The sequence below is a fragment of the Manis pentadactyla genome, chromosome 9, assembly GCF_030020395.1.
Source record: "Manis pentadactyla isolate mManPen7 chromosome 9, mManPen7.hap1, whole genome shotgun sequence".
NCBI classification, from domain to species: Eukaryota; Metazoa; Chordata; class Mammalia; order Pholidota; family Manidae; genus Manis; species Manis pentadactyla.
Genome location: NC_080027.1, coordinates 73,151,833 through 73,266,874, shown reverse-complemented (window position 1 = coordinate 73,266,874; position 115,042 = coordinate 73,151,833). Strand labels below are relative to the sequence as shown.

The window sequence follows — 115,042 nt, the reverse complement described above, 5'->3', positions numbered from 1 at the left end:
TCTGATTGACGTGGCTAGGACCTCCAGTACAGTGGGGAGAGTGGGCATCCCTGTCTTGTTCCCGATCTTAGAGGAAAAGCTTTCAGCTTCTCGCTGTTAAGTATGATGTTGGCTGTGGGTTTCTCTTATATGGCCCTTATTATGTTGAGATACTTGCCCTCTATATGCATTTTATTGAGCATTTTTATCATGAATGGATGTTGAATTTTGTCAAATGTTTTTCAGCAACTATGGAGATGATCATGTGGTTTCTGTCCTTCTTTTTGTTGATGTGGTGCATGATGTTGATGGATTTCGAATGTTGCACTTCCCTTGCATCCCTGAGATGAATCCCACTTGGTCATGATGTATGATCCTTTTGATGTATTTTGAATTCAGTTTCCTAATATTTTGTTGAGTATTTTTACATCTATGTTCATCAGGGATATTGGTCTGAAATTTTATTTTTTGGTGGGGTCTTTGCCTGGTTTTGATATTAGAGTGATGCTGGTTTCATAAAATGAGTTTGGAAGTATTCCCTCCTCTTCTATTTTTTGGAAAACTTTAAGGAGAAGGGTTACTATGTCTTCTCTATATGTCTGTAAAAATTCAGCAGTGAATCCTTCTGACCCAGGGGTTTTGTTCTTGGGTAGTTTTTTGATTACTGATTCAATTTCATTGCTGGTAATTGGTCTGTTTAGATTTTCTGTGTCTTCATTGGTCCATCTTTGAAGGTTGTATTTTTCTAGGAAGTTGTTGATTTTTTCTAGGTTTTGCCGCTTGTTAGCTTATAGATTATCATAGTATTCTCTAATAATTCTTTGAATTTCTGTAGGGTCCATTGTGATTTTTCAGTTCCCTTTTCTGATTCTGTTGATGCATGTAGATTCTCTTTTTTCTCTTAATAAGTCTGGCTAGGGCCTTATCTATTTTGTTTGTTTTCTCAAAGTACCAGCTTTTGGTTTCATTGATTTTTTCTCTTGTTTTATTCTTCTCAATTTTATTATTCTCTGATCTTTATTATATCCCTCCCTCTGCTGCCTTTGGGCCTCATTTGTTCTTCTTTTTCCAGTTTCAATAATTGTGACATTATACTATTCATTTGGGATTGTTCTTCCTTCTTTAAATAGGCCAGGATTGCTATATACTTTCCTCTTAGAACTGCCTTTGCTGTGTCCCACAGAAGTTGGGGCTTTGTTTGGTCATTGTCATTTGTCTCCATATATTCCTTGATCTGTGTTTTAATTTGGTCATTGATCCATTGATTATTTAGGAGCATGTTGTTAAGCCTCCATATGTTTGTGAGCCTTTTTGTTTTCTTCTTACAATTTATTTCTAGTTTTATACCTTTGTAGTCTGAGAAGTTAGTTGGTAGAATTTCAATCTTTTTGAATTTACAGAGGCTCTTTTTATGGCCTAGTATTTGGTCTATTCTGGAGAATATTCCATGTGCACTTGAGAAGAATGTGTATCCTGCTGTTTTTGGGTGTAGAGTTCTGTAGATTTCTGTTAAGTCCATCTGTTCTAGTGTGTTGTTCAGTGCCTCTGTGTCCTTACTTATTTTCTGTCTGGTGGATCTGTCCTTTGGAGTGAGTGGTGTGTTGAAGTCTCCTAGAATGAATGCATTGCACTCCACTTCCTCCTTTAATTCTGTTAGTATTTGTTTCACATATGTTGGTGCTCCTATATTGGGTGCATATATATTTATAATGGTTATATCCTCTTGTTGGACTGACCCCTTTATCATTATGTAATGTCTTTCTTTATCTCTTGTTACTTTCTTTGTTTTGAAGTCTATTTTGTCTAATACAAGTACTTCAACACCTGCTTTTTTCTCCCTATTGTTTGCATGAAATATCTTTTTCCATCCTTGACTTTTAGTCTGTGTATGTCTTTGCGTTTGAGGTGAGTCTGTTGTAAGCAGCATATAGATGGGTCTTGCTTTTTTTCCTTTCTGTGTCTTTTGATTGGTGCATTCAGTCCATTTACATTTAGGGTGATTATTGAAAGGTATTACTTATTGCCATTACAGGTTTTAGATTCGTGGTTCCCAAACGTTTAAGGGTAGCTTCTTTACTATTTAACCATCTAATTTAACTCTTATTGAGCTATTATAAACACAGTCTGATGATTCTTTATTTCTCTCCCTTCTTATTCCTCCTTCTCCATTCTTTATATGTTAGGTGTTTTATTCTGTATTCTTTTGTGTTTCATTTGACTGCTTTTGTGAATAGTTGATTTTATTTTTGACTTTAGTTAGTATTTGGTTGGTCTGCTTTCTTTGGTGTGATTTATTTTCTCTGTTGACATTTATTTAGCCTTAGGAGTGCTTCCATCTAGAGCAGTCTCTTGAAAATATCCTGTAGAGGAGGTTTGTGGGAGGCAAATTCCCTCAACTTTTGCTTGTCTGGGATTTGTTTAATCCCTCCTTCATATTTGAATGATAATCATGCTGGATACAGTATTCTTGGTTCAAGGCCCTTCTGTTTCATTGCATTAAATATATCATGCCATTCTCTTCTGGCCTGTAAGGTTTCTGTTGAGAAGTCTGATGATAGCCTGATGGGTTTTCCTTTTCAGGTGACTTTTTTGCTCTCTCTGGCTGCCTTTAATACTCTGTCCTTGTCTTTGATCTTTGCCATTTTAATTATTATATGTCTTGTTGTTGTCCTTTTTGCGTCCCTTGTGTTGGGAGATCTGTGAGGTTTCATGGTCTGACAGACTATTTCCTCCCCCAGTATGGGGAAGTTTTCAGCAATTATTTCTTCAAAGACACTTTCTTTCCCTTTTTCTCTATCTTCTTCTTCTGGTACCTCTATAATGCAAATATTGTTCCATTTTGATTGGTCACACAGTTCTCTCAATATTCTTTCATTCCTGGAGATCCTTTTATCTCTCTCTGCCTCAGCTTCTCTGTGTTCCTGTTCTCTGATTTCTATTCCATTAACGGTCTCTTACACCTCATCCAGTCTACTCTTAAGTCCTTCCAGAGATCGCTTTATTTCTGTATTCTCCCTCCTGTCTTGATCCAATAGCTCTTGCATATTTCTCTGCAGGTCCATCAGCATGGTTATGAAATTTATTTTGAATTCTTTTGCAGGAAGATTAGTTATATCTATCTCCCCAGGCCCTCTCTCAGGGGTTGCTTCGGTCATTCTGGACTGGACCAATTTCTTCTGCCTTTTCATGGTGAAAGAGATAGTCTCAGGCAGGTGGCGCATGTATCAGCTCGGAGAATACAGTCCCTTCCTGCTTGCTCTTCGCCCTGTCCTTCTCCACTCTCTGTGTTGGTTACCTGCATACCGGGAGCATCGTCTGGGTTAATCCCCTGAGCCTCTACGGTCGGGGCAGCTCAGAGCCCTGCAGGGACAGGCAGGCATGCCGGCTGTGCTCTAGTGCAAGAATGGTGCCCCTCCGAGCCTTGCTCCAGCTTCCTCTGCCTGCGCTGGGCAGCTGTGCGCCAGCGGTTGCCTCTGGTTCTGGTCCAGGAGGCTGCGTGCTGGGAGGAGACTCTGGATGGTTGCTGTGGACATGGCCACTCTCCACATGCTCGGCTGCTGTGGTGGGGCTGTACCGGCTGGGGGAATGAATGGCAGGCTGTTTATTGCCTTGAGGGGCTTCAGGGCTGCGTTGCCACCCAGGGGGCTGGGGCGCCTGATAATCCTCAGGATTCCCAGCCTGCTGGGCTGAGTGTGCCAGGAAGATTCCATCCAGCTGTGAGCTCCTGTCCCTTTATGACTTTCAAAAAGCACTCACTTCTTTTTTGTCCCAGGGGAGCTGGCTGCAGGGTCCAGCTCGCAGATTTTACTTTTCCATTTCCCCAGTATCCAGCAGACTGTTCAATGTGTGTCTGTGCTCCTGGTGCAGATTACTGGGGCTGGTTATTTAGCAGTCCTGCACTTCCACTCCCTCCCTGCTCTGACTCCTTTCCTCCCACTAGGGAGCTGGGGTGGGGGGAGCGTTTCGGTCCCACCGGGGCCGTGGCTTGTATCTTGCCCCCTTCATGAGATGCTGAGTTCTCGCAGATGCAGACGTTGCCTGGCTGTTGTACTATATCCTCTGGTCTCTCTTTTAAGAATAGTTGTATTTGTTGTATTTTCAAATATATATATGGTTTTGGGAGATTTCCCCAGCTCTATTCATGCCACCATCTTGGCTCCCCCCAGAAGTTTCTTTTTTATATTTGGTAAAATCTTTGTACCAGGGTCAGCTTTACAACTTCTTATTTGGTCTAGTTCCCACTCCATATATATATATGTGACCATATTTAGTTTTTCCCACTGAAACTTCCTCTTAGGTGGGGAAAGCCACATCACTTGCTGGCTTATGTTTGGTGTGGGCATGTTTGCTAAGGCCTTCCAATTCCTGTGGCTTTCCAAGACTGTGTCAATGTGGAGAAAGTATTTCAGTTGGACTGCTCTCCTAAAGTCTTGTGACCTATCCTTTCTGCCACTCTTTATTCCTCTGAGTTAGTGATTTGATAGTTAGATTCTGCCAAGATCTTGTCTGTTTACTGACCATACCAACATCCTGTTTTCTTTGGAAGAGGATCTGAATGTCATCTCTGGTGTCTTTCACTGATCTCTCATTCAATACTCGTTTAATCAGAATATTTTAAAGTTTGGACATACTTACCGATGCAAATTTTTTCCTTGTTTTTAAGGTACACTAGCTTTTTTATCAGTTGTGGTTTGGCAGAAGCCAGTTATAAATTGGTGCTTGCAAGTCAAAAGGCTATATAATTTAATATTACCAGTAGAATGTGTACAAAAATTTTCTTTTATACTTGGAATTAAGCTTCCTAAGTGATTTTAGAATGCAACCAGATTTGGGGACTGCCAGAAGAGATGATCAGTGACACTTACATTTAGGGTTTAGACAATAGATAAAATATAATAAATATAAATGTGCCTGAAGAGTCTAAGCAGCACCCTGAATTGAACACCACTTTGCTGTTTTTCTGGCAATTCACTTCCTTTTAATATCAAAAGGCATTGCCCAAAATATCAAGATACTGCAGACACCCAGTTAAAATCACTGCTTGAGGGATGTTTCAAAACAGATTTTTTTCCTTGTGATTTCTTAATGTTTCAAGAGAACCATTCTAGGATTCAAAGACTAGTACCATAATTTCATTAGGCCTTAATTACGTGATCTAATCATTTATCCATAAAAAAAAGATTTATTTCTCTTATCCTACGTCAATACCAGAGGTGGATCCAGGTTCTGAGAGACCTGAAACTTATTCAATTATTGTATAAGATCTTAATATATTTTGGATATGAACCCCTTATTGTTTGCATCATTGGTGAATACCTACTCCCATTCAGTAGGTTGCCTTTTCTTTTTGTTGATGGTTTCCTTTACTGTGCATAAGTTATTTGGTTTGGTGTAGTCCCATTTGTTTATTTTTGCTTTTATTACTCTTAACTGAGAAGACAGATCCAGAAAAAAAAATCCAAACAATCCAATTAAAAAATAGGCGGAGGACCTAAATAGACATTTCTCCAAAAAAGATACACAGATGGCCGACACATGAAATGCTGAACATCACTAATCATCAGGGAAATGTAAATCAAAACCACAATGAGATATCACCTCACACGTGTCAAAATAGCTATTTCAAAGGACAAGAAATAACAGGTGTTGGTAAGGATGTGGAGAAAAGGGAACCCTCGTGGTCTGTTGGTGGGAATGTAAATTGATGTAGCCACTATGGAAAAACAGTATGGCAGTTCCTCAAAAATTAAAAAATAGAACCACCATACAACCCAGCAATTCCACTTCTGGGTATTTATCTGAGGAAAATGAAAACACAGATTTTAAAAGATATATGCACCTCTAGGTTCATTGTGGCATTATTTAGAATAGGCAAGATGTGAAAGAAACCTAAGTATCCATTGATAGGGATATTATGCAGCCATAAAAAAGAATGAAATCTTGTCATTCACAATAGGATAGAGGGCATCATGCCAAGTGAAATAAATCAGATGGAAAAAGACAAATACCATATGATTTCACTTACATGTGGAATTGAAAAACAAAACAAATTAACAAAACAGACAGATTCAAAGATACAGAGAACAATCTGGTATGTGCCAGAAGGGAGGTTAGGGGAATGTGAAAGGGAAGGTAATTAAACAGTACAAACTTTCATTTATAAAACAAGACATCGAAATGCAATGTACAGCATAGAGAATATAGTTAATATTGTAACCACTTTGTATGGTGACAGATGGAGGCTAGAGTTATCCTGGTGGTCATTTCATAATGCATATAAATGTTGAATCACTATGTTGTACACCTGAAACTAATATGATAATATATGTTAACTACACTACAAGAAAAAAGATAAAAAGCAAACAATGGTGGTCATCTAATAGTATAGCTGCCTGAGATAGTAATTGTTGCTTGGAGCAACAAGAGGCTGGCCAAAATACTTCTAAGGAAAATCTGGGGAATGAAATACCATTTTCAAAGGGAGCTTTGAAAAATCACATGTTCTGGGGATACAGAAAATCAGGTGCATGCACATGCTGTGGGCATATCTAAAAATGACCTGAGAAGGCTCTAATCTCTCACCTTTGGTTGATCTTTAGGCTCTGCAAAAGCAGGAAGTGAAGTCTAAGGCAGTTATAACCTACCAGAACACTGAAGTTATGTCTGATTATGTGCATGTCCTGTCGTGTGCAAGATACAATTTAGGTTCAAAGTACATATTTATCAAGCAACTACCTAGTAGTGTTAGGATTGGGGTACACAAAGGGATATAGGGCACTTCCTTTTTCAAGTTCCATCTAGAGGGAACAACTAAGATGTTTAAAAATAAACACGGCCATTCCTCAAAAAACTAAAAATAGAAATACCATTTGATCCACTTCTAGGAATTTACCCTAAGAATGCAGCAGCCCAGTTTGAAAAAGACAGATGCACCCCTATGTTTATCGCAGTACTATTTACAATAGCCAAGAAATGGAAGCAACCTAAGTGTCCATCAGTAGATGAATGGATAAAGATGTGGTACATATTCACGATGAAATAATACTCACCCATAAGAAAGAAACAAATCCTACCATTTGCAACAACATGGACGGAGTTGGAGGATATTATGCTCAGTGAAATAAGCCAGGCAGAGAAAGACAAGTACCAAACGATTTCCCCCATTTGTGGAGTATAACAACAAAGCAAAACTGAAGGAAAAGCAACAGACTCAAAGACTCCAAGAAGGGACTAGAGGTTACCAAAGGGGAGGGGTCGGGGAGGGCAGGTGTGGAGGGAGAGAGAAGTGAATTGAGGGGTATTATGATTGGCACACACGGTGAGGGGGGAACATGGGGGAAGACAGTGTAGCACAGAAAAGGCAAATAGTGACCCTGTGGCACCTTACAATACTGATGGGCAGTGACTGCAATGGGGCATGGGGGGGGGGACATGATAATATGGGTGAATGTAGTAACCACACTGTTTTTCATGTGAAACCTTCTTAAGAGTGTATATCAATACCACCTTAATAAAAATAAATAAATAAACACCATGTGAACCTTGTTATGATGGAGGCATTTTCAGAATTTGCTGGATCTCAAAAGGATAGTCAGATTGTCTGGAAAGAAGAGACGGTTCCCCTGTAGGTCTGGGTTAAAGTTGAGCATTAAAGGATGTTTACCAAATAGAAGAGGAAGTAGAGGATTTCCAGACAGGCAGAAGAAATATAATTAAAGCACAAAAACATGCTTAACATGGCATACTCAGCAATAAATAACACTGTGTTGCTAGAGTAGGGTCCAGAAGGGCAGATATGGCAGCCAAAGGGAGGTTAAATGAGAAATATAGTGTGGTTAACAACTATTTGATCAATAAATATGAGAGATGCCCTCACAAAATATATATATACATATATATATATATAAACACACTTCCAATTGTAAAATAAATAAGTAACCGGGATGTAATGTATAGCATAAGGAATATAGTCAAAATATTGTAACAACCTGGTATGGTGATACCTGGTACCTAGAATTATCATGTATATAAATGTTGAATCACTGTGTTGTACACCTGAAACTAATGTAATACTGTGTGTCAACTACCCTTCAATAAAAAATAATTATCTAAAAAATAAAAAAAAATAAAAAAAAAAATGAGAAATAAAGGATAGGCTAATATTACAAGGGTTGTTGTAGTTCAAAGGATATGACCCAGTCTCTAACCCCTATGGTAAGAGTTTTTCATTGATTCATTTTATTTATTATTTTGTAAGTACAACTGACATACAATATATTAGTTTCAGGAGTACAACATACTGATTCAACATTTATATACATTACAAAATGCTCACCAGAATAAGCCTAGTTACCATCTGTCACCGTACCGAGTTATTACAGTATTATTGGCTGTATTCCTCTGCTGTACATCATATCCCCATGAATTAGTTATTTTATAACTGGAACTTTGTATCTTTTTATCTTCTTTATCTATTTTGCCATTTTCCCCACTACCCTCCCCTCTGGCAACTGCCAGTTTGTATTTAAGATTGTTTTAGGGTTTTTTTGTCGGTTCACTTGTCTCATTTTTTAGATTCCACATAAAAATGAGCTTGCATGGTATTTCTTTCTCTGACTTATTTTACTTAGCATAATACCCTTTAGGTCCATCCATATTGTCAGATGACAAGATTCAGTGCTTTTCAATGTTTGAGTAATATTCCACTGTATACATACCACATCTTCTTTACCCATTTATAAATCAGTAGGCATTTAACATTGCTTCCACATCTTGGCTATTGTTAATAATGCCGCAGAAAATACAGGGGTGCGTATATATTTTCAAATTAGTGTTTTTCCTTTGGATATGCAGAGGTGGAGTTGTTGGATCATACTTCTATTTTTAGTTTTTTGAGGAGCCTGCATTCTGCTTTCCATAGTGGCTGCACCAATTTACATTCTCACCATGTGGTAAGAGAGTTTTATTGTGAACCTCTGAAAACCTGATAGCCAAAGAGAGGGGTGTATATTAACAGTATTCTTGCTTCTGGATAGACCAGAGAGTAATTTTAAGCCAGTGATGACTATTTGCAAGGCAGCTTTCAACTTTTCTGTGCCATAGTTGACACTTCAGTGGTTATGTCCTCCCCAAATTCAGATGTTGAAGCCCTAATCCTAAGTGGGTCATGAGTGTGGGGCCCCCACATTGGGATTAGTGCCCTCAATAGAGACACTTGCTCTGCCATTTGAGGCCACAGCAAGAAGGCAAGTGGTATGCAAGCCAGCAAGAGGGTCCTCACCGGCAATTGACTTTGCTGGACCTTGACCTGGGACTTCTATCATCCACAATTGTGAATAAATAAATTTCTGTTGTTTGAGCTACCTAGTCCATGGTAATTTGTTACAGCAGCTGAGAAGGCTAATACAGTGGTGCTTAGCTACTGGTTGTAGTTTTGACTTCTCATGTTTCTTATTGGATGGCTGAGTGTGTATTCATAGCAGTATGGCAATACTTTCAAAAAGGCAAGACAAGTTTTTGCTTTGCAGTGCTACGTGAATGGTGCTTTAAGACGTCTTTCTGATAGTGAACTGTTTGCAAACTCTTGTGATAATGTTAATGCATTTGCATTAGTGTCAGCTGTGAAAAATCTTAACTTTCTGACTTTTACTTAAGTCAAATAACATTATCTTTTAATAAATGCTATGGAGGACTAGCATTGAAAAGACCTTCCACTGTTCAGCCTATTAACAGTTTTTAAGTCATTGATTAAGAGTCTATGCAAACAAAGCTAATTAAAAATATTCATTCTAAAGACATTTTGTTAGGCTGTTGCTAGTGTTTTGAATTCTCATGCTTCACTGCATAAAGATGGCTGCTCTCTGATATAGCCCAATCTCTTCCATAGATTAAATGGAAATTAAGAATTAAGGGAAACAGCAGCAGACTCAGACTCCAAAAAGGGACTAGCGGTTCCCAAAGGGAAGGGGATGGGAGGGAGGGAGAAGGGGATTAAGGGACATTATGATCAGCACACATAATGTAGGAGGGTCACAGGGAAGGCAATATATCACAAAGATGACAAGTAGTGACTCTGTGGCATCTTACTACACTGATGGACAGGGACTGCAAAAGGGTGCGGGGGGAGGACTTGATAATATGGGTGAATGTAGTAACCACAATGTTGCTCATGTGAAACCTTCAGAAGATCATTTATCAATGATACCTTAATAAAAAAAATTAAGGGAATGGATTCTTGTCTGTTGAGAAGCACAGTGAGAACTCAGAGTGACATGCAAAGGATGGCAACTATATAAAAGAGATGTTTTCTTTTAAAGGTAGAGAAAGCAGAGACCAGACTAATGACAATATGGCACTTGAATTACCTGGAGGCCAGATTAAAAACACTTTAAACTGATTTCAAATAAACTCTCATTTTTATATTCACCCAACTATTCAACACATCAACACTTATCTATTAGTGCCTACTGTGTAAAAGACTACATGCTGTTGGGAGATGTAAGATATTCTTTCAGGGTGTGTGTGTGTGTGTATAAAACACCTGCCTGATGATTTTTATGTAAGTCTTGTAAATTAGTAAGAGATTATAAATAATAAAGTAAGGCCATTCTGTTTTATTATGCCTCTCTTGGTGCTGAATCACTTTGCATTTGTTCCTACATTCCATCTATTTACAAAGAATATTAATAGCTTTTGAAGATTTTGTTTCTTACCTCACTTTCAGGATGAGAAAACAGATTCAGATTAGGCTTCACATGACATGCCTGAGGAGAGAGGTAGTTTAGTGGCAGAACTGAAGCAGAATTTTACTGATACAAACTTACTATGCCTTCTTCATACACATTTGAGGAATTTTAAGAAGTTCCTTAATCCTTGGCCATTACAGAGGAAGGGCAGGAGAGGTAAGGAGGGACCACTTTAGAAAGGGCTTTGTAAACTGTGAGAGTTTGGGTAAAAAATAATGAAAAGCCATGGAAAGGTCATAAAGAAGGGAAGGACAGGAAAAAGATAATTCTGTCTGCAATTTAAGAAAAACAATTCTACCATATTCATTATATGTTATCCTGTCAATGATTTTCACTGTTGCCTTATTCTAAATACTATATAAGGAGCTAAATCAAAAGAAAATCTGTATTTGATTTGGGTCAAAGTTATTCCTACAAAGCAATTTCTTGACTCCTCATTAACATCACAAAATAGATAAGGTTTAACAATAGAACAATAGGTAACAGTATCTTCCTTTTATTTGAAACCAGCTTTAAATTATTCATGCTAACTGAAGAACAGTCATATACATAACCTAAAATGATAAAAAATACAGATCATTTCTATTTCACTTTGGAGTATGTTTTAAAATTTTCATTTAAAGGTGGGTATCTCTAAAATCTAGGAATTTACTTAAAGCCAAACCACATAAAAGGCCCAATCCATAATACCTGATTATTGTGATCCATCCTGTACTGGGAACTTAGAATATGTTTTAGGATTATGTCAAGACTTAGTAGAGAGTGTTTTATACCTTTTCCTTTACACTTTTTCATATTCTTTGGCCTTTTTTTTTAAACAAACATGAGTAGCTTTAATATTTTTCTGGTAATGAAAATATTCCCAAATGGAAAACAAAGAGAAGTATCCTCTTCTACATCTTCCTTGAGAAGGTCTGGTTAAATAATAGAGATTAGAGAGCTTCTCTGAGATACAAAGTATATTTAAAAAAATACCAATAAATATAACCATATACTAACAAGACATTTATAAAGCAGTGTAGTCTAAATGCTATCATTTAGGTTTGCAAGAGATAATCTGAATAATGACTACTTTCATAAAATATTTGAATGACTAAATATTTTCTAAAATGAACAGCAATTTCAGCAATGAATTTTATTTAATGGGGAATAAAATAGGTTACAGAATTTTAAAACATGTTTTGATAGATATTTGGTTAAAACTTTATTTTTGAGCTATTTTGTGTAAAATAAATGAAAAGTAAATCCTTTTACAACAAACCAAATTAAAACAGCAAATATGCTGTTTTTAGTTGAAATACTTAATGCTTTCAAATATTACATGAAGACAAAGGCAGATTCCTATTTTTATGAAAATTAAAGGATTGGTCAGTTCAAACGATTTTTACCTATTTCAGTTTATATGGATAATAAAAAAGTCTTGATATTAGCAATTACTTCTAGTTATGCACTCTTTTCAAATAAAAATAAAAATTAGAAACGCAACTTAATAGATTTGTACTTCTTTATAGGTAGAAAAGGCTTAAAAGAGTTCTATCATAACCCAGAAACTAGTATTTTCTGATAGTCAGCTGAGGCTGCATAATTAATCAAATATGGACTTAATTACTTGAGAAAACAATGGTGAGCCTTACACCATTTGTATCTAATAACTTTAAGACTCTGTAACATGATGTGTGTTGTGTGAGGAAGAGGAATCTAATAAAATGCTGCTGCTTTTGGATAATACCTCAATTTTCAATTCTTAAAAAAACCCAAACATTTGTATTTTGTTGTTTAAAAAATTGTTTTCCTTTTAATGATCTGAGTTAGTAACAAATGAATATACAAAATTGTCTTTCACATTTCCATACATTGTATTATGGACCACTTAAAACTCTGGACTACAAATGCAGGTTTCTTTGTATCCTAAACTTCAATTATAGTCACTTATAAATAAAGGTGATTTGCAAAAACATGCATTTGTGAACACAGATGCCAGTTGTACATGTAAGTTAATGCACCACTAATAGTGTACATTGTTCATTTGTGCAGTTATGTGTCAAGTGCAACTGACACAGTTAGAAGCAATTATCCTGGGATATTTCACTCTATTTAAAAAACATTTTTGAGAAACAGATGAACTACAGTATAAAACAAAAAATGTATTCTACAAATACAATAAAATTCATAACTTGCAAATCTGAAGCAACTTTTGGGACCCTAAGCTGATTCAATCTCCCCACTGCTATACTGGTTTTATGGTATGTATATCTCTAAAGTCATAAGCTGGGAAATAGTTGCTTTAAAAAAAATAAATACATATATTAAAAACAAAGTGAAACTTTAAAAGATGTGAGGAAAGTTTTGAAAATAGCAATAATGTATGAGTTATCTATAATTTTAAATTTTAGAAATTTAAAGAAATTTAAATTTTTCACAAAAGAATTCACAAAAGATAATCTGAACATTTTCTAAACCATTTTAAATGAAGATTTTTTTCATCTTACCAACATTTTCTATTTGATAGTGTAATAGGAAAACGGGTGTTTTTCTATTGTTGGCTTATGATATAATTCATATATCTTTATACATTAATGCCTTTACATTAGAGGATCAAATAAGTGGAAATTGGGTATCATGAAGATGGGAACAAGGAGGTCCCTTCTCCAACCACTAATCTGAACTAGAAATAAACACCAAAACGATTTTTTATATTAGATTATTTCCACATAGCTATAGGTAGGAAAATCCAATCTTTCTTTAAAATGTTTTCCTCACAACATGTGCTTTAACTCTTTAATTCTACAATCTAAGGTTTTTTCTATATTATAAATTTCAAACCCCCTAACAAAGTATGGGAATGCTGACCAGCTAGGTGTTTATTCAACTTCATACAAAGAAAGGACTCATTTATGGATGTCATAATAAGAGTCCCACTTTTCACTAAGGCCCAAATTTGGTATCTTTGCTTTATGCTCTATGTATCAAATAAGAGATGGTGCAAAACAGTAGGGTCTCCTCCAGGCAGTATCATAGACTTGGCCTGATATTATGAAAACATTTGTTTTACTGAAATGAATACAACTGTAAACAGTTTGAGGTTGACTGCAGTTGAAAAGGAAATGGGTTATTTTCTCCAGGAAACGTAAGACAGTTTTCATGGGTCTCATTATGAAGGAAATGAGGCTAGTGACTCCAAACATCTACTTCAAGAGTTACCTAAATGCAAGATGGCCTGTATTGTTTAAAACCCTCAATGATTCAGGAAAGTAAGCTGGGAGGGTAGTATAAAGATTTGTACTTACAACACTACATTAAGAGGTATAGTTACCTACTCTGCACTTTAGAAAGAAACCAATTCTGTCCAGAGTCAGTATCAGAAAGAAATATGGCTGCTTCCCACTTTTCTCCACTTGGCAAAACTGATTTAATGATGCTCTCACTGCTGCTATTCTCTCATTTGTGTTAGCTAAAATCAATCTACCAGGTTACTTTTGTTTTCAAAATAAGCTGTCTAAACAGATCTTAAAAAAATCTTTCAGAAATGGAACATTTAACCCTTGAGAGAAACTTCCATTATCTTGTCTAGTGGCAGGTACAAGGATTGTTGGAATAAGGATTATTGCTTTAAGTAAGATAATTAGAAATAAATATGAAAACTTAACTCAAACACTCATTTTTCACCCAATGCTACGTTTTATTCTCAAATCAAGCCACAAGTTACCTTTAATTCTTTGCCAGTTTACTGAGGTTTTAAGTATAAGAAGTTGGCTTGTTAACTCAAAATCAAGACCATGGCACTATCCACATCTTATTTGGGCATTGAGCAGTAACACTGCTTTCTTGATAGGACTTAAGGCACTAAATGGTGGTAAAACAAACAAAAGTATGATGATTAACAACTTCTTTAGAACCCTAAAAAAGAGATTGTTTAGAAGGACACTAGTAAATCTTTTTCTCAAACCAATAAGGCATCCTGTTGGCAAACACAAATAAAACACAAGGTCATGTTGAACCTAATACATTCACTGTCTCAGCTAAACTACTTGAAACACTAGCTATCAAACTAAAGAAAGCTACAATAGCATGTATAAAGGTTGGAAAGGCACCAAACGGAGAGCTCTACCATTTCCAGTTCTAAGAATTAAGTAAACTTGTGTTTTACACTGCATATCATCTAATTACACACTTTATTCGTCAAAATACACGTGGTTAATTTTTATTTCGACAAATCAGTTAATCAAGTGCTAGTTTCTCAGGAAATTAATTTTCATGAATTAGAAAATTACTGCAGTGTCTAACACAACCCCATTTATAAAGCTAAACTAATTCTAGAAATGAATGCATATTCTGGATAACACTGAAGCGAATCTGAATAAACAAAAATGGTTACCTCAAGATAGAATTCACAATAGAAATTCAAAATATAACTAAATAAGATTTACTGAAAATAATGAAAAGTGTAGTACAGATACATCAACATAACCACAACATTTCCTTGTGAAAAATACACCTATTAGTGAAATCAATGTACAATTGAAAAATTTTCCAAAGGTAAAACAGTATAAAGGAAAATACTTTTCTTTGAGATAGGGAAAATAGCATGTTCATTGTTTTTTTCATCACAATATAATTTGACACAAAAAGCAGTCATAGAATTGCACCAATTCCACATCCAGTTTCCTGAACATGTTCAGAGTAAAAGGAGTTCATAAAGCAGAATGCAGTTTCTGAATTTTCTATTTTAAATTGATGATATTCTCATACAAAATGTCACATCACACCAGATCTGTTTACATAATGTACAATACTTTCCATTTTGTGGCCAGACATGAATATAAACATATACCTCTGCCACCTCTCTTTAATTCTGGTGTTTAGTCAGAATCAGAAAAAAATAATCAAGTTACTGAAGTGTTATCTCTCTAACAATAAAGAAAAATTATACTTAGTGCATGCTTCATCATTTGTCAGAAAACATTTCTGAAAATAAAACTCAGTTATCCAATGGTTTACAAAATAGAAAAATCATTCATTAGGATAAAAACGTGGTGGGATACAGGTCTGTTCCCAAAGGACTGACTTCCTTGGCAGCACCACTGTTCCTCAGCAGAGGTCATAATGCAAGTTCCATGGTCAGAGCAAGGGTGTCCACAGGAGACCACTGCTTGACACACGATTATATGAGGCCCTAGACCCTCTTTGGCCATTCCTCTCCACCATTTCATTAGTGCCTTAAAATAGATGGGGTTTTTGTGGAAATATTAGGAACATTTCTGCTGTACGTGATTTAGAAGTTCTCCAAATTTTTCAAATAGGTCTTCCACCCATTTTACATTTTTCATACAAAGTTGAACAATTTCTTCTTGTCCTAAATCTTCATTTTTTTTCTGCACAGAAGAAATCTAAAATAAAGAGAATTGCCACATTATTAGCTTAAGCGTATCACTTTACAGGCTCTTCACAAGGGCTTGTTACTTCTATATCCTAAATGAAAAGAGGATTATTAGTTCAACTACAAGCTCTGATCTTTTTTCTTTTTAATTCCATCCATGGAGAATGATTACTTCATATAAACTTGGGTGAAGTGTAATCCTATCATTTTTGACTCCATGGGGTCAGGGAGGAAGGCTTGGGAAAAGTGCTTCCAACTTTCTCAATTTCTTCCAATTGTGTTACAAGCTGAATAGCAAATTTAGGGGTCAGTACTGCATTTCAGAGCATTTGTAAAAATAATCAACATATTTTTCATGACCATCTTTACTTTTTTCTTTGCTAGGCAGAGGTTATTTATGAACATCTTTCCATGCCAGACCATAACCAAATACATCAGGCATAGCGTTGAGCCAACTTAGTAATTAAAAAACTAATAGTGCTGGCCAGAAAAGATAGTACTGTCTATAACCAATTAGGTTACCTCTGAGAAAATTAACCCTTATATCCCACCCACAAAGTGGTATTACTGTCATACATAATTTCTGAGCAACTTAAGCAACTTTAAATACATTACTACATATAGCTCCTATGAGAGGTGGTGAGCCTCAGATTAATCTGAGCATAACACATAATACTCAGAACAATAAATCATCTGGTCATTATTTACAGAAGAACACAGACACAATTTTTTAACAATTCTCTTTTAAGACACTAAAAAATACTATAGCTAGTCTCCTTAAATTCAGAAAAACATACACTACTTTTATAAATAAATGAAAAAATAATTACCTCATCTTTACATATCAGATAAACATGGTATTTATAATGATGGAGTGAATGATACAAAGAATACAACTGTATTTTCTCTGGATCAACAGCAAACTCCTATAAAAATGAAAAGAATTTATATATATCTTCATTTCATGGAATATCTGAGCTAAGAATACTTTTATGAAAACACTAGCCCAAAAGTCTCAATGGAAGTCTTAAAAATGACTTATCTGACTAGATATTACCTTGTATTAATATGGTCAAGATGCTTATTCAAAGTAAGAATTTAAAGTGTATTTTAAAATCTTCATTCTTTTCCTTGAATTTAATATACACCATTTCAAAAACTTAACATTATAGAAAAATCTAACCAGTAAACATGTAAGATGACTTATAAAGTAAAAGAATTCTATGATATATTGCTTCAGAGATAAACATGGTTAATCCTGGTACTTAAAACTATATTTGGCACATTTTGATTTTAGAAATAGCAGAGCCCCCATTTTTTGCTTTAGAGTCTCGAGTAATTATTGTTAGTTCAGGAAAACTTTCCAAAGCATTCTTTAAAACAGGCATGTTAAATATATTCTTCCATTTTTTCCCCTGTATGTTTAACATACATTAGTAACACTAATTTTGTAATGGGAAGGGAATCATATTATTACATATTGTTCTGCAAGTTTATTTTTTATAACTCGTTTTTTTTTTACCTAACTAAAATGAAGATATCTCTATTTATTACATATATCCCTTCTGATATAAATTATATGAGGGCAGGGATTCTTTAAAATCACTTTTCACTGTTGTATTCATGGTACTTAAAACTATATTTAGCACACTACAGACAATATATTTATTGAAGAATGAGTATTTATTGAAGAATATTTCAATACTGCACTTCAAAGTACTCAAATATTTATTGAAAGAATGAATGTATGCATCTTTTTTTAAAAAACTACAAATAGTATTACACTATCTGGGTGACTGTTTATCCAGTCTCACACTGGTGATACATAGCTGGAGTGCTCTTACAAACAATTCTGCAATGGGCAAAACCATATGCTTTTGTGTATTTGTGAATGTGTTTCTACAGATACACTTTTGTTGTAAAATTGATTATGTTGCTAAACTTTTCTGAAAAGATAATAATTTAGACTAAGTCTGAAAGTGAATGAATTCCAATTTTAGTAATTTTGCAGATATGGAATATTGATTCTTATGGCACGTGTGCACACTCACTTATCTGTATGCATGTGTATCCAAGGACGAAAAAAACTACATAAAAATATAAATACAAGCATGGGATGATTCCTTGATTATTAGTCTACTCAAAACATTTTGGGCATTCCCTAGATGCCAGATCTTATGCTAGGCATGGAGGAAACCAAATTAGACCTAATCCCTGTTCCTTAGGCCAGAGCTGCTCATTTATATGTGAAAAGACTTCACATTTACAACAGTATAGTAAAATATGTGCTTGTTTCAATATTTTAAGTGGAATTATATTAACAACTGTAAGAGATATAATTATATCAATAAATATGTACTTACTTGTGCAGATTTAGTGGTTGTTTTAGAAGTCCTTAGAGTTTTCTTATTATAAACTTTGCCATTCATTTTGATTTTAGAAATAGCAGATCCCCCATTTTTTGCTTTAGAGTCTCGAGTAATTATTGTTAGTTCAGGGAAACTTTCCAAAGCATTCTTTAAAACAGAGCAAAAATAATTAACATCAGAAGAAAATTAATCCAAACCATCTCCAGCTATTCAAGTAATTCTTTTCAAATTACAGGAATATATATATACATGTATATATACATACACACATATATACATGTGGAGTGTTAAATATAGCCACAAATTATCTGTAGCTCCTTCATCAACCTGTGGAATCTGTTTCCAAACCCCTTGAATTGGGGCCAACTTCATGAGCTGCTTTAAGCAACAGCACATGACACTGTAAAGACTCCTGAATGAGGAGGAAGAGCTCTTTCTGGTTATGCCTCTGGTTCCAAGGTAGGAAGAACATATATAAGTTTCCTGTGGGCTCTCCCAGTGTTAACACCCTGGAACTTGGCCAAGTCCTACTACAAAGAATTCATCTGATCTCAGATAAGGATGAGAACAGAGGAAAACAAGAAGCATTATAATGCTCTCTGGCTTTGCCACTTCTCTTGCTTCTTTTGACTTGTGAGCAGTTGTGAGATAAGATTCTAAGACAGAGCTTGATGAGTTTTCTGACCACAGTAACATAATTATCACCGACAGGTTAGTGGCCATGTGGCAGAGCCAGTTTCAGTCCATTCTTTAAAAGCCACTGCTGACCTACTTGGCAAATCATCCTGACATGAAATGCTTCAAATAACTGAAAGATATTTGCAGTTAAATTTAAGTAGTTTGACTATTGTTTTTAAAAAGTACACTGAGTTACCAGTATTATTTATTATTTTGACACTAAAGGTATAAGTGATCCCATTAAATATTTTCCCATTATATTTATTATTTAGAATGTAATTATTGTTTGATAAGATCCTCTGTTTCATAACCATTTATAAGCTTCAAGGCCACTCTTTTCCACACTCTGTATGAGTTCCTAAGCACCTGTGACCCTCAAAACTTCATTTTTACCACATAACTTAATTTTTTTAGGTATAAGTGTAGGAGGGAACTAAATTTCATTTAATAAAAACAACAGAATTTTTGGCACTTTCTACCAGAGGGAGCTATCATTAATTTCCAGTTTTATTCCTTCTTAATTATTTGTACTTTTATTATATGTTTTGGTGCTTTCTATATAAAACTGCCCAGGCTTGAAAACTTTGAGCCCAGAATTACAATTTACAACAAATGGAATTTAAACACAAAACCTTGATTCTAAATCTGGAAACAATGAACACTAGGACAATGGAATGAAAGGAAAAAACTCAAATGATCTAATAAGCATGAGATGCTAAAGATGACTTGGATACATGAATTTCAGGGGTAAAAAGAACATCATTAACTTCAAAAGGCTTTAGGATTCCTAAAATGACCAAGACCATCTTGCGAAATGGTGCTAATTATTTCTAAGGAACAGAAAATCTTTTATAGTCTATTGTTGGTAATATTTTCCATCACATCATTCTAACTTTTAATACTGTGTATGTATTTTGGCTTTGAAAATGCAAATTGCTATAAATGAACTATTACATAAGTTCTAAATATCTACTGAGTCTATTAAATTCCAAGTAGTGGCCTTATTTTAACACAAGTGACTAGAGAACTGATTAGGCATTTCCAAAATGGTTAGTCAAAACTGGTTATTTTTCAGGTTTAGTAAATGTTTAGAAAACATACAGCCAAGTATATATATATATATATATAGCCTTGTCTACAGAAAACGTATAATTTCCCAAAGGAATATTTCATTTGAAGATAGCAGTTAAGCAGACAATACTGGACAAGGAATCATTAGACTAAATTTTTAGTATTGAGCTTCTTACTAGCTTCTGTTGGGTTTTTTCTTATTTTTTTTTTTATTCCTCTATAAATGAATGTCAGTGAAGATTATAGGACTACTAGTACGGTTTGGTGTCACTTAACTTCAAACTCAATCTCAGAGCCTTAATTTCTACCTCACTACAATGTAGTCAATTTTCACTTTTTATGTTCAGATAAAACAGGGATGTGAAAAAGCTGTACAAATTACCCAAAGGAGTTGAATACTTGTCAACACAAAAACCTGCACACAGGTATGTATAACAGCTTCATTGATAATTGCCAGAATTAGGAAGCAACCATAATGTCCTTCAGTACATGAAGAGATAAACTGTGGTACATTCAGACAGTGGAATATTATTCAATGCTAAAAAGAAATGAACTATTAAGTGATGAAAAGACATGGTGGAACCTTAAATACATTATTACTATGTGAACAAAGCCAATCTGAAAAGGCTATATACTGTATGGTTCCAACTATATGACATTCTATAAAAGTAGAAACTATGAAGACAGTAAAAAAAATCAGTAGTTGCCAGGGGTTAGCAGGGAACAAGGGATAAATACACAAAGGATTTTCTGAGCAGTTAAAACTCTGTATAATACTGTAATGGTGGGCACATGTCACATTTGTCCAAAGCCAGAGGATGTACAAAAGCAAGAGGGAATTGGAATGTAAACTATGGACTTTGGGTTATAATGATGTATCAGTGTAGATTCATCACCTGTGACAGATGTACCACTCTGATGGGAGATCTTGATAAAGGAGGAGGTTGTCCTTTTGTGAGGACAGACGTTATATGAGAACTCTGTACTTTCTGTTCAATTTTGCTGTGAACCTCAAATTGCTCTAAAAAACAAAGTCTATCAATAAAAAAAGCTACACAAATGTAAAAAAAATTCTCCCAATGTAGATATAATCAAATGATTCTAGATGTTGTATGTTGTATTTGGATAAGAAAAGCTGGAAATTTTTTGACTGCTAAAGTAGCTTCTATGAAAAACTTTCTGAGTTTTGGATGTTTTTTTGTTCTCTATTTGTGATAACACCAAAACCAGTTTATACCATCAAGGTAGAGTAATAGACATAATTATATATATCTCCTACCATTATGTGAGGATCAATTTTTTCCTCAGATATTGAGTAAATCAAGCAAGTAAAGGGAATTTTGATAACTATGTTAAGAAAAGGCCACTTCTAATTACAGATGAAAATTTTGGACAGGTTTAAAAGAAAAAAGATTGGAACAGGTTTGAAAGAAAAACAAGACTGGAATATTGTACTTTAAACAAAGTAGTTTTGAAATCACTTGAAAATTTATTATCCAGAAGGAATACTAGATCAATATAAAAGCCTGATAAATTAATTTAAGCAGAGAAAAGTAAATGATTAACACTAAGAATATGCTTAATAAAATGAAAAGACAAGCTAAACAGACTCACAGTGAATAAACATCAAATTTTTGTTGGATGAAAAATTTTATAAAATTGAGAATGACTTTCATAAATTTTTCTTCCTATTATATTTAAGACTGTAATTGCCAAAGAATTTGCTAATAGATCATCTGAAGGCAATACCTTGAATGACTGATCCAAATGAAGATTCAGAAGAAGTCTCTTTCGGTTATCATTCAGCATACTATCTATCTTTTTCATATGAGGCAAAAGTAGCTCATCTAAAATAAGATAAAAAATTTGTTGTAACAGGATAAACTATCAACACAAAACTTGTTAAAAATACAACTTTTCTCAAAACATTAATATTTTAGGACATTAAATTCATTGGCTTATATAAAGTATTCTTTTAGAACACTGGACATGAAGCTTTCTGAACAAAAGCTAACTTGAAAAAATAGGTTTACAATAGCCAAGTGAGAAAGAATCAGCGTAGTATGATGACAGGATCACAAGTTCTGGGTTTTAGCCCTATCTCTGTCACTAGAACTGATGGATGGCAGCCAAGTGGCCAGTAGGCAAATTGCCTAATTTTTCCAGACCCCATTTACCACCTGAACAATAGTTGTATTACAAAATATCACTTTATCTAACACTATGAAATTTTATAAAATACTGAGTTTGATTTTCTTAATTCACTGTGGTCTGGGGCAATGAAAAGTGGAAGAAAGGTGATCTAAATCTAGTTTCAAAAACACAAGGGAAGATCAAAATAGTTATTTTAGAAAAGGAAAGAGTAAAAGTATGACAGATTTCTACTCAAAATGTTTTGCTTTCTCTTTTATTTCTTTAATAAAAACTTTAAACTCTGTTAAGAAAAGCACTTTCAGAGTATAAGTTAATTACTTTTGGTGCTGTATTAAATATTTTAGGTTATTAGACTATTTCTTAATTTATTAGCATAGCAAATAACATACCTTATTAATACTAATTAGCTTTAATGACTTTTCTGGAAATGTATATATAATCCTCAGAATCGGGTTACTAATTTTATATCTGAATAAAATGACTCTACATAGAGTTTGAATACAAACACAAGCACAGTGACCAGTGAAAGAACACTTCTAATTGAACAAAAAGTCCTTGATGAGGAATGCTTTCTAAGGTTACTACAACATACCTGTTCTGTCTTTCTATTTCTAGTAGTGATTAAATCTGTTCAAATATTATAAGAACTACACTTCACAAAAAAGTCTCATATTTGTGGATTATTTTTAAATGTAACTATTAAAACCATTCCCCACTATAGTAAATGGAGAAAAATCAGAAAACAGTAATAAGCAATTGAAAAAGAATCATTTAAAATACAACTACCCAGAAACAACCACTACTAAGAGATGTGTATTTTATGATTCAGAGGGTTTTGATTGAGAGAGAAAAAATTTAATGGCAAAAATGCCAACCAGGGAAATAAACTATATTAGGTTTTACTCATGGTTCTTTTACCACTAACTAACTTGTTTTATAACTTGAGGATATACATGCACTTTCTTTGAACTTTAGTCTACAATATAAATGTTTAGAATAAGTCATCTCAAAAGTCTCTTGCAGCTCTACATGACTTGCAAATGACTGATGTATGGATTACTATTTCTGATAATATGGTCAAAAAAAGCAATGGGCCAGAAAGTAATATAATTTGTTCAAATAGTCAATTCATGAAAAAATAGACCATTTTATTGAATCAGTATCATGAATATGTTACCTGAAAATGTATAGATATATATTACAAAAACCATGTATTTCACACATAACTAACAGACAAGAATAAAAAAGATCCAGAAAGTACTACTAAGAAAGTATGACTTAGCAGACTATATACCATTGCTCTTCTCTAAGGCTTGCATTGTATCAGGGTCCAAAGCAATGCTAACAAGCAATTCCATGTAGCTCTTAAAGGTTTCCTTCATTGCTCTTGTGTTCAAAAAACGAGTGACAAATGGAGTTGGAGGATCAAATGCTGAGAAGGAGAAAAGATGAGATATTAAAGATACTTCCTGATAACTATAAAAACACTGCTCTTTATAGTAAGAGCCTATAAGTAGATAAAAGGTTACAGGATAAATTTTCAGCAAATCCAAGCTACTCCCACATTGCCTTTATGAACACCCCAGCTAAGAGATTCTCAAAGTTCGTTTGCACACCACAAACACCAGAAAGTTTTTAAAACAAAACAAAAAATAGACTGCTGAACGTTTAAAACAAAACTTTTTGGTAGGGGTGGTGATGAAGCTTAAATATTGTACTTTAAAAAAGACCCCAGGTGACTCTGAAGTCCAATACTAGCCCAGCATTTCGAAATGCTGGCTCCATGGGAACCTGTTTCTCCTTCCCTATCCCCACCACAGACATCCTCTGCCAGGTTGTGCTTTTCCAGAACTGGTAATTTTTCTATATTTAGTAACATTAAAAAACATAAGACATCTGAGTTAATATCCTGATACCTCTTCTTTTCTTTTTACTTTTAAACATAATTACTGTAAAATGCTGGTGTAGAACCAAGACATATTTTAAAAAAATTTTTAATGTAAACATAGCTTGTGCATACAGGAAATTTCACTCAAATTCAATAGCAAGAACTGTAAAATTAGAAGTGTGTTTCAATTCTGACGTTTTTCATTCAAATGTAACTATTATCACAGCCTTTAATAGCAGTTCTTGGACTATGGTCCAAGGACCCCTCAAGGTCCTTTCAAGGGTCTCTGATGTAAAAATTGTTGGTTCCATAATAGAACTGAGATGCTGTCTACCTTTTTCACTCTGTTGACATTTGTAGAAGTAATGTGGGGTAAAAGTCCTGGTGCCTTACTTAGCATAAACCAAGACAGTGACACCAAACTGCACTAGTGACCATGTACTTTGCTATCTCACTGCTATGCCATGCACAGAAAAAGCCAGTTTCACTTAATAGTCCTTGACAAAGCAGTAAAAATTATTAATTATATTAAATCTTTACTCGAGTAAATGTCTTAATACTCTGTGTGTGATGAAACAAGAAGTACATACAAAGTAGTACTTCTGTTATAAAATAGGATGAGTATCTCCAGGAAGAGAATCCATGCACTGTTTGAGTTACAAGATTAATTAGCCACTTTTTCCCCCTTTGGACACCATTTTTATTTGAAATAAAGATATAGACACACTAGGCCTATTCAGGCTCTTTCTTAAAAATTAACGAAGTTGAACCTGTCACTATTACTTCAAGGAAAACAGCTGACAGTATTTGTTGCTAATGCTAAAATTTAAGATTTCAAGTGAAAACCAGAATTCTGGAAAACTTCTATTTACCACTGTGAGCATGACAACATTCTAGTATTTGAAGACTTCATTGATAACATCAGTGGTGTTATAAAATTAATTTTTTTGTAAGAGCTAAAATCATAAAACTCCTAGAAGAAAATATAGGACAAGTCTCTAAAAATGATACCAAAAGCATGAGCAATAGAAGAAAAAAATAGATACATTTTGCTTCACCAGAATTTCCCACTTCTGTGCATTAAAGGACATTATTAAGAGAGTGAAATGCCAACTTATGGAACTTATCATATACCTGACAAGGGTTTAATACTTAGACTATATAAAGAACTCCTACAACATAAGAACAAAAGAAACAATGACCCAATTAAAAAATGAGTGAAGGACCTGAATTGATACTTTTCCAAAGAAGATAGGTAAATGGCAAATAAGTACAAAAGAGATGTTCATCATTAGTTGTTAGGGAAATACAAATCAAAACCTCAACGAAATACCACTTCACACATACTAGGGTGGTTTTAATAACTAACTGACTGACTGACAAGTATTAGAGAAGATGTAAAGAAATTAGAACCCCACACATTGCTGCTGGTGACAATGTAACATGGTGCACCACTGTGGAAAATAGTTTGGTGGTTCCTCAAAAAGCTAAGTATATGGAAATGACAGCCTCTTCAACATTTGGTATTGGCAAAACTGGACAGCTACATGTAAGAGAATGAAACCGGATAACTGTCTAACCCCATACACAAAAGTAAACTCCAAATGGATCAAAGATCTGAATGTAAGTTGTGATACCATAAAACTCTTAGAAAAAAACATAGGCAAAAATATCTTGGACATAAACATGAGTGACTTCTACATGAACGTATCTCCTGGGGCAAGGGAAACAAAAGCAAAAATGAACAAGTGGGACTGTATCAAGCTGAAAAGCTTCTGTACAGCAAAGGACACCATCAATAGAACAAAAAGGTATCCTATAGTATGGGAGAATATATTCATAAATGACAGATCGGATAAAGGCTTGACATTCAAAATATGTAAAGAGCTCACACACCTCAACAAACAAAAAGCAAATAATCCAATTAAAAAATGGACAGAGGAGCTAAACAGACAGTTCTCCAAAGAAGAAATTCAGATGGCCAACAGACACATGAAAAGATGCTCCATATCGCTAGTCCTCAGAGAAATGCAAATTAAAACCACAATGAGGTATCACCTCACACCAGTAAGGATGGCGACCATCCAAAAGACAAGCAAAAACAAATGCTGGGGAGGTTGTGGAGAAAGGGGAACCCTCCTACACTGCTGGTGGGAATGTAAATTAGTTCAACCATTGTGGAAAGCAATATGTAGGTTCCTCAAAAAGCTCAAAATAGAAATACCGTTTGACTCGGGAATTCCACTTCTAGGAATTTACCCTAAGAATACAGCAGCCTAGTTTGAAAAAGACAGAAGCACCCTTATGTTTATCGTAGCACTATTTACAATAGCCAAGAAATGGAAGCAACGTAAATGTCCCATCAGTAGATGAATGGATAAAGAAGATGTGATACATATACACAATGGAATATTATTCAGCCATAAGAAGAAAACAAATCCTACCATTTGCAACAACATGGATGGAGCTAGAGGGTATTATGCTCAGCGAAATAAGCCAGGCAGAGAAAGACAAGTACCAAATGATTTCACTCATATGTTGAGTATAAGAACAAAGAAAAAACTGAAGGAACAAAACAGCAGCAGAATCACAGAACCCAAGAATGGACTAAGAGTTACCAAAGGGAAAGGGACTGGGGAGGATGGGTGGGAAGGGCGGGATGGGGGGAGCAAAGAAAGGGGGCATGACGATTAGCATGTATAATCTGGGGGGAGGCTGTGCAACACAGAAAGGACAAGCAGTGATTCTATAATATTCTACACTGCTGATGTACAGTGACTGTAATGGGGTATGTGGGGGGGACTTGGTGAAGTAGGGAGTCTAGTAAACATAATTTTCCTCACATAATTGTAGATTAATGATACCAAAAAAAAAAAAAAAGCTAAGTATACAATTATCATATGACTCAGCAATTTCATTCCTGGGCATATACCCAAAACAAATGAAAATAAGGGCACAAACATTTGTACGCAAATGGTCATTGCAGCATTATTTACAATAGCCAAACGGTGGAAACAACTCAAGTGTACACCAACAGATGAAAACAAAATGAACACACAATGGATAAACTTAAAATGGAATAATATTCATCCAAACAAAGTTTGAATATATGCTTTAACACAGATGGACCTTGAAATATTATGCTAAATTAAATAAACCATATATGCTTACATGAAATATTTAGAGTAGGCAAACTACTAGAGACAGAAAGTAGATTAGAGATTACCAGTAGCTGGGGGGAAGGGAGAATGAGGAGTTATTGCTTAATGGTTAAAAAATTTGTTTGCAGTGGTGAAAAAATTCTAGAAATAGATAGTTGTACAACAGCATAAATATAATTAATGCTACTGAATTATACACTTAAAAATGGTTAAAATGACAATTATATATATGTGTGTATATATATACATACACAAATTATACATATATATATGTATGTATTACCACAATATTTTTAAATGTGAATGAAAATGATATAGAATATGTACATCAATGAGCTAGTAAATATTTTCACATGACCAATAAATAATGTTACAAAATCATTCATGGATGAAAGATACATTCAAGGAATAAAACAAAAGAATGGATTCTAAAGTAGCAAGAATGAAAAGCTAAAGAAACTAGCACTTGTCAAATTTATCAAATTAACAACTTGGAGTATCAAATAAAAATATCCATAGTTATATGAAAAGGCGATTCAAATACTTCTCCCTTTCCCAACGACCTATGTATATAAGGCTGGGTTTTCTTCATATACTTTAACCAAAATAATACATAAGAACAAACTGAATATAGAAGCAAATGTGAAAATAATACTCTTTTTTTTATTTTATAATTATTTTTTATTGAAGGGCAGTTGACACACAGTATTACATTAGTTTCAGGTGTACAACACAGTGATTCAACATTTATATACATAATAATTCTAGGTACCAGCTATCACCATACCAAGTTGTTAAAATATTTTGACTATATTCCTTATGCTATACATTACACACCGGTTACTTATTAATTTTACAATTGGAAGTGTGTCTATATATATATATTTTTTTTTCTTGTGAGGGCATCTCTCATATTTATTGATCAAATGGTCGTTAACAACAATAAAATTCTGTATAGGGGGGTCATTTCTCAATGCACAATCATTAATCCACCCAAAGCCTAATTTTCATCAGTTTCCATTCTTCTGAAGCATAACGAACAAGTTCTTACATGGAGAACAAATTCTTACATAGTGAATAAGTTACATGGTGAACATTACAAGGGCAGTCATCACAGAAGCTTTCAGTTTTGCTCATGCATTATGAACTATAAACAGTCAGTTCAAATATGAATACTCATTTAATTTTTCTACTTGAATTTATATGTGGATACCAACTTTCTCTCTTTATTATTTTTAATAAAACGCTGAAGTGGTAGGTAGATACAAGATAAAGGTAGAAAACATAGTTTAGTGTTGTAAGAGAGCAAATGTAGATGATCAGGTGTGTGCCTGTAGACTATGTGTTAATCCAAGCTAAACAAGGGCAATAAAACATCCATGTATGCAGAAGATTTCTCTAAGAACGGGGGGGGGGGGGGGGGGGGGGAGGTTCTAAGCCTCAGCTCTGTTGATTCCCATTTTCTCACCTGATGGCCCCCCTGCGACTGTGCCTGTCTTAGGTTGTTCCTCCCTTGAGGAATCTTACCCATCTCTGGCTAACCAGTCATCTTCCGGGGCCATACAGGGAAATGAAAAGTTGGTAAGTGAGAGAGAAGCCTTGTTGTTTGAAAAAGTTAGCTTTTTACTTCTTTGCATATTTATGCCCTGTGGCTTCTATGCCCAGCATTTGTCTTGAGGTATCTTTACCACTTGGAAGAATTATGTTACTCAGTAAATTCGATATGAGGCACGAATTAAATTTAAGGGTTGTAATTAGGAAGGAAGAAGAAAAGCTATAGAAGTAGCAGGCGGAAGAAAACATGGGAAGATTGATTATTTCTTTGACATATCTTCTTGTAGAGTAACTTCAGAATGTATAGGTTTTAAACTACTACTTAAATTGTGCGCACACATTAACATAATAGGAGTATAGTTACATAACCAAAGCATACCTGTAATTACCAGCCATCTCCAGTGAAACCAAGAAAACCAGTTAGGCACCTTAGGCATTTGTGAAAACTTATCTATGATATGGTGGATATTATCCAACTGAACTTGAACAGTCTGGGAGAAATCAGACAAATTAAACAACACATTCCTGGGGACTGTTCACATCCCATATGTTCTTTTAACAGTAAATAGTCTGTAGTTGTAAGATTTTGGAGCACTACAATTTGCACTTCTCCTAATTCTTGGTTGAGTTCCAACAGTATAGATCCAGTCAAATTTGTTGTTTTACTGTTTGCACAGGCCAGCTTAGATATCTCCTTCCTCATTCCCATGGCAAGTCCAGGAACTGGTGGGATGAGTGCATCTACAGCTGTAGCAGTGCGTGGATCTTTGTTGGAGTTTTTTGATGATCATCTTCTGGCATGAGTCTTCCAGAGAGTGCTGATGTTGGAAGTTCTTTTTCATATCGTATCTTAGTTCATTTTGGGGGTAGCCAAATTAGGCTTTGATCCTCTGTATAAACACAAACAGACCCTTTGCCTACACTTTTATATGCCCTTTCTATCATTGTGTAGAACTCACTGGAGGTCACCACACAGGAACTTTTTTTTTTTATCATTAATCTACACTTACATGACGAATACTTTGTTTACTAGGCTCTCCCCTATACCAGGTCCCCTCTACATACACCTTAACGGTCACTGTCCATCAGTGTAGCAAAATGTTGTAGAATCTCTACTTGTCTTCTCTGTGTTGTACAGCCCTCCCCTTTCTCCCACCCCCCCATGCATGCTAATCTTAATACCCCCCTTTTTCTCCCAGCCCCCTTATCCCTCCCTACCCACCCATCCTCCCCAGTCCCTTTCCCTTTGGTACCTGTTAGACCATTCTTGAGTTCTGTGATTCTGCTGCTGTTTTGTTCCTTCAGTTTTTCCTTTGTTCTTATACTCCACAGATGAGTGAAATCATTTGGTATTTCTCTTTCTCCGCTTGGCTTGTTTCACTAAGCATAATACCCTCCAGCTCCATCCATGTTGCTGCAAATGGTAGGATTTGCCCTTTTCTTATGGCTGAGTAGTATTCCATTGTGTATATGTACCACATCTTCTTTATCCATTCATCTATCGATGGACATTTAGGTTGCTTCCAATTCTTGGCTATTGTAAATAGTGATGCGATAAACATAGTCGTGCATTGGTCTTTCTCATACTTGATTGCTGCGTTCTTAGGGTAAATTCCTAGGAGTGCAATTCCTGGGTCAAATGGTATGTCTGTTTTGAGCATTTTGATGTACCTCCATACTGCTTTCCACAATGGTTGAACTAATTTACATTCCCACCAGCAGTGTAGGAGGGTTCCCCTTTCTCCACAGCCTCGCCAACATTTGTTGTTGTTTGTCTTTTGGATGGCAGCCATTCTTACTGGTGTGAGGTGATACCTCATTGTAGTTTTAATTTGCATTTCTCTGATAATTAGCGATGTGGAGCATCTTTTCATGTGTCTGTTGGCCATCTGTATTTCTTCTTTGGAGAACTGTCTGTTCAGCTCCTCTGACCATTTTTTAATTGGATTATTTGCTTTCTGTTTGTTGAGGTGTGTGAGCTCTTTATATATTCTGGACGTCAAGCCTTTATCGGATCTGTCATTTTCAAATATATTCTCCCATACTGTAGGGTCCCTTTTTGTTCTATTGATGGTGTCTTTTGCTGTATAGAAGCTTTTCAGCTTAATACAGTCCCACTTGTTCATTTTTGCTGTTGTTTTCCTTGCCCGGGGAGATATGTTCAAGAAGAGGTCACTCATGTTAATGTCTAAGAGGTTTTTGCCAATGTTTTTCTCCAAGAGTTTCATGGTTTCATGACTTATATTCAGGTCTTTGATCCATTTTGAGTTTACTTTTGTATATGGGGTTAGACAATGGTCCAGTTTCATTCTCCTACATGTAGCTGTCCAGTTTTGCCAGCACCATCTGTTGAAGAGACTGTCATTTCGCCATTGTATGTCCATGGCTCCTTTATCAAATATTAATTGACCATATATGTCTGGGTTAAAGTCTGGATTCTCTAATCTGTTCCATTGGTCTGTGGCTCTGCTCTTGTGCCAGTACCAAATTGTCTTGATTACTACGGCTTTATAGTAGAGCTTGAAGTTGGGGAGTGAGATCCCCCCTACTTTATTCTTCTTTCTCAGGATTGCTTTGGCTATTCGGGATCTTTGGTGTTTCCATATGAATTTTTGAATTATTTGTTCCAGTTCATTGAAGAATGTTGCTGGTAGTTTCATAGGGATTGCATCAAATCTGTATATTGCTTTGGGCAGGATCGCCATTTTGACGATATTAATTCTTCCTAGCCACAAGCATGGGATGAGTTTCCATCTGTTAGTGTCCCCTTTAATTTCTCTTAAGAGTGACTTGTAGTTTTCAGAGTATAAGTCTTTCACTTCTTTGGTTAGGTTTATTCCTAGGTATTTTTTTTTTGATGCAATTGTGAATGGAGTTGTTTTCCTGATTTCTCTATCTGTTGGTTCATTGTTAGTGTATAGGAAAGCCACAGATTTCTGTGTGTTGATTTTGTATCCTGCAACTTTGCTGTATTCCGATATCAGTTCTAGTAGTTTTGGGGTGGAGTCTTTAGGGTTTTTTATGTACAGTATCATGTCATCTGCAAATAGTGACAGTTTAACTTCTTCTTTACCAATCTGGATTCCTTGTATTTTTTTGTTTTGTCTGATTGCCGTGGCTAGGACCTCCAGTACTATGTTAAATAACATTGGGGAGAGTGGGCATCCCTGTCTAGTTCCCGATCTCAGAGGAAATGCTTTCAGCTTCTCGCTGTTCAATATAATGTTGGCTGTGGGTTTATCATAGATGGCCTTTATTATGTTGAGGTACTTGCCCTCTATTCCCATTTTGCTGTGAGTTTTTATCATGAATGGATGTTGAATTTTGTCGAATGCTTTTTCAGCATCAATGGAGATGATCATGTGGTTTCTGTCTTTCTTTTTGTTGATGTGGTGGATGATGTTAATGGACTTTCGAGTGTTGTACCATCCTTGCATCCCTGGGATGAATCCCACTTGGTCATGGTGTATGATTCTTTTGATGTATTTTTGAATTCGGTTTGCTAATATTTTGTTGAGTATTTTTGCATCTACGTTCATCAGGGATATTGGTCTGTAGTTTTCTTTTTTGTTGGGGTCTTTGCCTGGTTTTGGTATTAGGGTGATGTTAACTTCATAGAATGAGTTTGGGAGTATCCCCTCCTCTTCTATTTTTTGGAAAACTTTAAGGAGAATGGGTATTATGTCTTCCCTGTATGTCTGATAAAATTCCGAGGTAAATCCATCTGGCCCGGGGGTTTTGTTCTTCGGTAGTTTTTTGATTACCGCTTCAATTTCGTTGCTGGTAATTGGTCTGTTTAGATTTTCTGTTTCTTTCTGGGTCAGTCTTGGAAGGTTGTATTTTTCTAGGAAGTTGTCCATTTGTCCTAGGTTTTCCAGCTTGTTAGTATATAGGTTTTCATAGTATTCTCTAATAATTCTTTGTATTTCTGTGGGGTCCGTCGTGGCTTTTCCTTTCTCATTTCTGATACTGTTGATTTTGTTGACTCTCTTTTCTTCTTAATAAGTCTGGCTAGAGGCTTATCTATTTTGTTTATTTTCTCGAAGAACCAGCTCTTGGTTTCATTGATTTTTGCTATTGTTTTATTCTTCTCAATTTTATTTATTTCTTCTCTGATCTTCATTATGTCCCTCCTTCTGCTGACCTTAGGCCTCATTTGTTCTTCTTTTTCCAATTTCGATAATTGTGACATTAGACCATTCATTTGGGATTGTTCTTACTTTTTAAAATATGCTTGGATTGCTATATACTTTCGTCTTAAGACTGCTTTCGCTGTGTCCAACAGAAGTTGGGGCTTAATGTTGTTCTTGTCATTTACTTCCATATATTGCTGGATCTCCATTTTGATTTGGTCATTGACCCATTGATTATTTAGGAGCGTGTTGTTAAGCCTCCATGTGTTTGTGAGCCTTTTTGCTTTCTTTGTACAGTTTATTTCCAGTTTTATGCCTTTGTGGTCTGAAAAGTTGGTTAGTAGCATTTCAATCTTTTGGAATTTACTGGGGCTCTTTTTGTGGCCTAGTATGTGGTCTATTCTGGAGAATGTTCCATGTGCACTTGAGAAGAATGTGTATCCCGTTGCTTTTGGATGTGGAGTTCTGTAGATGTCTATTAGGTCCATCTGTTCTAGTGTGTTGTTCAGTGCCTCTGTGTCCTTCCTTATTTTCTGTCTGGTGGATCTGTCCTTTGGAGTGAGTGGTGTGTTGACGTCTCCTAGAATGAATGCATTGCAATCTATTTCCTCCATTAGTTCTGCTAATATTTGTTTCAGGTATGTTGGTGCTCCTGTATTGGGTGCATATATTTTTATGATGGTTATATCCTCTTGATGGACTGAGCCCTTTATCATTATGTAATGTCATTCTTTGTCTTTTGTTACTTTCTTTATTTTGAAGTCTGTTTTGTCTGATACCAGAATTGCAACACCTGCTTTCTTCTCTCTGTTGTTTGCATGAAACATCTTTTTCCATCCCTTGACTTTAAGTCTGTGCATTTCTTTGGGTTTGAGGTGAGTCTCTTTTAAGCAGCATATGGATGGATCTTGCTTTTTTATCCATTCTGTTACTCTGTGTCTTTTGATAGGTGCATTCAGTCCATTTACATTTAGGGTTATTATTGAAAGGTATGAACTTATTGCCATTGCAGGCTTTAAGTTTGTGGTTACCAAAGGTTCAGGGTTAGCTTCTTTAGTATCTTACTGTCTAACTTAACTCGCTTGTGGAGCTATTATAAATGCGGTCTGATAATTCTTTATTTCTCTCCCTTCTTATTCCTCCTCCTCCCTTCTTCATATGTTGGGTGTTTTGTTCTGTGGTCTTTTTAGGAGTGCTCCCATCTAGAGCAGTCCCTGTAGGATGCCCTGAAGAGGTGGTTTGTGGGAGGCAAATTCCCTCAACTTTTGCTTTTCTGGGAATTGTTTAATCCGTCTTTCATATTTAAATGATAGTCGTGGTGGATACAGTAGTCTTGGTTCGAGGCCCTTCTGTTTCACTGCATTAAGTATATCATGCCATTCTCTTCTGGCCTGTAGGGTTTCTGTTGAGAAGCCTGATGATAGCCTGATGGGTTTTCTTTTGTAGGTAACCTTTTCTTTCTCTCTGGCTGCCTTTAATACTTTGTCCTTGTCTTTGATCTTTGCCATTTTAATTATTATGTGTCTTGGTATTGTCCTCCTTGGATCCCTTGTCATGGGAGTTCTGTGTACCTCTGTGGTCTGAGAGGCCATTTCTTCCCCTAGTTTGGGGAAGTTTTCGGCAATTATTTCTTCAAAGACACTTTCTATCCCTTTTTCTCTCTCTTCTTCTGGTATCCCTATAATGCATATATTGTTCCTTTTCGACTGGTCACTCAGCTCTCTTAAAATTCTTTCAATCCTGGAGATCCTTTTATCTCTCTCTGCATCAGCTTCTCTGCGTTCCTGTTCTCTGTTTTCTAGTCCATTAATGGTCTCTTGTATCTCGTCAATTCTCTTTCGAAGTCCTTCCAGAGCTTGTTTTATTTCTGTATTCTCCTTCCTTAGTTCTTGCATATTTCTCTGCAAGTCCATCAGCATGGTTATGACTTTTGTTTTGAATTCTTTCTCAGGAAGACTGGCTAAATCTATCTCCCCAGGTTCCTTCTCAGGGGAAGATGTAGCAGATGCCGAAGCTGTCTGGGTTAGTCTTGTCTGGATCGTATTTTTTTGCCTTTTCATGTTGACAGGTGCTATTGACTGTCAGCTGGGAAGGCCAAACTTTTCACTTGCTACTGGCCTTTCTTTACCGGGACAACTGCAACCCCTAGTGGCTTGTGTTGTGTAATTGCGTGTAGGCTGGGTCTTTGTGTCTTGCCCGACTGAAGTGTAGGAATTTTCCTTTCTGTTGGCGTGTTTTGCCTTAGGCTGTTTCTCTGCTTTCGCAGTGCCCAGAGGGGTAATGGATGGGGGGCGCTGTTTGGCTGTTTACCTCCGTGAGGGGTCTCAGAGATGTTGCCCAGGGGGTAAGTGCGCCCGGTTTTCCCTGTAATTTCCAGCCACTGGGCTGTGACCTGTGTTGTTTCTGTCTAACTTTGTCACAGGGTCATCAGCCTCGGCACCCGCTCAGAGGTCTTGCTGCCCTATTTCCCTAGTTTCCAGCCCTCCACGCATGCACTGTGTCTGCGCTGTGGTGCGGGTGGCTGGGGCTGGGTGTTTAGCAGTCCTGGGCTCCCTCTCCCTCCCACCGGGAGCTGGGAGGAGGTGTGCTCGGGTCCCGCCGGGCCGGGGGTTGTATCTTACCCCTTTCTCACCAGGCGCTGGGCTCTCGCACGTGTGGCTGTAGTCAGGCTGTTGTCCTGTGTCTTCTGGTCTCTCTTTTAGGATTAGTTCTATTTGTTGTATTTTCAAAAATATATATGTTTTTGGGAGGAGATTCCCACTGTCCTACTCACGCCACCATGTTGGCTCCGCCTCTGAAAATAATACTCTTAACTAAAGACTGTTCATTGAGATAAATACATAAAGTTGTTAAAATATTTTTTAGATTTGTTTTAATTGATATTTGGTAAATATCAATAGATATAGCCCACAAAAACCAAAGTATTTTGAAATCCTCAATTTAAAGATTATGAAGAAATCTTGAAACAATTTGAAAATCATCACCCTATAAATCTCTTTATTGTCACTATCTGCTTTCTTTGTAAGAAGCACTAAAAATGCTTGCCTATTAGTGACACCTAGTGGTAATCCAAGATACCAATAAAAGAAAAAAATTTTTTATAGAAAACTGAGGCAGAGGGGTTAACTAGCTCCACCCTGGATGGCTAGTGGCAGAGATACAGGAGTATTCATTATACAATTAATAAATATATCCTATATATGTGGGAGCATATATTACCATATATGTTAGAGTATGGCCTATTACCCATTGTTTGAATTCCTGCTGCCTAAACTTGTATAATTACTATCTTCTACCAGCATAAACACAATCTCATAAGTTTAGAACTAGAGTCTTAAAAATCATCTGATTGAATGCCCATCCTACCCATAGAGGAGATAACGAGCACTGCAGTGGCTAGAACTCACACGGTCTTCTTTCAGTTCATGGTTTTTCTACTTCTTGAGGCAAACTGTGCTTTTGGTTAGTGTGTTAAGAGACTGAATTTATTTTTATAAAAGCCTAAGCAGAACTTAACTAGGCTGTTAAACCCCCTGAAAAACAAATACATTTTGAATTACCAGCACTACTGCTCCTCTCCATTGGTGTAGAGAACATGAAGTTACCCAGGTATTCATGTTATGGAACACTCACCCTCATCATCGCTGCTACTAGAATGGATCTCAGGAGATGAGTCAGACTGGGACGATGACAATTCTTCTTTCCATTTTTTCCGTTTCTTTGGTGGCGGCTCAGCCTTTACTTTCAGCTGTTTAACTTTAGGTTTTGTGGAAGGGGCTTTTGTGTTTGCAGTTTTTGGTGGTGGAGGATCAGACGTTTTACTGCTGCTACTTGGTTTAGCCTGAACAGTTCTGCAGTGTGACAAACAAACATCGGTAACACACAAACTGTGTCAAATTAAACTAAATAAGACAAACAAGAAACTCTGGAGAAAAAAAGTATACTTAATTACCTTAGTGACACCTCCAAAATAAAGTCCATTCTTATACATCTCCAGTGGTGATTCTCCCCAAATTCTCTTGAAATATACTCTTCAACTACTGACATTCAATATTCAGTTATTATGGAACTATTAATTCAATCTGTTTCTCTTCACTCTTCCCCTCCCTTTATGAACACATTGTCCTATATGACCTGTACAACAGATGATCAATGGGCCTTGGGAAGTAATGCACAATAAACCCTTGATAATTACACCTAGTTCTGACCATCAGAAATGTTCACAGGCTCTGGTGGTGCCAGGTTTTGACTGTGGAGACCCAAGTGTACCTGTCCTACAGGCCCTCAAGATCAGGTGTATGCTAGTTCTAGAGATTTGAGGGGATAAAATTCCATCATAAAAATAATTCCAAAAAATTGGAATCTTAATTGCACTAGGCCTTCCTAGAACTAGATTGAGAATACCTATTCTCAAAAGGTGACACCCCCTTTCCCATATAGATCTCAGAGAATGTGGGTAGGTCAGTTATCTTCCAATTTCATGCTGCAGACAATCCAGAGTCACATTAATAAATGATAATTCTATTGTATACTTGCCTACTTGTATACAGGACCTCAAGTTTTCTTCTCAAGATTTATTTCAATTTGACATTCACTATATTTTCATTTTATAGATAAAGAAGGGCCTCAGAAAGATGTCTTTCTATATCAGAGAAAGCTAGACTCAAAACTTTTGAACCTAATCTGTGACAATGAAAGGGCACAGGTAAAGAAAAGGGTACCCATCCCACCTCAGAGAGCCAGGAGCTCTACTATTCCTGACTCATTACTACAAAAGTAATTATCTCTTATATCTGGCTTTGTAGTTTCACTCTTATACACAATGAAAAAAAAAATCAGTGTCTTTAATTGATGTAAGACATTGCTGTAATAAGCCTTCCAGTAATTACTACACAAATTTATTACGTAAGAAAATGAATACCTGATAGTATGTGAAGGCTTAGTTCTTGGCTTTTTGGAACACACTCTAACATATTCCTTTTTGTTTGTATTTTCAATGAACTTCACATATATCTTTTTATATTTACTCTTTGCATCTCCAAAATATCCAAGGTACTAAGGAAAGAAACACTTTGAATTACATAATTATACATTCTGTACAAAAAAAAAATACTCTGTTGACTTGAGTATGACACAACCATCCTTAAAGTTTTCCAAAATGCAGCTCTGGCCAGGCTAATTTCACCCTCAATGAAAATGACCCCAGGGTCATTCTTAATTGCAAGCCCACATATAGAAACAACCTCATTTGGCTAATCACCAAATGATTGCTTACTGAATGTTATTAAACTACATAAGTATAAAACCTTAATGTGTAACTAAGTCTTTTGGTAAATCAGGATAATTTACTGTCAGAATAGTCAATATAAAAGCCTTTGAATGATCACCTCAATAGTGCTGAAAAAGCATTTGAAAAATGCAACAACCATTCATGATAAAAATTCTCAACAAAATGGGTACAGAGGGAACGTACCTAACATAATAAAGACCATATACAACAAACTCACAGCTAACAATACTCAATGGCAAAAAGCTGGGAGCTTTTCCTCTAAGATCAGGGACAAGACAAAGATGTCCACTCTCACCACTTTTATTCAACATAGTATTGGAGGTCCAAGCCACGGCAAAAAGATAATGGCATCCAAATTGGTAAGAAGAAGTAAAACTGTCACTATTTGAAGATGACATGATACTATATAGAAAACCCTAAACACTTCATCATAAAACTATTAGAACTAATAAGTGGATTCAGCAAAGTTGCAGGATAAAAAAATTAATACACAGAAATCTACTACATTCCTATATATTAATGATGAACTAGCAGAAAGAGAAATCAGGAAAACAATTCCATTCACAACTGCCTCAAAAAAAATAAAATACCTAGGAATAAACCTAACCAAGGAAGTGAAAGACCTATACACTGAAAACTACAAGACACTCTTAAGAGAAATTAAAGAGGACACTAACAAGTGGAAACTCATCCCATACTCTTGGCTAGGAAGAATTAATATTGTCAAAATGGCCATCCTGCTTAAAGCAATCTACAGATTCAATGCAATAACAAGAGCATTCTTCAATGAACTGGAACAAATAGCTCTAAAATTCATATAGAACCACAAAAGACCCCAAATAGCCAAAGCAATCCTGAGAAGGAAGAATAAAGCAGGGGGGGATCTCGCTTCTCAACTTCAACCTCTACAACAAAGCCACAGTAATCAAGACAATTTGGTACTGGCACAAGAAAAGACCCATAGACCAGTGGAACAGAATAGAGAGTCCAGTATTAACCCAAGCATACATGGTCAATTAATATATGATAAAGGATCCGTGGATATACAATGGGGAAATGACAGCCTGTTCAACAGCTGGTGTTGGCAAAACTGGACAGCTAACATGTAAGAAAATGAAACTGAATTACTGTCTAACACAAAAATAAATTCAAAATAAATCAAAGACATGAATGTAAGTCATGAAACCATAAAACTCTTAGAAAAAAACATAGGCAAACTCTCCTGAATATAAACATGAAAAACTTTTTCATTAACGTATCTCTCCAGACAAGGGAAACAAGAGGAAAAATGAACAAATGGGACTATATCAAACTAAAAAGCTTCTGCACAGCAAAGGACACCATCAGTAGAACAAAAAGCCATCCTACAGTATGGGAGAATATATTCATAAATGACATATCCAATAAGGGGTTGACATGCAAAATATATAAAGACCATACGTGCCTGAACAAACAAAATGCAAACAATCCAATTAAAAAATGGGCAGAGTAGCTGAACAGACACTTCTACAAAGAAGAAATTCAGATGGCCAACAGGCACATGGAAAGATTCTCCAGATCACTAATCAGCAGAGAAATGCAAATTAAAACCACAATGAGGTATCACCTCATACCAGTTAGGATGGCCAACATCCAAAAAACAAAGAACAACAAATGTTGGCAAGGATGTGGAGAAAGGGGAACCCTCCTGCACTGCTGGTGGGAATGTAAATTAGATTAACCATTGGGAAAGCAGTATGAAGGTTCCTCAAAATGCTCAAAATAGACTTACCATTTGACCCAGGAATTCCACTTCTAGGAATTTACCCTAAGAATGCAGCAGCCCAGTTTGAAAAAGACAGATGCACCCCTGTGTTTATCGCAGCACTATTTACAATAGCCAAGAAATGGAAGCAACCTAAGTGTCCATCAGTAGATGAATGGATAAAGAAGATGTGGTACATATACACAATGGAATATTATTCAGTCATAAGAAGAAAACAAATCCTACCATTTGCAACAACATGGATGGAGCTAGAGGGTATTATGCTCAGTGAAATAAGCCAGGTGGAGAAAGACAAGTACCAAATGATTTCACTCATCTGTGGAGTATAAGAACAAAGAAAAGAACTGAAGGAACAAAACAGCAGCAGACTCACAGAACCCAGGAATGGACTAATAGTTATGAAAGGGAAAGGGAAAAGGACTGGGAAAGGGTGGGTGGGAAGGGAGAGATAAAGGGAATAAGGGGCATTACAATTAGCACACATAATGTAGGGGGGGCATAGGCAAGGCAGTATACCATGGAGAAGACAAGTATTGACTCTATAGCATCTTACTATGCTGATGGACCATGACTGTAATGGGGTATGAGGTGGAGACTTGATAATGGGGAGAATCTGGTAACCATAAAGTTGCTTATGTGATTGTGTATTAATGATACCAAAAGAAAAAAAAGAAAAAGAAAACCCTAAATACTTCACTAAAAAACTATTAGAACTAATAAGTGGATTCAGCAAAGTTGCAGGATACAAAATTAATACACAGAAATCTGTTGCATTCCTATATACTAACAAAGAACTGGCAGAAAGAGAAATCAGGAAAACAATTCCATTTACAATTCCACGAAAAAGAATAAAATATCTAGGAATAAACCTAACCAAGCAAGTAAAAGCCTGTTACTCTTAAAACTCTAAGACACTTATGAGAAATTAAAGACACAAATAAATGAAAATCTAGACTGTGCTCATGAATACAAAGAATTAATACTGTCAAAATGGCCATCCTGCCCAAACCAATTTATAGATTCAATGCAATTTCTATCAAAATATGAACAGCATTTTTCAATGAACTAGAACATAGTTCTAAAATTCACAGGGAACCACAAAAGACCCTGAATAGCCAAAGCAATCCTGAGAAAGAACAAAGCTGGGGGGATTATGCTCTGACTTCAAGCCATATTACAAAGTTACACTAATCAGTATGGCACAAGAACTGACCCATAGATCGATGGAACACAATAGAGCGCCCAGATATAAACCCACATATATAAAGTCAATTAATACACGATAATGGAGCCATGAATATACAATGGGGAAAAGACAGTGTCCTCAATAACTAGTACTAGGAAACCGGATAGCTACATACAGCAGAGTGAAACCAGATTACTGTCTAACTCCATAAACAAAAGTAAACCTAGAATGGATCAAAGACCTCAAAGTAAGACATGAAACCATAAACCTATAGAAGAAAACATGAGCTAAAATCTCTTGAAGACAAGCATTAACAATTTTTTCCTGGACACATTTAGGGATAGGGAAACAAAATAAAAAATGAAAAAGCGAGACTATGAAACTGTAAAGCAAAGGACACCATCAACCAAACAAAAAGGCAACCTGCAGTATGGGGGAATGTATTCATAAATGATTTATCTGATAAGGGGTTGACGTTCAAAATATATAAGGAACTCCTATGCCTCAACACCAAAAAAACCCCAAAACAATTAAAAAATGGGCAGAGAACCTGAACAGACATTTCTCCAAAGAAGAAATACAGATGGCTAACAGGCACATGAAAAGACACTCCACATCACTAACCATTAGGGAAATACAAATCAAAACCACAATGAGTTATCACCTCACAGTAGTCAGAATGGCCACTATAGAAAAGACATGAAATAACAAGTAATGACGAGGAGGTGGAGAAAAGAGAACCCTCCTACACTGTTGGTGGGAAAGTGAATTGGTGCAGCCATTATGGAAAGCAGTATGGAGGTTTCTCAAGAAACTAAAAAGAGAAATACCATACAACCCAGTAATTCTACTTGTAGGAATTTATCCAAGGAAAACAGAATCTCTGATTCAAAAAGATACGTGTTTACTGCCACATTATTTACAATAGCTAAGATAATGGAAGCAACCAAAGTGTCTATCAATAGATGAATGGATAAAAAAGATGTGGTGCATATACACAATGAAATATGTATACCAATGAATTTTTAATTCAGCCATAAAAAAGAAAGAAATCCTGCCATTTGTGACAACATGGATGGACATACAGGGTATTATGCTCAGTGAAATAAGGCAGGTGGAGAAAGACAAATACTGCATGATTTCACTTATTTGTGGAATCTAAAAACAAAACAAAACAAATAGCAGAAGACTTATAGAGACTGAGAAGTGACTGGTGGTCCCATGGTGGAGAGGTTGGAGTAGATGGGTGGAGAGGGTGATGGGGATAAAGGGGCACCCAAATTCTCAATCACAGTATATGTTGGTACAGCATGGAGAATATTGCCAATGACTCTGTAACATCTTTCTATGGTGACAGAATAGTAATTGCACTAGTTGGGGTGAGGACTTAGTAATGTGGGTAACTGGTGAACTGCTGTGTTTTATGCCTGAAACGAATATAAGATTGTGTATCAACTACACTTTAAAAAAATTAAAAAGTAAAAGAGCCTCTCTCTGTGTCCATCTGAAGTCTTCACAGAATAATACTAATTCCTTAAAAAAAAAAAAAGACTAAGCAACAGTAAGAAAATATTTTTAAGTAGCTGGTATTTACACATTGATTTTATTTTAAAATTTATTTTAAAAAATGTATTTTTTATATATAAAAATCAAGTTCAATTTTTATGCTATTTTACATCAGAAATGCTCAATATAAAATACATTCAAGTTTAAATCATTCTGTATTTTCCCCAGGATCACTGTCAAAAACAGGAAGGCTAATTAAACAAGCATTTTACTTACACTATTTGTAGCAGCAAATTCTCTTAGCCCATCTCGAATTTCAGGAACAAACTTCTGTAATAAAGCTTTTTGTACTTTCCAAATAGCTGGGGGTTCTTTTCCTGTTTTTAAAGCCTCCTGTAATATAGAGAATTAATTACATTTATAAAAACTAGCAACATATTCAGATTTATAGAATCTTAGAGGTGAAAGGAATCTTAAAGACCTATCTAGCTTAAACTTTTTATCATTTTCCTAGCTGAACTTTTGAATATTCTTATAAGCTGGCTCTTCAGTATCTCTTTAAATTCTTCCAGACATAGGGAGCACACCAACAGGCAAAGTAGCCTATCACCCTTCTGCATGGCTTTTGGAAAGTTTTCTTCTAATGACACTGTCATACACTACTTATGCAATTCAATAACTATGTACATACTCGTAAAGACCAGAAATAAATATGCTTAAATATTAATAGTAGTTAATTGTGTATAGGAGTATATAGATAATTTGAATGTTATGTCCTTTACTGTACTTTTTCATGCCATTCCCCTCTGCCCCAGTTAAAAAAATAAAAATAAAAAACAAGCAAACAAAAGCCCTAAAACAGGTTTTCTTAAATACAGCTAAACTTTCCTTGCAGGAAATTTTAACGTTCTAAATCATGATTCTAAAATTTGAAATTGTGGAAATATATCTAATTCTATTTTTACATTACATTCCTGTTATTTTCTTTAAACTTTTAAATTAGGTAAATAACCATTTTGTCCAAACACCTAATATACAATGAGTTGGAAACTTTGGAAAGAATTAACATTTCAAAACTGCTCTGATCACTAGCACCTAAATGCAGCATACTGACTAGTCAAAATATATAAAACTAAGATATAATTTAAAATCATTTTCTGCTATTTTCTTTTCCAAAATATCTGACATCCACTAGTTAATTATTTAGCAATTATAACAGAATAATAATAAAAACACAACTTTTTGCAATTCAAGCTAGATGCATGCTATTAAAGTTGTCGTGAAGGCTATTTATAGTGCACTCCCACTAAACTATGACCTTTATGTGTGTGAACATTAACATCACCTTAAACGTCTCTATGTCTTCTATCTTTATCACAAATTCATCACGTTCTTTGTATTGGCCTTCTCCTCCGCTTTCTGTGTTCTCCTCATCTGTGAAACCTTGTATGGCAACAGTGCTCTGTCCTTTTGCAAACTGGTCTGAAGGAAGACCACCATGTTTGAAGGGCTTCGGGGGATGTGTCGAGCTTATGTTTTCCAGGGTATTTACTGCAGGTGAAGTAGTGTAGAGAGGTTCTTGCTTAACTGTACCCACAGTGGTGGAGGAAGTAGAAGTACGAGTAGTATTGGTAGTTGGGCTAGTAGTTGCCACCTGTAGGACTTCTAAAACCAGATCAAAACAAGGGCAAATCAACAATACAAATAATTAAACATACTTGTTTTGAGTAAAATCTCAACTGTTTAAAAAGGACTTGATTATTTTTGCCACCAAACTGTTTCAAACAATGAAAATGACAGAAGGAATTAAAGAATGGTTGTCAGTTTCCAAGAACCAAAGTGGTAAGAATTGCATCTGGATGAAAATCAGACAGAGAACAACCACCATTGACCTACATTTGTCCCAAGTCCACTTAAGTAGTACAAAGATGTTTTAAAGAGAATAGAGACACAAATACCTAAAAACTTCAAGAAGAGATAGATTATCTGAATAGAATAATAACAAAGAAAGAGAAAAAAAAGAAAAATTTAAATAACCCACAAAGATAAGCATAGGTCCAAATGGGTTCATAATTGGGTTTTGTGAACAATTAAATAAGTATACGAATCCATCATAAACTCCAAAAAATTGGGGATTCAAGATGGTGGTGTGAGGGGTGACACAGAGAACTCCTCCCAAAATCACATATAGTACAAAAATATAGTTAAGACAATTAACCAAGGAACAGCAACAGGAGGGAAGGCTGCACCAGACTGCATACAGACCTCACAAACACAGCAGACCTCACAAAACAGGGTAACATACCAAAGCCTTGATCTGATGGGACCCAAGCCCTTCCCCCACCCCAGCACACCAGTGGGAGGAAGAGAAATGGAGCGGGGAGGGGGTGGAAGCCTAAGACTGCTGAACACCCAGCCCTGGAGGTCTGCTTTGGAGCACAAACCTACACTGTGTAGTGCTCTGGAGGTTGGCGGTGTTGGGAAGCTGGGACATGCAGAGTGCTTGAGAGATTTCAGCCATTTGTGAAGGAAGGGGATCCACATCCGGCCAGTCTGGGACAAAGGAAAGGCAGGTGGTCTGAGAGGCTTCCTAGCAGCAAGAGAGATGCTAAAGGGACGGGGTTTGCACAGAGCTTGCTGAGCAGAAGGGATAGGTGAACAAGGTTGTTTGGGTGTACTCTGCCTAGCAGGGTGGGAACTCTGAAGAGCTTCAGATGCTCCATGACCCTGGCTGGCTACTCAGCTCCGAGGTCCTCCACTGTGACACACAGCCTGCTGTGCCTTCCTCCTGGCCTGCAGGCACTGGCTTGCAAAACAGCAGTCACTGTGCTGACATCAGGCTAGCCAGAGGCAGGACCCGGCTACAACAGCCAGAGACACAAAGCACAGAGACTTACACCTGTGTGCTCAGCCCACTGGCTCTGATACTGCAGAAAGGCACTGCAGCTGGGAATCAGGAAACAGCTCTTTCCTTCCCCAGGCACCAGCGCCACTCCTCTATGACCACCAACCTCACTCTAGGGCTGAGCAGCTCCAGAGACTAGATCTTCTGGGCACGAGAGGGCACCATATAGAAATATGAAACGTCAAAGGACCCTGGTTCAGATGAAAATCTCACAAACCCTAGAAAAAGGGCCAAATGAAACTGAACTCACCAATCTTCCTGAAAGAGAGTTTAAAATAAAAATCACAAACATGCTCACAGAGGTAAAGAAAAATATTAAAGAACTCGGTAACGAATTTAAGACGAAGTTTCAATCATAAAGAAATTCCATATCTGAAATAAAACATAAATGGAGGGATTTACAAGCAGATTGGATGTAGCAGAAGAGATAGTAAATGGAACAGAAATTAGAAAAGAGTAATACAAAGAAGCTGAGGCACAGAGAGAAAAAACGATCTCTAAGAATGAAAGAATATTGAGAGAACTGTGTGACCAATCCAAATGGAACAATATTCGCATTATAGGGGTACCAGAAGAAGAGAGAGAAAAAAGGTTAGAAAGTAACATGGAGGAGGTAATTGCTGAAAACTTCCCCAATCTGGGGAAGGAGATAGTCTCTCAAGACATGGAGGTACACAGATCTCCCAACACAAGGGACCCAAGGAAGACAACATCAACACATATAATAATTAAAATGGCAAAGATCAAGGATAAAGACAGACTTTTAAAAGCAGCTAGACAGAGAAAAAAGGTCACATACAAAAGAAAGCCCATCAGGCTATCATCAGATTTCTTAACAGAAACCTTAGAGGCCAGAAGGGAGTGGCATGATATATTTAATGCAATGAAGCAGAAGTGCCTCGAACCAAGAATACTCTAACCAGCAGGGTTATCATCTAAATTTGAAGGAGGGATTAAACAATTTTCAGATAAGCAAAAGCTGAGAAAATTTACTTCTGACAAACCACCTCTACAGTGCATTTTGGAGGGACTGTATAGATGGAAGTATTCCTAAAGCTAAAGAGATATCACCAGGGAAAATAAAACCACAGCAAAGTAGAACAATTAATTAATAAACATGCAAAATCAAATCAACTACCCCAAAGTCAATCAATGGATAGACAAAGAATACAGAATATGATACCTAACATGTAAAGAATGGAGGAGGAAGAAAAAGGAGAAGAAAAAAAAAAGAACCTTTAGGTTGTGTTTGTAATAGCATACAAAGTGAGTTAAATGAGAATGTTAGACAGTAAGGGAATTAGCTTTGAACCTTCGGTAACCACGAATCTAAAGCCTGCAATGGCAATAAGTACATACCTATCTATAATCACCCTAAATGTAAATGGGCTAAATGCACCAATCAAAAGACACACAGTTACTGAATGGATAAAAATACAAGACCCAACTGTACACTGCTGACAAGAGACTCACTTCAAACCCAAAGACATACACAGACTGAAAGTAAAGGTATGGAAAAAGATATTTCATGCAACTAATAGGGAGAAAAAAGCAGGAGTTGCAGTACTTGTATCAGACAAAATAAGACTTCAAAACAAATAAAGTAACAAGAGACAAAGAAGGACATTACATAATAATAAAGGAGTCAGTCCAACAAGAGGATATAACTATTATAAATAACAATGCACCCAACACAGGACCACTGGTGTTGGGTGCATATGTGAAACAAATACTAACAGAATTACAGGAGAGAATAGAGTGCAATGCATTCATATTAGGAGACTTCAACACACCACTCACTCCAAAGGACAGATCAACCAGACAGAAAATAACTTAAAGACACAGAGACACTGAACAATACACTAGAACTACAGAACATCCAATCCAAAAGCAACAGGATACACAGTCTTCTCAAGTGCACCTGAAATATTTTCAAGAATAGATCATATACTAGGACACAAAAAGAGCCTCAGTAAATTCAAAAAGATTGAAATTGTACCAACCAGCTTCTCAGATCACAAAGGTATGAAACTAGAAATAAATTACACAAAGAAAATGAAAAAGCCCACTAACACATGGAGGCTTAATAATATGCTCCAAAATAATGAATGGATCAATGATACAATAAAAACAGAGATCAAGCAATATATGGAGACAAATGACAACAATAATTCAACACCACAAAATCTGTGGGACAAAGCGAAGGCCGTGCTAACAGGGAAGTATACTGCAATACAGTCCTACCTCAGAAAAGAAGAACTATCCCAAATGAACAGTCGAAACTCACAATGAATCAAACTAGAAAAGAAAGAACAAATGAGGTGCAAAGTCAGTAGAAGGAGGGACATAATAAAGATTAGAGCAGAAATAAATAAATTCAAGAAGAATAAAACAATAGAAAGAATCAATGGAAGCAGGAGCTGGTTCTTCAAGAAAATAAACAAAATAGATAAAACTCCAGCCAGACTTATCAAGAAAAAAAGAGAGTCTACACACATAAACAGAATCAGAAATGAGAAAGGAAAAGTCACGACAGACACCACAGAAATACAAAGAATTATTAGAGAATACTATGAAAAATTATATGTCAACAAACTGGATAACCTAGAAGAAATGCTTAACTTTCTAGAAAAATACAACCTTCCAAGCCTGACTCAGAAAGAAACAGAAAATCTGAATAGACCAATTACCAGGAAGGAAATTGAATCAGAAATAAAAAAAACTATCTAAGAACAAAACCCGTTCCAGATGGTTTCACTGCTGAATTTTTTCAAACATTTAGTGACCTAATACCCATCCTCCTTAAAGTTTTCCAAAAAGTAGAAGAGGAGGGAATACTCCTCCCAAACTCATTCTATGAGGCTAACATCACTCTAATACCAAAACCAGGCAAAGACACCCCAAAAAGAAAAAATTACAGACCAATATCCCTGATGAATATAGATACAAAAATACTCAACAAAATATTAGCAAACTGAATTCAAAAATACATCAAGAGGATCATCCATCATGATCAAGTAGGATTCATCCAGGGATGCAAGGATGGTACAACATTCGAAAATAAATCAACATCTTCTACCACATCAACAAAAAGGACAAAAACCACATGATCTTCTCCATAGATGCTGAAAAAGCATTTGACAAAATTCAACATCTATTCATGATAAAAACTCTCAAAAAAACGGGTATAGAGGGCAAGCACCTCAACATAATAAAGGCCATATATGACAAAACCACAGCCAACATTATACTTAACAGCAAGAAGCTGAAAGCTTTTCCTTTTACGATTGGGAACAAGACAAGGATGTCCATTCTTCCCACTGTTATTCAACATAGTTCTGGAGGTCCTAGCCATGGCTATCAGACAACACAAAGAAATACAAGGCATCAAGATTGACAAGGAAGAAGTCAAATTATCCCTGTTTGCAGATGAAATGATACTGTACATAAAAAACCCTAAAGAATCCCCTCAAAAACTACTACAAAAAATATCTGAATTCAGACAAGTTGCAGGATACAAAATTAATACACAGAAATCTGCTCCATTCCTATACACTAATGATGAACTAGCAGAAAGAAAAATCAGGAAAACAATTCCATTCAAAATTGTATCAAAAAGAATAAAATACCCAGGAATAAACCTAACCAAGGAAGTCAAAGACCTATAGTCTGAAAACTACAAGACACTCATGAGAGAAATGAAAGATACCAATAAATGGAAACACATCCGGTTCTCATGGATAAGAAGAATTAATATTGTCAAAATGGCCATGCTGCCTAAAGCAATCTACAGATTCAATGCAATCCCTATCAAAATACCAACAGTATTCTTCAATGAACTAGAACAAATAGTTATACAATTCATATAGAACCACAAAAGACCCCGAATAGCCAAAGCAATTCTGAGAAGGAAGGATAAAGCAGGGGGAATTACACTCCCTGACTTCAAGCTCTACTACAAAGCCACGGTAGTCAAGACAATTTGGTACTGGCACAAGAATAGACTCATAGACCAATGGAACAGACTAGAAAGCCAAGATATAAACTCAAGCATAGATGGTCAATATATGATAAAGGAGCCATGGATATACAATGGGGAAATGACAGCCTCATCAACAGTTGGTGTTGACAAAATTGGACAGCTACATGTAAGAGAATGAAACTGGATTATTGTCTAATCCCATACACAAAAGTAGCTCAAAATGGATCAAAGACCTGAATGTAAGTCATGAAACCATAAAACTCCCAGAAAAAAAAATAGGCAAAACTCTCTTGGAAATAAACATGAGCAACTTCTACATGAACATATCTCCCCAGGCAAGGAAAACAAAAGCAAAAATGAACAAGTGGGACTATATCAAACTAAAAAGGTTCTGTAAGCAATGGATGCCATCACTAAAACCAAAAGGCATCCAACAGTATGGGAGAATATATTTATAAATGACATATCCGATAAGGGGTTGACATCCAAAATATATAAAGAGCTCATGCACCTCAACAAACAAAAAGCAAATAAGCCAATTAAAAAATGGGCAGAGATGCTGAACAGACACTTCTCCAAAGAAGAAATTCAGATGACCAACAGGCACATGAAAAGATTCTCCACACTGCTAATCATCAGAGAAATGCAAATTAAAAACACAATGACATATCACCTCACACCAGTTAGGACGGCGACCACCCAAAAGACAAACAACAACAAATGCTGGCAAGGATGTGAAGAAAGGGGAAGCCTCTTACACTGCTGGTGGGAATGTAAATTAGTTCAACCATTGTGGAAAGCAGTATGGAGGTTCCTCAAAAAACTCAAAGTAGAAATATCATTTGACCCAGGAATTCCACTCCTAGGAATTTATCCCAAGAATGCAGAAGCCCAGTTTGATAAAGACATATACACCCCTCTGTTTACTGCAGCACTATTTAAAATAGCTAAGAAATGGAAGCAACCTAATGTCCATCAGTAGATGAATGGATAAAGAAGATGTGGTACATATACACAATGGAGTATTATTCAGCCATAAGAAGAAAACAAATCCTACCATTTGCAACAACATAGATGGAGCTAGAGGGTATTATGCTCAGTGAAATAAGCCAGGCAGAGAAAGACAAGTTTCACTCATCTGTGGAGTACAAGAACAAAGAAAAATCTGAAGGAACAAAACTGCTGCAGACTCACAGAACCCAAGAATGGACTAACAGTTACTAAAGGGAAAGGGACTGGGGGGGATGGGTGGGAAAGGAGGGATAAGGGGGGAAAGGGGCATTACAATTAGCACACATAATGTGAAGGAGTGGGGGACACCGAAGGCAGTATTTATTACACAGAGAAGACAAGCAGTAATTTTATAGCATTTTACTACACTGATGGACAGTGACTATAATGGGGTATGTGGTGGGGACTTGATAATAGGGGGAGTCTAGTAATCTTAATGTTGCTCATGTAATTGTACATTAATGATACAAAAAAAAAAAAAACACCTCCAAAAAATTGGAGGAAACACCCTCCGAAGTCATTTTACGAGGCCAGTTATTTTTCTAATACATAAGCCAGATGAAAATATAAGGAAAAAAATGGACTATTTCTTATAAATATAAATACAAAAATCTTCAACAAAATATGAACAAATCCACCAACATACAGAAAGAATTATACATCATGACCATGTGGGTTTTTTCCTAGGAATGCATGCTTAGTTTAACATCTAAAGGTCAATCAATCACCATATTAATATAACAAAGGACAAAAATGCAGAAAAAGCATTTGGCAAAATTCAGTGTCATTAATTTAAACCCCTTCATGATAAAACTAGTCAACCTAAAAATAGAACAGAACCTCTTCAACCTGACTGGTAAAAGGCATCTACAAAAAAAACACAGCTAATATCATAATGGTAAAAAAACTAGATACTTCCCCTAAGGAAGCTGTCTGAAGAAATAATTAACTATCTATATTTCCAGATGACATGATCTTGTATACAGGCAAAAGAATCCTCTAAAAAACTATTAGAACTAATAAGTTGACCAAGTTTTTAGGGTAGAACAAGCATCAATACATAAAAAAACAACTGAATGTCTATATACTTGCAATGAACCAGAGTGAATTCATCCAAAAGTGAATTAGGAATACAATTCCATTTGTAATAGCATCAATAAGAAAAAAATATTTAGGAATATATTTAAGAAAAGAAATGCAAAGTTTATACTCTGAAAACTATACACTACTGAAAGAATTAAAGGTCTAAATAAGTGGAAAAACAGCCTATGTTCATGGATCAAAAGACTCAACATTTAACATTGCAATAACTCCAGTTTGATCTCAATTCAGCACAACCATTATAAATAACTCAGCTGCATTTTTTGCAGAAATTGACAAACTGATCTTAAAATTCATATGGAAGTGCAAGAGACCCAGAATAGCCAAAATAACCTTGAAACAAAAAAGCTGGAAGACTCCTATTTCTGAAATATTTGAAACATTACCATAAAGCTATAGTAATTAAGACAGTGTGCTAGCAGCATTAGGACAGACATAAAGACCAACAGACTAGAACGAAAGCCCAGAAATAAACTCTTATATTTATGGGCAAATGATTTCCAGCAAAGGTGCCAAAACTATTCAATGGGGAAAAAAATGAATATATATTTTAAACAAATGGTGTTGGGACAACTGCATAAGGAAGAATTGAAGTTGGATTCCTACTTCACACATTATATAAAAATTGACAGATAAATGTGAAAGCTAAAATTATCAAACTCTTAGAGGAAATAGGTATAAATATTCATGACTTTATAAGTGACAAAAGGAAAAAGTGAAGTTGGCTTCATCAAAACTTAAAACTTGTGCTGCAATCCATGTCATTAAGAAAGTGGAAATATAACCCATGGATTAGAATGGGAAACAATGTTTGAAAATAATATATTTACTAGAGATTTGTATCCAGTATATATAAAAAACTACTACAACTCATTAAAAAAAAGCATTTAAAATATGAGCAAAAGAATTGAATAGATATTTGTCCAAAGATTTTAAAAAACTGTCAATAAGCACATGAAAGGCCATTCAAAACTGTCCTTAGGTTCACATAATTTCATTAAATAAATGCAACCTCACACGTGCTAGGAAGGCTATAATTAAAAATACAAACAATAAAGTGTTAGCAAGCATGTGGAAAAACTGATTGCACATTACTGGAGGGAATGTAAAATGGTATAGTCACAGTGGAAAAGTTTTGGCTGTACCTCAAAATGTTAAGCATGGAGTTATAACATTATCAAGGAATTGATAATTCCTTATCAATCATCAACATTACTTCTGAATTCCAATTTTTTGAGAAAAGAAAAACAAAACTTCCACACAAATACTTGTACATGAATATTTGTAGCAGCATTATTCATAACAGCCAAAAGTGGAAAAAACACAAATGTCCATCAACTGATGCATAGTTACACAAAATGTGGAATATTCACATTATCAGGAAATAAACAGGAAGGAAGTACTGTACATGCTACAACATGGGTAGACTCTGAAAACATTAAGCTAAGTTATAGAAGCCTGTCACAAAAGGTCAAATACTATATGATTCCTTTTACATGAAATATCCAAAGAAAGGCAAATCTATAGAGAAAGTGTATGAATGTTTGCCTGTGGCTGGGTGTGGGTGTGAGGACTGACTGACGAAGGGATTCCTTTTTAGATGATGAAAATGTTCTACAGTTAAACTCGAGTCATGGTTGCACAACTGAATTGTTTACTTTAAATGGGTGGATGTTATATGAATTATAGCAACAAAGCTGTTAAAAAAGTACTTTGAAGGCTAGACTAATAGAGGAACTCAGGGTTGAAAATTAAATATAAACAGCACATAGCATTCCAGTGGTAATTTTGATGAATACAGATGAACTAAAGAAATAACATATATAATAATAATAAATAAACAAAACTCATGAAGACCAGTGATTCCCTTGCTTATAATGGGCTGTAGACAGGAGGGGTGTTTGATCATAGGCAAAAATACAAAAGCTGTTCCTTGAAGAAAGCCAATTCTACCTGCCTAGAGTGTGGAGGGGTTGACAGGGAATCAAAGCAGAGCCTGAAGCAAATCCAGATTTATGAAACACAGAAAATATGGAAAAGCAGATTCACAAAGGAAATAAGTGAACTGAACTGCTTGGAAACTAGAGTAAAGCTTTCCTTATTCAGGTTGATTACGAAGAGAAGGGACTGGGGGTGTGTGCAGTAGCTGTTCCAGCTAGCCTGCCTATTCTGTACCCCAAATCAAAACTGTCCTCATACATTTATATGATTCTTCCCAATCAAGGGGTAAGGCTTGTCAGGAAATACAGAGGAATAATCTACTCATCAAGTCATGACATACATCTTGAATTTATATAGTTTGTATGTCAATTATATCCCAACACCACCAGGAAGATAACCTCATCACCCAAACTACAGAATTTTATCCTAATGCACTGTATTTTTATGCTACAATTATTACACTATCATAATTTTCTGCTTCAAAAATATGCACAAATGGAAATTGATTTTTTTCTTGTGATTAAAGTCAATAATATTAATTTCTAATATAATAATAGTAGAGTACATACAAACATTTTTTCAAATTTAATATAAAATAAATGTAAAAAATGCTTTTGGGTGGATGCGGTATTTAAAATTATTTAATTAAAAATTATTACTTTATGGATCTAATATTTACTGACATAGGTTTTATAATCAGTTTTATTTCTGTCCTTCATTTTTATTGATGTAACTGAGAAACCTCGTTCATATAAATAATGAATAAATAAAAGGTATTTTATTATAACATCATTAAATTTTGAAAATATTTAAGTTATCTATGAACAAAAACATACGAGACACTGTTACCAGCAGATCCTCAGAAAACGAAATTGCAAAGGACACACTTTAGGCACAAACAATGTACTTTCCAAGAGAAAATATGAGGTGCAAGAAGGAATGGTAATATGGTAAAAATATAAGTAAATCTAAACGGACACTGACTACTTAAAACACTATTAATGATGTCTCGTTGTATTAGAAAACAAGGTATTAAAACACATGGCAACAATAATGTTAAAGTTAGGAGAGGGTTAAATGGATTTCTAGTGTCCAGAAGTCTTTATATTATCCAGAAGTAGAGTAAGTTAACAGATTTGGCAAAGCTGAAAATGCATAACCAGGAAAAGAACAGAAATATTTCATCAAAATAGTCAAGCGATGCAACAAACAAAAAGCAAACAATCTAATTAAAAAATGGTCAGAGGAGCTGAACAGTTCTCCAAAGAAGAAATTCAGATGGCCAACAGACACATGAAAAGGTGCTCCACATCATGAGTCATTAAAACCACAATGAGATATCACCTCACACCAGTTAGGATGGCCAACATCCAAAAGACAAACAACAACAAATGTTGGCAAGGATGTGGTGAAAGGGGAACCCTCCTACACTGCTGGTGGGAATGTAAATTAGTTCAACCATTGTGGAAAGCAGTATGGAAGTTCCTCAATATGCTCAAAATAGAAATACCATTTGACCCAGGAATTCCCCCTCAAGGAATTTACCCTAAGAATGCAGCAGCCCAGTTTGAAAAAGACAACTGCACCCCTATGTTTATCGCAGCACTATTTACAATAGCCAAGAAATGGAACCTATGTGTCCATCAGTAGATGAATGGATAAAGAAGATGTGGTACATATACACAATGGAATATTATTCAGCCATAAGAGGAAAACAAATCCTACCATTTGCAACAACATGGATGGAGATAGAGGGTATTATGCTCAGTGAAATAAACCAGGTGGAGAAAGACAAGTATCAAATCATTTCACTCATCTGTGGAGTATAAGAACAAAGGAAAAGCTGAAGGAGCAAAACACCAGAAGACTCACAGAACCCAAAAATGGACTAACAGTTACCAAAGGGAAAAGGACTGGGGATGACGGGTGGGATGGGAGGGATGGGGGTGGGAAGAAAGGGGGCATTATGATTAGCATGTATAATTTGGGTGGGGAGGCATGGGGAGGACTGTACAACACAGAGAAGACAAGTAGTGATTCTATAACATCTAACTACAATGATGAACAATGACTGCAATGGGGAATGTGGGGGGAACTTGGTGATGGGAGGAGTCTAGTAAACATAATGTTCCTCATGTAATTGTAGAGTAATGATACTAAAAAAAAAAATAGTCAAGAGATGGAAGAATATGTAAAGATAGGAATGAAACAAGACCAACCATATTGATGACTAAACTCAAATGATGCATAAACTGCTTTAATTATAACGCCTTCACATATTAATTTGTGTTTGTAAATTTCAATATTAAAAAGGTGTGCAAACTTCTTTTTAATAAAGAATGTATAACTTTCAAATTAGTAGAAGAAAAGTGTATCTATACCATATAATGCCCTTTACATGAAGTTTTGAAAGAAGGCCAACAAAAGTATGGTGTTCAGTGTATAAATGCACACACAGGGGGTAAAATTACAACAGAAAAAAGCAAGGAAGTGATTACCATCCAACTTAGATAGTGGTTAGTTCTAGAGGAAATGAGTTGGATTTAATTTAATACTCAGTTTTTTGTACTTTAAACAAGTAGTATTTAACACCATAAATTATCTTCTTTGCTCCATACTCTTGGCACATCAAACTGGTTTCAGCACATAATGCTCCATGGTCCTAAATGGTTTGTCACCTGAGTTTTGGTTTCCTTTTTAAGCCATAAATTATTTGGAAAAGATTTTTAGAAGTTATTTAGAAGTTTTAAAAGTAAAAACTTATTTTCACTCTTTGTTCCTTTCTTTTTTTCTTTCTGCTATTCTTCTATGACATTTCCACATTCTGGTTAGGGAATATGATTTAAATAATGTCTGCATTTTCAAGTTTATAGATATTTAATGTGTGTTTCTCTTATGTGTTATATTTCCACATGTGAGTTTTATTTCATAAGAAAAAAATGTTCCAAAAGAAAGAAAGAAAAATGGAAAAATGTACTAACAACGCTAACAATAACAATATTAATTAGCATGGCAATATTAAAAAAAGAAATGGGAAATTAGGAAAAAGCTTTTACTATGATAAAAGTAATTTAACTATAAAAAGCCCTAAAGAATCCCCTCCCAAACTACTAGAATACCTGAATTCAGCAACATTGCAGGATACAAAGTTAATACACAGAAATCTGTTGCATTCCTATACACTAACGATGAACTAGCAGAAAGTGAAATCAGGAAAACAATTCCATTCACAGTTGCATCAAAAAGATTAAAATACCTAGGAATAAACATAACCAAGGAAGTGAAAGACCTATACCCTGAAAACTATAAGACACTCTTAAGAGAAATTAAAGAGGACATTAACAAATGGAAACTCATCCCATGCTCTTGGCTAGGAAGAATTAATATTGTCAAAATGGCCATCCTGCCTAAAGCAATCTACAGATTCATTGCAATCCCTATCAAAATACCAAGAGCATTCTTCAATGAACTGGAAGAAATAGTTCTAAAATTCATATGGAACCACAAAAGACCCTGCATAGCCAAAGCAATGCTGAGAAGGAAGAATAAAGCAGGGGGAAATCTCACCTCTCAACTTCGACCTCTACTACAAAGCCACAGTAATCAAGAGAATTTGGTACTGGCACAAGAACAGACAAGAGAGCTCAGATATAAACCCAAGCATACATGGTCAATTAATATACGATAAAGGAGCCATGGATATATAATGGGGAAATGACAGACTCTTCATCAGCTGGTGTTGGCAAAACTGGACAGCTACATGCAAGAGAATGAAACTGGATTACTGTCTAACCCCACACACAAAAGTAAATTCAAAATGGATCAAAGACGTGAATGTAAGTCATGAAACCATAAAACTTTTAGAAGAAAACATAGGCAAAACTCTCTTGGACATAAACATGAGCAACTTCTTCATGAACATATCTCCCAGGACAAGGAAAACAAAAGCAAAAATGAACAAGTGGGAGTATATCAAACTAAAAAGCTTCTGTACAGCAAAGGACACCACCAATAGAACAAAAAGGCATCCTACAGTATGGGAGAATATATTCATAAATGACATATCCGATAAGGGGTTGACATCCAAAATATATAAAGAGCTCACACACCTCAACAAACAAAAAGCAAATAAGCCAATTAAAAAATGGGCAGAGAAGCTGAATAGACAGTTCCCAAAGAAGAAATTCAAATGGCCAACAGACTCATGAAAAGATGCTCCACGTTGCTTGTCATCAGAGAAATGCAAATTAAAACCACAATGAGATATCACCTCACACCAGTAAGGATGGCTACCATCCAAAATACAAACAACAACAAATGTTGGTGAGGTTGTGGAGAAAGGGGAAGCCTCCTACACTGCTGGTGGGAATGTAAATTAGTTCAACCATTGTGGAAAGCAGTATGGAGGTTCCTCAGAATGCTCGAAATCGAAATACCATTTGACCCAGGAATTCCCCCTCAAGGAATTTATCCTAAGAATGCAGTAGCCCAGTTTGAAAAAGATAGATGCACCCCTATGTTTATCGCAGCACTTTTTACAATAGCCAAGAAATGGAAGCAACCTAAATGTCCATCAGTAGATGAATGGATAAAGAAGATGTGGTACATATACACAATAGAATATTATTAAGCCATAAGAAGAAAACAAATCCTACCATCTGCAACAACATGGATGGAGCTAGAGGGTATTATGCTCAGTGAAATAAGCCAGGCGGAGAAAGACAAGTACCAAATGATTTCACTCATTTGTGGAGTATAAAAACAAAGAAAAACTGAAGGAACAAAACAGCAGCAGAATCACAGAACCCACAAATGGACTAACAGTTACCGAAGGGAAAGGGACTGGGGAAGATGGGTGGGAAGGGAGGGATAAGGGCGGGGAAAAAGAAAGGGGGCATTACAATTAGCATGTATAATGTGGGGGGGGTACAGGGCGAGCTCTACAACACAGAGAAGACAAGTAGTGATTTTACAGCATCTTACTATGCTAATGGACAGTGACTGTGAAGGGGTATGTGGAGGGGACTTGCTGAAGGGGGGAGCCTAGTAAACATAATTTTCTTCATGTAATTGTAGATTAATGATACCAAGAAAAAAAACACATATGCACCCCCTATGTTTATTGCAGCACTATTTACAATAGCCAAGAAATAGAAGCAACCTAAGTGTCCATCAGTAGATGAATGGATAAAGAAGATGTGGTACATATATACAATGGAATATTATTCAGCCATAAGAAGAAAACAAATCCTACCATTTGCAACAAAATGGATGGAGCTAGAGGGTATTATGCTCAGTGAAATAAGCCAGTTGGAGAAAGACAAATATCAAATAATTTCACTCATCTGTGGAGTATAAGAACAAAGAAAAAACTGAAGCGACAAAACAGCAGCAGACTCACAGAACTGACAAATGGACTGAGGCAGATGGGTGGGAAGAGACCAATAAGGGGCAAAAAGGGGCATTAGGATTAGCACACATAATGTGGGTGGGGGAACATGGGGAAGGCAGTATGACACAGAGAAGACACGTAGGGATTCTATAGTATCTTACTATGCTGACTGACAGTGACTGTAATGGGGTATGTGGTGGAGACTTGATAATGGGGTAGTCTAGTAACCATGTTGTTCATGTAATTGTATATTAATGATAACAAAATAAAAAATAAAAATATTGTTTTCAAAAAAAATAAAAGTAGTTTAACTATAGTAAATATTTATGGATATCCAATTACATGGGTTCAAAACATATTAAGTAAATAGTATCAGAAAAACTTATAAAATAAAACATCGTTGGAAACTTTAACACACCTTTTTCAGGAATCAACAGATCAAGCAATCTAAAAACAAGTGAGAATTTTAAAACTTATTAAAAATTTCAAACATACACAAAGAATACAAATCCCTACACTATGCATAACCTAGCTGCAACAGCCATGAACATTTGGGTATACTTCTTTCATCTATCTGATACCCCTTTTATATTTGCTGGAAAAGTTTAAGACAAATTCTAGACCCGTCATTTACTGCAACATATACATATACATTTTCTTACACAACCTAATGTCATTTATTATTAAACTCTTATTAAACAACAAATAAAAGATATAAAGGATTTTAACAGTATTACCAAATAAAATCTATTTGTATTTAGTATTCATGGGATATTTATAAAAACTGGTCATTTGCAAAGCCACTAACAAAATTTCCACTAATTTCAAAATGCAGGCAGTAAGTCATATTCCCTTCACCACAAGTCAATAGAGCAGTAAGTCAGTAACAAAGGGATACCAACAACAACAACAAGAACTACTGGAAAACAGGCAAAACACCACCATTTTTAATAACTCTAGGATTAAAAAGGAAATCAAAACTGAAATGACAAACCACTTAGAAAGGACAGTAAAATCATTGCAAATTGAAACCAGAGGGATAGAGCCAGACTGTGATGTAAAGAAGAAAACTTATTTTAATGCCATTCATTAGAAATCAAGCAAATACAGAAACAGAGTAATATATTCAAGAAGCCAGAGAGAGAATAATGGAACCCAGGGAAGATAGGGGAAAACAACTGATAAAAGCAGAATTTAAGGAAATGTGAATACAACCCGGTAAGAGAGCAAAACAGGAAAAGGACATTATTGATTGTTTTTAAAAGAACCATGATCCACTAAGTAGGCAAACCTTTCAGAGACTGATTAAGGAAAATGTTTTAAATAATCATTTAGGGCAAAAAAGAGAACATAACTACAGAAACAGAGAAGACTAAAAACTTATTACGGAATATTATGCCTAACTTTATGATAACAAATTTAAAAACCTAAACAAAAGGGATGATTTTACAAGAAAATATACCTTTCTTAAATTGATTCAGACACCTTAGGACAAAACTAACATATTCTTAGGAAGTTCTACTAAATCCATATTATATGTGTTAAACTTTTTACAAAAACTTTCCCAATTCAATTTGTAAGGCCAGCATATTTCTGAATATAAAACTGAACATTAATACAAAAGACACTATCATTACTCTCATTTTATGAATCTAGGTGTCAAAATTCCAAATAAAATACTAGCAACTTAAATCTTGCAATGGATTAAAGTAATTCACCACGACAAAGCAAAGTTCATGGTAGAATTCTTTTTGAAAAGGTTCAGGATTAGAAAATAAAGTAATAGATTAACATGGGAAAAAAGCAGATTCATCAGAAGAAGCTCAAAAAACATCAGACAAAATTCAATACCCATTGATAATTTTTAAAAATTTCTTTAAGAACCTCACAACAGGTTTAGCATGATGTAATCAAAAGACTAGTGTGGAAAGAAAGAAGCCAATTTATCAGAAATTCAAAAGAGAATCTGATGAAATGCAATACACATTACCAATTTTTAAAAAATCTTAACCTCAAAACAGAAGGAAATTTTCTTAAAGAGTATATATAGCATACTAGAAACTAACAAATATATTTTATATTCAACACTACATATTTTACTTAATATCAAGCAAGAGACCAGGATGCTATCATTGTTACAACTAAACAAGAGGGCTCAGACAGTAAGTTACAAAAAAATGAGAAAGAAAAATATAAAACTACCATTATTTTTAGAAGATCTAATAATCTACTAAAAATGCAAGAGAAACAGGAAAAACTGTTGAGATAAAAATTTAACAAAAATGCCAAACACAAGATGGATATGAAACTAAATCACTGCCATACATTATCAAAAGCCAGTTAAAAAAAATGTGGGGGTGGGGAGAGAAAAAAAAGTGGGGGGAAAATTATATTTAAAAACTGATAAAACTATAATATATCTATATGGAGAAAATGATATAATACTAAAATACTATCTAGTAAGTAGGTAAGTGGATGAGAAGACAGTAATGTAAAGACAACAATTCTCCCTTAAAATTAACTTTTGAATTCAATAGAGTAACAATCAAAATCCCAAAACACTTAAGGGGCTCCTACTGGCCATAAAAGAACAATTTGAGCATCAGAAATGATGACTTTAATTGATAAGACAATGAATATTTTAAAATTCATGAAAGGCTTCTGGTGCCAATCAAGATGAAATAGAACAATCAAGATGAAAAAAAATCCCAAGAATCTGAGGAACAGAACTAGAGCCTATTATCATCCACTATAATGATATAAAACTTACACAAATTACAAATGAAGACTAGACAAAATATAAAATGCAAGTACTTGAGGACTCTGAAAAGTTAGTAAAGATTGGGAACGGAATCCCAAACTTAAACAGCAATCTTTATAGGGAGATGTTCCTCAATTTCTTTCCTCTCTTATCACCAGGCAATCACCAGAGAGTATGGCCCCTACTGCAGAACTACACATAAGGCATAAAGGGCATAGACATCAAAAACTGTAAGAAAACCTGTCTTTCTGGACAGAGGAATAGGAAAAGGAGCCCCACGCAAGTTAAGAGTGTGGGCCCAACTGCCATTTCTTTTTTCTCCTCTTTCCCTCTCCCAGCCCTGCCCCGAGGACAGCCCAAGTTACAAAGCTGCAAATGCACTGGTGGTAAGCTACACATCTTCAACCCTGACAGAACACTTGTCTTTTGGGGAACCCAGAAACAAGGACTTCATGGCATGAAAAGTGTAGGGAATGTTATATGTCAATTATATCTAATAAAAATGCTGGGAAATAGTATAGGTGTATTCCCTGTCCTTTCTTCTCTCACTGCACTGCCCTAAGGGCAGCCCCAGTTGTACAGACTTGTGTTAAAACATGAGCAGCTAAAATGCCAAGAAAAATTCCAGCAGTCCAGTCAAATGACTAGGAAAGGGAAATGTGGGAGCTGGGTAGAGTGGGGAAATTCCAAAGGAGTAGAGAGCTGGAAAATGGTATCCTCTAATTGTGTACGAACCCACAAAAATCCTGCTTTCATGCCCAAGCTGAACATATGCAGAACACACCCAAAGGCATGACAAAGGCTGTGAGACCTAAATTACAGTAAAGTCTGCCACCCACCCAAGTTTCAGACTAGCCACTGACACATGCGAGCAGCAGCCAAGGCTTCAAAAACTGAACTATGGAACCACCACACAATGGTGAGACAAAACCCCTGCTCTGTATGCTAAAACAAATCAAGATTCTCCAGAGGATTTTAATAGAACCCAGAGTCTTACAATTCAGTACTCAAAATGTCTAGGATACAATTCAAAATTACTAATATATAAAAAACAAGACAAATGTGACCAATTCTCAAAGGGAAATAATAATGAACAGATGCCACTCCAAGATGACTCAGATATAGGAATTACAAAAGACTTGAAAGCAGTTATTATAACTATGCTCCATGAGGTAAGATGAACATACTTTTGAAATTAATAGAAACATGCAAATTCTCAGCAGAAAAATAGAAACTAGAAAAGAGAACCAAATACAAATATTTAAATTGAAAAATTATTTGAAATAAATTCACTGGACAGGCTGGATAGCAGAATTTAAAAAGCTGAAAAACCAATGAACTGGAAGATAGACTGATTGAAATTATATAATCTGAAGAACAGAGGGAGAAAAATAGATTTAAAAAATGAACAGAACCCCAAGAATCTGAGGAACAGTATCAAAAGGTTTTACATTTGTCACTGGAGTTCCGTAAGGAGAGAAAGAAATTGGTGGAGAAAAAATAATGCCCCTAAACATCTCAAATTTGGTAAATGCCATACATTTTACAGATTTATGAAGCTCAGTGAACTCCCACCAGGATAAACCTTACCCAGATAAATGATTATATTGCTGCAAACAAAAGAAAAAGAAAACACCTTGAAAAAGGAAGTACTTTTGGCTGAAGGGAATTGATACCAGAGGGAAACTTATAACATCAGAGATAAAGGAAGTTAAGACACAAATTAAAAATATCTGGGTATATGTAACAGAATATTTTTCTGTTAAACTATTTAAAATACATATGACTGTTTAAAGTAAAATTGCTACTTCATCAGGGTTTTCAATTTATGTAATGTAATATACAGGACAAATATATGTAACATAAGGACAAGGGTAAAGTGACCTGTATGGTTGTTAGCTTTCCATATTTTATTTGAAATCATTAAAATATTACCTCTAAGTGGATTATAATTGCTAATACAAAAAGATACAGCCCAGAAACACAGAGATAAATTTAAAAAATGAAACACTAAATAAAGTTTAATTTTTTTTAAGTAGGAAAGAGGACACAAAATAGGAGAAAAAATAAAACAGAAGCTCTAGCTATATCAAAAATTACATTAAATGTAAATGGTACACCAACTGGAAGATAGAGATGATAAGATTAGAGTTAAAAAAAATACAAAATGAAATATATTGGGTCTACAAAATACCCAAATTAAATATGATGTCACAGATAAGTAAAAGGATAGAAGAATAATCCTTAAGAATAAGGATTATTGCCAAGGATAAAGAAGGACATTATAGGGAGGGCGGAGCCAACATGGCGGCGTGAGTAGGACAGTGGGAATCTCCTCCCAAAAACATATATATTTTTGAAAATACAACAAATACAACTAATCCTAAAAGAGAGACCAGAAGACACAGGACAACAGACAGAATACAACTATACCAGCGAGAACCCAGCACCTGGTGAAAGGGGTAAGATACAAGCCCTGGCCCGGTGGGACCCGAGCGCCCCTCCCCCCAGCTCCCAGCGGGAGAAGAGTAGGCAGAGCGGGAGGGAGATGGAGCCCAGGACTGCTAAACACCCAGCCCCAGCCACCCGCACCAGAGCGCAGGCACAGAGCATGCGTGGAGGGCTGGTAACTAATGAAATAGGGCAGCAAGACCTCTGAGCGGGTGCCGAAGCTGATGCCCCAGTGACAAAGAAAAGCGGAGGCTTTTTGAAAGTCTTAAAGTGACAGGGACTTAACAGCTGGACAGAAACAGCATAGGTCACAGCCCAGTGGCAGGAAATTACAGGGAAAACCGGGCGCACTAACCCCCTGGGCAACAGCTCTGAGACCCCTCACGGAGGTAAACAGCCAAATAGCCCCCCCCCGGTCCATTACCCCTCCGGGTGCTGCGAAAGCAGAGAAACAGCCTAAGGCAAACCCCACCCACAGAAAGGGAGATCCATCCATATCGGCCAGGCAAGACACAAAGACCCAGCCTACTCGCAATTACCCAACACAAGCCACTAGAGGTCGCAGTTGTCCCAGTAAAGAAAGACCAGTAGCAAGTGAAAAGTTTGGCCCTCCCAGCTGACAGTCAATAGCACCTGTCAACATGAAAAGGCAAAAAAATATGATCCAGACAAGACTAACCCAGACAGCTTTGGCATCTGCTACATCTTCCCCTGAGAAGGAACCTGGGGAGATAGATTTAACCAGTCTTCCTGAAAAAGAATTCAAAACAAAAGTCATAACCATGCTGATGGACTTGCAGAGAAATATGCAAGAACTAAGGAAGGAGAATACAGAAATAAAACAAGCTCTGGAAGGACTTCAAAACAGAATGGACGAGATGCAAGAGACCATTAATGGACTAGAAAACAGAGAACAGGAACGCAAAGAAGCTGATGCAGAGAGAGATAAAAGGATCTCCAGGAATGAAAGAATTTTAAGAGAGCTCAGTGACCAATCAAAAAGGAATAATATACGCATCATCGGAATACCAGAAGGAGAAGAGACAGAAAAAGGGATAGAAAGTGTCTTTGAAGGAATAATTGCCAAAAACTTCCCCAAACTAGGGGAAGAAATGGCCTCTCAGACAACAGAGGTACACAGAACTCCCATGACAAGAGATCCAAGGAGGGCAACACCAAGACACATAATAATTAAAATGGCAAAGATCAAAGACAAGGAAAAAATATTAAAGGCAGCCAGAGAGAAAAAAAAGGTCACCTACAAAGGAAAACCCATCAGGCTATCATCAGACTTCTCAACAGAAACCCTACAGGCCAGAAGAGAATGGCATGATATACTTAATGCAATGAAACAGAAGGTCCTCGAACCAAGACTACTGTATCCAGCACGAATATCATTTAAATATGAAGGAGGGATTAAACAATTCCCAGACAAACAAAAATTGAGGGAATTTGCCTCCCACAAACCACCTCTTCAGGGCATCCTACAGGGACTGCTCTAGATGGAGGTGCTCCTAAGGCTAAATAGCTATCACCAGAGAAAATAAAACCACAGTAAAGGACAAAGTTCAATTAATTACCAAGCAAATACAAAATTAAATCAACTACTCACAAAGTCAGTCAAGGGATACACAAAGAGTACAGAATATGACACCTCATATATAAAAGTGGAGGAGGAAGTAGAAGGGGAGAAAAAAAAGAACTTTTAAATTGTGTTTGAAATAACACAATAAGTGAGTTAAGACAGACTGTTAGATAGTAAGGAGGCTTCCCTTGAACTTTTGGTAACCACGAGTCTAAAACCTGCAACACCACTAAATACATACCTATCAATAATCACCCTAAATGTAAATGGACTGAATGCACCAATCAAAAGACACAGAGTTACAGAATGGACAAAAAAACAAGACCCATCTATATGCTGCCTACAAGAAACTCACTTCAAATGCAAAGGCATACACAAACTAAAAGTAAAGGGTGGAAAAAAATAATTCATAAAAATAACAGGGAGAAAAAAAGCAGGAAGAGCAGTACTTTTATTTCAAAACAAAGAAACTAACAAGAGACAAAGAGGACATTACACAATGATAAAGGGGTCAGTCCAACAAGAGGATATAACCATTATAAATATCCCAATATTATTAAATGCACCCAATATAGGAGCACTTAAATATGTAAAACAAGTACTAACAGAATTAAAGGGGAAAATAGAATGCAATGTATTCATTTTAGGGGACCATCAACAAACCAATCACACCAAATGACAGACCAACCAAACAGAAAATAAGGAGACAAAGGCACTGAACAACACATTAAAATACATGGACCTAACAGACACCTGCAGAACACTCCACCCAAAAGCAGCAGTACACACATTCTTTTCAAGTGTACATAGAACGTTTTTCAGAACAGATCACATAACTAGGTCACAAAAAGAGCCTTGGTAAATTTTAAAATATTGAAATTGTGTCAGCCAGCTTCTCAGACCAAAAACGTATGAAACTAGAAATGAAATTTGCAATGAAAATAAAGTAGCCCACAAATACATGGAGGCTGAACAACATGCTCCTAAATAACCAATGCATCAATGACCAAATAAAAACAGAGATCAAGTAACACATGGAGACAAATGACAACAACAACTCAACAGCCCAAAACCTGTGGGATGTAGTGAAGGCAGGTCTAAGAGGAAAGTATATAGCAATACAGACTTACCTCAAGAAAGAAGAATCATCCCAAAGGAACAGTCTAAAGTCACAGTTAGCAAAACCAGAAAAAGAATAAATGAGGGCCAAAGTCAGTAGAAGGAGGGACATAATAAAGATCAGAGAAGAAATAAAACTGGGAAGAATAAAACAATAGAATTAGTGAAACCAGGAGCTGGTTCTTTGAGAAAATAAACAAAATAGATTACCCCCTAGTTAGCCTTATCAAGAAAAAAAGTCTACACACAGAAATGAGAAAAGAAAAAAATCACTATGGACACCACAGAAATACAAAGAATTATTAGAGAATACTATGAAAAATATGCTAACAAATTCGATAACCTAAAAGAAATGGACAACTTTCTAGGAAAATACAACCTTCCAAGGCTGACAAAGGAAGAAACAGAAAATCTGAACAGACCAATTACCAGCAACAAACTTATATTGGTAATCAAAAAACTACCTAAGAACAAAACTCCTCGACCAGGTGGCTACACGGCTGAATTTTATCAAACATTTAAAGAAGAGCTAATACTCATCCTCCTAAAACTATTCCAAAAAGTGAAGAGGAGGGAATACTTCCAAACTCATTCTAAGAGGCCAGCAGCACTCTAATACTAAAACAAGACGAAGACACCACAAAAAAAGAAAATTACAGACCAATATCCCTGATGAACACAGATGCAAAAATACTCAACAAAATATTAGCAAACCAAATTTAAAAATACATTAAAAAGATCATCCATCATGACCAAGTGGGATTTATTCCAGGGATGCAAGGATGGTAAATATTCGAAAATCAATCATCATCGTCCACCACATCAACAAAAAGGACAAAAACCACATGATCCTCTCCATAGATACTGCAAAAACATTCAACAAAATTCAACCCCCATTCATGATAAAAACTCTCAACAAAATGGGTATAGCAGGTAAGTACCTCAACATAAAAAAGGCTATATACGACAAAACCAAACGCAACATCATACTGAACAGCAAGAAGCTGAAAGCTTTTCCTCTAAGATTGGGAACAAGACAAGCATGCCGTCTCTCACCACTTTTATTCAACATAGTACTGGAGGTCCTAGCCACAGCAATCAAACAACCCAAAGAAATAAAAGGCATCCAGATTGGTAAGGAAGAAATTAAACTGTCACTGTTTGCAGATGACATGATATTGTATAGAAAACCCTAAAGAATTCACTCCAAAACTACTAGAACTAATAACTGTATCCAGCAAACTTGGAAGATACAAAATCAATACACAGAAATCTGTTACATTCCTACATACTAATGATGAACTAGCAGAAAGAGAAATCAGAAAAAAAATTCCATTTGCAATTGTATCATAAATAAAATACCTAGGAATACACCTAATGAAGAAGGTGAAAGATATATATATCCTGAAAACTACAAGACACTCAAGAGAGAAATTAAAGAAAATACCAATAAATGGAAATATATCCCATGCTTGTGGATAGGAAGAATTTATATTGTCAAAATGGCATTCCTGCCTAAAGCAATCTACAGATTCAATACAATCCCTATCAAAATACCAACAGCATTCTTCAATGAACTAAAACAAATAGTTCTAAAATTCACATGGAACCACAACAGAGCCCAATAGCCAAAGCAATCCTGAGAAAGAAGAACAAAGCTGGGAGAATTACCCTCCCTGACTTTAAGCTCTACTACAAAGCCACAGTAATCAAAACAATTTGGTACTGGCACAAGAACAGACCCATAGATCACTAGAACAGAATAGAGACCCAGATATAAACCCACACATATGGCCAATTAATACACGATAAAGGAACCATGAATATACAATGGGGAAAAGACAGCCTCTTCAACAAATGTTGGCAAAACTGAACGAAACTGGATTATTGTCTAACTCCATACACAAAAGTAAACTCGAAATGGATTGAAGACCTGAATATAAGTCTTAGAAGACTCTTAGAAGAAACATAGGCAAAAAGCTCATGAGTATGAACATCAGCAAATTTTGCCTGAACACATCTCCTTGGGCGAGGAAAACAAAAGCAGAAATGAACTAATGGGACTATATCAAACTAAAAAGCTTCTGTATAGTAAAGGACACATCAGCAGAACAAAAAGGCATCCTACAATATGAGATAATATATTCATAAATGACTTATCCGATAAGGGGTAAACATCCAAAATATATAAAGAACTTTCACTCAACATCCAAAAAACAAATAACCCTATTAAAAAATGAGCAGAGGATCTGAGCAGACACTTCTCCAAAGAAGAAATTCAGATGGCCAACAGGCACATGAAAAGATACGCCACATGGCTAATCATCAGGGAAATGCAAATTAAAACCACAATGAAATATCACCTCATACCAGTTAGGGTGGCCAAGATCTTAAAGACAAGGAACAAAATGCTGGTGAAGAAGCGAAGAAAGGGTAACCCTCCTACACTGTTGGTGGGAATGTAAATTAGTTCAACCATTGTGGAAAGAAATATGGAGGTTCTTCAAATAACTAAAAAAGAAGTATCATTTGACCCAGTAATTCCACTCATAGGAATTTACCCAAAGAAAATAAGAACCCAGATTCAAAAAGAAATATGTACCCCTATGTTAATCACAGCACTATTTACAGTAGCCAAGATATCAAAGCAACTTAAGTGGTTATCAATAGATGAATGGATAAAGAAGATATGTTACATATACACAATGGAATATTATCCAGACAGAAAAAGAAAATAAACCCTACCACTTGCAATAACATGGGTGGAGCTAGAGCGTATTATGCTAAGTGAAATAAGCCAGGAGGAAAAAGGCAAGTACCAAATGATTTCACTCATTTGTGGAGTATAACAAAGCAAAACTGAAGGAACAGAAAAGCAGCTGACTTGCAAACTGTGAGAAGGGACTAGCGGTTACTGAAGGGAAGGGGTTGGGAAGGGTGGGTGGGGAGGGAGGGAGAAGGGGATTAAAGGGCATTATAATTAGCAATCACAATAAAGGTAGGTCATGGTAAGGCAGTAAGGCAGTACAGCACAGAGCAGACAAGTAATGACTCCAGCATTTTACTATACTGACAGACAGTGACTGCAGTGGGGGGTGGAGGGTGAAGACTTGATAAGGGTGAATATTGAAACCATAAGGTTGTTCATGTGAAACCTTCATAAGATTGTATATAAATGATACTTTAATTTTTTTAAGTAAAAAAAAAATATATATATATATATATATCAATTACAGTAAATGGCACCAAAAATATTTAGGGATAAATCTAACAAAGCATCTGCAGGATATTTATATGCCAAAAACAACAAAAGACTACTAAAAAAATTCAATGTATTCAACAAGTGTTAAGACTCAATATACTGTTACAGTTCAGTTTTTCTCAAACTGGTACAGATTCAAGGGATCAAAATCAAAATCCCACCAGGATCTCATTTTTGTAGCTACTGACAGCTGACTTGAAAAGGTAGATGGAAAAGGAAAGGAACCTGAATAGGCAAAACAACTTTTAAAAAGAACAAATTTACAAGACTCTAGCACCTTATTACAAGACTTACTCTAAAGCTACAGCAATTAAGGGAGTGTGATATTAGTGGAGGTGAAAGACACATAGATCAATGTGATAGATTCAGAATCCAGAACACATTCATATAATGGTCAATTTTTTAAATAAAGGTGGAAAGGCAGTTAATGGAGAAAAGAATGCCTTTTCAACAAATGGTGCTAGAAAAGCTGGACTTAATCGTACAGAAAAAACAAAATTCAATCCATACCTTCACAAAAATAAAATCAAAAGAGATCACTGGCCTAAATGTAAAATGCAAAACTTTAAACTTCTAGAAGAAAGCAGGAGAAAATTTTGTGACCATGGGTTAGTCACAGATTTCTTCGGATACAGAAAGGACAAATCATAATGGAAAAATGGGTAAATTAGACCTCAACACAATTTAAAATTTTTGCTCTTCAGAGATATTTAAGAACTGTGGGGAATTCTGCTTAACTCCACAGTGACTTTCAAAATGCTGTTCACAAGGTATCTAATTGTCTGCTGGGCTAAAAAATGGAGAGAAGGGCATTCTATGTAGAGAAGAAACTGTTCAAAGGCTCACTACTGTCAAAGGGGCTCACAGGTCCAAGGAACAAGAGGAGGGACAAGAGGAAAGAAGATCAACGAAGTAAAATATGGGAGAATTTTTTATCTATTATTTTTTATTTTTCTCCCACTAAGCACCAAGAAGTATTGCAAAGCAGGGAAATAACAATTGGCTTTCCTTTTTTATAAATATAAATCTAGTGACAATATAGAGGATGGACTTGTACAGAGATTGGTGGGAAGGATTCTAATGAGAAGTCTGCTGCAGTAATCCAAGTAAGAGATGATTTCTTGCAGATGAGGCAATGGGAAGGGTAGGCAGAGAACTTCAAAGACCCAAGAGGAAGGACTCGGTTGACAATGATAATTTTAACTAAAAATGAGAAAACAGCTGTTTGGAAGAAACTAATTTTAGATTCATGTTTTTGAACAGAGGTTACAAAAGATTTGTTCTTGGAACATTAAGAGTAAGTATAACAGTAATTGCAAAGCACTCTCAACTGGGGGAGAGTATAAGATCTTACTAGAATTAGCCATGTTTTTGACTCTTTGCCTTCCATTATGCAAATTTCCATGTATAACAAAATGAGAATTCTTTAGAAATGTATTAGCATACATTTATGCTAGTAGATTATTTGGGATACCAGTTGTTCCATATCCCTTTAGTAGTTAAGGGTATTCTCAAGTTCAAAGAGAAGCTAAGAAGTACCTGACAAAAAAAAGGTTTAACTCTTCAAAAAGCACCACTCTACTTAAAAGAGCAAGGCAGGAATATAGGCTCCAGAATCAGAAAAAAATGAGTTCAGATTCCAGCTATGTCACTTACTAGCTGTATAAACCTGGGCAATTCTTTTAGTCTGTTATATCATCTGTATTTTGGAGATGCAGCTCACAACATTGCTACTAGGTCCTGGCACAGAAATGGTAGCTATTTTATTGCTATATATACGTTTCCATATTTTAGCATGTTCCTTCAAATAGTGACTTTTATATCTATTTCTCAATTGTTTACTGATTCTTAAAACAGTTCCTTTAAATGATCCCTGAACTATGGAGTAAAAAGTGAAACATACACCCAAAAATTTGGACATATAGTTGGGAGCCAGCATAAAATCTTAAAATTGTACCTTACTTACATCAATGTGCATGCTGCATAGAACATAACCATAGTTAAGAGTAAAATGTTAATCTTTAGGTAAAATTGGCATATCAAGAAAAGATGCTAGTTTATATTACAACAAAGCCCCTTATACAATTTCTCATATCCATAATCCACCTCAAGATATTTCAGATAAGAGAAATCTGGATAGCATATTATGGAAATTATGCTTCATGTGGTAAAAAGCCATGGAAAAACAGAACTACTCACCCTAAGACCCAGAACTTTCCTATAGGCAAGAAACATTTAAAAAAGTAAGCACCTAAGGTTCCTACTTATGCATTTTGTACTGAAAATTTGCAGACATGCTTCAAAACCCAATCTATAGCCAAAGAAGTAACAGTGGAAAGCCATAGGTTTTGAATCTAAATTTAAAAATTTTACCTGTTTTCTTCTTTTTATCAGAAGTAGCATCCAAAGTAGCTAAGGTAGTAGAGGTACTTTTATAAATATCATAACTGCATACTCCAGGATCTTCATCATCAGATGAAAACGAAGATAAATGTTCCAAGTTTTTAAGTTCATTATCAACTTTTTCTGATGGGCTGTTACCCCCCATTTCAGACATTAAAGGTGTGGGTGCTGTGGATAAAGCCTTTGGAAGTGGTGGGGGGCAAAATGTACGCACAGCCTGGGTCCCTGGTCGTCTAGTCCTATTAGGCATTCTTACAGCAAGAGTGGAAAACTGCTGCTTGGGCCCAGATTTCAGAAAATCTAAGAAAGAGGCAATAAATCCTGTTTTCACTTCCGGCTGTTTTTCCTCTACTTCTTTGATCTTCTGTCTCATTTTTTCTTGATGCTGATAGACATCATGGCAGCTCTCTGAGGAAGGAGGAGTGTATGGTAAATTTGTATCTGCTCCCTTTGGATTCTGGCGTTTGCCTTGGGCAGGTCTTTTTAGCTGTTTTTGATTACTGTTGTCTTCCTCTTTAGTGTGCCCTTTCCCAGTTTTTTTCTTCTGGAGGTTACAATGCATGAAATCTTGGTTTTCTTCTTCAACCTTGACATTGACTGCCTCCCCAGGCTGGGCCATGACCAACAGTGCAAGTGCGCTCGTACTCGGGTTCACACACATACCACTATCATCAACCCCGAAGGTGAGCTCACTCTCCGATGCAGCACTCTCTCCACTTACACTCCTACTGCTAGAAACAAACTCTTGGTTTCTGTTATTACTTAATGTACTATCAACAGGAACTTCGCCGTCTTCTTCAGATTCATGATTGGTAGCAGACTGCTTCTTGAATGGGCCAGAACTTTGCTCCTGGACTTCATGACTTGGTCCGACATTTGGTGAAGTTACTTTAGATGCTTTATTTTGACCCAAAGTTTCAATATGCTGTTGATCAAGAGTCATTTTTGACTGAAGGGTCGGTACTGGTGAAAGGTTCATGGTAATACGGTTTCCATTTAAGGAAATGTCACTTAGATTCTGTGATTTTCCTACTGTAGCTGTTATGGAGTTAAAATCTGAAGTCACATGCCTGACATCTAATGTCTGCTGAAAATGAGACTTAGAATCACCATCTTCAACAGCTGGAATGGTTTCATTTGAAGTTGACTTGGAAAAATCAGAAGGTGTAACCCCACAAGCTGCTGCTGTAGCTGCTAAGATATCATCTACATTTGACAGAATATTTCTTTCATCACTGAGAAGCATTGCCTCTGGGAAACATATTGATCCAAGAGAGACAAAATGATTCTTTGAATCATGTTGATTTGTTTCACTAAAATGGCCTTTTGTTGTTAGATGCTGTAATGATTTTGAAGACTCAGAGAGGTCCATTTTCATAATTTCAGCATTCTGAGGATGGAGCTGCTGAGGATGGTTACCATTGCTCTGAATAATTTGGCCATCCATTTGAAGGAAAGGATGTACTATTTGTTGAGGACTCTGGACACGCTGCACTTGTAAAGGTGCCTTTACTTGTCCTAAACCTGCCTGTAGTATTGACTGCTGAAGAATTTGTAAATCACAAGCAGAATCTAAAAGGACCTGTGTATTAGGAAGAGATGCCTGATGGTCATGCCCTAAAGCTTGACTTGGAATTTGAATCTGTGATGAAGCGTTAATTATTTGATCATGTTGCTCCTGGATCTTGGCCTCAGGTATCTTATGTATAAGGGAATGCTGCTGGTCTAGATCTTTAGTATTCAGCCTTATTTGTGGAGTTTGTATTAAATTAGTTGCCTTCTTAGTATCAAGGGTTGCCACATTATTGACTTGGCCAATTTGTTGGTTAATTTGTGTCACTGAACCAACCAAGCTTTCTTCTTTTTTTGATCCTTGTAGAGCAATCCCAACAACTTGATCTTCAAGATGGGAATTACTTCTGATTATACTCTGAGAATATCTGTCATCTGCCTTTGATACCTTATATGTAGATTCTTGAACATTAATTTCCCCATCAGACAGCCTTTGGGTTGATGATTCAAGAGATACTTGTGGCTGTAATACCTGTAACTCTTGCATTGGAAAATCATCTTCTTCCTTGGAAGATGTATACACATTTGAGTCAAGTTTTCTTTCAGCGTAAGACTTTGGATCAGGGGAAGGTATGTTATTCTGTAATGTCTGACAATGAGGAGAGGATGCAAAAGATGATGATTGGACAGCAGGCAAAAACTTTTGGGACTGGGGAGACGATGATCCTTGAGTCTGAACATTTTGGGAAGAATGCATAGAAATGTAATTCTGGGTTGGGCTAGACTCTGGCAAATTCTGAGCCCGCGAGGCAGAAGAATAAGAAAGAGAAGGGGCTGTCAATGTTAGGGGCTGCCCTGAAGCATAGCTTTCTGAAGGACTAACAACTGACAAAATTTGTGATTGAGATGAGTAACTAACCTGTGTCTGGCTAACAGGTGATAAACCCTGAGAGTGACCAGATGAGTAACTTTGAGACTGGCTAGCTGAAGCGAGATCTCTTGTTTGAGCAGGGTAATTGTCACTTGTAACTGAAGATAATAACTCTTGCTGATTAGAAGAATAAGTAAGTGTCTGACTCTCAGAAGTTATAGTCTCAGATGACCCAGAGAAAGTCAAAGGTTTATGTAAGGATGGCAACTTCTCAACTTTGCTTGATCTATAAACCTGTGAATGTACAATAGATGGCACATTATGTGGCTGTACTAAACCATAATTCTGGGACTGGCTAACTGATAAAAGGCTTGGTAGCTGTGCTGTAGAATAAATTTGTGCTTGGCCCGATATTACAGAACTCTGGTTATGTAAAGGTTTGGAATAGCTTAGTGTTTGCACAGGAGGAATTATACTTTGAGGTTTGGGGGTCTTAGCTGATGTTAGTGGTTGTTTTGTGGAACAACTTTTTACTTTTGTAGTAGAAGGAGGATACCCTGATGATGGAATTGCAGATGAATAAGACTGAGCAAGTTCCACTGAGACCTGAGAGGTCTTCTGTTGCAACCCTCCATTGCTCACCTGAGTAGAATCTCCAACTGGGCTACAGGATAAAGATGACTGCCTGCTTGTTTCCTGAAAATTAACTACACTTGCACTTGATAGATAACTATGTAAGGAATGCTGTGAACCAGTCAGTTGAGCTTGAATAGGCTGGGTACCTGAAGGCCGCTGATGGTGTTTAATAACACTACATTCTCGAAGAAGAGCTCTTTCAATGGAAGCAGTAGAACTAGTAAAGAGAGTTGAACTGTAGGCTTGAGGAGTTTGCTGGGCTCCCCCAAGTGCTGAAGGCAACAAACTAAATTGAGGTTGTAAAAGATGGGGTGCAGATTCTTGAGCAGAGCGGTATGTTGAAGACTGAGGTGGTATGCTGTTATTTAATGCTGAACTTCCCAGACGCTCAAATGCCAAAGCAGTTGGAACAGTTCCCTGGGAAGTCTTGATTTGTAGCAAAGGGTCATGAGGATTTAAAATTCCATTTGACGTAGTGTTAAAAGTTGAATCCTGAAGCACCAAAGGTGAGGTGGTAGCAAAGTTCCTATTGCTGAAGGTGGTGGGATGTTGATAAGCAGAGAGGGCAGAGGGTGGAAGTGTTCCAGTAGTTGGCAAATGTCCAGTAACAAACAGCTCAGCTGATGCTGAGGAATGCATACCTATAAGAAAAAGATTTTTATGCAATTACAGCATAAATACTTATATATGTTTTCATAGTGGAGACTTAATATAACTTAACCTTTAACCCATCAAAATCTCTGTAAGATTGAAAAGCCTGACAAATTAGTTCTTCATATAAATTTTGAAAATTACATTTCAAAATAGCTAGCTTTTTTAAAGCAAAAACAAAGCCACAAAGGTATCAGCAATTCATATGCTATATGCATTTATATATAAAGTTAGATAAGGCCATTTGAAAGTTAAGAAGCCAATCAAAATAAGCATAATCTCTAGTAATTAACTAACTCTGAAATCTCAATGCAAAATATCAACAAACTAAAATGTTCATAACATAATGAGAAATTGCCTACATTTAACAAAATGTCTAAAAATAAACTGAGTTTTACAATGCAAATTAATCATAATATATGCATTTTAAAAATCGCTTGTATTGCAAGTTTTGACTCCCCATGAATAACTTCCAATAACAGTAGATGCATACTTATCACAAAACACTGATAAGACATTAACAAAGTGTTGTCAAGAAGAGATTATCAACATTTCTGAACAACTTAGCCACACAGCAAAAGGAAAAAAGTGTGATCCACATTATTTTTTGGATCCCTTGTGATCCAAAAGTTTCACTTCTAGAAATTTATCGTATGGAAATAAGTGTATACAAAGATATTTGTACAAGATATTCCTTACAGTTACTGTGTTTAATATTAAGTAGAAACATAATTCATAAATAGAGGATTGATCAAATAATTATGGCATATCCTAATAATACTGTAGACTAGGTAGGTATATATATGTTTTGATACACAAAGGTATCCTAATTCATCTCTAATAAGGGGACTGTACTTAGGAACTATCACTTTCCATTTTATACTCATTTTTTAGTCAGCTTGCATTGAAAAAATTTTTTCATTTTGGAAGACTGGGAGAAAAAAGAATCTCTAGTCCTTTCAAAAATGTTCTTTTGAAAAGATTTATGCACCCATGTCTATATTACTTACAATAACCAAGATATGGAAGCAACCAAAGTATTCATCAATAGATGAATGGATAAAGAAGATGTGGTACATACACAAAATGAAATGTTATTCAGCCATAAAAAAGAAAGAAATTGTGACATTTATGACAACATGGATGGATCTGGAGGGTATCATGCTCAGTGAAATAAGCCAGGTGGAGAAAGACCTGGAGCTACAGTATTTGTACAATTTCACTTATTTGTGGAATCTAAAAACAAAACAAAATGAACAAAATAGCACTAGACTCATAGACACTGAGAAGGGACTGGCGGCTACCATGGGGTAGGGGTTGAGGTGGGTGGGTATGTGGCGAGGCCGAGGGTAATAAAGAGACACAAACATTCTCAGTCACAAATATATGTTGGTCATGGGGATGGTAGTGCAGCATGGAGAATACAGCCAAAGATTCTGTATCATCTTCCTATGCTAACAGTAACTATACCAGTGAGGGTGAGTATTAACAATACAGGTATAACTGTTGAACCACTGTGCAGTATACTTTAAACCAATATAAGATTGTATCTAACTATACTTCAAAAAAGTTCTTCTCATTTCCTTCCATTAAATGTCAAAAAAGTATTACAAGGACAGAAAATATCTAATTATACTTGAAAGAGTAAGTAAAACTTAGAATTAATGTTTAAAATAACACAATCTTAGGAACTGAAATAGCAATAACATATAATATAAAATTATTTCATGAAGCAAAATATGAAGCTATTGTTTTTTTATATTCTTTTATTCCACACTAAGACATTAATTATCTCCTATGAAGCAGGGGAAAAAATGCTGCTAAGGCATATTGACACGTGTCTTTAATACTTTAATGGAATTTATATCAGAATGATAAAATATTATTTCCTATAGCTATTACTCAAGAATATCTTCTGAAATATGCTATGACATTTCTTATTCTTTAAAAAAACACCCTTAACATTCCTGTCATCTTGTAAAAAATAAAAATATATACAAATAATTTTGAGGGAGAAACAGTTGAAAAATAAAGTAAGATAAATAAATAGAAAAGTGCATATACATGGGCACAATATAATATCAACTTGTAACAGCTTTTACTACATAGTGATTTAATCTGTTCAATTAAGGATAATGTTACATAACTCTGATAAAAACTCTATTATTTTTTTCCTATACTACCTGCTGAGCTTGAGGTCACTAAAATAAATGAGATTTAATCTTTTGCCCAAAAAAAAGAAGATAAATATGTGAGATAATGGATGTGTTAATTAACTAGATGAGGGAAATTAATTCAAAATGTAAACATATATCAAATCACCACAATGAACACTTTAAATATCTTAACATTTTATATGTCAATTATAGTTCAATAAAGCTAAAATGGAAAAAAAAAACTCTTTGTGCTTCTCAAGCAGACAAGTAACTACTTAAATTGCCAGATAAAACCTTTACATCTAAGGTTTATCTTTAATAATTATCTACCTTCTTCAACTTGTTCATTTTCATCAGAGTGCTAAAATGGAATTTCTGCTAGTAACAATTTCTTCAATTTTGTCTATGGTAAAAGGAGTTGTGAAAACTTCCAGGTTTTAAAGTTCACTGGAAAATCTATAATTAATGTCACTCTCAGCCACACTATCATAATGGCAAGGCCATAAAAAGTATATTTTTTCTGAATTTAAATATTCTGAAAATATAATCACCTGTCTGCCAGGATGGTGCCCTGAATTGTGGTAAAAGAGTAGTTCCTGAAGCAGCAGCCTGAGCAGTTCGGGATTCAACATCAGAGAGGAAATTCATCACTGAAGATTCTTTAGTGTTAGTGCTGGCACTGTTCACACTAGTATCAAATATTCCAGAAAGACCTACATTTGAAAGTAAAATATATCCCAAAGTAAAATATATATTAATAAAAAATTATATTCCTGATACTATTTTAAAAAGGAATCTCTGAAATTTGAGGCCAAAAATTCTACAACCCTATACTGTTTTCATTTGAAACAGCAACAAATATTAATTTGACCAAGCATAGTTAACAATTTAAAATCTACAAAGATGCACAAAAAAATCTCCCAACTAATTAATTACACAGACATTTCCTATCATTAAAACACAAAGCTTTTAATCTCATTTTCATTTTAACATTTTCCATGGCATTATGTCCTGTACATATTCATAACCCAACATGTAAAAATTAATTTTTCTTTTTATTCATTGAGTGTATCCAGAGTCACAGTATACATCACAAGAGCATTTTTACCAGTTGGCTGAGGTGTGGTCGCTGCATATCCAGGAAGCTGATGAGAGGCTGCAAAAGGCTGTCTCTGAAGATCTGTTTCAGAGTGTGAGGGATGTCTTTCTTCATAGCTTAAACTAGAGGACAAAGAAATAAGTGACCAAAAATAAAAGCCCAAACGAGATCAAAAAATTTTTAGGACAGCAATTAGCAAAAGTAGAAGGTTTTTTACTAAATTCCTGACCCGTAGATCAATTGATCAAGTACAGTTGGATAATACTGTCAAAATAGGGAAAATAAAGATACACTAAGAAGAAAAATGATATAGACCATTTTCCTTAATTCAACTTTACTCCAACAAAGTCCTTTTACTGGGAAAGGTAACATGGTACAGTGGGAAGAGCAATATCCCAGAAAACAGGAATGCTGAACTCACTGTCCAAGCTCTACCACTGGCTTACAGTGTAATTTCCATAAATGACTTAATTACTGTTGGTCTAATCGCCTCACATGTATGACTAAAGGACTAGACAAAATAACCCCTAAGGTCTAATTCTAATATTCTATGGAATATCAGTTAATTCAAATGAATTGATAATTAATGCTATTCTAATAAGTCACCTAGAAAATTCCAAGCTTGTACATTTTGAGAGTAATTCAAACTAGGTATTCTTTCTCCCTTTGATCTTTGAATATTTTAAATCCATAGAAAAATGGAAATAGTACAACAAATAACCCATATACCTATCACTTAAGATTCAACAATTGTTAATATTTTGTAACGCTTCCTTTATTCTTCTCTATACAGACATATATATGCTTTTATTTTTTTACTAAACCACTTGAAAATACTTTCAGACATCATGACACGTGTCTTTTATAGTTCAGTTGTATCTCCTAGGAATAGGACACTCTCCTATAGGTAAGTATCATCATCAAACTTGAAGAAATTTAATATTAAGTCAGTAATACTATGTAATACAGAGGTCATATTCCACTTTCACCTAATTGTTGCTAAAATATTTGTGGTTTTTAAAGCTGTTTCCATGCAGGATTCAATCAGAATTCAGGAATTGCATTTGATTCTGTCTTTAAATTTATGAGTGCCTCCACCCTGCCCCTAGTCCCAGGGCCCTTTTGTCTTGACTTCCTGATAGACATTTTTTGCTTTCTTTTGAGGGATCCAAGTCAGTTGAACTGTAAGTGATCCCAAATTCTGGATTTGTCTGATTGCTACCACATGAGAAGTACACAAGTAATGTTTTGTACTTCTTACAGCATCCCACGAGGATGCACATAACGTCAGTTTGTCTCATTACTGATGATGCCAAACTTGAAGTGGTCATGAGGTGCATCTGTCAGATCTCTCCATGCAGTTATCTTTTCTCCTCTGAAATTAGAATGTAATTGTGAAGTGTTAACTTTAACACAACGTAAATATCTTCCTTGCAACAGCCCATGGTTTTAGTCATCATCCATCATTATCTTTAATTCAATTACTGCACTGGAAATTGGAAATGGTAGTTTTTTCATAATGTCATTCTTTCAGTATTTAAAAGAGCATTGTTCCAAAAAGTAGAAATGAGCTTTTCTTTTTTTTCCTTTTCCTCTTTCATGTGTATATATTTATACTTATATGTTTTAGTGTATTTTTCAAAAATGTATATATATATATTTTAAGATACAGCATTGCAGACACTTGATGCTCAACTTGTCCCTCCAGTCCCATCTCCTTTTGACATGTCCTCATTGGTGCTCAAACACATTCTTACCTTCTAGAACAAAATGTTTCAAACTCACCTTGTTATTTTCTCCCGAACCTGAAACCAACCATTTCTATTATGTTCCCTTTTAGTGGGCAATGGCACTTAGAAATCAAGATCTGGGTGTCAGGTTTGTTCAATGCCTGGGTGTCTTCTAGGCCCTTTCAGTGGACAAAGCTAGGAAATGTATGTCTTTTAAACATGAGTTCATACTGACAACTCTATCTCAAATCCAATATAGTATCCCTCATCTTCCCCCATTTTACATGTGTATTCCCCTTTTCCAAAAGTCAGAATTCTATCTAGTTCACAAATACATCAACATATCTACTCATTAGCCCTATCCAAAAATACTGTAACACAACCTCTACGTAATAACAAATCTACTAAATAAAGGTCAATATTTCTTCAAGGTGCTTTTTGTCCCAAGATTATATCCCACTAGGGTATACTATACACTTAGAGTACTGTTTCAAAAGTAAGTCAATTATGTTTTGTGTGGCTATGTTATTAATTAGATATAGGAGTAGGATTTTCTGTTTGAAGATTCAATTTTATAATTACAGTTGACCCTTGAATAACAGGTTCAACTGCACAGGTCCACTTACATGCAGTTCTTTTTATCAATAAATTTATTATTAAATTTTTTTTGAACCTCTGTGACAATTTGTAAGAAACATTTTCTTTTCCCTAGTTTTACTGTAAGAATACAGTATATAATACATGTAGCATACAAAATATGTGTTAATTGGCTGTTATCAGTAAGACTTCAAGTGAATACTAGACTATTAGTAGTCAAGGTTTGCGGAATCAAAAGTTATACATGAATTTTTGACTACAGAGGGGGTCAAGTACCCCTAACCCCTGCATTGTTTAAGGGTCAACTGTATTTTTAAGCCTTAAACTTTAAAGGTCAATTTTATTAAGGTATAATTTACATAAAGCACACTCATTTTGAGTGTACAGTTCAATGTGTACATTTTTTATAAAACTTTGATAAATGTGTACACCACTATAGCCACAATCCCAATGAAACTGCAGAATATTACCATCACAACAAAAGGTTTCTCATGCCCCAGTTGTGATCAATATCATTTTCATCTCACCCCTAGTCCCAGACAAACACTGATAGGTGTGCATCACTAAAATTCAGGCTTGCCTCTCCAGAACTTGGTATAAATGGAATCATAGTTTATACTTTTTTCTGTCTCGATTTTTTCACTCAGCATGTTTTCAAGATATATACTCTTTGAAATACACACATGAATAGTTCATTCCTTTTCACTTTATTGTATGACTACATCACATTATGTTTATCCATTCACCTAATGATGGACATCTGGGTTGTTTCCAGGTAGAGGAGCTACTATGAATAAAACTGCTATGAACATTTGTACATAACTCTATTGCGGCTATATATTTTCATTTCTCTAAGTTAAATATCTAGGAGTGGAATTACTGGGTCATAAGGTAGGTGCATGTACCATTTTACATTACTATCAGTAATGAATCAAGATTCCATTTCACTTTACATCCTTGTCACCACTTGATCTTTTCAGTCTCCTTAATTTCAGCCATTCTAGGTAGGTATAATATTATCTCACACTGTTTTATTTTGCATTTCCTTAATAACAAATGATGAGTAGCATCATTTTATATGCTTATAAGCTATTCTTTCAGCTTCTCTTGAATGGTTTGTACACATTTTTTGCCTTAGAAACTAAGTGTTGCTAGCCATTTTTTGGATTCTAAGAGGTATTTAGATTACATTCTGGATTAATTAATTTTTTGCCAGGTACATGTATTGTGAATGTTTTCTTCCAGTCTGATGGCTCACCTTTTCATTTTCTATTGTCTTTAAACGAAGGTTTAATTACTTAATTTTATTGTAACAGCACTTGAGATCTACCCACTTAAAGTGTACAATATTGTTAATTATGTGCACCATGTTGTAGAGCAGATCTCTAGAACTTATTCACCTTGCATTAAGTAAAATTTTATATCCTTTCAACAACTCCCATTTCCTTCTTCCCCAATCCCTGGCAACCACCATAAATTTTTGATCAAACCAATTATCAGTATTTTTTTTCTTTTATAGTCAGTGCTTTTAATGTACTAATATTTTCACCGGTATTTTCTTCTATAAGTTTTAAAGCTTTAGCTTTTATGTCTAGGTCTATGAATCATTCTGAGATAACTTTTAATGTATGGTGTGAGATAAGAGTCAGGTTCACATTTTTAACTTCTTTAAAAATAAAGGTGTAGGCGGAGCCAAGATGGTGGCTTGAGCAGTGGAAATCTCCTCCCAAAATCATATATATTTTTGAAAATGCAACAAATACAACTATTACTAAAAAAGACACCAGAAGACACAGGACAACAGCCAGACTACATCCACACCTGCGAGAACCCAGTGCCTTGCGAAGGGGGTAAGATACAAGCCGCGGCACGGCGAGACCCGAGCGCCCCCCATCCCACCTCCCAGCAGGAGGAGAGGAGTCAGAGTGGGGAGGGAGAGGGAGCCCAGGACTGCTAAATAGCCAGCCCTAGCCATTTGCACCAGAGCACAGACACAGTGTGTGCGTAGGGAGCTGGAAACTAGGGAAACAGGACAGTAGGACCTGTGAGCTGGTCACCGCAGCCGGCGCCCCTGGGACAAAGAAAAGCGAGTGCTTTTTGAAAGTCTTAAAGGGACAGGGACCCCACAGCTGGATGAAAGGATCCTGGGACAGTTAGCCCAGCAGCTGGGAATCCCAGGGAACACCGGGTGCCCTAACCCCCTGGGCAGCAGCGCCCTCGTAAACCCCTCACAGCGATAAACAGCCTCCTGCCTGTCTCCCCTCTGACACGGCTCTGCCATATTGGAGCAGCAGACCAAGGCCGGCCACGCCCACAGAAACCGCGGAGCTTAACTCCATAGAGGCCAGGCAAGAATCAGAGGCCCTGTCTGCGAGCAGTTGCCCAGCAGAAGCCGCTAGAGGCCGCTGTTCTCCCAGGAGAGGAAGGCCACAAACCATCAAGAAGGGAGGTTCTCCCAGCCTACACACAGCGCCAGACTCACACAACTACCTCTATCACCATGAAAACGCGAAAGAATTTGATACAGACCAAATCAGAGTCAACCCCTGAGGAGACAGACCTAACCAATCTTCCTGAAAAAGAATTCAAAATAAAGGTCATAACCATGCTGACGGGGCTACAGAGAAATATACAAGAGCTAAGGGATGCCATCTGGAGGGAGATTACAGAAATGAAACAATCTCTGGAAGGATTTATAAGCAGGATGGATAAGATGCAAGAGGGCATTGATGGAATAGAAACCAGAGAACAGGAAGACATAGAAGCTGACGCAGAGAGAGATAAAAGGATCTCAAGGAATGAAACAATATTCAGAGAACTGTGCTACCAATCCAAATGGAACAATATCCGAATTACAGGAAGAAGAAGAGAGAGAAAAAAGGATAGAAAGTGTCTTTGAAGAAATAATGGCTGAAAACTTCCCCAAACTGGGGGAGGAAATGATCGATCAGACCACAGAAGTACACAGAACTTCCCAACAAAAGGGACCCAAGGAGGACAACAGCAACACACATAATAATTAAAATGGCAAAGATCAAGGACAAGGACAGAGTTTTAAAGTCAGCTAGAGAGAGGAAAAAGGTCACCTACAAAGGAAAACCCATCAGGCTATCATCAGACTTCTCAACAGAAACGTTACAGACCAGAAGAGAATGGCATGATATATTTAATGCAATGAAACAGAAGGGCCTTAAACCAAGAACACTGTATCCAGCATGATTATTATTTAAATATGAAGGAGGGATTAAACAATTCCCAGATAAGCAAAAGTTGAGGGAATTTGCCTCCCACAAACCACCTCTACAGGGTATTTTAGATGGGACTGCTCTAGATGGGACCACTCCTAAGACTAAATAGATATCACCAGAGAAAATAAAACCACAGCAAAGAAAGCAGACCAACCAAATATTAACTAAAGGCAAAAAATAAAATCAACTACCCACAAAAGAGGTTAAAGGAAACACAAAAGAGCACAGAATAAAACACCCAACATATAAAGAATGGAGGAGGAGGAATAAGAAGGGAGAGAAATAAAGAATCACCAGACAGTGTTTATAACAACTCAATAAGCGAGTTAAGTTAGACAATAAAATACTAAAGAAGCTAACCTTGAACCTTTGGTAATCATGAATCTAAAGCCTGCAACGGCAATAAATACATATCTTTCAATAAACAGCCTAAATGTAAATGGACTGAATGCACCAATCAAAAGACATAGAGTAATAGAATGGATAAAAAAGCAAGACCCATCTCTAGTTGCTTACAAGAAACTCACCTCAAACTCAAAGACATGCACAGACAGTCATGGGATGGAAAAAGATATTTCATGCAAACAACAGGGAGAAAAAAGCAGGTGTTGCAGTACTAGTATCAGACAAACTAGACTTCAAAACAAAGAAAGTAACAAGAGATAAAGAAAGACATTACATAATGATGAAGGGCTCAGTCCATCAAGAGGATAGAACCATTATAAATATATATGCACCCAACACGGGAGCACCAGCACATGTGAAACAAATACTAACAGAACTAAAAGACGAAATAGAATGCAATGCATTCATTTTAGGAGACTTCAACACGCCACTGACTCGAAAGGATAGATCCACGGAACAGAAAATAAGTAAGGACACAGAGGCACTGAACAACACACTAGAACAGATGGACCTAATAGACTTCTATAGAACTCTACATCCAAAAGCAACAGGATACACATTCTTCTCAAGTGCACATGAAACATTCTCCAGAATAGACCACATACTAGGCCACAAAAAGAGCCTCAGAGTATTCCAAAAGATTGAAATTCTACCAACCAACTTTTCAGACCACAAAGGTATAAAACTAGAAATAAATTGTACAAAGAAAACAAAAAGGCTCCGAAACACATGGAGGCTTAACAACATGTTCCTAAATGATCAATGGATCAACAAACAAATTAAAATAGATATCAAGGAATATACAGAAACAAATGACAACAACACAAAGCCCCAACTTCTGTGGGATGCAGCGAAAGCAGTCTGAAGAGCAAAGTATATAGCAATCCAGGCATACTTAAAGAAGGAAGAACAATCCCAAATCAATAGTCTAATGTCACAATTATCGAAAATGGAAAAAGAAAAACAAATGAGGCCTAAAGTCAGCAGAAGGAGGGTCATAATAAAGATCAGAGAAGAAATAAACAAAATTGACAAGAATAAAACAATAGAAAAAAATCAGTGAAACCAAGAGCTGGTTCTTTGAGAAAATAAACAAAATAGATAAGCCTTCAGCCAGACTTATTAAGAGAAAAAGAGAGTCAACACACATCAACAGAATCAGAAATGAGAATGGAAAAATCACGACAGACTCCACAGAAATACAAAGAATTATTAAAGACTACTATGAAAACCTATATGCTAACAAGCTGGAAAACCTAGAAGAAATGGACAACTTCCTAGAAAAATACAACCTTCCAAGACTAACCAAGAAAGAAACACAAAAGTTAAACAAATCAATTATGAGCAAAGAAATTGAAGCGGTAATCAAAAAACTACCCAAGAACAAAACCCCCGGGCCAGACAGATTTACCTCGAAATTTTATCAGACATACAGAGAAGACATAATACCCATTCTCCTTAAAGTTTTCCAAAAAATAGAAGAGGAGGGAATACTCCCAACTCATTCTATGAAGCCAACATCACCCTAATACCAAAACCAGGCAAAGACCCCACCAAAAAAGAAAATTACAGACCAATATCCCTGATGAAAGTAGATGCAAAAATACTCAACAAAATATTAGCAAACCGAGTTCAAAAATATACCAAAAGTATCATACGCCATGACCAAGTGGGATTCATCCCAGGGATGCAAGGATAGTACAACATTCGAAAATCCATCAACATCATCCATCACATCAACAAAAAGGACAAAAATCACATGATCATCTCCATAGATGCTGAAAAAGCATTCGACAAAATTCAGCATCCATTCATGATAAAAACTCTCAACAAAATGGGCATAGAGGGCAAGTACCTGAACATAATAAAGGCCATCTATGATAAACCCACAGCTAACATCATACTGAACAGCGAGAGGCTGAAAGCTTTTCCTCTGCGATAGGGAACAAGACAGGGATGCCCACTCTCCCCACTGTTATTCAACATAGTACTGGAGGTCCTAGCAATGGCAATCAGACAAAACAAAGAAATACAAGGAATCCAGATTGGTAAAGAAGAAGTTAAACTGACACTATTTGCAGATGACATGATATTGTACATAAAAAACCCTAAAGACTCCACTGCAAAACTACTAGAACTAATATCGGAATTGAGCAAAGTTGCAAGATACAAAATTAACACACAGAAATCTGTAGCTTTCCTATACACTAACAATAAACCAATAGAAAGAGAAATCAGGAAAACAATTCCATTCACAATAACATCAAAAAGAATAAAATACCTAGGAATAAACCTAACCAAGGAAGTGAAAGACCTATACCCTGAAAACTACAAGACACTCTTAAGAGAAATTAAAGAGGACACTAAGAAATGGAAACTCATCCCATGCTCTTGGCTAGGAAGAATTAATATCGTCAAAATGGCCATCCTGCCCAAAGCAATATACAGATTCGATGCAATCCCTATCAAATTACCAACAGCATTCTTCAATGAACTGGAACAAATAGTTCAAAAATTCATATGGAACCGCCAAAGACTCCAAATAGCCAAAGCAATCCTGAGAAGGAAGAATAAAGTGGGGGGGATCTCGCTCCCCAACTTCAAGCTCTACTACAAAGCCATAGTAATCAAGACAATTTGGTAATGGCACAAAAACAGAGCCACAGACCAGTGGAACAGAATAGAGACTCCAGACATTAATCCAAACATATATGGCCAATTAATATATGATAAAGGAGCCATGGACATACAATGGGGAAATGACAGTCTCTTCAACAGACGGTGCTGGCAAAACTGGACAGCTACAAGTAAGAGAATGAAACTGGATCACTGTCTATCCCCATATACAAAAGTAAATTCGAAATGGATCAAAGACCTGAATGTAAGTCATGAAACCATAAAACTCTTAGAAAAAAACATAGGCAAAAATCTCATGGACATAAACATGAGTGACTTCTTCATGAACATATCTCCCCAGGCAAGGAAAACAAAGGCAAAAATGAACAAGTGGGACTATATCAAGCTAAAAAGCTTCTGTACAGCAAAGGACACCATCAATAGAAAAAGGTATCCTGCAGTACGGGAGAATATATTCATAAATGACAGATCCAATAAAGGATAGACATCCAAAATACATAAAGATTTCGCACACCTCAACAAACAAAACGCAAATAATCCAATTAAAAAATGGGCAGAGGAGCTGAATAGATAGTTCTCTAAAGAAGAAATCCAGATGGCCAACAGGCACATGAAAAGGTACTCCACATAGCTAATCATCAGAGAAATGTAAATTAAAACCACAATGAGATATCACCTCACACCAGTATGGATCGCCATCATCGAAAAGACAAACAACAACAAATGTTGGTGAGGTTGTGGAGAAAGGGGAACCCTCCTACACTGCTGGTGGGAATGTAAATTAGTTCAACCATTGTGGAAAGCAGTATGGAGGTTCCTCAGAATGCTCAAAATAGAAATACCATTTGACCCAGGAATTCCACTCCTAGGAATTTACCCTAAGAATGCAGCACTCCAGTTTGAAAAAGACAGATGCACCCCTATGTTTATCACAGCACTATTTACAATAGCCAAGATACGGGAGCAACCTAAATGTCCATCAGTAGATGAATGGATAAAGAAGATGTGGTACATATACACAATGGAATATTACTCAGCCATAAGAAAAAAACAGATCCTACCATTCACATCAACATGGATGGAGCTAGAGGGTATTATGCTCAGTGAAATAAGCCAGGCGGAGAACGACAAGTACCAAATGATTTCACTCATATGTGGAGTATAAGAACAAGGGAAAACTGAAGGAACAAAACAGCAGCAGAATCAGAGAACCCAAGAATGGACTAACAGTTACCAAAGGGAAAGGGACTGGGGAGGATGGGTGGGAAGGGAGGGATAAGGGTGGGGAAAAAGAAAGAGGGCATTACGATTAGCATGTATAGTGCGTTGGGGGCACGGGGAGGGCTGTGCAACACTATGACAAGTAGTGATTTTACAGCATCTTACTACACAGAGGGACAGTGACTGTGAAGGGGTATGTGGGGGGGACTTGGTGAAGGGGGAAGCCTAGTAAACATAACGTTCTTCATGTAATTGTAGATTAATGATACCAACATAAAAAAAATAATAAAATAAAAATAAAACAACAACAACAACAAAAAGAAATAAAGCCAGTCTGGCTAAAGGATGCTGGTAGGAGTGGTGATGCTGTAGAATGAGCTGAGGCTTGTATCACGTAGGGCTTGGTAGGCCATGATAAGGACTTTGGCTTTTCCTCTAACACTGGAAGATTTTAAGCAGAATAATAACATAACCTGATACAGATTTTTAAATGTTAACTCTGGCTGTTGCATGCTTAATCAACTCTAAAAGGGCAAAGTGAAAGCAAGGAAAGCAATAGGAAGCAACTGCAATAGTCTATATGGGAAACTGAGACCAACCAACAGGATTTACTGAGGGAGTGAATATGGGAGTAAAGAAATGAATCATAGATGGCACATCAACCTTTTGGGCCTGCACTACAAAGTAAATGGTGATGTTATTTACTGTGGTGGGGAGTACTGAAGGTGGACCAGGTTGAGGGTTAGAGTGATAATTATGTCTTGGAAATAATATGTTTCAAATTAACTATTCAATATCCAAGTGAAGATGATTGGGAGGCAGCTAGGTATAAACCTAGAGACACAAATTCGTAAGTCATCTGACATATGTGGGAACTTCAACTTGAGTGAGTTGAGAGAGAAGAAAAAAGGATGAACTCCAAGTTCTTGGGTACTTCGGTATTTAAAAGCCAAGTAGGGAAACAGTGTATTACCCTGTCACTCTTGTGGATCATAAGTCCTTTGACAGGCAGGACAGTGTCTTTATCATTTTTGTGGTACCCTGGAGAACTTAGTAACAGAAATTCAGAGATGCCAGCACATTCTAACGAGTGAATGAATGCTTGCCATTTGAATTCTCAAGGCTTCACTGCATAAATGTAATACTTGAGAATAAAGGCAACCATACCTTGCAACAGTGGGTACTCAAATACTTACTTAATGAATGAAAGAAAAAAAAACTTAATTTTGCTACACATTTTAGTATTCAGTTTGTTCCAGAGAACACAACATGGGTAGGTAGAAAGTAAGCAGCAGCCTATCCCCAGACTTCTAACCTATGAAAATCACAAACACCCTAAATCCTTCATCTTGGTCCCTATTACAGGGAAGAGGAGGAGGAGGATGGGGAAAAGCCCTAGAGGCTACAGCACGAAAAAAAGGACTTCCAATTCCCTCACTAAAGCACAGTTCTGGCTTTCATGTCATAAATATATATTAAGTTAACAACTACATGCCAGGCACTAAAGTACTCGGTATACAGCAGTAAGTAAAAGAGGCAGTCCCTCAGAGAACTTCGATTCTAAAGCATAAGATTATATAAACAGCATATAGGCATAATTATATTTCTAAGAATTACAGTCAACCCCCTACAGAGGTTGGGGTGGCTGGGATGCTGTCCCTCCCTACACCGTGCAATTGAAAATCCACATATAACTTTAACTCCCCCCAAGTTTAACTACTAATAGCCTACTGCTGATCAGAAGCCCTATCAAAAACATAAACAGGTGATCAACACATATTCTGTATATGTATTATATACTATATTCTTATGATAAAGTAAGCTTGAGAAAATGTTTTTTTCCAAATCGTTGCAAATCTCCAAAAATTTTTCCAATGTATTTATTTTTTAAAATCTGGGTATAAATGGACCTACATAGTTCAAGCCATATTGTTCAAGAGTCAATTATATGTGAAAGGACAGTAAAATGCACTGTGAAAACATATCATTGCACAAACCAACATGGGTCAATAGGTTTCTAACATGAGATACCCTCAGGTTAGGAGATGAGGAAACGGTGAGAGTTATGTAGGTGGAGAAACAGCATATAAGGTTAGAAAGGGATTTAGGATGATCCAAGGAATTTTAAGCGGGCCAGTAACACAGGGCAGTATTACTTCATATTACAGATTTTTTAAAACTTTACCCTAAGATGTAGGAATAACAATGGAATGATTTTAAACAAAGAAGCAACATGATCAAAATGGTAGATGTATGTTTTTTAAAAAACCATCTGGATCATATGAGGAGAATGAATTGAAGGAAGGAAAGAAAACATTCAGGATTACTTAGGAGGCTTCTGCAGTTATCCAAGTCAAAAATAATAGCAGCTTGGATTAAGGTGGAGCAGCAGAAACAGCAATAAGTACACAATTTCAAGATTACTTAAGAGATGGAAAGGTAGTAGGGCTTGATGACTGAGCATAAACAAACAACTCCTACATTCTGACCTGAGCAACGCATTGGATAGTGGTGTGACGTACAGAGACATCCTCACTAGACAAGCAGAGGTGCGGTAGATGGGGAATGCATGAGTTCATCACTAAATGCCCAGTACATACCCTAATAAAGGCTCAAAGAAGCAGCTGGATACGTAGATTAGGTGCTCAGAAGAGGTTTGGGCTTTAGACATACATATGGGCATCTCCAGAGACAATATTTAAAGCATGGACATGGATGCAATGCCCTCAGGAGAAAGCACTTCAGAATGGACAAGAAATCGTATCAATCCCAAACCCTGAGGAAACGACAACATGCACAGATTAGAAGCGTTAAGACATAGTAAACAAACAAGTGGGCCAGAGAGAGAGGAGGGAAACCAAGAAAATACAATGCTATGGAAACGAAAGGAAGCATGTTTCAATTAGAAAAAAAAAAAAAATGCTCAAGAGTGACCAAGAAGATTGAAATAAGAGTAACAATGATGGTTAAGTTTCCAGGAAAGCTACAGAAGCTCATGTAAGCCATATAACTAGGGAGATTACAGCATTAGACTATCTTACCATGAAATAATACAGTATGGCAATTCAACATGCAGGCTCCAGATCCACAATGGCCAGGTTTAAACCCCAGCTCACTACTTACTAGCTACGTGGTTCTAAGTATATTGCTTAATGTGTCTATGCCTTAGTTTCCACATTCACAAAAGGTAAAAATAGTATCTACTTCGAAGACTACTGTGAGGATTAAATAAATGAAAGCATAAGAGTGTGTGTGTCTCAAAGCAGTAACTCACACAAATTAGTTGCTCAGTAAGTGATCCCTCCTATTACTTACAGAATTGTTTCTATGGGAAAATACTTTCTGAACGCAGTTTGCTTGAAGTAACTTTTCACTAATCCTCATAAATTGTGATCTTACAAGGTCTTTTTCCAAAAGCCTTGAGGGAAACTCTGGATTTAAAATCTATTAAAAATGACCATTTTGTTTTATGGCAAGATGCCTATCACACTCACTGCATACTCACACTACAATCAGAAAGAACTTATGTACTAGGAAATTCTAAAAACTGGTGGCAAAAAAAAACAGACTTTCAAGTTACAAAGACAAAAACCAAGTATAAATCTGCTTATAACAAAGTATTTTCATTTAGTCACTTTCTGGTGTATACTCAAATACAAATAAAATATCTATCACCATAATGAATCAGCTTATTTCTTCCTGTTCAGGTAGAGAAAAGACAGCAGGTCTGCAGCTTCCTGATGATCATCTCATTTCCAAAAACATGCCAAGGTATTTAGTATCTAAAATAGCTCTACAAAAAGTACTTCCAATGGCATGGTAATAGGCAAAGATATGCTTATTTGGTCCCTAAGATTAACTGAAAAGAGCACAAATAAATGGGAGACTTATATGACCAGTTCTTATCCCTGAACTCCCCGTGTACCTAGCACATACTGTTTTTAGAAATATCCAGGAATCTCTCTATACACCTTCTTTAAGATAAAATACTAGGGCTTCCCATTAGTTCTTTACTTTTTAATTGTTAAAACAGTAGAAATATCTAATATCTGATGGAGCTGTTATACCAAAAAAGTATTATTTCAAAGACACAAAAAATTGTTTACCATGTTCTTTCCTAACAACTGATGCAAACAATCCACTTCAGGGCCAACCAAAGACTTTATAAAAGTAGGATGTTAGATCCCATGTCAGTACCACCTGAATGTCATTATCATGTTAGGCTACTGGAAATAAGGTGACAGACAGGTTTATTCTTCACGGATAAATATCCATATATTACATCATCACAAGTAGTACTCATTTGCACCTTCAAGAAGAAACTGCCACAAAGGGGAACAAAAATTCTACTGATACGTGAATTATGAAAATGCTTTTTTAAATGTTTGTAAAAATATGAATAAGCCTCTGAAAACACAATAAAGGCTTACACGGCATATTTCAGATTCTATATTTTCTATATAACTGAAATGAAAGAAGACTTTGCACAGCTTATGGAATAAAATGAGGTACAATTAAGAAGTGTGTGTACCCTGTACAGATGGCCTGATCCTAACACAAGATGTTAACAAAGCAAGTTGGTGGGGGAGGGGGAAAGCCTGCATTTTCTATGCTATGATTTAGCTGACCCACCCTAAAATACATTTTTTTAAAAGGGGGAGGCTTAGCATTTAAGAATCAATAATTTCCAATAAACAGAAAATAAATCTCTTTTAGATTATGTGTTCCAAATGAATCTACTTACTGTTTTCAAATGTGTTTGGGAAGTCATTCTTTGTTACTTTGATAAATAACATTTGGAAAATATGACAAGTAGATTTTAGTTTCTTGCCTCAGAAGTATTCTGCTAAAAGAAATAACAGAAATAACTAGGTAGCATTTGTTTCATTTACCTAATAAAACATTTTTCATTTAAAATGAAATTTTAATTGTATATAATACAAAGTTACGGCTATTTCTGAAAGGTTTCAGCATTTATTTAGCTCTAAATTCACACATTACATTATTATTATTAAATCCCAGCTCCTTTAAACAAAGGATCTAAAATCTAAGACAGCTTACTCCCTTTTCTTGAACCAATTTTTTCTCATTCTCTCACTATCATCCCAAGGTAGTAAGACAAAGGCCAGCTACTCTTCAAACGTATTTTCCAAATTATGAATATGAACTTTTGTAAAAACAAAGATGACAAGCTGGAACACTAATATATAAAGTAAAAAAACAAAAACAAAAAACTTATGTTGTGACAATAATGAAGAAATCTGATGAGATCATAAAGCCACGAAGCTTCCTGTTGGTAGCTGAGGATGAAGTCATTAGCAACCCAGGATTCCCTGGTCCTTGTAATCAGAAGCTGCACCTACCAGCTTCTGCATTGTTCGGCAGAGGTGGCTTTAAAACACCCGGCTCCCGAACCGTCCAAACCACGCCTTCCAGTTATCATTCAAATTGCCGTTTCACAGTGTGGCACTATTACACATTTCCCGAGAGCTTAAATATCCAGTAAGAGTCAACATTTTATATTCCCTTGGCCATGCTGGAGCAAAGATGAACTCTTGAACCCCACTCTACATAATGAACCAGGGCTTCAGAAGCCGAGATGGAGAAGCATGCTTCTGTTCTTCAACCTTTATGGCTTTCACTGACCATCCCCCTGACCATCCCCCTTCCAATTTCTTCCCAACTCTTAGTCACCCCAAGACACAGAAAGCAAAGAGAGATTCCTTACTTCCTGCTGTTAAAAGGGGAGGAAACCCAAGAGTAACTTTGAACGCGTGGAGAAATAGCTAAATCTTGGCCACCAACGCAAACATATGTCACCCAGCCCAGGCGCAGCGTTCGCGCCTCGCCAGGCCCCACGCCCCGGGGGTTCTCCTGCAGCCCAACCCTCCCGGGTCCCCCAACGCCAGGAACGCGGCTCGGCGCCTCTTTCTCTTCCGCCTCCACCACCCTGACACTGCCGGGGCCCCCAAGACCGCACTGTCGGTTCCAGTACAATGGCATGTCACTACCCCGAACATCTTGGCGGCCCCCTAGGCCCCCGGAGCCAGTGTGGGTCTCCCTGATCGCCGAGTTCAGCCGAGAACCCAAACTTCACCATGGGAGAGCCCAAGATCGGGAGGCAACGGAGACCCACGACTCCCGCCCAGCATTCCCTGTATCTAGCGTCCCCGGCCAGCCCAGGCGCGGATCCCGCCCTGGGCTCCCCCACCCACCCCGCGCGCACCGCAGAAGAGTCCACAGCCGCCTCTCCCGGCGGGGGCGAGGCCGACGAGACGCGTGGAGGGATTTCCGCGCGGCCCGCGCCCCCGGGCGGCGCTGCACAGGGGCGAAGGCCCCACACGCATCACCGGCCTTCCTTGGCCCACCACGACCCCTCCGCCCGCTCTCCCTACCTGGCCTTGAGGCTGGGGCTGCTGCAGCTGCTGGCGGCGGCGGCCGCGGCTGGGGGTTCGTAGGCCCAGACGGGGGCGGGGGGTGGTGCGGCGGCGCGGGAGGCGGCGGGGGCGACCGGGGGCGCGGGAGGCGGCGGCAGCGGGTCGGCGAAGCCGGAGGTCGGGTAGTTCCTGTCCATCGCGGGGGCTTTGTAGGGAGGGAGGGCGGCAGCGGGGGCTCCACTAGGGCTCAGTGTGTGGGGGGCGGGAGGGGGCGGGGGAGGAAGAGGAGGAGAAGGCGGCGGCGGAGGGCGCTGCCCCCTCACATGGCCCCGCGGGGCGGACGGCCAGAGAGCGCGCGGGCCGGTCTGTGCCGGGGACACCCTGGCCGCGGCGCGCGGCGACGCCCCAGCGGACGTCAGGGAAGCGGCGGCATCTACGGCCAGGACTCACGGCGGCGGCCGCCGCTTCGCCCCATGTTGGTGGATTTCCCAGGATGCACCTCCCGTCCCCCCTCCGCCCCGCGGTCTCGCCCCGCCTCCCCTCGGCACCCAGCGCTCGCAGCTCGCGGGCCGGGCGAGGCCTTCGCAGCCACCGACCGCTTCTGAAGGGCCAGCCCGGGTGAGGAAAGGCTCGAGGCCTGCCCGGCCCAGCCCGCTCGGGCCCCGGATGGGCGCCCGCCAGTCGTAACACGCGGACCGCGGACTTCCCGCCCTCGACTGCTCCAAGGGGAGCTGTCCACGCTCGCCGCACCCCGCGTGGGAAGGGGCCGTGCCGGCCGTCTCTGCCCTTGGAGGAGGGAGGGGAAATTGAACGGAAACCCAACGTGGGGTGCTGCGAAGGGGGAGGCTTGTCAACGCTTTGCATGGAGTTCCTTACTTGACCCTTCGAGTTATTTTGAGTGATTGAAATACTCAGCTCCCACATCGCAATTTCTTTCTCTGAGCCTCGTCCCAAGCCAGAAACAGTTGAGCGGGCTGTTTTACAGTTCCGTTTACTCCCTTCCTGCCCAAAGCTTGCTGGGCTAGAGGACCCTTTTCCTGCTGTTAGGGGAGATTTATATTCAAAGAGATTCAAATTCAAACGTATTATTTTCCAATCCTCGCTGAAAGCACCTTTCCCAAGGGCTCTTATTAACTGTCGCCACCCCCACCTTGGGGACTTTCTCATTCTGAATTTCAGAATCTTCCATCCCAAGATAAATACTGCTTCTTTACTGATTAATTCAACTACCATCTGGATGACTAGTTACAATAAATTTAGCTCAGTATGTTCACTTTGTGTTGGACTTTTTATTTGAGACTTGGAACTTCAACAAGACTGCAAACATTTCCCGTCTGACCTCCAAGTTGTTTGGTGGGAGGTAATTCAGTGATTATTTGAGGTTCTATTGTGTATCAGAATTGTGTTTCTTCTAATAACTCATGAGTACCGAAATGTAGGGATCATAGAAATCACCGTTTGATCCTATGGCATAAAGTTAAAAATAAAGCTTTATTTCTTGCCCACCACCTTTAAAAGAAATCAGTACTGGTTTAACACCTATTATGTGCTTAGCACAGAAATCTATCCCTCTAGATAAGCCTAACAAAGGTTTAAGCAAATCAGGCATAGTAGAAGACCTCATAAATGTGATACACTATCTCTGATCACCATGTTAAAAGCAGTTTAAACCAGTAATACCAGGTATTGGATCTGCTATTCCTTCTGAGATTAATTTTGTTATAGGAAATTGTTTTCCTCCTGGCGCCTACATCCTTTTATTCTTATTCATTCCTTTTTGTAAGTCTTTTCGGCACCTGTGATGCTTGGAGTCTGGTTCCGGTTGGGGAAGCAAGGAAGTGAGTAGTCGTTATTTACAAATGAATTCAAAGGTGTAGATAGAAGTGACCTTGCCAATTTTATGTTAATTTAAGTATGCGTTTACTGAGGATATCTTTGAAAAGTAGTTTTCCCTGAGGAAGGAATTTGCCAGATAATTGGAGATCCTGCAGAGAAGTAACAAATCTTCCTTACAACATTTGTTTTTCTTACTGCAGACTGGAGGTCTGTAATCTAAATAAAATGAAAGTTTTCACTACAAACTTTTAGATTTATAAGTATTTTTGTGAGCAGTAACGTTTTGTCTCTATGGAAAGTGTAGGAAGTGAAGTGGCATGCTATAAATGTTTATGACACTTGGTTTGAGATACCCGCAACTGGTACTCAGAGTGAGTTATGCAGGCAATACCAAACAAGTGGCAATAAAACCTTTATAGTCCCTCACACCATTATGTAGTTTGTTTATGTCACATAAATCAGAGAAAATATATTAAGGGAAACTTTTAGTATTTTAAAAATAATATTACCCAGTCACCATCTGTGATGCTTCTTTTCCCATTATCTGAAATTTCCTTAGTTTACCCTAAGTTAGTACAAGTGTATTTCCAATGCTACATGTCCACAAATAACATCATTAAATCTTTTTGATAAAACTGATATCTGAAGAATTCTATCCTACTGAAAATATATTCCCAACAGTGCAAAGTTTTCATCATTGCTTTCAAATAATCCTCAACAAAACTTCTTTAATTTCAATTTAGACAGTCAAAAGTCTACAATGAGCTTTGTTGTTCTTGTTTTTAAAAAATATATTCATTACATTCTCTGCTTGTGAAACTTCTATTCATCTTTCAAGATCTAGATCGAATATTGTGTCTTCCATGACATTTCCCAACTTCCAAGGCAAAAAAACAATTGCTTGCTTTTCAGTTGCCCTATGGTGCTTATTATATTTAACACTATCATATTGCACTGCAAATAGGTGTGTATCAGCCTCTTAAGCTCACAGATCATGAGTTCCTTAAAGGCAGGAGTTCTATTTAATTCCTCTTTGTATCCCCAGCATGGAGTGCTATATCTGGCATTATATTATGCTCTAAATACATGTTTATTAAATGAATAAATACATATATTATTTTTTAAATACCCATTCAGAAATCTCATTTAGTCATTTACATACCCTTTCTATAAAAACAAAAACCACTACTTATATCTCAATCCTAAAATTGGGGGACGGGGTTTGAAAATTAATTAAATCAAAGGCAGTTCAGTTACACGATGAATTGAAATCCTACACTTAAGAAGGAGTCTTCCCTGACCCCCATTTCACTTTCTTCTGAGTTTATTGTCTAGGGGTTAGTGATGGCTTAGAATATGTCTATGAATAGTGTCCCCACATTTCTTAACCTTCCTCCCATCCTATTCAAAATTCACTCAGTATTTCAACTGGTATTTCAAGGAAGCTTGGAATTAGACTGAATAGTTTATCAGCTTCATTTTGTTGTTGAGGAAACTGAGACCCAGAGTTCAATTACTTGCTTGAAGGTGACAGAGGAAATCAGTTGGGAGAAGTAGTACTGGAACTTCATCTCTGAAGAGTCCTGACTAAAGAGTCTAGGCATAAGCTACTCCATTTTTTAATGACTTCGTTTTGTGGGAAACACAAACACGGCCCACTCTGCACACGGCCTGATTCCTGTGTATAAAAGAAGAATGAACTTGTACTTTGGGGTCTCCGCCTGTGAGTGTGAGATCCCAGCATGCTGGCTACCCAATAAACGCTCTTGCTTTTGCATCCATGCGTCCCCTGGTTATTTGGAGGTTGATTACACGGACCCAACATTTGGGGGCTCGTCCAGGATCGCGCTCCCATAACCAGCGACCATGTGGAGCGGGCGGGTAAGTGTGAGTGTGACTGCAGTGTTTGCCTGTTTATGTGCCGTGTGTCCTTGTATTTGTGCCGTTTGTCGACAGAAACCTGATTTGGTGGTCCGGGGACTAGGTGGATGCACTATTTTTCCCTGCACCTTGGTGAGCATGGAGACATCTCTCACTCACTTCTATTTTTTGGACTTTTATTTTTCAGTCTGGTGGGAGAAGGGAGGTCGCTCCCTGACGGAGCCCTTTTACGGGAGAGGCCATCCTCCCACACCTGGTTTCTGTTTCTTTTTGGAGAGCGTGACGGAGCCCTTTTATGGGAGAGGCTGTCCCTCTTCATCTGGTTTCTTTTTGGAAAGAGGCGCCCTTACATTGTGTTCTCTGTTTGTATACTCATATTTGTCTGTCTTGTCTTCTTGTTTCTCTTCGGCATGGGCCAGTCGCACTCTACTCCCTCTACTCCTCTATCTTCATATCTCGCTTCAGTGACTTTCGAACCCAGGCTAAAAAGCTTGGTTTTGCTGTCAAAAAGGGTAAACTTTCTATCTTTTGCAGGAACGAATGTCCTAAGTTTGGAGTCGGGTGGCCTGAGGAGGACACTTTGACCTCCCCACCATTTTCAGGGTCAAGGACCTTGTATATAGTTGTCCTGGGCACCCTGACCAGGTTCCTTACATCACCACTTGGCAGACTCTAGTGGAAAGTCGACCTAAATGGCTGGCTCCCCTTCTTCCACCTTTAAAGGCAACCCTCGTGGCCACTGCTTCCTCAAAAGCTCCACGCTCCTCTAAGGCACCCCGCAAGTCAAATCCCAATCCCTTGGTTCCTTCAGCCCCATCTCTTTATCCTGTCCTCCCCCTGTCAGACCCCCCTTTGGAAGATCTATCCTTTCCCCATCCACCATCATATGAATCCGCTCCTCTTCCCAATCCTCCTGAACCTTCACCTATGGAAGAGGAACCTGACCCGGAGGACCCACCCATGTTGATTAGTCCTCCCCATACTCGCTCTCGAGACCGATGAGCTCCCGAAAACACCCCAGGCACAGTGGCCCTACCTTTGCGGGCAGTGGGCCCACCAGGCCCCGATGGCCAACAGTTCTTAGTTCATTGGCCTTTTTCTACCAGTGACTTGTATAATTGGAAAATGCAGAACCCCCCTTCTCTGAGAAACCCAGTAAACTTATAAATTTGTTAGATTCAGTCCTTTTTACCCAGCAGCCCACCTGGGATAACTGCCATCAGCTTTTACAGGTTCTCTTCACCACTGAAGAAAGAGAGTCCTGACTGAAGCCCGGAAACTAGTCCCAGGGATTGATGGGAAACCAACCACGGATTTAGATATTATAAACATCAGATTCCCCTCGAGTAGGCCCAGCTGGGACTTCAATACGGACGAAGGTAAGGAGAGGCTCACTGTCTACCTCCAGATTCTGATGGGGGGTCTCTGGGCGGTGGCACGCCGTCCCACCAATTTGTCTAAAGTAAGTCAGGTGAAACAGGAGCCCACAAAATCTCCTGGAGCTTTCCTTGAGAGACTGTTGGAAGCCTACAGGACCTATACTCCCCTGGACCCAGAAGCTACTGAAAACCGGTCCGCGGTAGGTTTGGCCTTTGTCAATCAATCGGCCCCAGATATCAGATAGAAGTTACAAAGATTACAAGGTTTTGAGGGAAAAAGGCTAGCCAAACTTTTGGCAGTGGCTGAGAAAGTGTTCAATAACCGAGACACCCCAGAAGAGCGACAGACCCGCGGGTTGGCTAAGGTTTTGTTGGTTAATTCTTTAGAAGGTCCTGCCCAGAACCGAGAATTAAAAAGGCTGACTGAACAACGGGGCCCTCGAGATTCCAAAACCTCCCCTAAGGGCTGGAACCTGCTGCAAAAAGACCAGTGTGCCTACTGCAAAGAGAGAGGCCACTGGAAAAATGAATGCCCCAAGAGAGAAGCCAGGGAACAACCCAAGGTCCTCCAGATGGAAGGCTTAGATGACTGAGGGGGACAGGATTTGGTCCCCCCCCCCGAGCCTTGGGTAACCCTGAATGTGGAGGGAAAGCCAGTGACTTTTATGGTCGACACTGGAGCAGAACATTCAATTCTTAAGAACCCCATGGGGCCCCTTTCTCCCAAACAGTCCTGGGTACAAGGAGCCACAGGATCTAACCGATATTCATGGACTACCCAAAGATCCGTAGACCTAAAATTGGGATGGGTATCCCACTCATTCATGGTTATCCCTGAGTGCCTCTATCCGCTTCTGGGGAGATATTTTCTGTCCAAGGTGGGAGCCCACATCCACTTTGAGGGTGACTCAGTTTCCGTAAATGACCAGAACGGAGCCCCTGTCAGCATTCTTACCTTATTGCTTAATGATGAACATAGACTTTACCCTAACCCAAAAAGAGAAAAAGACAACTATGAGCTCCTCCATAAGTGACTAAAAGATATCCCAGAAGTATGGGCTGAGATGGGAGGCATTGGATGGGCAAAGCATCGGGCACCGATAGTGGTTCAACTAAAGGCCACTGCTACTCCTGTCCATGTGCTGCAGTACCCGATCCCCCAAGAAGCAAAGCTGGGCATTGCCCTTCATATCCAACGCCTGCGACAGGTGGGAATTCTAGTCCCATGCCAGCCGCCTTGGAACACCCCTCTACTGCCTGTTAAGAAACCAGGGACAAATGACTTCCGTCCAGTACAGGACTTGCGAGAAATTAATAAATGGGTGGAGGACATCCACCCCACAGTCCCCAACCCTTACACCCTTTTGAGCTCTCTGCCACCTGACAGGGTCATATACACCATCCTAGACCTAAAGGATGCTTTCTTCAGCTTACCACTAGCCCTCTCCAGTCAACCGCTGTTTGCTTTTGAATGGAGAGACCCGGAGGACGGACTGAATGGTCAACTGACGTGGACCAGGTTGCCTCAGGGATTCAAGAACTCACCAACCATCTTCGACGAGTCCCTCCATGAAGATCTGAGTGAGTACCAGCATTTCCACCCAGAGGTGAGCCTGCTTCAATATGTAGATGATTTACTCATAGCTGCCCGGACAGAAATAGAATGTCAGGCAGCCACGAAAGATTTACTTATGACACTGGGAAAACAAGGATACCGAGTGTCTACTAAAAAAGCTCAACTCTGTTTAGAAGAAGTCACCTACTTGGGATATAAACTCAAGGGGGGATGCTGATGGCTATCCCAGGCCAGAAAAGAGACAATTTTCCAGGCACCAAGGCCAGACTGTAGATGGGCTGTCAGGGAGTTCTTGGGGACAGCAGAGTTCTACCACCTCAGGTTTCCTGACTTTGCTGAACTAGCTAAGTCCTCATATGAAGCCACCTGAGGACAGGAACCCACCTCTGCATGCATGCCTGAGATGGAAGAAGCTTTTGTCAAAATCAGAGAGGCTCTCCTGCAGGCCCCAGCTCTAGCCCTTCCAGATGTCTCCAAGCCCTTCCACCTGTATGTAGACGAATGGAGGGAAGTGGCAAAAGGAGTTCTCACCCAGAAGCTGGGCCCCTGGGTGAGACCAGTGGCTTATCAAAGAAATTAGACCCAGTGGCCAGTGGAAGGCCACCATGTCTCTGCATCATAGCCACCACTGCACTTCTTGTTAAAGATGCAGACAAGTTGACGCTGGGCCAGACTCTTGTGGTCACGACACCCCACACCATCTAGGGAGTTTTAAAATGCCCTCCTGACCGATGGCTCTCAAAGTGTCACCCACTATCAAGTTCTGCTCCTTAATCTGCCTCGTATCCGCTTTGCTGCTAGCAAAGCATTGAATCCAGCCACCTTGCTACCAGATCCAAATGTAGATTTGCCCTTGCATGAGTGTGAGGAGATCCTCAGCCACCTAAAGGGGACACACCCCAATCTGGGAGATGTTCCCTTGTTGGATCCTGATACTACCTGATTCACGGATGGAAGCAGCTTCATCAAAAATGGGGTAAGATATGCATGGGCATCAGTGACTACAGAGATGGAAGTTGTATGGGCATCCCCCCTACCCTCAGGAACATCAGCTCAGAAAGCAGAACTGATAGCCCTCACCAAAGCTCTTCAATTGGCAAAAGGTAAGCAGCTAAACATATATACTGACAGCATATGGTATGCCTTTGCCACAGCCCACATTCACGGGGCCATTTACAGAGAAAGAGGACTATTAACAGCTGAGGGGAAAACTATCAAAAACAAACAAGAGATCCTAGACTTGCTACAGGCCATTTGGCTTCCCCAGGCGATTGCTATCATACATTGTCCCGGGCACCAAAAAGGTGAAGGGCAAGTGGCCCAAGGAAATAATAAAGCATACTTGGCAGCCAAGGAAGCCACCCTAGCAGATGCACCCAAGGCCCCGGTAGCAGCCAACTCCCTCCCCCCAACTGCTATTACTCCCACCTTACCGGAAGTACCAGAGTACACTCAGAAAGAGCTGTCTGAGATCCAGAAGTGGGGACCACATTATGCTCAAAAAGATGGACAATGGTATCGAGACCCAAGAGGGGACTGCATTCTACCCTCCTTCCTAGCTGCCCAACTAGTCTCACACATTCGTCAGGTCACACACCTGGGAGAGTGTAAAATGACAGAACTGCTCTGGAGCTCCCATCTCCAGGTCCATGGCCTCCAATTATTAGTCAATCAGGTGGTCTCTCTGTGTAAAGTTTGCCAGTTGGTCAACGTGAAGGGAGGAACAACCGAAAAGGGGGCCCGAGAAAGAGGTACAAGTCCTGGAGCCTATTGGGAAGTAGACTTTACAGAAGTCAAACCAGGAAAACATAGTTACAAGTATTTGCTAGTATTTGTAGATACCTTTTCCGAATGGGTAGAAGCCTTTCCAACCAAAAGAGAAACTGCTATAGTAGTTGCCAAGAAATTCCTGGAAGACTTTATTCCAAGGTATGGCCTTCCCGCTTTTATTGGGTCAGACAATGGACCAGCTTTCACCTCTCAGGTAACACAAGGGCTGAGCCATATATTGGGGACTAATTGGAAGCTACACTGTGCATATCATCCCCAAAGCTCAGGTCAAGTAGAAAGGATGAATCGGACCATTAAGGAGACTTCAATCAAATTAACCCTAGAAACTGGCGGTGACTGGGTGACTCTCCTCCCCTTCGTTCTGTTCAAGGTCAGGAACACTCCCTATAGACTAGGCATGACCCCGTTTGAAATTCTATTTGGCAGGCCTCCCCCGATTCTTCCCAACTTGTGAGCTGATCTGTTAACTGAGCAAAAAGATAAAAACTTTCTTTCCTTCCTACAAGCTTTGTTTCAAGTCCAAGAAGCCTTACGTCAGAACTTACAGGCGGTGTACTACAAGCCTCCCCCGGAGCCCCACAATTTCCAACCTGGAGACTTGGTACTGATCAAAAGGCATCAGAAAGAAACCTTAGAGCTGTGTTGGAAAGGACCTCACACAATCATCCTAGCAACTCCCATGGTGATCAAAGTTGTTGGAATAGCAGTGTGGATCCATCACACTCAGGTCAAGGCCGCTCCTAGAGATCAAGAGTCTACATGGACAATTCGAGCCCATCCGACTGACCCTCTGAGAGTAAAAATTACCCGACATGTGGCCACTTCTAGTTCTCCAGGCTTTAACCCTGGAACCAATGGTGGCAGCAGTGGCCAGAAGTCCCCACTTGAGTGGATCATCATCAAGTCCGAGACTGGAGACACTCTACAGAACAAGAAGGACACCCTAAGTCATGGTTCTCTGATCTGTACTTTGATGTTTGTAAGTTGTTTGGGACAAACTGGAGCTTAAGAGGGGTCCCCAAGTACCCACGTCCAACCCAAGGAATAGGGTGTAGGACCCCAGGGTAATGAGACCTGACACGTCAACACAATTTCTATGTCTGTCCTGGACATAGCCGAAGTCAGTCTCAGCAGGCTAAATGTGGGGGCCCAGAACACTTCTTCTGTGCTGTCTGGGGCTGTGAGTCTATGGGAAAGACAGATTGGAAACCCTCTGTACAAGGTGACTGGATACAAGTTAGCCAATCTAAGGGGCCTACCTGCTGGAGTAACCCAGACTGTAACCCGATCCACATTCACTTCACCTCCGTAAGAAAAACTAAGTGAGAAGAATGGAAATCAGGGAGGATGTGGGGCCTTCACTTTTATGCAGAGGGAGCAGACCCCAGAGCTCTTTTTACAATTATGCTCTGGGAGGCCCCAGTCTTAAATAAACCACCATTCATTTGGGGACCAAACCCAGTGCCTCCTCCTCCACTCCCAGAGGAACTTCAGAAATCTACTGCAGGACCTACCTACCCTTTGCCTAGGACAGATCCAAGGTCAGATTCAAAGCTACGCCACTTAACCTCCTCCCCATCCCTAACCAGACCCAGTCTCTTCTGCCTAGTAGAGGCCACTTATCAGGTATTAAATATCTCCAAACCAGAAGTAACCTGATCCTGCTGGCTTTGCCTAGACTCTAGACCCCCTTTCTATGATAGCATTGCTCTAGTAGCCAATTTCTCTACTGAAACTGACTCCTCCAAATGCTGGTGATCCCAAGGGAATTTTGAGCGTGCTCCTAGAGTTACCCTACAGGCCCTCACAGGGCAAAGACTTTGTGTTGCCACCAACCAACTCCCTCCTTACCCTCTCTTATGTAGCCAGACCCTAAATGTTAATTCTGGGATCCAATCATACCTAGTATCCCCTCCCAACACTTGGTGGGCCTCTAAAACAGGAATAACTGCTTGTATCCATGCTGACACCCTTAGAACTCATGATGATGTCTGCATTCTTGTGCAACTCATCCCCCGGATAGTGGTGCATGATGAAGGAGAAATAATTGATAGCTATTCCCTAAGTCAAAGGAGTTTAAGCAGGCAAAAATGAGAAATTATTTCCACCATAGTAGTCTCTGCCATTTTGGGGGTTGGGCTAGCCAGTGCTGGTACAGGCATAGCATCTCTAGTCCTCCAAGATAAAAATTACAAAGCCCTCAGTGATGCTATTGACCACGATTTCCAAACAGTAGAACTTACTCTAGCCCTGCTAGAAGAGTCTTTGTCCTCCCTAGCAGAAGTTGTACTACAAAATAGAAGAGGACTTGACTTACTGCTCTTGCAACAAGGAGGACTATGTGTAGCCTTAGGAGAACAGTGTTGCTTCTGTACCAATCACTCAGGTGTTATTCAAAATTCTTTGACTGAACTAAAAACTAGAATTCGAAACCGGCAGAGACATAGAGCAGCCACCCACAACTGGTATGAAAGCCTTTTCAGTTGGTGCCCTTGGTTAACAACTTTATTATCAGCAGTAGCAGGCCCCCTCTTACTTCTGATACTAGCTCTTACATGTGGCCCCTGCCTTATCAATGCCCTCCTCAAATTTGTACAGAAATGGATCTCCACCATCCAACTCATCATCCTTAGATCTCAGTACAGGCCCTCGAATAAGGAAGACTCTGTTCCATTACTTCAAAGATTTGAAATAGAACAAAACTCAAGAGGGGAATGAAGACTCCTGACTAAAGAGTGTGGGCATAAGCTACTCCATTTTTTTAATGACTTTGTTTTGTGGGAAACAGGTCATGCCCACTCTGCGCGCGGCCCATTCTGTGCACGGCCCATTTTGCGCACAGCCCGTTCTGTGCACGGCCCGCTCTGCACACGGCCCACTTTGCACACATGCGCACTGCCCCCTCTGTGCACAGCCTGCTCTGTGCACAGCCTGCTCTGTGCACGGCCTCATTCCTGTGTATAAAAGAAGAATGAGCTTGTACTTTGGGGTCTCCACCTGTGAGTGCGAGACCCCAGCATGCTGGCTACCCAATAAATGCTCTTGTTTTTGCATCCACGTGTCTCCCGGTTATTTGGAGGTCAATTACATGGACCCAACAATCCCCTCTGAGGTAGTCTTGTTTATAGACTTGTTGGGAAATGCAGAATTTGGGGTAGTCCGTATATCCGTATATTCCAATGTTGTTACAAATAGACCAACCATTGTTAGAAAAATCCAAGAAGGTCAAGTTTGTGGTTTAACTAAGAATATGAGGCATACGTTTTGTGAGAAGTGGGTTGAATAAAAAAAGGAGCTTAGTTTTCCATTTTTTCCTTTCTTTTCTGGCACTGGGGGGAACTATAAGCCCTGTCTTTGCCAGGACAGCCCTAATTTCAGTCCCTTAGGTCAAGTTCAGAAATGAAAGTTTCACTGTCATTTTCTCTGTCTCTCTTGACCCTATCAGTTTTCTTCAGCTGCTCTCTCTGCTGCCTGTCTTACCCCACAGGGAGACAGTAACGGACTCAGAAGAAATGCATTTAAGTCTGCTTCTTTGGAAGCTGCAGCCTCACTCAGAGGTGCCACTGAAAGGCAATGATAAGTCACATTCCTCCCAGTGAGCAAAGTTTCAAGAAGTATACTTGATCATTAATTTTGTAAGCATAGGAAGTAGCCTGAACTATGTATATGGTTGGACTCTTAGGCCCTGGTGAATGATTTAGCTAATCATGGATCTGGAAGAACCAAGATTGAATGCTTAGAGACCTGGAGGTCTGGGGATGAAGCACAATGTAAGTATGAGCTGGAAAGATAGAGGTGTGGCCTGATCATGAAGTCTTTTGTTGAGTGTATCTTTTATCTCCCTGGATAGATTACAGGAAATTTAAACCTCATTCTGTAGATGATAGCTATTCTCATCAGAATAACCAATATGTACTGAATACATATGTGTTAGTTCCTGTGCTATGGGCTTTACATGGATTGTATCATTTCATCCTCAAAATATCCTTAAGATATGGTTGTGGGTTATTGTTATCCCTAATTTACAAGAAATCGAGGTTTAAGAAATTGAAATTAAGCAATTCCCCAAATCATGCAAGCTAATATAAATGGATGATGGTGCAAGTAAAGCTTCAAAGCAGCTGTATTTGACTCCAAAACCCAGAAAGCTTGGTTAAAGAGCTACTGCCAGGTTTCTCTACTGAAGAATTACTATACTTTCCTTTATGATTAATAAGTATTTTGTGGGTACTTTAAGACTATGTAAATTCCTGAGGTATTCTTTCACCACTGATTTTAGCATCAGCATTAGTTTCCTATGGCTGCTGAAACAAATTAGCACAAACTGTGTTGCTTCAAACAACAGAAATTTATTGTCTCAATTCTGTAGGCCTCTTCCAGCTTCTGGTGACATTCCTTGGTTTGTGGCCACATCACTCCAGTCTCTGCCTCTGTCTTCACATTGCCTTCTCTCTTTTATGAGAACACTTGTCATTGGATTTAGGGCCAGGATGATTTCATCTCAAGATCCTTAATTTACTTATATTGGCAAAGATCCCTTTTCCAAATAAACTCACATTCACATGTTCCAAGGAGAAGGACATGGACATATTTTTGGGAGGTACCAATGAACTCACTACAACATCCATAAATCATTCTTTCTTGAAGCGATTACTGTTATGGTTACCAAATACTGACTTTTCTAACTCCATTATTTCTTCTATAATCATTATTAATCATTTTTCTACAAGAGGGAATTTTCCTTATCCTCTATCATCTATCTATCTATCTATCTATCTATCTATCTATCTATCTCACTATAGACTCATGGATTTTTATTTTATTCAATGGATTTGTGCAGTAAAGGAATAACTCAGCAGCTCCAGGTTGTCCAAACCCTGTCCATTTAAAAAAAAGATTTGGCCCTTGCTATGCTCCAGGGCAATAACTTCTAAGCACTTGGAATATCCTGCCTATTAAGAGTGTTTTTGTTTACCTGAAGCCTGGGGCCACACCAGAAAGTTTATGTTAATGTGATTTATGGTGGAGGCTTCAGAACACAGTATCAGCTTGACCTTTGGAGGAGCTGTAGAATCAAGGACAGCCATCAGGGCAGTCAGCCATGCCCATGTGACAAGCAGTAAAAACCCTTGGACACTAAAGCTCAAGTGAACTTCCCTGGTTGGCAATACTTCACAAGACTAACGTCTACCACATTCCTCTAGGAGAGGATAACTGCAAGCTTGCACCTGGTCTCCCTTACACTCTACACTATGTGCCTTTTTCCATTGCTGATTTTTATCTATATCCTTTCACTGCAACAAAATGTAACCATCAGAATAACAGCTTTTCTGACCTTTGAGTTTTTCTAGCAAATCATTGCACTAGTGGGGATGATCTTGAGGGTTCTTGAACACAGGATTATAATCCATTACCATATTTATTTTGATGTTCAGATAGTCCCATCTTTGGCACCAAATCAAAACATTGTATTACTTTCGTATACTTCCTCACAATAAGGAGCAATGATAACCACTTAAGCAGGGAGTGGCATGATCAAAGTTATAGAAAACATTCCCTTGCCCTTCCCAATGTCCCACTAGTCTACATCATCAGCCTTGATGAGTCACTGGTGGACCAACATAAGAAGCACAGTCCCTCCATAAGACACACACATAACACCACCAACAACAAGAAGAAAAGAAAAAATATCTTACTACTTAGGGCAGTCCCATTATACTCCTATTGTCCTGGTTGTTTGCAAACACCACTTGAGGCAAATATTTTTCAGAGAACTGAACTTCATACCAAGAGTGGTAGAGCATGTGTTCTCAAGCCTCCAGTTTCTCTCAGCTACAACCTAGGTGTAAGGCACTAAAGCATGCTCCACATGAGCAGAAAGCCCACTGTCTGGCTGGTTTGTATCCTCTCCCTTCTCTTGTTACTTCTCTGTTACCTTTATCCCAAAGCCCTCAATTTGGTGGTGGTAAAGGAAGCTTGTTGGGAAAGATCTAGATTTCACCTACTTATAATGCACGTTAATGTTATTATGTGTATACTAAGTACTAAGCATGTCATTAGTTGTATTAGATTCAATTTGGTCATATGGAATTTCTCAGTACTTAAGACCAGATAAAGTAAGCTCAAACATCTTGTAGAGGTCCAAAACCCTGGCCCAAATTTTTGCAAATTCTGGGGAAACATAGTCTCTTGCTCAACACATCTTCAAGTTTCTTCTGCTTCCATGTGTGCTTTTTCTGTTCAGAGGACAAGTGGAAATTCGGCTGCTTCAAGAGTTATACACACACAGAAAATTCACTCATCAAAAGCATTTATGAAAGCAACAAAGTAAGCACAAGACTATTCATTCTGCCCATTTTATTATATTTATGTGTACTCATTTTTCTATTGCTCATGTAATATGGCTGCTTGCTCACAACTTTAAACACTCAGAGGAAACACTGCTCATGACATGTTGTATCAGACCCCTCTACTGTCCACATCACATCCCCTAAGGTAGTTTTGACTTACTTGATGCCCTCAGCAGCCTACCCCAAGACCCTGCTATGTGTGTTTCTTCATTATTCTTTCTTTGACACCATTGGAGCTCCCTGGCCTGCAGGGGAGTCTGCATCTCCCCATCAGGAGAAAATTTCAATCAATGGAGAATAGAAATCAGTAGATAAAGACTCCAGCCTCTCAGCTTCCAGGTGGGCTTTTATAGGAGGCATTTTGTGCCCTTCCAGTTGGCTTCATGGAAGTGAGCCCTTGTTGCCAATAACAGTAACTTTGATAATTTGTCCTTGGCTTGTCCTCCTGTCTTATCTCTCTCCTTTCTCTGATATTCTTGCGGCCTCCCAATTAAACTACCTGCACCCAAATCATTGTTTCAGATTCTGCTTTTGGGGAAACATGTTATTGCTTGATAGGACTACTTAATTTTAAAGTTATAATTTAAGTTTTTATGTATGTCTTTTCATAAGTGACTGTCCCCAAGCCTAAGTAGTTATGGAATATGCTCCTGTCAGCTATAGATTGGCTAAGGGGACTAGGCAGACTGAAAGAACACCACTAAAAGGGCTAAGTTACATCCTGAGAGTATGCTCAAGAAGTCAGAACTGGGACATACAATCCCAAAGAAGCTCTTAATACATGAGGTGAAACCAGTGGGTTTGGGTCTTTTATTTAAACACTGGTGTCCTTCCAAACAAAAGCTTATTGGCCCCTTTAGTACATAATACATGATAAAAGTGGAATCCTGAGGCTTGCTGGCCCTCTCCCTTGCTTCCCACTCCCAATTCTCAAGGCAACTTGTAGAACTCCAAGGCCTCTATGAAGATAGTTTCACAATGACCAGGAGGGCCAGACAAGTAACTAGAAGCCATGCAAGAAATGGAAAACTGGACACAGAAATGAAAATTGCTGATATGCATGAAATGGGAGGGTGACTGGATAAAACTGGGTGCTAACATTTTATCTATAAAAGTTTTCTCATTTCATTAAAATTCTGATAGCTACATCATAGTCTATTATATTGACCTGCCATAATGTAACTAATTTGTCTGTAATTGGTCATTCAAGTTTTTTCCAATTTTTTGCTTTCTGAAAATATTGTATGGTCAACTTTCTGAAAACATATAAACCCTTTGATTATTTAGGGTACATTCCTAGAAGTGGACTTTCTTTCCTGTGGGACTTGAATGCTCTTCAAGGTTCCTTGATGCTCCTTGATGTCCCTGATACATATTGTCAAGAAAGACAATGTATCAGAATGTGTCCCTGATACATTATTCTCTAGAAAGATTGTGTGGATTCCTCTCCTACCCACAGTACAGGAGAGCACTATTTTGCATCCACGCATGTCAGCAATGAGTGCATGTGTCCTTTTAGATCTATACAGTTGAAAATAAGGTAACAATAGCCACATTTGTGCCATTTGCTTTATAAAATTGATGAGCTTAGATCACTACTGTTCCCTTTTCCATTTACTTTTTTTTTTTTCTCTAGTTTTAGACAAAAGTCCCTTTGCCCCAGCCTTATATGAGGCATCCTCATGAAATGAGCATCTTCACCTCCTGGGCCATCTTTTTTTTTTTTTTTTTGGTCATTAATCTACAATTACATGAAGAACATTATGTTTACTAGGGTCCCCCTTCACTAAGTCCCCCCCACAAACCTCATTACAGTACTGTCCATCAGCGTAGTAAGATGCTGTAGAATAACTACTTGTCTTCTCTGTGTTGCACAGCCCTCCCCGTGCCCCCACCCGACATTATGCATGCTAGTCGTAATACCCCCTTTATTTTTCCCCACCCTTATCCCTCCCTTCCCGCCCATTCACCCCGGTCCCTTTCCCTTTGGTAACTGTTAGTCCATTCTTAGGTTCTGTGATTCTGCTGCTGTTTTGTTCCTTCAGTCTTTCTTTGTTCCTATACTCCACATATGAGTGAAATCATTTGGTGTTTGTCTTCCACCGCCTGGCTTATTTATACCCTCTAGCTCCATCCATGTTGTTGCAAACGGTAGGATTTGTTTTCTTCTTATGGCTGAATAATATTCCATTGTGTATATGTATCACATCTTCTTTATCCATTCATCTACTGATGGACACTTAGGTTGCTTCCATTTCTTGGCTATTGTAAATGGTGGCTTTTGGGTGTAGAGTTCTGTAGATGTCTATTAGGTCCATCTGTTCTAGTGTGTTGTTCAGTGCCTCTGTGTCCTTACTTATTTTTTGTCCAGTGGATCTATCCTTTGGAGTGAGTGGTGTGTTGAAGTCTCCTAAAATGAATGCATTGCATTCTCTTTCCTCCTTTAGTTCTGTTAGTATTTGTTTCACATATGTTGGTGCTCCTGTGTTGGGTGCATATATATTTATAATGGTTCTATCCTCTTGTTAGACTGAGCCCTTTATCATTATGTAATGTCCTTCTTTATCTTTTGTTACTTTGTTTTGAGGTCTATTTTGTCTGATACTACTGCAACACCTGCATTTTTCTCCCTGTTGTTTGCATGAAATATCTTTTTCCATCCCTTGGCTTTTAGTCTGTGCATGTCTTTGGGTTTGAGGTGAGTCTCTTGTTAAGCAGCATAGAGATGGGTCTTGCTTTTTTATCCATTCTATTACTCTGTGTCTTTTGATTGGTGCATTCAGTCCATTACATTTAGGGTGATTATTGAAAGATATGTACTTATTGCCATTGCAGGCTTTAGATTCGTGGTTACCAAAGGTTCAAGGTTATCTTCTTTAGTATCTTACTGTCTAACTTAACTCACTTATTGAGCTATTTTAAACACTGTCTGATGATTCTTTATTTTTCTCCCTTCTTATTCCTCCTCCTGCATTCTTTATATGTCAGGTGTTTTATTCTCTGCTCATTTGTGTTTCCTTTAACTGCTTTTGTGGGTAGTTGATTTTATTTTTTGCCTTTAGTTGGTATTTGGTTCATCTGCTTTCTTTGGTGTGATTTTATTTTCTCTGGTGACATCTATTTAGTCTTAGGAGTGCTCCCATCTAGAGTAGTCCCTCTAAAATACCCTGTAGAGGTGGTTTGTGGGAGGCAAATTCCCTCAACTTTTGCTTCTCTGGGAATTGTTTAATCCCTCTTTCATATTTAAATGATAATCGTGCTGGATAGTATTCTTGGTCCAAGGCCCTTCTTTTTCATTGCATTAAATATATCATGCCATTCTCTTCTGGCCTGTAATGTTTCTGTCGAGAAGTCTGATGATTGCCTGGTGGGTTTTCCTTTGTAGGTGACCTTTTTCCTCTCTCTAGCTGCCTTTAATACTCTGTCCTTGTCCTTGATCTTTGCCATTTTAATTATTATGTGTGTTGGTGTTGTCCTCCTTGGGTCCCTTTTTTTGTGGGTTCTGTGCACTCCCATGGTCTGATTGATTATTTCCTTCCCCAGTTTGGGGAAGTTTTCAGCAATTATTTCTTCAAAGACACTTTCTATCCCTTTTTCTCTCTCTTCTTCTTCTGGTATCCCTATAATGCAGATATTGTTCCTTTTGGATTGGTCACACAGTTCTCTTAATATTGTTTCATTCCTGGAGATCCTTTTATCTCTCTCTGCATCAGCTTCTATGCATTCCTGTTCTCTGGTTTCTATTCCATCAATGGCCTCTTGCATCTTATCCATTCTGCTTATAAATCCTTCCAGAGATTGTTTCATTTCTGTAATCTCCTTCTGGACATCATCCCTTACCTTTTGCATATTTCTCTGCAGCTCCATCAGCATGGTTATGAGCTTTATTTTTAATTATTTTTCAGGGAGATTGGTTAGGTCTGTCTCCTTCTCAGGGTTTGCCTTTGTGATCTTGGTCTGTATCAAATTCTTCTGCCTTTTCATGGCAATAGAGGTATTTGTGGGGAGCTGGCGCTTGTGTTGGCTAAGAGAAAGTCCCTTCTTGCTGGTTTGTGTCCCTCCTCTCCTGGGAGAACAGCTACCCCTAGAGGCTTGTGGTGGGTAGCTGCATGCAGGCGGGGTTTCTAATTCTTGCCTGGCTGCTGTGGAGCTCCTCGGTTGCTGTGGGCGTTGCCAGCCTCAGGCTGCTTCTCCAATATGGTGGATCCGTGTTGGAGGGGGAATGGGCAGGAGGCTGTTTGTCACCATGAGGGGCCTCCAAGCTGCGCTGCTGCCCAGGGGTTTAGGGCACCTGGAGTTCTCTGGGGTTCCCAGCTGCTA

The 115,042-nt window shown here is 37.7% G+C and overlaps 1 protein-coding gene across 6 annotated transcripts; it reads right to left on the bottom strand.

Moving 5' to 3' along the window:
* Positions 1-12,485: 12,485 nt before the first annotated feature.
* On the bottom strand, positions 12,486-96,128 carry QSER1 (glutamine and serine rich 1). 6 transcript variants are annotated; one of them, XM_057507533.1, is made up of 14 exons: positions 95,928-96,050; positions 94,277-94,378; positions 79,704-79,816; positions 79,147-79,308; positions 72,740-76,429; positions 44,202-44,521; positions 43,133-43,249; positions 38,031-38,164; positions 36,743-36,960; positions 23,668-23,805; positions 21,969-22,066; positions 18,465-18,617; positions 16,932-17,027; positions 12,486-16,111 (listed from the first exon to the last, which is right to left on the bottom strand). In XM_057507533.1, exons 4-14 carry the CDS (start codon positions 79,241-79,243, stop codon positions 15,971-15,973), a joined length of 5,202 nt encoding a protein of 1,733 aa, XP_057363516.1. In that variant the 5' UTR covers positions 79,244-79,308; positions 79,704-79,816; positions 94,277-94,378; positions 95,928-96,050; the 3' UTR covers positions 12,486-15,970. The 6 variants fall into 6 exon arrangements, with proteins under 6 accessions (XP_057363516.1, XP_036747575.2, XP_036747573.2 ...); XM_036891680.2 differs by having other exon boundaries at positions 94,277-94,375; positions 95,928-96,043; XM_036891678.2 differs by lacking the exon at positions 94,277-94,378 and having other exon boundaries at positions 95,928-96,128.
* Positions 96,129-115,042: the final 18,914 nt, after the last annotated feature.

Excerpts from the sequence above, each read along its gene's own strand:
- QSER1 (XM_036891678.2), bottom strand. The coding sequence starts at position 96,106 with ATGGACAGGAACTACCCGACCTCCGGCTTCGCCGACCCGCTGCCGCCG. Across the intron at positions 43,250-44,201 it reads AAGACATAGAGACGTTTAAG|GAGGCTTTAAAAACAGGAAA; the intron begins GTGATGTTAATG and ends TCTATATTACAG. Across the intron at positions 22,067-23,667 it reads AGCCTTAGAGAAGAGCAATG|ATGAGCTACTTTTGCCTCAT; the intron begins GTATATAGTCTG and ends ATCTTATTTTAG.